Source organism: Mercurialis annua, linkage group LG2 (assembly GCF_937616625.2).
Source record: "Mercurialis annua linkage group LG2, ddMerAnnu1.2, whole genome shotgun sequence".
NCBI classification, from domain to species: Eukaryota; Viridiplantae; Streptophyta; class Magnoliopsida; order Malpighiales; family Euphorbiaceae; genus Mercurialis; species Mercurialis annua.
The window spans coordinates 9,890,513-9,998,887 of NC_065571.1; the positions used below are offsets into that span (position 1 = coordinate 9,890,513).

At 32.6% G+C, this 108,375-nt stretch overlaps 17 protein-coding genes across 17 annotated transcripts; 5 read left to right on the forward strand and 12 right to left on the reverse strand.

Moving 5' to 3' along the window:
- The first annotated feature begins 3,481 nt into the window (after positions 1-3,481).
- Positions 3,482-10,965, forward strand: LOC126669980 (protein disulfide isomerase-like 5-4). The gene is made up of 15 exons (XM_050363636.2): positions 3,482-3,703; positions 4,404-4,494; positions 4,849-4,943; positions 5,086-5,143; positions 5,635-5,819; positions 6,267-6,324; positions 7,086-7,126; positions 7,278-7,352; positions 7,676-7,732; positions 8,782-8,848; positions 8,956-9,084; positions 9,336-9,557; positions 10,364-10,525; positions 10,639-10,716; positions 10,792-10,965. Exons 1-15 carry the CDS (start codon positions 3,663-3,665, stop codon positions 10,867-10,869), a joined length of 1,437 nt encoding a protein of 478 aa, XP_050219593.1. The 5' UTR covers positions 3,482-3,662; the 3' UTR covers positions 10,870-10,965.
- Positions 10,966-11,553: 588 nt separating this feature from the next.
- Positions 11,554-12,611, reverse strand: LOC126666886 (early nodulin-like protein 18). Its single transcript, XM_050359785.2, has 2 exons — positions 12,326-12,611; positions 11,554-12,216 (listed from the first exon to the last, which is right to left on the reverse strand). Exons 1-2 carry the CDS (start codon positions 12,537-12,539, stop codon positions 11,786-11,788), a joined length of 645 nt encoding a protein of 214 aa, XP_050215742.1. The 5' UTR covers positions 12,540-12,611; the 3' UTR covers positions 11,554-11,785.
- Positions 12,612-16,744: 4,133 nt separating this feature from the next.
- Positions 16,745-24,321, forward strand: LOC126669889 (rab GTPase-activating protein 22-like). Its single transcript, XM_050363528.2, has 11 exons — positions 16,745-17,131; positions 17,782-17,877; positions 17,973-18,076; positions 18,527-18,798; positions 19,296-19,418; positions 20,549-20,637; positions 21,249-21,354; positions 22,190-22,287; positions 22,427-22,684; positions 23,231-23,314; positions 23,948-24,321. The coding sequence occupies exons 1-11, from the start codon at positions 17,045-17,047 to the stop codon at positions 23,960-23,962; spliced, it is 1,332 nt and encodes a 443-aa protein (XP_050219485.1). The 5' UTR covers positions 16,745-17,044; the 3' UTR covers positions 23,963-24,321.
- A 1,338-nt stretch (positions 24,322-25,659) lies between these two features.
- Positions 25,660-28,523, reverse strand: LOC126666693 (COBRA-like protein 10). Its single transcript, XM_050359539.2, has 2 exons — positions 27,642-28,523; positions 25,660-27,180 (listed from the first exon to the last, which is right to left on the reverse strand). Exons 1-2 carry the CDS (start codon positions 28,201-28,203, stop codon positions 25,769-25,771), a joined length of 1,974 nt encoding a protein of 657 aa, XP_050215496.1. The 5' UTR covers positions 28,204-28,523; the 3' UTR covers positions 25,660-25,768.
- Positions 28,524-31,137: 2,614 nt separating this feature from the next.
- On the reverse strand, positions 31,138-34,545 carry LOC126670753 (DDRGK domain-containing protein 1). The gene is made up of 9 exons (XM_050364574.2): positions 34,447-34,545; positions 34,208-34,353; positions 34,022-34,127; positions 33,207-33,313; positions 32,734-32,835; positions 32,493-32,654; positions 32,064-32,120; positions 31,838-31,874; positions 31,138-31,494 (listed from the first exon to the last, which is right to left on the reverse strand). Exons 2-9 carry the CDS (start codon positions 34,331-34,333, stop codon positions 31,289-31,291), a joined length of 903 nt encoding a protein of 300 aa, XP_050220531.1. The 5' UTR covers positions 34,334-34,353; positions 34,447-34,545; the 3' UTR covers positions 31,138-31,288.
- A 538-nt stretch (positions 34,546-35,083) lies between these two features.
- On the reverse strand, positions 35,084-37,763 carry LOC126670686 (pectinesterase-like). Its single transcript, XM_050364497.2, has 2 exons — positions 36,783-37,763; positions 35,084-36,022 (listed from the first exon to the last, which is right to left on the reverse strand). The coding sequence occupies exons 1-2, from the start codon at positions 37,663-37,665 to the stop codon at positions 35,331-35,333; spliced, it is 1,575 nt and encodes a 524-aa protein (XP_050220454.1). The 5' UTR covers positions 37,666-37,763; the 3' UTR covers positions 35,084-35,330.
- A 423-nt stretch (positions 37,764-38,186) lies between these two features.
- Positions 38,187-40,767, reverse strand: LOC126670687 (thiamine thiazole synthase 2, chloroplastic). The gene is made up of 3 exons (XM_050364498.2): positions 40,276-40,767; positions 38,825-39,313; positions 38,187-38,571 (listed from the first exon to the last, which is right to left on the reverse strand). The coding sequence occupies exons 1-3, from the start codon at positions 40,699-40,701 to the stop codon at positions 38,416-38,418; spliced, it is 1,071 nt and encodes a 356-aa protein (XP_050220455.1). The 5' UTR covers positions 40,702-40,767; the 3' UTR covers positions 38,187-38,415.
- A 12,778-nt stretch (positions 40,768-53,545) lies between these two features.
- Positions 53,546-55,428, reverse strand: LOC126670480 (protein translation factor SUI1 homolog 1). Its single transcript, XM_050364222.2, has 5 exons — positions 55,276-55,428; positions 54,521-54,602; positions 54,072-54,277; positions 53,937-53,990; positions 53,546-53,811 (listed from the first exon to the last, which is right to left on the reverse strand). Exons 2-5 carry the CDS (start codon positions 54,555-54,557, stop codon positions 53,767-53,769), a joined length of 342 nt encoding a protein of 113 aa, XP_050220179.1. The 5' UTR covers positions 54,558-54,602; positions 55,276-55,428; the 3' UTR covers positions 53,546-53,766.
- Positions 55,429-58,670: 3,242 nt separating this feature from the next.
- Positions 58,671-59,087, forward strand: LOC126670656 (2S seed storage albumin protein-like). The gene has a single exon (XM_050364433.1). The coding sequence runs from the start codon at positions 58,673-58,675 to the stop codon at positions 59,024-59,026; it is 354 nt and encodes a 117-aa protein (XP_050220390.1). The 5' UTR covers positions 58,671-58,672; the 3' UTR covers positions 59,027-59,087.
- A 7,617-nt stretch (positions 59,088-66,704) lies between these two features.
- Positions 66,705-67,298, forward strand: LOC126670600 (2S seed storage albumin protein-like). Its single transcript, XM_050364371.1, has one exon. The coding sequence runs from the start codon at positions 66,713-66,715 to the stop codon at positions 67,064-67,066; it is 354 nt and encodes a 117-aa protein (XP_050220328.1). The 5' UTR covers positions 66,705-66,712; the 3' UTR covers positions 67,067-67,298.
- Positions 67,299-69,136: 1,838 nt separating this feature from the next.
- LOC126668146 (2S seed storage albumin protein-like) lies at positions 69,137-69,544 on the reverse strand. The gene has a single exon (XM_050361360.1). It carries the CDS (start codon positions 69,542-69,544, stop codon positions 69,137-69,139), a length of 408 nt encoding a protein of 135 aa, XP_050217317.1.
- A 5,391-nt stretch (positions 69,545-74,935) lies between these two features.
- LOC126668147 (2S seed storage albumin protein-like) lies at positions 74,936-75,438 on the reverse strand. Its single transcript, XM_050361361.2, has one exon. The coding sequence runs from the start codon at positions 75,436-75,438 to the stop codon at positions 75,037-75,039; it is 402 nt and encodes a 133-aa protein (XP_050217318.1). The 3' UTR covers positions 74,936-75,036.
- A 6,597-nt stretch (positions 75,439-82,035) lies between these two features.
- Positions 82,036-82,470, reverse strand: LOC126668148 (2S seed storage albumin protein-like). Its single transcript, XM_050361362.1, has one exon. The coding sequence runs from the start codon at positions 82,468-82,470 to the stop codon at positions 82,036-82,038; it is 435 nt and encodes a 144-aa protein (XP_050217319.1).
- A 1,646-nt stretch (positions 82,471-84,116) lies between these two features.
- On the reverse strand, positions 84,117-84,566 carry LOC126668149 (2S seed storage albumin protein-like). The gene has a single exon (XM_050361363.1). It carries the CDS (start codon positions 84,564-84,566, stop codon positions 84,117-84,119), a length of 450 nt encoding a protein of 149 aa, XP_050217320.1.
- Positions 84,567-93,865: 9,299 nt separating this feature from the next.
- On the reverse strand, positions 93,866-94,273 carry LOC126668150 (2S seed storage albumin protein-like). Its single transcript, XM_050361364.1, has one exon. It carries the CDS (start codon positions 94,271-94,273, stop codon positions 93,866-93,868), a length of 408 nt encoding a protein of 135 aa, XP_050217321.1.
- Positions 94,274-101,862: 7,589 nt separating this feature from the next.
- On the reverse strand, positions 101,863-102,291 carry LOC126668151 (2S seed storage albumin protein-like). The gene has a single exon (XM_050361365.1). The coding sequence runs from the start codon at positions 102,289-102,291 to the stop codon at positions 101,863-101,865; it is 429 nt and encodes a 142-aa protein (XP_050217322.1).
- A 723-nt stretch (positions 102,292-103,014) lies between these two features.
- On the forward strand, positions 103,015-103,476 carry LOC126668152 (2S seed storage albumin protein-like). The gene has a single exon (XM_050361366.1). The coding sequence runs from the start codon at positions 103,015-103,017 to the stop codon at positions 103,474-103,476; it is 462 nt and encodes a 153-aa protein (XP_050217323.1).
- The last annotated feature ends 4,899 nt before the right edge of the window (positions 103,477-108,375 follow it).

The following is a 108,375-nucleotide window of genomic DNA, read 5'->3' on the forward strand; positions in this document are numbered from 1 at the left end:
ATATGTACACTAACTGTTTTAAAACCTCGCGGGCTCTAGTTACCGTACCCTGTACGAACTGGCCTCGCGGTATTATATACATCAGTTAGTGTTTCAAACATCTCACTGGCATCTGGGGCCGTGGATCATATACAACGTACGTAGCCTATCAAAAAGCATATAGACAAATACAGCAGTTGATATATACAATCAAAATAAACTGCTGACTAGGCTACTATTCTGTTGACACAGGACCACTACTGCAGCACTCACAGAAGTCAGAAACTAACATATACAGCTGACTTCTGGACTTCAAAATTGGTCTCTAGCTAAGTCCACAAGCTAAGCACCTGAAAGACATCAAAGGTGAGGGGTCAGTATTTGGGAAAATACTGAGTGAGTTGACATTTACTAACAGTATTAATATAAAAACATAGCATCGCATCTCAAGAAAATGTTAATATAAAACATATAACCATGTATTGATCCGTACGAAACTAATATCCTAGCATGCGACACATCTCTCAAATAATCATATATCATTCAACTCAATCGTAAGAATCAATTGCGAGTCCAACTCGCTGGTGGCCCAGCCACTCGATACGGGGACTTCCAGGCTACACCGTAGCCGAGTTCACTCTGCGTATCGAAATCATATACCCAATCGTAAGTTTCATATTCATCAACAGCTCCCAGCTGTGTCAAGTCATTTCTCAATGCAAACATACTAGACTGACTCGATACTGGTGATCACACAGCCTATTGACACCCAATAGGTAGCTAGTTTCTTCGGATCGCATACTAGTTCTCATATATAGAAATTAATAAAGCATATAACATTTCAATCAATTATATATAATGCGATGCGTGTAAACAGTATATATATATATGTCAAATAATTTTAATACGTGAAAGTAAAAGTACAACTCACAGTGACCGCAATCCAAGAAATGATATGATCGATCTGATAGTACGCTCTCGCTAGTCCGCCTCTACTGACTTCACTACTCGCTGACACGTCTGATAAATCGTTAACAGTTAGACGTGATTCTCATATTCTTATACGTATAATACTTTAAAGTTTTATAATTTAGTTTCGTTTTACACTTGTTTACGTATTCAATAGCTTGAGTCGTATAAACAACTTAGCGAATACAATTTCTCATAATTGAGAATCGCTTAGCGTCCTTGACGTTTTCCATTATTATTATTTATCTAAAACGTCGAGCTAATCTCGAGATTAATGATTCTCAAAGTCCGAAACCCGTCCTTTAGAGTCAAATTACTCAAAACGTCGAATGCCTAGGTCAATTTCGGTTTGCATACGTGTGGAGGCGAGTTGGGGTGCACGGGTGTGCGTTTTGGTGGGTGCACGATCGTGCAACTGAGTACACGTTCGTGCACCTCAGGGGTACACGTTCGTGTACTCATTGTACACGTTCGTGTACCATGAGAAGTACACGTTCGTGTACTTCAGTACACGATCGTGTACCTCGCTAGGTGCACGTTCGTGTACATCAGTACACGTTCGTGCACCCGTGGTACACGGTCGTGTACCACGTGCACAGCCCCGGAAAAATGCGTTTTCCGTGGTTTTTCCTCCATTTCGACATGCTTCATCCACCCGCACTCAATACCCATATCACGGTTTCTTCAAAAACGCCATAATAAACTCAAAATCATCAAATTACAACCTAAACTCAATCCTAACCCAAAACAGCCCATTATTTCGAATTTAGCACCAAATTTCAAGAACTTTACCTTGAAACGAAGTTTAATATCTGTAGAGGACAAGATTCTGAAGAGATTGCCGCTTGAATCGCTTGAATCGGACGTCGAACGGAGAAACGGCGGCGAAACGACGGAAATCGACGATAATCTCTCAATTCTCTGGATGGTTCTCTCTGCTTCCTTCATTTCATATTTCCTTTCTTATATTGTTTGGCTAAAAGCCCACTTGAATCCTTATTCTTTTTGTTTCTTATCGTTTATCTTTTAAACTTTTCCATCGTACGATTTAGTCCATAGCTAAATCGTTAAACTCTTTTATTACGACTTATAGGTATTATTTATATCCTATAAATAATACAAAGCCCGATAATAACACTTTCCCGTCAAAATCCAATATTTCTATTTTCGTCACAAAATGGCTAAATTACCCCTTTGGTCCCTGTACTTCATTTTAGACTTTTCTTGACATTTTTCCTATTAATTCCAATTCTAACTTTAGAATCGAAATATAAATCTTAATTTTCTCATAGTTAATTTCTCAAAACCGACCCACTTGAAACTTATTTATCGGAAAACTTTCCAATATCGCCACTTCCGCGACTCAAAACTGGACACGTGGTCCAATTAGCTAATTAATTATTTTGGGGTATTACACAATGTTTTAAATGATTAATGTATGTTATCCGCAAGACTTGCTACGGGTTTTGGTACAACCATACCCATACCCTAGCGCCGGTCGCGATTCATGAAATCGGGTCGTGACAGCCATAAGGCAGGGCGAGCCGCCCCCCGAACCCCCGCTCCGCTCACACCTGTGATGATGATAAAGTTGTTTGATTTGTTAACTCATCACGACTTCCAATCTATTCGGAATGGTTTGTATAAAATTTATTAGGTTGGTAAGGGAAAAGCCTCAATTCTTGAAGCATTATGTCAATGATATGGTTCCGGTGATGGCTAAAATCATTGAGGATGGAAAATCTTAGGGCTGAGATTAAAAATGGTGCAGTTGAGTTTCTGATGCTTATGTTAGAAGTAAAAAAATTATCATCAGACTTGCACATTCATTCTTTTACAAGTCTCTTTTACATTGCAATAGAAATGATACGTCACATTCGTGCAAATGTTGTATATACCGCTATGGACTTTTAAGTTTATACGGTTAGACCACAAATTTCTCCATTCACTTAAGCAACCCTGAAATTGCGGATTCTTGCATTTCTTTGAATTGAGAATGCAATCCAAGTTTTGAAATTCTTTTGTGGCCTTGCGCCTGAATTGCTCGGCCAAATTTATAAACTTGATGATAAGTGGTTAATTTTTTTTGAATTTTTAGTAGAATTCATAGCTTGAGGTTGATCTGTGTTTCTTTATTTTCTAAACTTGAATTTTTATACAAAGAGATTTTGACTTTAATTTATTCGCATTAAATTTACAAAACACACTAGAATTCGTAATTTTTAGGCTATTAAGCAAAAAATAAAAACATTTTCTTTAAGAAAAACTCTTAATAAGAAAACAAAATAAAAAATAAAACATTTAAGACATTGTAGATATAAAAAGACACAGAACTCCGTGTTAACACTAATCCACTTAATCACCGGTCCCATAATCCTCAATCACGGAAATAACAACTTTAGTCCCCTCCCACGATAACAACACGTGTCATTATTAACATTCATAACGTATTAATGGTCCATCAAGACAAACTTTCTATATTAACCTAAACCAACCCGCACACAAGCAAATCTCCGACAGTACCAAATCGAATTAGAGCAACTATGGAAACAAAAATAAAAAAATAACCAAAAAAGATTCCGAATAAAACGCAGAGTCAGTGGCGCATAAACAAAAAAAAAAAAAAACGAAACGCGGGAGACATTTCGCGAATCGTTCACCTACTCATAACTCAGTAACAGATCTGTAGAGTGTAATCTAATTCTGAATCAGCTATGGTTTCTTCTCACAAGCTCAAATCCGTCGATTTTTACAGGTCCGATTTGTATTTTACTCGTTTATATTTTTTATTATAAGTTTATTATATGCATTGTGTGATAAAATGTGGATCTGAAGTGTGAATGGTGATGGTTTTTTTTTGTCGGTCTTAGCATTTAATAGGTTATTCTAAATGTAATTGGAAATCGCATAATGTTGATTGTTTTATCTTAATTTGTGTTAGATTCTGCATTTTTTTGTTTTGTTGTTTAATATGATATAGTAATCAGAAATTTTAGAGGAAATGCTGTTAATTGGCTAAATGCAGTATTGAGCTTAAGAAATGCGGCAGCAGCACTTAATGAATTAGCTGCGTAGGGACAATCCAAATTTTGAAACCAGAGAGATTTTTGGGTTTTAGTTTAAGAAAGAACTGTATCAGTAGCTGTTAGCTTGTTGTTTTTTAGCAGTGCATGAAAAAAAGGGGACTTGACACTTCGGCACCAGTTTCTTTAAAATTAAGAGTTCAGAATTAAAAGAGAAACAAAGCTTAGTGTGCCTTTTTTCCCTGTTCGGTCTATTTTCCGTGGCTGATAAGTTGAGATCGAATGGAAGTTTCTTGTATGGTTTATTATTATTATTATGTCTTTTAATGTTTTCTATAGCTGTATGTAACATTTGCATGAGTTGCCACAAAATCATGGTTTTTAATGGAGTGTAAGAAATTGCCGGCTCATGTCCCTTTTTTTTGTGTACAGGAAAATTCCAAGAGATTTGACCGAGGCATCATTATCTGGTGCAGGATTATCAATTATAGCAGCTTTATCCATGGTTTTTTTATTTGGCATGGTAGGTAGCTTCTAACCTTTTTAATCGCTGCACGTTCATATTTGAAATAGATCTTTTCATACCAAAATGCTAATTGGGATGATTGTAGATTCATATTTGATCATTCAATGTTGATGTGTCACATTGTTGTATCTTTTATGTTCTTCTTCTATTTCGGTCTCTTTTAGTCTTTTAATGTCCTGTCTTAGAACAAATTTAAACTTATTCTTCTCCTGCATTCGTTTTTTGGGTTTGTTCTTTTCTTTGTAATTAGTTGGTAATAGTATTAATAATGTTTTAATTTTAATCACTTCATGTAATTCATGTTCATTTTCATACTTTGTGTAACTATCTACCATGATCATTATTTTTCAGGAATTGAATAATTATTTAGCAGTCAGCACTTCTACATCTGTTATTGTTGATAAGAGTTCTGATGGGGATTTTCTACGGATGGATTTTAATCTAAGGTAGTTTTATGTAAATTTCCTGCCCATCATTTTTGCTGCAGGTCCATTTGTATTTCAACTTTTATGTATGTAAATCACCTGCTCGTGATTTTTTGTTTAAAGTGATAAGAGATTAATTTTTTTGTTTTTGCTTCTCTTGAAGCTTTCCTTCTCTTTCATGCGAATTTGCATCAGTTGATGTCAGCGACGTGTTGGGAACTGTAAGTTTCTATCAATTCCTCTCTTTCATCTGCTTTATAGAACAAATCAAACATTAAACTTGGGCTCTTATGCTAGCTCTTTTAGAAGTTTGCTGTGTGCTTTCAAACATGTGAACAATTGGCTGAGGTCAAAATATTTGTCTGATGTCTTGTCTTGCAGTGTCCTTTTGCTTTTCTGTATTTCTTTTGTTTTGGGGGGAGGTGGGGGATTGTGCTCCAGGGTACTTTATCGTACTTCCTTGAGATATCGCCGGTCCTCTACATTCATGTTGTATTATACTTCGTTCTTTAATTGTTGAGCATAGCTTTATTCTCTGTCTTGATCAGAATCATATGTGTACATGACCTATTAACCCTCCAGGATCCTTGAAATTTTGTCATCCTTGTTCTCTGTCTAATTCCGTGTTGTTGACTGTACTCTTGTACTCATTCGTAAACTAAATTTGTATATATAGACCAGCCCAGCTGAATTAGTTTGCTCTTGGTTTCAGAACAGAGTGAATATAAGCAAAACAATCCGCAAATTTTCGATCGATCATCATTTAAATCCTACAGGCTCTGAGTTTCACACAGGACCAATTATGCATCACATTAAGCATGGAGATGAGTTTGAAGGAGATGTTTCTGATGGAGCTGTGTCGCTTAACTCTCGTAATTTTGATCATTATGCTCATCAGTAAGTGTCTCAAACCCAATTTTGAGTTGCAAACAGTTATGTATTTGGTTTTGAGGATTTTTGACTGTTTCTTATAATGCAGTAATGTGGCGATTTATGCATTTTATCTATGCTACTATTTTCCATATCTGTTAAATTTTTACTTAAAGATTGTTTAGTGATATGAATAAAGTTCCAATTTTAAAATATGTACCATTTTGGAAGCTTAAGATTTAGTTAAACTTAACTTTGTAGGACATTTAAGTGATTTTGACCTTATTTTGTTTCAACCTACCAAGTCCTGTTAAATTTTGTAAATATTTGTATGACTTCGACTTGTGGGCATAACTGTGTCCCGCGACCGATCACTTGACAGTAAGATGCCATAGTATTGACTCACGAGTGCTATAAATGAAGTAGAATTCTGTGCTTAAATACAGGCACAATTAAGATCATATTTCCTTTCAGGTATCCTATTTTGGTTGTCAACTTCTTTGCTCCTTGGTGCTACTGGAGTAATCGTCTGGTAAGTCTATTATGTCCATTTGTGGCTGATGTTTATTGTTTTATACCAAATCATGAATTCTGCATTATTATAGTGTTTAAATGGCTGTGCAATTAATTTTTACATTGATACATAACCATTTTTTGTCAGAACACATCTATGTGTTGCTAGAAGCCTAGAATTTATAGGCCAAAATACTAAGCCAGTAGATTTTGGTTTAAGCCAGTCTGTTGTAATTGATGACTCTCTATGCTACTCATTTTGATCACGTTTGAGATGCTATCCATTGCCTAAATTTTCTCGTTCTGAACAATTATGTTGCAATTAGTGAAGTAATCACAGATGTTGGAGAATTGCCACCTATTTCCCTTCAAAATTTTAACTAACCAAAATCTCTTGGTTATGGCGATGTTAACTTAAAAGGCCTTATGCATGACCAGTGCCATCTAATTTAGAGTAGTGGAGTGGTAGAGGTTGATTTGGATTATCTGGCCTTCCTTTTTGAAGCCAGGTTATGATGACTCCAGTTTGATTATATCCTTTTGACTAGACTCGCATGGGATTTTTCTATGACATGTCATTCATCTTCTATATGTGATGTATGCTAGAAATGAGAGCAGTCTTCAAACCTCATAAAAGGATCCATTAGTAATCATTTGTAAACTACTCTAATATTTACAGGATTATACTTAGACTCGATCATTTTGCTTATCTTGTTAGTTTAACTACGGTGAACATATTAGCTGTGTTTCACTGGCTTACTTATATATGTCTTCTTTCAGAAACCTTCATGGGAAAGTGCTGCTAAAATAATTAGAGAAAGGTACTATTTTTTTTGCAAATTTTTTGTAATTTTTTCCTTGAAAATAATTTGTAAGGTCTTTATTCTACAAATTGATTAATAGACTTATAACTTATTGCTCTCCAATGGACTCCACTGTTCTAATTCTGACATGTCCATTCATTTTTACCAGATATGATCCAGAAATGGACGGGCGTATTATTATGGCAAATGTTGACTGCACTTCTGAAGCTGACTTGTGTAAGAGGTACATGATACATTATTTCCTGGTTTTGAATTGATCTTCTGTTGGTACCACAATTTGAATTCAGGTTGCAACGTGAAATTGTGTGGATATATTAGATTGCTCCGAGTCTAATACATTCAGTGTACATTTTGCTCTATTGAGCACTTGCTGTTTGGGCATAACTCTTTAATGTTGTCTTGCTGATGTGTTCATCTAGTTTCCATGTCAGTATAGATCATTATCGTTTGTAGCTTTACTATGCCTCAGTGATCCATGATTTTAAAGTATGTTATACTTGTACTGCTGTGATTTTTATTGACAAGCATTTTATCTTAATTTTTCAGGAATCACATACAGGGATATCCCTCCATTCGCATATTCCGTAAAGGAAGTGATCTTAAGTGAGTTTCTTTTTTTCCTGTAATCTTTTTACTGATTCTCGTTTTTTGTTTTTCTTTTCTTTTTTAATTCATTTTTCTTTCTGTTTCGTTCTTTGTGGTTTATGCTAAGTTGGTTGTTTTTGTATTTGGATCATTGTTTTTTACTGTTTCTCCTAATATGTGCTTCTACTCACATTCATGTACTGTGATAATGAGTGTTCCTTCCCTCAAGCTATGGTTCTTATGTTAATTACATGTAGGCTTGTACACTAAGAGAGTGATATGATTAATGTGAAATAGCTGTGAGCTTGACTATATATAGTTATTTTCAATTTGTTGGATCTTCGTTATCTAACTAAGACGGGCCAAACACAAAAGGGAAAGAGCCATGGCAAAATATCTCTACTTCACTTAAGCACTTTTGTGGTGTTAAATTTGGTTCAAGACTTGCACACATCATTTTAGTTTCTATTATGCAAAATTCATTTGGCTATTTTGCAAAGTTTACTTGACTGATTTTGCAAGTATAGCCTGTCATGTCTTAGTAACATTCAAATACTTTAAACTCACTGTAACACCATCTCTGGAGGCTGGAGCTTGTGTTTGTATCCCTGGTTTCTTGTCAAAATTATATTCTTTTTCTAAAATTTGGAAGCTTCCAAATTGGTTTTTGTCATCAACTGCACTCCCCAACTAAAGTGTCTGTTTTTTGATGAAATTATACACAATGTTGTAAGTATATCATGAAGGCAGCCTATAGCACTGGAATAAGTAAATAGTTGTAGTAGAAAGACAAATGTAAGAGTGAGGAGGTGGAGGCCAGGAATTTGTATGTGTTTTATAATGAGTCCGAGTATATTCTCATTGTTACCATATTCTTGCAATCCAAAAAAAGGGCTCTGAGTTTGGACAGCAGTTCATCATATTTCTGTTTTGTGTATTGATTCTTGTTGACATGGTCTTTAAATTATTCTTAGCAACTTCTAGCTGTCTCCTTTCACCCTGAGTATAATCATTTATTTGGCTCTTTTTATTTGTCAACCTTATTATTGATACTTAAACTTTGATAGGGATGACCATGGACACCATGATCATGAATCTTATTATGGAGATCGCGATACAGATAGCCTGGTTAAGGTATGAATTTTTTTATAACCTGAGTTGTTTGTTGCTGCACATCATATGCTATTGTCTTATAGCTAGGAGTCATGGCTGACCTAATCTGAAGCTATTGTTTCTTGCAGACAATGGAAAGTTTGGTTGCACCTATCCAGGTGGAATCTCATAAACCTGAAAACGCGACAGAGAGTACAAAAAGACCAGCACCTTTGACAGGAGGATGCAGAATTGAAGGATATGTGCGTGTTAAGAAGGTAATGTTTAATTTCAATATTAAGTTACAGGGCTATAGACCTTGTTATTGTAGTATGTTACCACTTGCTATTAAGTTATGCTGCGTGATGTTATATGATCAATAAAAAATTATAAATCGGCAATCTATGATATCTGTAAAGCGACGTTTCCCTTCTTACAACATGCCTATTGTCATTGAACGTCTTTTAGTTTATCATGCTAGTGATGACCCTCATTGTGTATATTAGTTGCTAATTCTCTTTTTCTGCAGGTGCCAGGAAACCTCATTATTTCAGCTCGTTCAGGGGCGCATTCATTTGATCCTTCACAAATGAACCTGTCACATGTCATTTCCCATCTTTCATTTGGCATGAAGGCTTTACCCAATGTGATGATTGAGGCAAAGCGACTGATACCTTATATTGGGGGAAGTCATGACAAGTTGAACGGGCGGTCATTCATAAATCATCGCGATGTGGATGCCAATGTTACTGTAAGTGTTTTTTGTTCCATGTTACTTATCCTTCATATTCTGTGTTTCTCAATTACTTGCATGATGTTATGACAATGTTACTGTAAGTTTATTGGTTGCATGTGGATGCCAACCTTACTACTTTATGTATATAACGAGTGCATGTAGACTGAGTTTGCAGTTTAAATTCTTTTGTGGTTGCCAAACTACAGTATTTTTACATTTTGATAACCAAACTTCAATATACCAATAATTGAAGGTCACAAATTGCTTGCCGATGAAAAATTGCTTGCCGATGAAAAATTGCCTTTCTAATTTTTCCATGTCATTTAATGTCAATATTCATTTTGAAATAAAATATAGAGTTTGATAAATTTGAAGTAAATATAATATGGCGAATATTCTATCTCCTTTGTCCATGCAAGAAAAAGTTCACCTGAAATCATTTAGTGACTATGCTGTTGATAACATTTAAGTTCGGCTAGCAAAATATAAAAATTTGGAAGTTGGTAAATACTATAATTTATAACTTCGGAAAAAAAATACTCCTGAATTTGCCCAAAAAAATTACGGAAATGCTGGTGTGCATGCTTGATGGAGCCCACCCAATCTCATATTTATTTGCCATGTTAGGGTTAGTCATAATATTTTCTTCAGGATAGGGTGAAAAATAGTACATAAAAATCTTAATGATGTGAAATTTATTTTATTTGCTTTTTGTGAAATATTAATTGCCCCGTTCAGGATGATGAGTGTGACTGTAGAGAATACTATAAACTGTGCAATTTGACTGAAATCTTAATGTATTCCATGCGTAACACTCGCAGATTGAGCATTACCTTCAAGTGGTTAAAACAGAGGTGATTACAAGACGATCTTCTCGCGAAGTTAAGTTACTCGACCAGTACGAATACACAGCTCACAGTAGTTTGGTGCAGAGTGTGTACATACCTGTTGCAAAATTCCATTTTGAGCTCTCTCCAATGCAGGTTTATTCCGTAATCCAAAGTTCTTCGTGTTTAGTATCATCATTCATTCTTAAGAATTATTAACTGTTTTTGGTTATCTTTATTACACCTAACCCTACTTGAACAATCATCAGGTCCTCATTACAGAAAATCCCAAGTCCTTCTCTCATTTTATCACCAATGTATGCGCCATAATTGGAGGTGTTTTTACGGTAGGTATTCATGTTTCTGATATTTTGATTCGACTCTCCGTAAATTAATTTCTTTTATGCTTCTCGGTGTTTCAGGTTGCAGGGATATTGGATTCAATTTTTCACCAGACACTAACGATGATGAAAAAAATCGAGTTAGGGAAGAATTTTTGATAGGAAGATAAAATTTGTAGATGTATAAAAAATTTAAAATGTTTTAATACTCCATCTGTTATTGAGGATTAGTAAAAACAGTTGCAATTTTTCTTACTTCTGATTTAAATGCAAAGCAAATCATGACAAAATGATTCTAATTAGCCTCTAGCTGTTTACCGTTTCTTTGTCGCCCTCTTCTCATTCTGTAATAACGTTGGTGTTCTGAGCAGGGTTGTTGAATTGCTAGAGAAATTGAACTGAACCAAATTAAAAACAGATGATTTGATTAAATTTATTTTAATCTTTTTAAAATTTTGGTTTGGTTTCTAATTTTGAAAATTTATAAACAATCAAAAAAACCAAACAGTAATAATAATAATATTTTTAATATGCTAATACTATTAAACTATATGATATATTGTAATTTAATTTAAATTTAAATCTTTTATTTTTTCATATCCTTTTCGAAATTTTTGTAAGGTAAGGGAGGTAGTCAGCCTGACTTTACCTACACGGTATGGAGTTTTTTATTTTAGTTAAACCAAAAAATTAAATTAAACTGAATCAAATCTTTTTTTTTTCTTTAATTTGATTTGATTTTAAAACTTGATCGGTTTTAATATTTTTACTACAAAACTAAATCAACCAATGTGCACCCCTCCAAATTCCAATCATGAACTATCTAATGCTTCCAACCGCACATTGTAAAAAATTTATTTATTTCATTCTATATAAATGTACTTACAATATGTAGTAAGCAAACCCAGCTGAGTACATAAATTGCCAGCTTATTTCTCATGTGACAAACAAATTACAACAAATTAATATCAATACACCTCCGAAATACTCAGTTCAAACCGCTGAGCTCAAACTGATAAAATCATGCAGAAAAATAAAAAACAATCAATCAAAAGAATAGAGAAAATTCAAACACTCAGCATACTAAAACCACATACGAAGCAAAGAATGCTCCGACGACGGAAGCCGACAAACTCACGAACATGGAAGAGCCTGCATTTTTAGGAGTATCACTGACCGGAGATGTTGTTGGGACATTCTCAACAGTTCCAGACGGAGGAGACTCCTCGCCGGAAGGCGCTGGAGACGGGACTTTGCCCATATCGCCTGAAGGTGGAGGAGGTGAAGAACGATTGCTTCTGTCAGCCAAAACAGCTATAACCAACTTCTGGTTTTTCAGACAGTTCTCTTTGTTTCCGGTAATGAAGTAGAAATGACCGGACCGGTTAAATGTAAAGACTGTGTGACCGTCGTTGTAGGTCGCCAAAGCTCCGGTTGTGGTGCAACTATCATAGTCATATTTGTTTACTAGCAGCACTGAGTCTTGGTCCGGCTTGTAGTTAAACACTGCAGTTCATCAAATTCTAGTTACGTGCACATCAAGAAACTAGGTATTATGTGTTCTTAATTAGCAAAATTCTTAGCAACAAATGGTTGTGATAAAGCATAAACTTACATAGAGAGTCTCCAATCTGAAATCTGGTTCTTTCAGCCCAAAGATTATGCTCATTTCCTGTAGAATTGTAAGGCACACTCCAACCTTGAGCTCCTCCAACTGTAAATTGCAGAGCATCACCCTTCTGCAACAACACCATTAAACAAAACAGGCCCAACACACAATTAAAGGCCATTTGCTGGTAATTTGATCTTAAAATGGTGTTGGTAGCCATTGCAAAATATTTGAAAGTAGCTAATTCAGCTAATTGAAAATATGAAAATGAAGTTAGAATGTGAGTAGAATGGTGTGATGTTGAGGGGGATTTTGTAGGCTAAATTTAATGCATCTTTAAAAGCTGTGGTAGTGAAGCTTCTGCCACCTTTTCTTTTCGCTTTTGATTTCTTAGATGAAAGAGCAAAGCATATATGTGTAGGGTGTGTAGTATTCTGTATCACCAAATTAACCGACCGAACTAAAATGAAATTTTAATTTAGTTCGGTTTTCGGTTAATATTTTTGAAAATTTAGTTAATTCTGTCCCGTTTGGTTATCAATATGAAAATTTTGAATTAACCAAATATTATACATAATGTTATTTTGTAATTTTTTTGTATGACTTAGCAATTTTTTTCTAAATTTATATACAATTTAAAATTAACATCAACAATAACTTTTTATTTTTTAATAAATAATAGTAATAAATTTTGATTATTCGATTAAACAAACTAAATATTTATTTGAATACGGTTATACTCCGGTTATATATAGTATTTCGGTTGCTGCTATTAAAAATTTGGGTTGGTTTGGTAACCAAATCGACTAATGCATCACTTTCTTTAACAGCATAAAGATTAATTAGTGTTATTCTTTGGTTCTTTTTGTTAAGAAAGTATTAAATGGTAGCTTGTCAGATTGGCAAATACTTTATGATGATCAAGAATATTCATATCTTCTGCTCTAGGCTAAAACTACCCTAACATCTAATAATGTATCAATAATCACATAATCATGTCTGTTCATATATATTCCATTTCCGAGAATTATATTTGGGAGAGCATTAAACTATGGTGATGTTTTAAAATGTATAATAAACAATTTTTTTTTGTTACGAAATGGATAATTAAATTATCAATTTGTTTACCAGCCAGTTGTTTTTCTAACATGCATGGTCTCCTTGTTCATGCAATCAGTACCACATCACCCGTGATAATACCACACTCTAAACAAAAATTTAGTTCACTTTTTTAAAATTTGTACATAATTTTAAAACCACCACCGGCCGCCGCCATTTTTATCCCGTCACCTGATGAAGCAGCTTTGTCAAAGCTGCATGGCAGGATTACGGTGAGTAATTAGAGATGGCGGCGGCCGGAAGTTGAGGTGGGTGGTGATATGTTTTTTTTGGTGAATTGGCATTTAATAGGTGAGAAAAAAATTTGGTAGTTATATCAACAAGTTACAAGACATCATTGTTTTCTATTAGGTGACCTCCAATTGTAATTTTTTCATAATTTTAATATCCCTTCTGAAATATCTCCATAGTAAGGAAATTATGCCCTGCATGTTTGTTTTTTCTTTTTTATATATAAAAATTGTTCTGTTGTAAAAATATTTTTTTAATTTTTTTTAAAATACGCTCTTTTTTTAAACTACCAACTATATCTACTAATAATCTACCAATAACATACCGATAATTTATCAAAAAAAGCGTATTTTTACAATAGAAAAAATTAGAGCGTATTTTTAAAAATATTTAACTGAAAATAGATATTTAGAAGAAAAAAAACCCTAGTTTAATATCCTACAAAATTTAATATCCTTCTATTTCCTCTCACTAATTTTCTAATTGAGCATTCACACTTGCATCCTTTTTTATGAATTTAACTTAGGGACCTACACGGTTCGAGTAGAGATTAGTCTGAATGTATAAGGTTTAAAAGTGTCGTTTCATAATTAAAATACTTCCAGAAAACTTCATGGACCTTATATCAAGAAATTACAGAACTCCAATACTCGAAGAGCGTACACATAATTAAGATGCAATCATAATCTAAAGCAATCGAAATCCGAATAATAAAGGCTAGTTTTATAAGTTCTAAAATCAACAACACGACAAAACACATAATAACCCAACTAAAATCAAAATTCAATCTTTAAATCAAATTAATTAATTATATTATTATAATTTCATTTTTTTAAAAACTAATATTTCCTAATTAAAAATAATTAAAAATAATTTAAATAAACATAATCAACTAATTAAAGATAAATTAAAATCATAATAATTTAAATATATCTAATTAAACCTACATTTAAATCAAATAAATAAGATTTATGAATTTATTAGAATTAATTTAGAATTCTAATTAATTTTAGTCCAAATATACTAAAAATCACCAACTTTCCTGTGTTTTCATATTCAACACAAAGTTTTATTTTTGGAAAAAAAGGACAAATTTTTTTAAATTTTTGCAATTAAGACACCGACACCGTTTTGGATGTAAGCCGATAGCGTTTTTCAAAGGAAATGCAAACATGGTTTTAATTGCAATTTTTTTAAAGTTCGTCTACTTTTTTTCCAAAATAAAAAGTTTATGTTAAGAGCAAATTACTCTAAAGTACCTCATATTTATCATAATTCACAGTTTGATACCTCTTGTTTGAAAATCAAACGATTTGGTACCTCAGTTTTGATTTTGTAAACTATAAGGCCCTTCTGTTAGTTCCGTTAATAATTTGAAATTTATTTTCAAACGTTTTGGTACCTTAGTTTTAATTATATAAACGATTTAGTACCTCAATTTCAATTATGTAAACGATTAGGTACCTCATTTGTAAACTATTTGGTACCTCACATTTCATTCTATTAACTGAGTACCTATATTTAATAGAAGGACCTTGTAGTTTATAAAATCAAAACTGAGGTACCAAATCGTTTGATTTTCAAACAAGGGGTATCAAACTGTGAATTATGACAATGTGAGGTACCTTAAAGTAATTTGCTCTAATGTTAAATATGTAAAACACGTAAAAATTGGTGATTTTTGATACATTTAAACCTTAATTATATTCAATCACACTTTATCTCGAGATTTCATATTCCCCTGATATAAAATTTATCCCGAAACTTTATATTTCGCCATCCTCGACTCCCCTCACCGTCCTCTCGCACACGGACAACCACTCCGACCACCACTCCGAAACTTGGTCCGGAGAAGAAGATCTTTATTATTTATATGGTGAGGTTTGATTAATAAAATTTATTATTATATTAAATCATCCTAAAAGTTTTTTTTTTGGTATTTTTATTTTTATGTTATAAATAAAGTTATAATTATTTGAAAAATAATTAAAAATTAGTTATTATAAGACAATATTTTTAATTTAAAAATTAGTTTATGTAAAATATTTGACATTTTGTAATTAATTATAGCTACTCTTTTTTTTATATAATTTATGATTTTTTTAAAAATAATTTAAACAATTGTTTTTAAAATCATGTAATTCAATATTATGTCTAGTTTTATTTAAATAATTAATAAAATTAAAAAAACTGTAAACAGTTTGTAAAAATTTCAAATGATCGTGTCACCTCACTAATCACCTAAATAGCTACCGGAATTAAAAATATTATATGTTTGATCGTCAAACATTTGAACTAAACACCCGCTAAATAATAATTTTTTTTACATTGTACGAAATTTCATTAGATCCACTGTTTCAAAAATGTTTCAGACACTTAACGTGTCATAACACTTTAGTTTTTACATAAAATCCCTTTAAGTTACACCAATTTTCCTTTATGTGTCCGTGCCAAATAGTTACGAAGATAATATTTTTAGTTTTTTAATAAAATTTGATAAAATCATCCAAAGAAAGTCCAATGAGATAAATACAATAATGGATTTTTCATTGCGATAAAAGACTCGTAATAGATAAAAGTTAATTTTTATCAAAATTAGAATATCTTATCTAATTTTTACAATAAAAATAGCAATATCCTATAATCTTATCAAATTTTACTACTTTAAAATACTAAAGTAAGAAAAAAAAGCTTTCATTAATTTTTTTTTCTTTCAAAAGGCTAAAATATGACATTATGGTGTATGATAATATAGATACATTAAAAAAAACATTAATACTTATATTATTTTACCCTATATGGTGAGTATGAAATGAAGTTAAAAATAGAAATAGTTTTTAAATTCATTCACACTATTACAAAACAAATCATGAATAAGAAAACAAATTAGAAATTATAATTAGAATAATAAATTACTGGTTTTTGACAGAGAAGCCATAAACCATCAACAAACTGACCAACTAAAAGTACAGCCTAAATTATTACAATTATCACCAATAATTAAATTAAACAATTCAATTCTAATTTTTTCCACCTTTGATAAAAAAAAAAAAAATTCTAATTTTTTAATTAAAAAAATAGAATTTATAATTATTTTGGAAAGATTTAATTTTGTTATTACCGGTTGTCGTTGCTTTGAACCTGTCGCTGGATTTAGTGCTGCTGTTGTAATTATTGTTGACGTAGGGAGGTTTTGGTCTTCCCATTTCTTTACTTATTTCTTCTTTAATTTTTCTTGATCCTTCCAGCTCCAGAAAAGCTGCTAATTTTATGGGTCTTTTTGATTAAATTTAAAGAAGATTTCTTTTTCTTTTTCTTTTTGTTTTGTTTTGATTTTGTTGTTGAAAGTTTTGATTTTGATTACATATATTGTAAATGTGGAGCTACGCTGAGCCTGCTGATTCTTACTATGAAGTCCGCCCTGAATGCACGGATGTTCCTAAAACCCGATTCAAGATCAAGGTTTGTGTTTGGTTCTTTATTCAATCTTTTTTTATGGAATAATGTTATGAACCCATCATTATGTTGATTTAGATAAACGTTTGATCTTTTGGATTTTTATGGCTTTATTTTGATGTTTGTTGAGTACCCATTTGGTTAATTTGGATCAATGTTTGATCTTTTGGCTTTTTATGGCTTCATTTTGATGTTTATTGAGCATTTATTCCCTAATTTGGATCATTGCTTCATCATTTGTTTGCTGGCAGCTTTATGTTGACATTTCACGAGTACTTTGTTTTTCTAAGTTGGATAAGAACTTTGATTTGGTTCTTGATAAGCACTCGTATTTCTAATCTCAATCAAAACCTTTATAATTTCTCAATTTGTGGCTTATTATTAGAAAAGTACCTTTTTGTTTATAATTTGGATGAATATGTGTAGATTAAGATCAGACTCTCGTTGTACCGATGAAAAATCTGGAATTGAATGTAATGCGCACCTATAATGAATTTGTGATTTGGCCAGCAATTTTTGTAATTATGATAGTTTTCACTTTCTAATCTTTTGTTAACATAGAAGTTAGATAATGTTGAACCTCCATGGCCTCCTTAGAACTTAAGTACATTTTGCTGTTGCATTTATGAAATTTCTTGCTGGATCTACTTATGCAGGCCGGTAAAACATTAAGTGCAAGGAAATGGCAGAGTGCATTTTCTCCTGAAGGGCATCTAGATATAGGCAAAACTCTAGGTCGAATTCAGCGCGGTGTAAGTGCATCTCTGTAATTGGATCTTTTGGTCGTTCTGTGTGACTACATGTTCAAAATTTTGCATCTCTAATTCTCCTTGTCTTCTGTATTTAGGGAGTCCATCCATCTATTAGAGGGGAAGTTTGGGAATTTCTACTTGGTTGTTATGATCCTAAAAGTACATTCGATGAAAGAGAACAAATACGACAGGATAGAAGGTAGTCCTTTTTTACTGATTTATATAAGTCATCCACAGTGGAATCTTATTGGGAAAGGATGAGAGAATATTAATCTGGGATTCACTTTCAATTATTTTATTTATTACCTTTTTGTGTGATGGAATTGTGTATTATAATACTTCAACGGCAGCAAGAAAATGCCAATTGATACAAGGTTTCCATGGTTACTATTCGACACTAGGTGAACATAAATATCTAATTTTGATTTTTGTCTTTAGAGGTATCATCTCCAAGATTATGATGGTTTTTTTTCTAATATGAAAAATTTAATATGGTAGCATTTTGTAATTGTACACAGTATCCTAATTCCAAATTGAATTCTATGATCACCCTTGTTTCTTTATTCAAGACTGCAATGTTTTCCATGTCTTTGCCATCATCCGAGGAGATGTTTAAGACGTAAAAGTTAATTATATGTTACATCTTCAGGATGCAATATGCTCGCTGGAAAGAAGATTGCCGTGACATTTTTCCTGTTGTTGCAAGTGGACGGTTTATTACAGCACCTGTAATCACTGAGGACGGTCAGCCCATTCAGGATCCATTAGTAGTATGGGAGACGAGTCAAGACAAGTCCTTAAGTTCTACTTCATCAGATGTTAATGCTATTGCTTGTACTTCAGAAATGGTTAAAGAGCTTACCAGTCATGGTCCTTTAGACAAGAAAGTAATTCAGTGGTTGCTTACCTTACACCAAATAGGTTGGTGAAGCACTGCTCTTTGATTGCACATTTCCATTTTCTTTTCACATTTTTCGTTCTTATGTTTCCTTGAATGCTTTGTCACTATTGAAAATAAAATGAAAAATAGACTTGCTTTATCTTTATTTAACTATTAATGATTAAGTTACATTGATGTTTCTGCTTCATCACAAATGTGCATTCAGCTTTCCGAAAACCATTGCACTGCATCAATTATTTTTCCGTCAATTTGTCAAATTTTATACAATCTCATTCTCTCTCTTAGAGATTATGTTTCCACGCACTCTAGTTTTTCTTCATGTTGGATGCATGAAGCATTGTTCTTGTTCATGGATCATGGTTATATCATGTCATTGCACTATGTTAAACATGCATCTGCATGTTTTCTCTCCATCCGACTTTTATTTGAATTTTGTTTTACTTATATTAATTATGAACATATTATAACTTTCGTGCTATAGTTGTGACTCTTTCTGCTTGGTCACTGATTGCATTAGGTCTAGATGTGGTTCGGACGGACAGGACTTTGGTTTTCTATGAGAAGCAAGATAACTTGTCAAAACTTTGGGATATCCTTGCTATTTATTCCTGGATTGATACAGATGTTGGCTATTGTCAAGGTAAGCGATTACGTGAATTTCCTTTTCTGTTCCTTACAATGGCCCAAATGATGAGATGGATTGACATGTTAAGAGTTTGTTCGATTTAGTTAAGTCAATTTATGTAGTTTTTCTACCTCTGACTTTGCCGTTCCTCTTTCAATGTGATCGATTTGGCACTGTGACATGGAGCATGTGTTGGGTTAGCCAGATTTAAATGATAAGCTGAAAAGGAAATTTATGGCCCTGTGACATGGAGTATGTTTTGGATTGACCAGATATACATGATCAGTTGAACAAATAAAATCAGAAAATACATGGCCGTTGTAGACTATTTTTAATTCTTAATTAGGCACCTCTGAATCTTAGATTTTTCTGCTGTAGGCATTAATCTAAATTTTACCAAAACATGGTTTTTGTTTGTCATGCATTTGTGATCTATTCTTCCTTGTTCTTAACTTCTTATTATTAAAATGAAGAACTGAAAATATAGCTTAGGCTGTTACATAATATAAGGTTCACTTTTAATTTTCAAGATTAATCCGATGGTAGGAAAGAAGATTCTGGTCTTGGGTTCACTTGACTTAGTTATTCAGCAAGAAAATTTATATTGTTTCTTGAAAGTTGTTACATTTACTTCCCCTACTCTTCACCATTTAATATATTTAGTTTCCTGTGTCTTTTCCATTCCCGAATCTTCCTTTCTGTATTTTGACATCTTCTTGCCTTATTCAAAAATTAAATATCTGTTTTCATCTCATTCTATTATGGATAGTCATGATATCGTTGTTCCCCCTCTAAGTAAAGTCTGTTTAAAAGACTGGCATTTTTCACTTAAATAATCAACATGTTTAAAAACTGAAGTCTCTTGTTTCGTTTATAGATTCCAGTTCATAGACTAGTGATAATATAAAATGGCATATGCATGTGTATGTTAAAATCTCAACTTTGCAGCATGGGATTAGAAGCATCTCGAAACGTAACTGGATTCTAAGCTCAATTTGATAGGAATTATACTGTTCTATTAATTGTTGAACATCTTTATATGCTTTGCCTCTTCTTAGTTGCTAAAGATAATAATAGTTATCTAATCTGGCTTTATTAGAGTAATGGTGTTATAATTTCTGAAATGTGTACTCCATGCCATTCAGGGATGAGTGATCTTTGTTCCCCGATGATAATGCTTCTTGAAGATGAAGCTGATGCATTTTGGTGCTTTGAACGTTTGATGCGTAGATTGGTACTTCTCTGACATATTTTTACTATTTCCAATTTGTTATTTAAAGAATTATTTTTGGTGTCTCGCAGTCTTGACATGTAATATGCATGCTTTGATTCAAACTCCTACTTCAACAAAGTTAAAGATATTAAAATTCCCGTTGCCCATAAGTACCACTGTTGGAGGGATTTTGTTTTTTTGTTTTCTTGTGAGTGAAAATTTGGATAAACATTTGCTTGTACCTGGTGTGTATGCTCTTATGTGCCTCCCATAACATTCCTCACTTCTATCTCTTTTACTGGCTACGAGTAAAGCTCAACATATTTCTGCAATTTCTGATATAATCAACTTTTCACATCCTATTGAAATTCCATGAATTTATTATATTTGGCATGTCTTAATAGGTTTTAATGTCTCTCACTGTCTGTTTTTCATTTTTTAATTTCTATAGCCCATTCTTTACTTTACATATTTAGTGTTCACTAGAGATAGCTTTGCTGGTTTTTTTCTGTCATCCCGTTTCACCAATAAATAGATTGGTTCTACTGCAGCTTCCATAGCTGTAGCTCCATCAGCTTTGTTTATTGTTTTCTTTCAGTTTCTTATCATTTTTTCTTATTTAAAATTTAAAGCGAGGAAATTTCAGATGCACCGAGAGCTCAGTTGGTGTGGAGACGCAGCTAAATAATTTAGCCTCAATTACTCAAGTTATTGATCCAAAACTACATCAGCATTTAGGTATTGTTATACAACCTTTTCAATCTCTTTTACTTAGTTCATTGTATATGTAGTGTTGTTATAAATTTACTGGTTGGTTTGTAGCTGTGATATTTTTGCTTGTTATGTAAAAACGGTACAGGTTATCCAATAGAGAAAGGAAGAGAGGAGAGAAAAAAAAGATTCAACACTCACCTTAAATTTTTCATCCTGTAATCAATAAGAAAATGCGTGATTATCATGGGATGTTATGTGAAGACATAGAATTTAGAACAACAAAAAATTCTTAGTTCTTAGCAGCAGAGTGTGTCCTCTGCTCCTCTGAGGACGGGATCAAAGGTCGCTTATTGGTGTTATTAGTTTCCGCCCAAGCGTTTATTTCAAAAACAAAGTTTCCGCCCAAGCTTAAAAGTTCTATAAGTTAAAGAAAGATGGGAGAAATTATATTTTAAGGGTGCTGAAGGTCTCACAATATGGATCTCCTGAATGTGTTACCATACCCCAGTCTTGCAAATAAGAACGGATAAAAGTCGGTGCATATGCTTCCTATTTATTTTAGTTTTTTTAAGAATCGTTGGGAAAGTAGGATCAACAACTTTAGATAAAGACAGCTCATAATTAGATATTAATCCGAATATGTTATTCTTTTCTTGTTGCATTGTAGTTCCAACTATGATGTGCAATGACCAATAACTTTGTGGCTTGTCCAGTTAGACAGAAGTTTCTCAACTGCTATTTATTATCTTTGGCCATTAATTTCAGTCTCGTGTGATTTCGTTTTTGGCATTACTCGTTTTGTTTTGTTCTCAACAAAAAGAAATGACAATATAATCTATCTTCTGATCTTGGACCGCAGATGCACTTGGCGGAGGTGATTACTTGTTTGCTTTTAGGATGCTCATGGTTTTATTTCGCCGAGAATTCTCATTTTGTGATTCACTCTACCTCTGGGAGGTATTTTCAATTTTTATTAAAAACTTTATGCTGTAATTTGTGGAGTCTTCACATGTATGATAATTTAATTTTGGTTCTAACTAATATTATAGTGTGCTTCTCATGATTAATTATGATTCTGTTTCTTAACATCCAACAGATGATGTGGGCCCTCGAATATGACCCTGACATGTTCTCTATATATGAAGAGCCTGAATCTAGTGATAAAGCTGAAGGATCTAAAGGAAAAGCTAAGTCTATACGCCAATATGGGAAATTTGAAAGGGAAAATATGAAAAACGGGGCAGGGAATTCAGAAGCTCCCCTCCCCATCTCTGTTTTCCTTGTTGCCAGTGTGCTGAAAGATAAGAGCTCAAAGTTGTTGCAAGAGGCTCGGGGCCTGGATGATGTTGTTAAGGTGAACTTCTTGAGTCTATTTATTTATTTCGTTACGATATAGATGCTTTCAGATTGCAGAATGGAATTGTTTAGGATGATGACATACCATTTGCAGAGAGCAGAAATGGAAAAAGTTAAAGAAAAACTGAAATTTAGCGGGAGAATATTGCTGACACCCCTTGTTTTCGTTGGTTAGGAATTGGGGGGGTTGTCATCTAGTCGCACTATCTTGTACTTTCTCATTAATGATTGTATTTCAGTTTTCAAGTCCCTAAGCTGTTAATAAGAGTAACTAAATTCAAAAGTTCGGATCTAATATCCTGGATGTCCATGTGGGTTAGGATAATAAAACTCACACGGTCATACGCTCACACAAACATGAAGTTGCTTGTGTCGCAAGTTTCTAACAAGAGTCGGTAACAAACAACATAAAAAAATTCAAATAGTATGGCAAATTAAGTTAGTTTTGAGAAGGCAGTTCATGCATTTTCCTAGTGCTTTTCAGATTTTTCCTTGTCTAACTTTGGAATGTTCATTTATGATGTTACTTCATTATGCTTTGCAGATACTGAATGACATGACTGGAAATCTAGATGCTAAAAAAGCCTGCACTGGTGCTATGAAACTTCACAAGAAGTACTTAAAGAAGGTTATTTTCTTACCTCATAGTAGTTTACTGCAATGCTGCATTTAAGATCTGCAATGAACTTCAAGAAAGCAGAAGTTTAAAACATAATGTGATAATGCTTTGACATATCACATAATCACTAGTACCTAAACCTTTAGCATTTTTTTTCTTATTTGGAGACGCACATAAAGTTTAAGCAGCTACCAATTCATCTATCTTTGAGGGTTGACACTTGACAGTACCGATAATAGGCGTCCCCCGCCCTTGTCCTTTATATGACATAGCCGGCAGAGTTTTTGAGTTATTTAGCCCTATTATTACTATGACCATTTTGCTAGGAAACATGATTCAAGAACTGTCATATTCTTGCTTATAGTTCTGTGTGTGAATATGCTTTAATGTTCCATCAATCTTTTTTCGACTCTTTGTGAGGCTTAATGGGTATGGAGTTTGAGACTTGTAGTTCTCGAATGACTGATCATGTGAAATATATAAACATTTCCGTCTTAATGCTCCTATTTAAGAATGCTGCTACGCCAAACTAGTTGATGAAATAGTTTATCTAGATTCAGTTGGTCAATTACTGAGCTTGGAAAACAATTTTTTTTTTCCGGGCTGTTTGCGTCAATATTGATAGTCATTCTTCTTCTACAGGCCAAGAAGACGTAGCATTTGGTTTGACGACAGACCAGATATACACATTTTTTTACGCCATCAAAAAAATATCACGATGCAGCTGTGAGCTGTTGTGTGTTTTGGTGTGGCAAATGATAATAGCTGTTCTTCCACACAAATCATGGCTTGGAGATTACAGAATTGTACAATAGCTCCAACCTGGTAAATTCTCATATACAATGGAATCGTGTAGTGAAAGACTCCTTATTTTCGTCTTCCTCATCAATTGTGTATCAAAAAAATTCATTTAGATGTAAACTACACAATCCATGTTTGTAATACATATCATAATCTTTTTACACTCATTGAAATAGAAAGAACTCTAAATGAGTCTAGTACTCAATTTCTGGGCATGTAAAGAAGTATTTTACCAGTTTAATTTCATAATTACTAAGTAATATAAAATGAAAAGTGAAAACAATCATAAACTTATTATTTTGAGGTCTAATTCAAGAATTGTGCACATCATAGTGCTATCAGATTCAAGCTCTGCAAACAAAAATTGATAAAAATCTATTTAAGAACAAAATCCATAATAGTTTTGCTATGTTCTATATGGTTTACAAAATGTATGTCCGTTCAAATAGTAAAAAAAGGTTTGATTTCTCTTAATTAAGTTTCTGAGAATGAGTCTTCTGAATGAAAAAAAAAGAAAAAAAACACGCCGAAAAAATCAACATTTTTTAATTTAAAATTTTTATACTTGTTAGCGCAGCAGAAAATAAATAAGAGAAGATAAAAGAATCACACAAAATTTTTACGTGGTTCGATCTATGCGATCTACTCCACGGGCAGAGAGAATTTATTCTATATGTTTGTTGTGAGTTTACAATAGGGTCATCACCTCTATTTATAGTGAACCATTAAAACACAATTTAAGTCTTAATCCAATAAGGAACTAGACTATAAATCCTAAAAGGAAAACAATACTAAACAAAGGATTAAGTATCCTAATCTAAATAGGAACAATATATCCTAATCCAAATAGGAACAATATGAGCCATAACTCAACAATACTCAACGGATACCGTACTTTAATTAACTTTGAAACTTGCCATAGTTTATGTATGTTATATATAATAAGGGTAATTGTAAATAAATTTTAAATTTTATCATTTTTTTGTGATTTTAACATAAATTTTCAATTCCAGCAATTTAAAACATGAACTACCTATTTTTACAATTCGGAACACCAATAAGTTTTTTAATTTAAATATACATAGGTAGCACGAATACGTCACTCAATTAACAGTTCCCGTTTATAAAATGTGTCGAAAACTTGACGTTTTGGACACGAATCTTTATCTTTAAAATTGAAAATTTTAAAATGACACTGTTTCGCTGTCCGTGTCCAAATGTCACATTTCTCCGCGTCCACGCTACCTAGGAAATACTGACGTGGACATCATGGTAATATATATTTTAACGTCCACAAACGATTTTTTATAAAACGTTATTTCGTGCTCTGAATTGCAAAAAGAATATAGTCCGACTCCTTTAAATTGCCAATGAAGACAGAAAAGAATACTGGCAAAAAGTTGTATATAAGATGCATTTGATGCAAAAAGAACCAAATCAATTCTTTTATAATTTTTGAAAGTAAACTGAACCAATATCATATGAATTTAAAACATTAAATTGAAAGGTTTTTTTTTTTTTTGATTAGATATGCATACTAAAACATATACACATTACTTTCAATAATGAAATCAAGAATTTAAATATATCACCAAATAAGCTAATTCCCTAAACAACATAACCAAAGTTCACTTCTGCAGAAATATTACTCTTTACAAGAAATTAAGTCATAAGCACCGAAGATATAATTGTGAATAACAACACTATGAACAAGTTAACAGCAACAGATTTGCTTCCTCCGCTCTTGATCGGAATCCGCGTAGGCAATGCACATTCTTCTCCATTGAACAACACCCTCTTGGGGAACCCGTCTCCGCGGGGTATGTTGATCCCCGGAGTTTGCTTCTTGGTGAATGAGATCACAGATTGTTGTTTTCCAGGCACTCTCGGACTTCCTTTAGTACTTCCATTTGTTTCTCCCATCAAGAAATTCAAACCTGGTAAACCTTCAATGAAAATGGTGTTGTTCAGCTTGTCAAGCTTAGTTCCTTTGAAAGAGTAAATGTTTTCATAGCCAGCATACGCTTTGTCCATTTGGATTGCAGCGAACCAGTCTTCGAAATTCGTATTATCCCAGTTGAAAAGGGTGATCCTCGCAGTCCATCCGGTTTTGTAATCTGTGTTGACATGCCAGTTTATACTTACTGGACAATTATCAGGACAAGGCTTTGGATTTGGAACTTTAAGGTGCTTCAGTTTAGCCCATGCCACTGCCTTATTTGTCCGATTGTCGAAAGGCACAAGAAGCGCCTCTGGCGGTAGAAGCATTGCGCTTGCAGTGTCACTACATCGCGTATCGTCGCCACATCCACAAGCACAAGTATTGCAAGGAACGACGGATTCATTGTAGAAAGCAGAGAACGATACACAGCATCTCGATTGCCTTTCTTTCGGACGGGTGATATTGCATACGACTTGCCAACTAGCTACAGCAGTAGACGTAGCTGGAAGCCCGAAAGGATCAGGAAAGTCTGAAGGATCTACCCTGACAGGATTTCCACATTTGTATTGAGGATTAAGAATACCCTCAATCTTCCATTTTCGCGGCGGAACAAGAGCCGTTCTGTTCATGTTAGGAGGCATCTTATAGACTTGCATTTGGAAAATACTTCTCGCTTTGCTTTCATCCATCAAAGCAGGCAAAAGGCTACCATTTCTACAACAATAAGGCAACTTTCCGAGCTTTGTATCATTCGCCTTTTCTCGAGGAAGATCAGAGATAATCGGACTTTTGTCACACGTGACAACTTGAGAGAAGTCAAGATCTGCATAATATTTTCCGGCAGGGCCGTAAACGCATTGAGAGGAGTCTCGTAAGCGAGCATAGGCTCCTCTAATAGTGGAAATAAACTCATCATTCTGCCATTCCCAAGTTAAGTTCCAGTGATCAAGACGGCCTAACGGATGATTATTGTCAATAGTAACTTGAGCAAGATAGTTGTTTCCGTAGGCTTGGAGAACATCATATGTGAGGGAGAGATCACCATATTGAAGTGGCAAGAATTTTACTTTCTTCATTGGTTTTGCCTTCAGTTTTGGATCCCTCTTGCAACATACATACATGTTGCTTTTCCCTACACAAAAAATTGTAATATATAATAGTATACTATGTTGAAATCACACAAATTCAAATAGAAAACTACATTTTTTTAAAACAATTCCTTATAAATACAAAATTTTCGAAAACGTTTCTAGTGACGAAATGTAGAATTTAATAATTTTTCATACAACACAAAACATGATGAGATATAAAACTGCAAAACCTTTTTTATTAGATTATAAATACAGGCTATGTTTGTTCGTGAATTATGAATACGTATAAAATATTATAACTCTATGAAATTACTACTATTTATTTAAAACTTAAACCAAAGCAAGGAATAATTATTCCATGTAGAATAGCCTCTATTCCTTATCAATTCTATGAATCAAATTAATATGACTATAAAGTTCTGGAAAACATTTGACAAACTAAAACATGTCGAAATGTAACAATCCAAATTTCAAAATTGTAGCATTCATATAAATCTTTTACCTTGCTTAGAGGCTTTGGGGCATTTATAACCATCATTAACAAGCTTGATATCCTTCGGCATTGGTATACCGGGAGGTTTCACACCAAACTGAGTACCAATAATATCAATCTCCACAGCAATCTGCGTATAATCCGCCGCAGTTTCGATCGACGTTTTCAAATTCGGCTGCGAATTACCAGCAAAAGTTGTTCCATTACTAGCATCAACAGGAAAATCCGAAGCATCCACAATTTGTGCACCACTAGCCGAAACCAAAATCTCCTGATGCTGAAACCCTACGTGCATTTCCCATTTTTCTACTTCAAATTTCCCCGTGTTAACAATGGTTGCTGTGGACTTAAACGCCCATGCCTGAGCCGTTGCGTTCTTCACATGCGGATAAGCTTTTTCACGAGAAGTGAACACGTACGAAAGGAAAACCCCGTCGCACGCTTCCATAGCGGGAGGTGGTGCAGCCGGAGTTGCATTGTAGTCATCGGTTGTTTGCGCATTGGTTATGTTAAATAAGAATATTAGAGATAAAAATATATTTAGTAGCATGAAATGCTGGGAAATCTTCATTTCTAGGGGCGGCGGGGGGCGGCAGGGGGCCGCGTTCGGATAGGAACGCGGCTGGAGGTGGAGGAATGGGGAGGAGGGAAACCCATGTTAGAGTGAGATGGTGAGGTTATAAATTGAAGAGATGATAAGACTGAGTCAAGCTGAATTCTTTTCCTCTAGTTTTTGCAAGTTTTTTGGAGGGGAAAGAGAAGTGTGTTTGTTTGGTAGAGACAAAAATAGATACTTGTAACTTCTAACACATTAATATCATAGTTTGTTATTTTCATTGCATTATGTTCAGTTTGTTACATTTCTTTAAATGTAATATATTAGTGGTATTAAATTCCTTTGAATCTGTTAGTTTAGTTTGTAATTTTTTGTTTAATATTTCAATTTCTAGAAAATGTATGATATGAGCATTTTTAATAATTATTTTATCATAAAAATACTAACTAAATCAATTAGCCAATTTACGTTATATATGTATATGCATGCAACTGTTTTATTATATGCACGTGAAATTATTTTAATTTCAATTTGAAAATTTTGAATTATAATGTTACTTTAAATATGTCCTTGAATTCTATTTTTATATGATAGTTTAAAAGCAATTTAAATTATGTCGTTGATATGGTATATAATTTATGAATATAAAGTATTGTATAATGAATTTAAATTAAATGAACGCAGAAGATAATATAAATTTAGAGAGAAAAGAGATACTAAATATAGTAGAAATGTAGATGATAATGTTGATTACATTATATGAAGAAAAAGTGCAGTTATATTATTTTCATGCGGTGTAATTAAGTATTTTGATATTCCCATCCTTCAAGATTTACAATTTCATCTTTTTAGAGACTGTTAAAATAGCATAGTTAGGGTGAGAAAAATACCGACCGACTGAATTAACTGGCCGGATTGATGATTTTCGGTCGGTTTTATTCAGTTATAAGTTTGTGTTCAGTTTTTGATATTTTTTTGGTTTTCGGTTTAAGATTCAGTTTGAGATTTAAATTATCTAAGTTAACCACAAATGTAAATTTATTTATTTTTGTTTTTCCTTATATTTTTGTCGATTTTAGCGGGACCGACCAAATTACCTTTTATTCAGTTTGATTTTTATCTTTTATTTCAGTCGGTTTAGCATTCGGTCAACAATTCGGTTTGAGGGTTAAAAGCCAAACCAATCAAATACTCGCCCCTAATCATATGAACCAATAATAAACAATCAAGATTCCAGTCCAAGATTGAACAATTAGCATAAAAATTTGTCAATTACACATTTTTTTTTGGTATATTGTCAATTACACATTTTAACTTCTCAATTAAAGAAACATAGTATCGCTTGATCTTTACGACATCAATCAAAGCAACAGTTACTAAGTCTAAGTTAGTGGAAGATGAAAAAATAGAAGTGTCTGACAACGAATAGTTATGTGTATGACAATGAATAGTTATTAAGTGTATGACAATGAATAGTTATTAAGTGTATGACAATGAAAAAGTATAAATTGTAGGTTAACGGAAAGAAAAGTTAAAGAAGAGTCCACAAAGACAAGAAAGATAAAGGCCAAATATCGTAAAAAGGCCAAATTTTTTATAAAAGTTTCACAAAAGTTCTGATCTCTCAATTTTGTCGATTTTGGCCAAAAACAAATTATTTGGTATCAATTGTAGCCAACTCTCAGTTTGATTTCAATTTGCCTATGTGACACCTATGTGGCGCCTATGTGGCAATGCCAAATACTGAAAGGGCAGGACTTTTGTGAAACTAAATAATTCATTTTTGGCCAAAATCGACAAAATTGAAAGGTCAGGACTTTTGTGAAACCAAATAATCAGTTTTTGGCCAAAATCGACAAAATTAAAAAAATCAGGACTTTTATGAAACTTTTGTGAAAGGTTTGGCATTTTTACAACATTTGGCCAAAAATAAATTAAAAAAAATACACATGTCAGAGTTAAGATGTGCCACTTGTCAAAATTATATTATGAATTAATTAGAAGTTCAGAATTATAATATAGTATAGATATAGATTAATTAGAAGTTCATAATTATAATATAGTATAAATATAGATTAATTAGAAGTTCAGAATTATAATATAATATAGATTATTTTATCATAAAAATACAAACTAAATCAATTAGCCAATTTACATTATATATGTATATGCATGTAACTGTTTTATTATATAAAAAATTAAAGTCAATGGAGCCTAAGTTTTCTCTCTCTAGAAATTGTTCTCTTCCTTCTCTCTAAAAACAAGTCTTTCTTCTTCATCATCTTTTGAGGGTGAGAGAAGATAATTTTTCCGGTTAAATGGAAAATCATCTTCTCTCCGCCCATAATAATATTTATTGTAGATCTATTGTTCTTGTTTAAATAAATCTTTAAAAATGTTTATTTGGAATTTCTTTTGATCTAAATTTTATTAACTCTTGTTATAGTGTTTGTTTGTCTTTTGTTTTGAAGATCGAAGGTATGTTGAAGATGAAAATTTATTTTTCCAGAATCTCCTTAAAGATGAAGATCAGAAAATATAAAATTTCAACGGATCTAACGATCTAAAAATAACTTTTGGATCTATATTGAAGATGAAACTTGAAAAGTTTGAAACTTTAAGAGTCAAGCGGTTTTAAGATCGTAGTCTCAATATTTTGAACCATTTATGTATTTGGGTAACCTTTTGATGGTTGAAAAAACCTTATTCGATAACTTTGTTAAAACAGCTCTCATCATTATTTTAGAATAGTTTCTTTTCAAGTTGATGAAGAACTATCCATTTATGTAATTTTTATTATTATTAATGAAAATTTTAGCTTTTGACAAAAAAAAATTGATTTGAAATTACAAAAAACAAATCAATTTTCTAATTCGGATTGATTTTAAAAGTAAAAATTTCACTTCACTTTTAGGACAAACCCATTAAAAAAATTGAACTGACCAGATGTAGGCAAGAAATTTCCACTGAGCTTAATGGTCAATTTTGTTTTTCTCTCTATCTACACAAGGTATAGTCAGCATCTATCTCTAATTTCCATCCTACTCCGAGTGTAAATTTTCTATGATAATTTTCTGATGCGAAACAGAGGCATACATAATCAAGCGACTGTTATTTCTTCCGAATTGCTAATTTCCTCAATAAACTGAGCTTTAGGCTCCAAATCTATGAACTGGTTGGACTTGCTGGCAAGATGTGAGATGCTAACCCTACCTTGACGCTTGATATAGTCGGCTACAGCTTTCATTTCTTCTTGTGAGATGTATATGTATTTGCCTCTATCGTCCATGACACCAGAAAGTCGCCCTAAACATCAAGAAAATAGACCATATCTTAAATTTCTCATCGATAACAGTGACAAAATCACTATTCAGAGAGTTTATTTTACACTTATGTCAGACTTATAGCGTAATTCAAACTATGTTGGTTTGAGGCATATTTGAACTATGATAACAATGAAGGAAGTTGTTGCATATTCTTTTATTTGAACGATGAAACAGGGGTTCAAGGAGCACTGAATTAGAATGAAAGGTTCGGATGATTTTCTCTCCATCCACTGAAGTTGCATCAGAAACCGAAAGAAACTAATAAAACATAACATTTTTTCAGTGTATTTCATGTTTAACAAGAAAATGGCAATAGTTCATACCCATTGTTTCCAGAGAGGTTATTCGATTGATACATTCCTGCATTAGCCAAAAGTGCATGTAGACATTAGAGAACCAAATATTTGCATTTATCCAGCAATAACTTGAAAGAAGTGACTTCAGTTCTATGGTTATAAATCTCAACTCAATACGCATGTTTAGAGGGAGTTGATTCAACTATATTACAATCTGTTGTTGTATCCTCAAGAACTGAAATTGAGAGATTACCTGGGTCCTCATTTTAAACTCTGCAGCAAGATCTTCCAAGGGAACACATTTCTGTTTCTGCAGTTAAAAAATTTAAACATAAAGAACCCAAAAGAATCAGATGATAACAACCTGCCCAACCTTATCAGTACTTTTATATGTCTTCTGTAACAAACTTAAATTTAAATTGAGAAAACGACTTTTGTATAAAATTCCTGATATGCACAGTTAAGATATTTTGATTGATTGTTAAGTACTTGAAATTCGCAATGGAGGTATTCATTTCTAGAGTGAAATGGAAACAATTACTAAAATTAAAAAAGTAAAGCTAAAACTAAGCCCACAAAAGTTTTGACGCGATGTCAATGGGAAAGCTTATCTTTACAAATTAGTCATATAAATGATAAAACACCCGAAGTTATGAGTCTAGCAAATGCAGATTCACAATACCTTTATGTATTCCACAAACTCGGATAGCAAATCCTGTTTTCCATCTTGCACGTCATTTTCTGTTGTTCCTTCAGCATCAATTGAAAACTCCCCTTTCCACTTCTCAAATTCTAATGCAGCGGCTTCCTCCTCTTTGGCTTTTCGAGCATTGGCTTCTTCTTCCTATGTATGAGATATTTTTTTAACCGCAAACTCAAGTATAAATACTGTGATATACCAAAGGAAAGATGGGAAGCCTCACTAGCATACGCTCCTTTGCCTCATGCTCCTCATCCTTCCTTCTCCGCATTTCTGCATAACGGTCTTGTTTGGAATGCCTTGATTCACGTGCTGCTTCCTCAGCCTGTCAAACAATCATGTCCAGCTCAACAGATAAGAACTACTGGCATCCAGTAAAAAAAGGTAAAAGTGAAACACTCATTTTTACTACTTGGATTTTTCAGATGACTAATTCAATTCCAACATAAAAGATGTCCCATACATCTTCATAGAAGCTTGACATTAACAAAAAGAGAGCTTTTTTCTTCAAAAACCTCAAGGTGAAAGTTTAGAATCATTCAACTCTCAGATTTGATGAGGATTTGTAATGATATGACTAACAATAATCAATTAGCCTAAAGCAGAATGAGAAAAAAATGATGTAGAACCAAATTGGATCTGTTAATTCATTTTTAGAAAAGAAAAAAGAGAAGAGTAAGGATTAAAATCGAGCACCTGTCTTTGAGCATCCCGCTCTTGCCGCCTCTTCTCTTTCTTTGATGATCCTCTAGCCTCATAGTGTTCACCAGCAGCAACTTCATCATCGCTTTCATCACCAATATCTATGACCAAAATTCAAACTTACTAATAATAACTATGAACTGATTCAATTCCACAAAATATTCAATAAAAAAAATTGGTACTGAAGAATCTACAATAGAAATTCATCCTGTAAATTAACATATAATTAAAAGAACCATCAACATATGTAATTTAAACCTAATAATACTTGTGCACAAGAAGACGCAAAGCAAGCAATAAAAAAATCAAGGTCCACTTTGCAATGTAGATAAATAGTTCCGCATTCTTCAAACAAGTAGTACTAGAACACATACTACATGCTTTAATAACAGAGAAATCCGTAATCCCTCCATTGCCAGACAATGTTACTCAACAAACTCAAACTAGTATTTATTTTGCGCTAGCTTTTCCAGTTTTACAGTGTAGAATAACAAATGAAACTAAAAATCCAAGCAAAGCAGCAACTCCAGTATACTTAGACAAACGCATAACAAAATGAGCCGTCATTCTTCACACATTCATCAATTTATGCACGCAATAAATTTCTTAAAGCTAATCTATTCTTTTTCTAACTCCAAGGTTTCTACTTCATTTTCTTTTGTCCACCAATCCTAACATTTCTACACTAGTAACTAACAAAAATTGCACTATAAACCGAAATTTAGTATACTTATCAAAAATCATACATAGTATTCTATCATAACTTGTAGAGCGAATAATGACAAAATAGCAAACACGAGATGACAAACCTTCAACAGGTGCTTCTGCAGCTCGAGATGAGCTAGCACCAGCTGCCGGTCTTCTGCGCATTCGCCGTGCACCAGTGGCACGCACCACATTTTCTCTCTGCACAACCTGAAATTGATCGAACACCGTCAAATTCAAGAATCGATCTCTGTGTAGCACAACACTGGTGTCCAAAAAAGTGAACAAACCTGAGGGTTGTCGTGTTCTTGATGTTGATCAGGTGCTAGCGAACTTTGACGGCGTTTCCATAAATATAACGGTACTAGAGCAGCTACGAGTAGCATTGATAGGATTGCAACAAATAATTCCTCCATTTTATTATTACTCCTTCAACCTAAAGCAAAAAAAAAAGTAAAATTTGAAATTCAGATTGTAAATTTTGTAATTAGACTAAGAAATGAGATAGAACATTAAATTCAAATATTACCTCTTTTTTGTGAAATTATATTAGACAAGAAGAGCTACAGAAGAACGTTTCTTGCAGAATTTTGCAGCAAAAACGACGTCAACTAAACGACCATGCCGTCTGTCTTTACGCAGGATCTTCGGCTATTTGGGCTTTACTTAGGTTTATATCAAAAGCCCATTCATCCTACAAAGCTAGTTTAGAAAAACTTTAATAATCAATTTAATTCTAAAAATTATGTTTTTAATATTTAATTATTTTAAATTGGTTTGATATTTAAAACATATTCAACTTAAATTATCCAAAATAAAAATAAAAATTATTGAATTTTTCCGATTAATCACATTCATTTATAGAAATTTATTTTTTTCATTAAATTAATTAGATTTTTATTATTTTCGATTATTACTCATGAATATATATTAATATTTTTAAAATGTTTATAAATTACTTTCAGGGTATTATATATTTGAAATTCCTCACATATTACTATATTAGTGTATGTCTTTTTTAATGTAGATATTTTTTTCTTTATCTTTCTATTCCTCTCCCAACAACTCTATTTTTTAATCAAAAAAAAACTCTATTTAATTTTTTTATTTTAATAATTCAATCATCTTTCAACCTTCTTAGTCTTAGATCTCTAATTCAAACCATATAATAACATCAACATAAAATATAACTATTAAAATTATAAGTTGAAATTAATACATACCGAAGATTTTTTTTTTGGTACAAGGCAAAGAGACAAAACCTAAAGGAAATGAAAACTAAACATAGCGATCATCTGCCACATCATGTAAATCATGTATTAACCAATAACTTAAGCTTGCCAGAAGACTCTCATGAGAGACGAACCCTATCAAACTCTCTTCCTTCAAAGCCGCGAGGTGATCGGCCGCATATTAAAGACCTTGATTAAAAGAAACACCAGTAGAACCCAGCCATACATCACCTTGTATCAGCTCTCCCACAGTAAATTTCAAAGCCTCATTAGGAACAGTAATAACATGAAAACCCTCCCATTTCACTCTCCCGCTCGTATCCGAACCCGGCCCTCTATTCGCATACTCCCCATAATACAAACTCCTCACCGCAAAATCCCCATTCCACTTCGCCCAACCAGCCGGATCAACATGCTTATCAATGTACGACTCCATCACCACAGTCCTCGAATATTCTCGCCACGGCCGACCAAGAAACGTGGAGTACAAGTTACCTACTAGTTCTAAATCAGGGCTAGGAATTATTTTACAGTCTTGAATGGAAGTTCCCGTGTTTTGATTCGGGTCTGATCTGCCTTGTGCAGTGATCATGTTCTTTTGGTTTGGGAGCGGTTTCTTAGCGATGATTTTGCATTTTTGGAATACGACTGCTGCGTCACCGAAGATGAAATCGACTGTTCCGAGTATGGAACAGTCTCTGTAGAATTGTCTGTAGCTGTGTGTGTAGAGTGAGTCTTGGTATGCGTCGATTTGGCATCGGTTTACGACGGATCGATCTGCGCTGACTCGGAGGGCTACGGCTTGGTGCTTTTCGGGTCCTGCTGTGTTCTGGATACAAATGTCTTGTAGTATGAATCCATCTCCTGCAACAGCTGCCTTGTGGAAATACAACTTTAGGAAGAGAAGTCTCGAGAATATCAAGTTCGAGCTCAATACGACTCTAATTTGAGACTCGAAACTCATTTGAACTTGATTGAATTTTATTTTACAAGTTCAAACTCAAGTTCGATAGGATAATTGAAAATGCTTAGACTCGTAAACCTATCGAGCTGTGTATCTTGATATTTAAATTCGACTAGGAATTTGACTCGAATAATTTGAATTCAAGCTTGACTTGATCAATATTTGATCTCAATAGTTTTAAGTCAATTTTGGATAACTCTTGAGTTGTCTCAAATTGATTATACAGTGTGCAACAATTAAAACAGAGAGTTACAAACCTTATTGGTATTGAACTTCTATTATATATTTCATTTTGATACTAAAATTTTAAGTTTTATATCAAGTTAAAAAAAAATTAAAACATTTAAATAAAAATAAATTAATGTGACAATCAACATAGTATGTTTTTAAAATATACTGTTATATAATGCACCATTTCAAATAAAGACTGATATAGCGACTCATGTGACAGTATTCCGATTGTTATATTACATGGAAAAGTCCAACCAATTGAAATGAAGACATTCAATCAAATTTGAGAAATGGCTATAATTAAAAATTCAAAAATGTAAAATTAACTAAAATTGATGTTTTTAAAAGGTTTGTTAGAATTGATCCCCCGCGCGCCCGTAATGTTCGATTTTTTTTAATCATTTGGCCAACTAAAATACAGAGTAGGATTTTGATTACCAAGTGCGGCAGATTTGAAGGTTGTTGATCCATCAGCAGCATTACGGCTACCAGTAATGATAGTCTTATTCATACCATCACCAACAATCATCAAATTTTTCTTCTTCTTTCCAACTTCCACATTCTCCTTATAAATCCCCTTTTTAACATGTATCACATACCTACTTTTACTCCTGTCCGGAGCTGAACCAACGGCTTCTCGAACTGTTCTATAGTCTCCACTCCCATCCTGTGCCACTACAACATCAGCCTTAACCTTATGCCCCGCCCAGCTTTCCAAAATTTTCCGATCCTTAATATTCGCCAACGCCCACTGCGGAAATCTCCCGTTAAGCGGCTGCAGAAAACGCTTATCGGAATTCGCAAGACAAGCAAGTACTGCTAGAGATTTTCTTGTTTTAGATATCAAGTCTTGGATTAAGTTCTTGATGGAGTCCTGGCTTGTATGTTCAATCCCTTCAAAGCATGTTATGTGGTTAGTTAGTATACCACTAAGCCAAGTATGCACATTGTTAGCAGAATCAGAAACTGAGCTCCAGTTGGCTAAATCCATTAGTGTATCTTTCACTTTGTCGATCGATAAGTCCATAAGCTCCAGACAATCATCTAGGGCGGCTTTCTCCTTGTAATCATATGTCCGGCGGATCATATAACCGGCAGATTCGACTGCCATTTTCATTTGCGGGAGAGATTTTACCAAGAAAGTTTTTACTAGGCTGATACTATTTGATTCATCTGCTCTATCACATACATGCTCATGATTACTTGTGTAAGTTACGGAATGGGGAGCGAGAAATAGAGTTAAGAATATAATTGTTGCTAGAGAGATGACAAAGATAAAGATTTTGGAGATGAAATTGGTATGTAAGTTGCAGGAAGGCATGATCAAGTATGTAATTTGCTGCAACTTCTCTGCAACTATGGTTATGTTATGTGCATAGTAATGTGCCTGATTAATAAATTAGGAGCACTTGAAGCATGACCAAAAAATTTGTCTTAATTTACTGCTAAATTCACTATTTATGGTTAGATTATATTATAGGAAAAATAGGTGATGTTATATTTAATACTTACTAATAAAAGTTGCATTTCGCCCCTTTAATTTGAAAAAAAAAAGTTTAATTTTGTAATTTTTGACAAAAACACCATAAGAAATTCAATATGAACAAACTATAAACTTTCTTTTTTCCATAACCACAAACCTTTTATTTTTCTAAACCACAGAACTTGAATTTTTTTTAATTCAGAAATTTGAACTCTTTTTATCTTTTTATCACCATTTTGGCCAATGATTTCGACAAATTGCCAATATATCATTTGGCCTACCGGAGAAGGGCATGGCACATAAATACAAGACAACAGATAATGAGGTAAAGAGTCCAAAAGAGCAACTAGCCATGGAAGTAGAAAGATGAACACTGATGTTTTTTTGTGTCTCTTACTAGCAAAGGTTCAAACCAAACTTGAGATACCAAACACTATGAACCAACAAAACTTAAACATTGCTCAAATCCAACCATCCAAACACATTTCTACAGCCAAACTCATCCCTACGTTCTATTATTATCTGTCTGATATCTCTTCATTTTTATGTATTTGGTCCTCCTCCTCCTGCCGCTGCTATTGCTACCGCTCAAGCTTCAGCAATCTCGCCGGATTCGGCTGCGGCTAGCATCAACTCTGGGTGAAGGGTGAAGTTTGCCTCAAGAGCATTGGGCAGCCCCAGTGCCTTCAAGGCAAGGTGAGCTGCCTTCTGCCCTGATATCATCATGGCTCCGAATGTTGGTCCCTGCATCACCATACAATCATTCAAATCCACATACCAAACATTATAATCTATCATCACATAAACAACTTAAAAAGTAGGGAAGCACGGCCATTGAAATAACAGCGGCCAGATGTTCATGATTCAGGCATTGAACTAGTAGCTCAATGATCACGACCTTTGAAATATTTATTAAATTCTGCTAGTCCTATGTAAATTCAACAGCTAACAGAGAAATGGGAATTCTCAACAAAGAGGGAACTGAACGGAAACTTACCATTCTTGGGGCACCATCAATCTCAGCAACTTCCATGCCGGTAACAATCATTCCAGGGACAACCTCTCTAGTAAGCCTAACAATGGCGTCTTCAGCAGTGTTCATGTCCAAGGCTTTCATTCCAGGAACAGTGTCAATCATGCCGATGCTCTTAAGCCTCTTGACACCGGTAGCACCAAAAGGTCCATCATGTCCACAAGAGCTAACAACTACCTTAGCTTCCATCACATTAGGGTCCATGCAAGATTGTGTGTCATGGTTCATTGAGACTAGAGCCCAGTTGGTAACAACACCACCAACTCTTCCTTCCTTCACTATCAAATCCTCAGCAGCTACAGCGTTAAATAGCTTAACGTTAGGTCGAGCCAGGAGTTTGCTCATGATTGTTGAGGTGAACAAGGCAGCGTGCTTGATAACAACATAGTTATCGGCTTCATCATACTCGATTTCGAGCTCATCAAGGAAGTGATGTGCTGGTTTCCTCACAATCTGAGGCAAACAAACAAGTAAATTTTCAGTTAAATGTACATTATATATTGCACGGAAATGAAAATGTTAACGGGAAACACTGAAACAAAAAACAACATTGAGCTATTTTTTAAAATATAAAGTTTTGGAGTTTCATAAGCTAAGTGTTTCAAAAGCGGAAATGACACTGAAATGCAGGATCAACGAGTTTTCAAAAAACGAAAAACAGAACATGGGACTCGCACAAATATTCGTGGAATAGACTTAAAATCCTCAAATTATAACCATTAACAATTAGCTCAGTAATACAGGACTGTGCTTGTTCATATACACATGATATTTTTAGTGTCATCTAGCTACAAAATGGTTTTGCTAATGAAAACAACTTTTAACTGCATATATAGACCCACTGTTTGAACCTATGTTTACCAAAACTAGGGTCGTTTACTGGGCTACCAGGTGTCTGAATTATAACCTAACCAGATCCAAACAAACAAATTGGAAGAGAAAAATTAAAATTCACATTCTTTAAACAGTCTATCAGAAAAAATTGCATAAAACAATTACAACAAAGGCTTAAACATAAGCTAGGTAACACACACACTGACAAGGACAGTGCAAAACGGTGTTATTATAAGGTTTTTAATAGAAAAAATGAAATTTCATGTCTGAAATGTCAAACAAGACACATCTGTAAAATGAATGTCTGTGCTACCAAGAACATAACACATATTGTTCAAACTGGAATAAAAAATAAATAAAATACGTTTAAAAATGTCTTAAAACGTCCAACACTGAGTTAAAATTCTAAAAACAATTAACAAACAAATATAAGTAAGTTAATCTCTAACAAACAATTATGGCAGATAAAATTCCAAAAACAGGCAACATAACTTGCAGAAAGGAAAAAAAATGGGCATAAATTCGTTTCCTTTTAAAAATTAAAGAACAAAAATTAAAGAACAGACTAGAATATTAATTACCATAGCAGAGAAAAGCTGACCACCGAGCCAAGCACCGCCACCAGGGCTAACAGACTGCTCAATAATAGCCACTTTAACATTAGGGTTCTTACTAAGCTCATAAGCACAGGTCAACCCAGCAGAGCCAGCCCCCACAACCACCACATCAGTATCCGCATAAGTAATCATATCAGTCATATACCTCCGAGTCATCTCCCTTGAAACAATCGATTCCTTGATCGGATCAAACTTGAAAGAATTCAAATTGTACGACGACGTAGAAGACGATCCCGACATGGAAACCGATAGCGAGCTGGATTTAGCGGGTTGCATGCGGATTGACGGTGTGGCGACTGGGGTGCCATAGAAGGCGGCGGTTGATTCGAATAGGGCGGCTTTTTGGGGTTTGGCTGAGAGAGATGAGAGGGTTGTTGCCATTGTTGCCATTTTTTGAGGTTTTTTTGGGTTTGAATTGCAGAGATTTGTTGAGGGGGAAGTGATGAGTGATGAGGATGAAGTGAGGAGTGGAGTGAAGTATTTATGGAGATAAGATAGTGGAGAGTTTGATTTTAAATCAATGCAGCTTCTCCACCGTTGGATTAGCATGGTTTTTGGAGTTATCTTACGGTATAACGCCGTTAGACGCAGGAGAAAAGATTAGTATGATATTTTTTGAGAAAATCATAAAAATAACCGAAACATTATAGATTAATTTTTTTAAATAATTTGAAATTTAAAAAAATTATCTTTATTTAAAAATTTAATATATATTGCAGTTACTTTAAAAATACATCGTGATTTATATATATATATATATATATTAGATGAAACTTTAGATAAAATAATAAATTTAATTAAAATATATTTTTAAAAATTTAAGTCCTAATTTTTAAAATAATATTATAAAAATTTATAAAATATATCTAATAATATATTATCATATATAGAAACAACTGATAATGATTGTTGAAGTTGCATTACCATAATTGGGTAGATGCTTATTATGTAAGGGTGCGCACTATGTTATTGAACCCGAAATAAATGACCGAACTAAATTGATTTTAATTTAGTTTGGCTTTTGATTAATATAGTTTGATTTTTTCAAAAAAAAAGTTGGTTGATTCGGTTCGATTTGATTTTTTAACATGAAATTTTCGAATTAATCGGAGCGACCGAATTGTATATTTATATAGATATACTGTTATTTTTGTAATTGTTTGAAACAAATAAAATATTTATTTATTTTTTATAAGATTTAAATACTAATTTCCCCTGAAATTATACATTAATTATTAATTATTACTAAAATTATAGTTTTTTTATTCTTTTTTAATAATTAATTTTAATAAAATTTAATTATTTCGGTTAACCGACTACATACGCCCTCAATATTGGTAATTAGAAAATCTGTCATTGACAGTAGAGTAACAGTTAGATTTAGTAAATCCACCCGTAAAATAGTGCTGTTCTTTCTCATTTAATAACTACCGGGCACAGACGGACGTTAGTGAGAAGAGTCAGATGGAAAGAAAAGTAATGAAATCCAAGGGCTGAAAAGAAGAGAGCAGATAAGCTAAGTAAGTTGTGGGAGCAGAGTAACAAAACTGCAGGGAGAAAATATCAAGCAGAACAGGTGGTAAAGAGATAGGATTCCAAGGGTGTGGAATTAATGCAGCCATGCAACTGCAAGTGGCTTCCATGCTCGTACTCTCTCTCTATTCTTTCAGTTTTTTTAATTTTTCAATCATTTTTTATTTTGCATAAAAAATCATTTTTTTTATTTTATTTTGTTTGCTATTGTATTGATTTGTATTGTGGGGCATAATCCCTTCTTTTTAAAATTTTAATCATTTTATTTTATTTGCAATTGTAATGTGGACCCAATCCCTTCGTTTCAAATTACATCATAATTTCCATTTTCAGCCACCACACTCAAATTTCAGCTTTAATTAATGAAAAAATAGTAATTAAAAATTAAAAATACTATTTTCTTTTTGAAACTAAATAAAAAATACTTAATTAAAGTTCAATCCTCAAATCTAAGATTAAATGCAATTTTCCACGTCAACTTGTAAGTAATAGACAATTATCGTAAAAATTAATTTTATGGATAAATTAGTCATGAATTTGCATATTATGAGAAATTAGCCCCATTTGACACTTTGCCTCTAAATTTGTCAATTATTTGTCCCTCAATTGAAAATTTGCCTCATCAAATTTTAAGCTAATTTGTCAAAATGGGGTTAATTACTCATAATCAGCAAGTTTATGGAAAAAAATTATCCACAAAATTAATTTATATGTTAATTGTTCATTGCTTACAAATTGAGAGGGCAAATTATTATTTAAGTCTCAAATCTAATACAAGAGTATATTTTAGACAAGTGAATCTGCCGCGGATTAAATTACAAAATGAGTCAAATTTTTCAAAGCATAGAATGAGGAACCTATCCTATTATATATTTTATAAATTTATTTATTCATGTTTTTTCATTTCCTTCAATTATATTGAAATTGCGCCTCCAAACATTAGGGTTTCCCGTGCTTCGCTACTTTCGAAATGGCGAGAAAACGAGCTGTGAAACTAACCGCTATTCCGATGATTGAGAAGAAAGATGATGTTAATTCTCTAATGATATCAAAGAAGGTTGATGTGGATTCTCTAGCTCTTACTGGTCCTAAAATGCTCTGATTCATGAAGAAGAAGGAAATGTGTTGCACTATTAGAAAACAACCTTTTGGTGACAAAAAAAGGCTGAAATCCATAAATCAGTTTAGCGACGAAGTCCGTCAGTATATCTCTCGTCGTTAAATGGTTAGTGATAACGTAGCACATCTAATAGGGGCGAAGCAACCTCGCCAAGAACGAACATCACCAAGTCAAGCATTTCACCGACCTAATGACAACATCCGACCTTCTCCTAAATCACAGATCACACGACTTGGGGGGGTCCCCGAATCGATGGGCATTCGAACATCATCCGAGGCATTTTGTTCTCGATAAGGTCGGATCAGAGATCCTGTCCGAGCTCCGAGATATACCCAACTCAGAAGCTAGAAACAGGCGAGTGGGATCCGAACATTCCGAGTTTCAGACTCTGGCCGAGCTTCGGGACGATAGACCCAAAAGCTCGGATCATACGACCCGAGCTTCGAGATATTCTCAAGTACAAGAACTAAAACTATGATAACTTGGTCCCCAAATTATCCGGGCTTCGGGCTCAGACCGAGCTCCGAGGTCCAGCTTGGGAGTACACGCACATGTACCGGATCCTGGGACCATAGAAGATCTTCTGACAGGTACGTGAGGAATGTTCCCTCTGACGCATCTAACAACATGCGCCTCACGCAGGGATATTCCTCCATGTAGGCATAACTGAAATCTGGGACCACGCGACTCACAGCTTGCCAACGAGGCAGGTTTGTCCTTAAACCCTAACTATAAATATAGGGTTTAAGGGCAAACCCTAGGTAACTTCTTTTTTCCTTCAACTCAGACTACTCTTTTTCTCTTCTTCTTCTTTCTCTACCTCAAAACCTTACTTGAGCGTCGGAGTGAACGTCCGGTGACCCCCACCGGAGTTCCTTCTGACCTCTATCTACTTGTGGTGTGCAGGTTGATAAAGCTCGGATCCCAGTTGGTGATTTATCAGTTAGCGACATTGAAAAAATTTGTCGCTAATTTACCGATCGATTTGTAATCCATCGCTAATTAACGATGGCGATGTATTGATTATCGACTGAAGAGATGCTGATTTAAAAAAAATCGATTATTAGTGACAGAAATTAGTGATGGATTATTGATGACATTTTTTATTCTTTTAAATTTGAAGAATATATTTTTAATTTAATCGTAAAGCTATTCATTTTAATTATTATTTAATATCATTTTCAATATATCCGTATATTATTTTTGAGATTTTTCTGTAGGTCACCTATTCTATTATTTCTCCTACCTAAACTCTTTAACTGCAAAATTCTCGCACACTTAACTACATCTTAACCAACTTAAATTATTGTTATATTTATGTATATTATATTAATTTATAACTAAAAAAACAAGTAATTACTCCCGCACTTTACTCCCGCACTTTAAAAAATTTTAAAAAAATATTTTTTAATAATTTGTTTTTAAATAAATAATTTTTTAAATTTATAATTTTTAGTGACAAATTTCAAGATCAGTCGCTATAATTTGTCAGTAATTTTTCAAGGGAAGTGTCCTACTGTTTAGCGACGGATCCATGGTTAAAATTCGTTGATAATTTTTGGCAGGAAGTTTCCCGCCAAATTAACGACGATATCTGTCGAAAATTAGCGACAGATCCGTTGGAAAATGACAAATTTAGCGATGAATTTTCAGCCTGTCGCTAAAATCCGTCTGTATACGCTGTTTTCTGGTGGCATCTATTATGAAGGAGAAAGAGATGATTGTGGAAGTAGTTGATGACTTGCTCTTAATTTTTAGTGATGGAAATTCTTGTGAAGAGGTTGTGAGTGTAGAGAGGAACAGATTGGTCAAATCCCACAAACGAGTGAAGTTTGTTCCTCATGCGGTTAAAAATGGGCATTGTTTTATGAGTTTTAATTCAAAGATACGAAAAAAAAAAATGGCCTAATCATTTAAAAGCCTTCCACCTTTAAACTTTTTTCAATTGCACTCTGACGTTGAAAACTCTCTCAAAACCCTCCCACCTTTAAATTCTATTCCAAGAAAAATAATCTCGAAATCCTCACACCTTAAGATTTTTTTTCAATTGTACCCTAAATTGAAAAAATTTATAGTTTTGATTTTAAAAAGTTATTGGATATAATTTTAGGAAGAATGATTTATTACATTATTAATAATATTAGTGTTTAATTAGAATATAAATTAAAAATAAAAAATTATTTTAAAATTTTTTTCATGTGAAAAAAGGTCAATTTAATATTTTGAGATACAATTGAAAAAGAATCTAAATGGAGGAGTTCTGAGAGAATTTTTCGTATCAGCGTACAATTGAAAAAAAAATTAAATGTGGAGAGATTTTTAGTGATTAAGCAAAAAAAAAGATGGAAAAATGCCATTATGGGCTGTGTGTATGGGATAGAATTAATTAAAATAAATGGGCAAAATATGGGTTATTAAATGTGATTAGGATAAATGATTCGATATTTCTATTTGAATTCAACTCGGATGTAACATTTCATAAATTAAAGGGATTATATAATGCTACGTGTATAATATTTTATTAGACGAAGTGTGCAAATTAAATTTAAATGTAAATTTAGTTTACAAGTGTCCCTAAAAATATATTGTAATTATAAAATTTTAGGAATTTAAATTTGAATATTTATTAATTAGCGGATTAAAAAACTTATAACTTGAAAATAAAATAGTTTATAAGTTCTGAGCGAATATTTTTAGTTTTAATATTCGCAATATAATTCAAAAAGGTTATCGTTAAAATTTGATAAAGTTTGCTTGTAGAAATTTTATCAAGTGAGGTTGATTTAAATCTTTTAAATTTTAATATTTATTAAAAATAAAATATAAATCCGATGCGAATAAAAAATTAAATTTTTATTCGTTTTATATTGTATTGGCTTTTTAGGTAAAGTTTTATAAAATTTTGAAGTCGTTTCCGTTTGAGTTACGGACGACTAATTAAGAAATTGTGAGTTTATGTGTTTACTTTTGAATATCAGAATTCAACTATTTTAAACCAGAAATTGCACTAAGTAAAAAACTTAGCCAAAAAAGATCCATTGGAATGAGTTACCTATTGGGCAACAATAGAGCTGCATGATCACCGACGCGAGTTCTAGAGTTACTTCTCGTTGGTATAGAGGTAAGTTTGTTTGTGTTAATGTCATTGGGCGTTGGAAGTGTTGATGACCTTGACTTAACGAGTAACCTTGGGACGGCAGTAACATGGTTACGGTCCAGATACCCAGGTTGGATAACCCTAAGACGACAATAACACAGTTACGGTCCAGATACCCCAATACAGAATTGGATGGCAGTGATTCAGTTCACGGTCTATTATTTTGTACTAACTAAGATTTGTGAGTTAAGTGTGTCAGTTAGAAAATTTGTGGATAAGGTTTCATCCGAATCGACAAATTGGTAATATTATATTATACAAATGTTTTATGTATATAATATGTTGGTATTTAATTGTAAACTTGTTTACTCACTCATAAATATACCAATCCCCAATCATCTATCTATGACCATCAGAGAACGACGAATCAGCTGTAATTGAAGTAATGATTCCTGGTTTAATAGTTCCGTCATTTGAAAGCTTTTTAAATTTGCGTCGCAAAGTAATATTATTCAGATTTGGAGTAACATCAACAACTTCATCAATGGGAGAAAGAGGAAGGTGATCTAACTTTGTATTCTGCCGATGCCTAATCCAAAGGGTGATTATCTGATATAAAACTCATAAACACTGCTCTACCATAATAAGATTCAGTCCTTCTCTATCTAACAGAAAATTCACAATTTTTTTTATAAAAAACAAACAAAGTGATCTGGTTCGTCTTTCTCTATGGAAGACGAATTGAGTTCATCTTCCATGGAGGATGACGAACTCGTCTTCAATGGTGGAAGAGAGGTCTGGTTCATCTCCCATGGTGAAAGACAGGTCTGGTTCGTCTCCCATGGTGAAAGACAGGTCTGGTTCGTCTCCCATGGTGGAAGACGAACCAGTCTTACACCATAGAAGACGAACATCTGTTCGTCTTTGTTGGATTCGTTCTTAATTAAAGGATCCAACGTTGGATCTGTTCTTAATATATCCAACGTTGGATCTGTTAAAGAACAAATCCAACGAAGGTCATGGTGGAAGACAGGTTATCCAACGTTGGATATATTAAAGAACAAATCCAACGAAGGTCATGGTGGAAGACGAGTTCGTCTTCCTCCATGGGAGGAAGAGGAACTGAACTCAGTTCGTCTTCCTCTCGTCACGAGGAAGACGAACGAGTTTTCGAAAAGTTGATTAAAAAAAATTAATTATATATTTAATAAAAATATTAAATTAATTATAGATTTGAATATATTAATTTATCAATTAAAAAATATTATTAATAATTATATAATTTTGTTATTAATTTTTGAATTTATGAAGAAGAGTGTTTTTTTATAATAATAAATATTTTTTAGAAAATATTTTAAAAATAAAGGATTAAATAAGCATCTTTTCTAGTGAAAAAGAGTCTATTTAATTTTTTAGGGTGCAATTTGAAATGAAAGGTGCAGATTTGAGTGTTATAGATAAAATTGCAACGTCAGAGTGCAAGTGAAAAGGGGCTAAAAGGTCGGAGGTTTTTGGTAATTAAGCTTTAAATATAACTATTCTAATTCTGGAGTTTTTTTTGTGTTGTTAGTGTAGTTTACTTTTATTTTTTTATAAACTCTTAAATTGTTGTAAATCATTTAACATTTGTTTGAGTTTAAAATTTGATTTTTTTTTTTAAGTTAGTTATACTGTATTTATATTTTTCTACAGATATAAATGGTGCGCGAGATTTTTTTAAATTTAGTTTACACCCATCTGGGTTTGTCTTCTCAGACGAACCCTTAATGAAGAACGCGGGTTCAACTTCTCAAACGAACATGCGTTCGTCTGAGGATGAACGCAATTCAAATGAACCTTGGTTTGTTTGAGAAGACAAATCCAGATGGGTTTATCTTCTCAGAGGAATTCTGACATTCTGGCAGTTGCCAGAGTCATGGGAGAGCAAGGCTGCCGGAGTGGAGGTGTTGGATTCTGGAGTTTTAAATTATTTATTTTAATTTTTTTTAATAAAATTTAAAATTAATTTAAAATTATAACTAATTAGAAAATGTTAATTATATATCCAAAATTTTGGAACTAATCTTGCACAGTTAAGGTGGCGAGATCGATTGAAGGCGGATTTAAAAGATAATAGTATTTATTTATATTAAATGAAAAATTATATTAAATTTAAAGTTTTTTGAAAAGAAAAATAATTTATTTTAAATATAACATTAAGCGCTATTTAGAATATATGTTTAGATATAAAATATTGCTTTAAACCTTTTTAAATGAAAAGAGTTCAATTTGATATTTAAAGATAGAATTGAAAACAAAAGATGAGGATTTGGAGAAATCGGTAATTTTATAACGTGAGGTACAAACGAACAAAAATTAAAATGTGGAGTTTTTTCAAGACATTAGCCATTAATTTACTCCACATCTGATTTTATTTTAATATAATTTATTTTTGATAAAAAAGTAATTAAAATATCTGCAAATAAAAAAGACATGTCATCTTTTACTTTTTATTTCGGGACCAATAAATTAGAAGCAGAGGTCCCCATGATACGACCGCTGCTAAAAGCATGAAAAGTACAGAAAGTTAATGGAATTTTGGACCAGCATATGCCTCTCTTTGTTTATTTTAGGGAAAAGGGTCATTTATGCCCTTAACGTTTGACTCGAAGATCAAGTAAGCCCTCAACGTTCGAATATGCCCCTAACGTCTTAAAAATTGAACAACCAGCCCCTCCGATTTCGACAACCATGCCCCCAACGTCTCACTTATAAATCAAAATCAGGGCCTGCTTGTTCACTTTTTAAGACGTTAGGGGCATATTTGAACCTTTTCGAACGTTAGGGGCTCACTTGATTCTGTAGACAAACCTTAAGGGCATAAATGACCCTTTTCCCTTTATTTTATGACCTCCATATGTCCGTCCCATTAAAATTTTAGAGTTATATTTAAATAAAGTTTTATAAAATAAATAATATTTTATTTGTTTAACAATTTAATTAAAATTAAACTTAAAATTTCTTTAGTTAATTATACTTTCAAATAAAATTATAAAAAAAGTCATTTACAAATACAATAAACCTTAATAAATGAATTTAGAGGACATCATACTGTCAAAAACAATTTAACTGTAGTGAAAACTAGAAAAAGAAATAGAAAAACATTAAATACCAATTACCAAATAATAGCATGATTCAAACGGCAACCTTGATGAACTAGTTTCGTGAAAATATCATTAGAATTTAGGATAAACTGATTATTGTATATTTTAATTATATGTGTTTTGATTAATTGGTCTTTACATTTTATTTTTACTTTTTATAGTCCTCAAATAAAGAAAAATATAACTTTAAATCTTTCATTTTGTGTCTGATAAGAGCATGCTCTCAAACTTCGTTAACTAATAAAAAATTATAAAATAAAATTTAACATAGAAAACACTATTGAAGTTAAACCTATTTTAAAGTCCGTAAACTAGACAAGTCTTATTAACTAGCCTCTAATCTTCAATTTCATTTTTTTTAATTCCTAAACTATTATTATTTATCGTTAAATTAGGTAATTTTTTGTATATCTGTCCATCATATTAACTAATTGAAAACCACATAATTAAATTTCATGTATGAAAAAAAAATATTATTTTTGTTAACTATCTCTGCTTCTCTCTTTTTATCCTTTTTACATAGTAAATGACAACACAAAATAAATAAATAAATAAATAATATTTTCACAAATTAATAAACATAAACAAATTTGAAATTAAACTCAAAACAGATTCAAACTATTAAATTTGACTCGAATAAATTTGAATTCAATTGATAATAAATAATAATTGATGGAGTCTGTCTTTTTAATGGGGGCAGGCCTGTAAAATTTAATTAGACTGCTGATAGGACAGTGGTTGTCTAATGAGCACTCTGATGTTTAAGTCAGTATTGAGTTGAAGAGAGTATTAATTTCGTGTGTGCATTTATTTCATCTTCTTCCTTTTCTTCTTCTTCATTATCTATTTAGAGAATGTTTCTCGAGCTTCTCTCTCTAATTCTAGATATTGCTTTTCATCTTTGAATTTTTTAAGATTTCTTATTTTTGCATTGCCCCTTATCTTTCGTTTGATCCGCTAACTTTGTCTCCAAGTATTCAGTTGTTTTGCTTGCTGTTTTTTCTTTGGGTTTGTGTATCATTTTTTTTATGTTCTTGATGTTCTTCATTTTCCTTTTTGTATTCTTTGGTTTTGATTTGTCATTTTTTTGAATCGAAGATTTTGTTGTTTATTCCTCCTCCCTGCCCCCCCAAACTTCTAAAAATGGATAATAAGAAAGAAAAACGCGATATCGCCATGGACTTATTTTAAATCCGTCACTAAAATCCGTCGGTAAAACACAGTTTTTTAGTAGTGCCGTCAATAAATATTGAAACATTTATGATATTAAATGTATTTAATTTTTTTAGATATAAAATTCAACCAATATATATATATATATATATATATATATATATATATTTAAAAACGTAAAAATATTAATATCTTATGAAAATAAATTATTGTACATATAAGAGACTCACTTAGACTTATTTTTGAAAATTTTTAAATTATTTTTGAATAATTTGCGAATATTCCAAATTCATGTACATTACTCCGAAATATAAATGAATTTATCTATAAGTTTAAAACTAGAAATTAAAAGGCATACATTTATATAGAAATATAATTTTATAATCTTTTGCTCCATATATGAAATTAATATAATTTATATACCCAATCAGGATATGACTTCATGTATGACGGCCATGAAGTCGGCCTCAAGTCCAGTCCGAACTTTCCAATTCGTCCAGTAATTACCCTCAATTATATGCTCCACTTCTTCCATTTATATAGGGGTGAATTATTCATACCCGTCATTGTCTCAAATATGGGGCTTTATAGATTGATAATTCGGTTGCATGCGCCTTCCCAATTTTTTGGAAAAATGCTCCATTCTTGCTCGAGGTCTCTCCTTTGGGACGCGTGAATAACTTAACATTCTCATAGTGCATACCGTGTTTGCTCGCCTGTTGGCTTTTATCGGCCGAATATCCTTTGTACCCTAGCTTATTCGCTTGAGGAAATTCAGACCTCCGGTAACTCTATTCAGCCACGTCTTGTCCAAACATAATCTTTAGTGAATCAGCCCCTATGTTCGCCAAACTACCGAGGTCCGATTTAATCTCCCTTTAAATAACTGTATGGTCATTCATCATTATTCTCAATATATATGACATTTTTTGTATCAGATTTGCCAATTTTCCAATGCGATCTCATTCCTCATGGATTAAAAATCGGCATAGGAAAGTGGTGGCCGAACGGGAGGTAGATCACGTACATACGAATCATCCTCAAGTCCAAGGGTCATGCCTCTGATTGGAGGGTCAACGTTATCTATACGGAGGGCGCAATAGGTCCTTTAGATAGTTGCAGCGCCGTCTTATACCTTTGGCCATGATATCTTCTATGTATGAGTCGGAACCTTCTAACACTGCGTTAACTGCTCTTTGCACTGCTCGGTTAGTAGACCAAGTATACCTATAGCTCTTCTTCGTAACATCAGTGTTTGTGCCTACTGTAACATGTGTCCCTAGTGGAGTCGTCAAAAAATGTTCGAAAGAAAATGTTTTCCAGTTTGAATTTTTGAATTTACGTCTGAGTCTTCATGATTGGATGCTTTAATCGGATCGTATATAAAGAACAGCCACAAGGTGGGATTAATGTAACCTCTAACTAAAATTATGTAAATCGACATAAGAATCTTGAAATTCAAGCGAAAAAGATATCAAAAGTACACATAAATTAGGTTGTTAATTCAAAGATTGGGATAAAAAGTCCAAACTACTGTTTTGTTTGATTAAAATTGTGTCTTGTCATACAATAATACTTCAACTATCTATAATCCTGTTTAAATTCCTAATTGCACTAAGAAATCCGGCCTGAACTGGTTAAGTAAAACTATATATAAAAAAATTCAGTTTATATTTATTAAAAGACAGACTAAACTAGATTAAAAAGGTTCAACGGTCTTAAAATTTTATTTAGACATAATATTTAATTTTTTAACTTACTATTTCAGACTCCTAATATACAGTCATTCCTTAAATGAAATTTTATTTATTATTTCAAAAATCTAAATCTCATATACTAATTAATCAATATAACCTATTTGATTTAAATATTGAAAATTTACCACTTGAAACACAATTAGTAATTAAAATAATTTATTATGATTTATTAATAAATATTAAATAAAATTCAATATATATATTTCTTTTTAAAATTTTAATTATTAATCCATGTTTTCATAACCTAATGGCTTAATCTCAAATATAAATTAAATACGACTCTAATCAATTTGAAAAAAAACGATCTGATTTAAATATTGAAAAATTAGGCACTTTTAATTCAGTTAGTCATTAAAATTATATATTACTACTTTTGTTTTTTTACTTGTCTGTTCATTTAAAGTTGCACATATTAAAAAAAAAACTGGACTTTTTATCTTAAAATATAAAAATAAATACTAATATAATTCTAATAGTTAATACAGGAGATCTCTGGTTCGAAAAACTTAAAAACCAAAGTGCTAGCCGATTTCCAGTTGAACCGATCGGTCCAGTCCGATTTTAAAAAAAATGATTACAACAATTCTCATCAAGGTGGCAATTTTGAGATGATATTCTATAAACGGAAAAACAAAGACGTCAAAATTTGTATACGGAAGTGGGCAACATAACGGTTCCTGAAAAATTAAATTTAAAAGCAGAAGAAAGGCTGGAGATAGGAGCAGTGAACAAATCCACCACAACGACTCCCAGAAATAAAAATAGACATTATTTTAACACTCGCAAACACTTGTTTTTATACAATTTAATAGAATGTTTAAGAACCCAAATTATATCAACACAATCACTTGATTAGAATCCAAGTGTAACCTCTAACATGCTCAATTTCAGAAACCACAACACGATTTCTGAAATTCAACAGAGACGCATTCTCTTAACATTCTGAGAACTACAAATTTCCCAAATTTCAGCAAATCTTCCAAGAATTCTACTGGCAACTAAAGACCATTGGAGAATCGCTAAAATGAACAGCCGAGGAAGAACATGCTCAAATAAAAAACAGTATTACGTACGTTCATGAAAAAGAAAATATTTCTTAGAACAAAAATAAATTACGAAAAATTAACTCAACAAGTTTTCGTTCAACATAAGTGACAACTGACAATGAATCTCTGTAGTTACCATGCAACAGGTCAAAACCAAAACACCACAGTAAATTTAAGTGCAAGCTTTAGAGCAGTTTAGCGGTAGAAGATCAGGAAGTACCAGTAGAAATGGTAAAGGAAGAAAGAAGACGCATCTTTAACAATTCAGAACAGAAGTTGGACAGACGACATTCACAATTCCAAAAATCAAGAACTAGGTGATCGATGACGTATTCGGACAGTTTAATTTCCGATAATAGCATCCATTAAAGATATAAAGACTTACAGTCACATATTCCATTATCATCACAAACACAATCCACATAGCTTACAAGAAAAACAACAGAAGCAAAGTTACTTTTTTTCTTATCAAACCAACATCATAAAAAACATAACAGCTTAAATATATTCTAAATTTCAAACAGTTTCTGCGCCAACATAAGAGGGGAATTTCACCAGGCAGAGATTTTGTTGTAGCTGGTGCAGCTTAAAAACCATGGATTTTGATGTTATCCTTTTTCACAATTCCTGCCTGCCAAATAAAGTAATATATTCAGAATTAGAGATATCCGAAAAATCAACATGAGTGCACAACAGAAAATATTACAAAACGTTATGCTTAAATCAAATTCATCATCATCGGTATAGAAATTTTACCCCAGTAAGGAAACTAGACACGTTCTTTCTTTGATCCCCTTGAAGTTGTATAACCTATACATAGACATACACACATGAGAAAGAGAAGAATAAATACAGATCATTTAAACAGTTATATGGAGATCATATACACACCTGCCCTAATTCCGGGTCCTGCACGACTGTACCATTGCAGCAGAATTCCTTCTTTAGATCTTTGAGTATCTTGTTGTAACTGAATTCCTTCTTCAACCCCTGCACAGTTGTCAAGCTTTTCCTACCATTTCTTTGCTGTATACGAATATGCACGTACTCTTTTGCACCAGCGCCAGAGTCTTCAGCATTTGCATCAGCAAAAGGATCTGCAGCCCAGCATGTTAGTTAGATTTCTCATGTAATTCAGCAATAGGCGCATGGAAAAAAAAACAAATAAACAAGTGATATCTTTCTCGACTTAGCAAACGAAAAATTAGCTTCTACATATGATCCATAATCTTAAACTACAGTTCGATCAGCTAATAGTCCTCGTGTTCAATTAAGCTATTTCCAGCACAAAGAAATATCAAATTACAAAAATTTAGCACAAAAAAGCTAAGCTTACTTACCGAAGGCAGTAGGAATCTGGGATTCGAGCTCAGACATGAACCTTGGCTGATCGATGAAGCCTAACAACCAGAATGCTCAGATCTGATTTACAATTTGCACTAAACTATTAGCAACTCAAACAGCAAATTTGAAAAGAAAAGTAAAGTATGTAGGTGAACAGCAGAAATTTCACACTGGCTAGTTTAAGATTTCTAGTCACATATTCAAACTAAAAAAGCACTATGCTATCCTTAAATGCAACTGAGAAAGCTTCAATCTAAACAAGAATCACGAAAAAATGCACTTCTATTTTCTATTATGACAGATTTCTATACACAAATTGTCGATAACCGCTCCTTTGTTTATCTTATTCCCTTAAGAATAAGATGCAGATTATTAAGATGTAGGTAAAAGACCAGCATCATCAGTTTAGGATAAATCACAATTCACAACTTATGAAACTAGAGGAACATACACCAAAACCAAATCATAATTCCTTATCAAAACAAAAGGGTCTTAGAAATTAGAAATGATTAACCCTAATTAATAATTACACCCACAAACAACAAAATTCATAATTTATTCTAACAGTTACTAATTCCTAATTCAATAAAAATCATACAATCCACTCTAATAGTAACTTCCCAAACAAGCAATAAAAAAAACAATTAATTAAAAAAATTCAAAATTTATCATACACCTGATCCAATTCAAAGAAAAAAAAAATAAACATCCGATAATTCACAGATCAAAGATCACCGAATCAAACACATACCTGATCGAAGATTTAGGGTTTCAAGATGAAAATTCTCCGGAAAAAAACAGAAACCCTAAGAAAAAATCAGATGCTAAGCTCTGTTCGTTAAGGTTGTTCGGTCTCTGAATTGTATCCACCAAAACAAAATACGAAAAAGAAGACTTATGATTATATTAATATATTTATATTTAAAAAGGGTGGGACTCTATTATTTTTATTTTTTTCCTTTTTAGTTAAATTTTTAAAGTAATACTAGGTCGGTTTTTAATTTTTTAATTGCATACAGTTTAATGTGCATGTATAAAGGGTATTTGGGGATGTTTGGTATTATACTACAAGTAGAAAATATTGTCTTGCACGCGCTGTGGTGGTTGGTTGTGATTGGTCAATGTTGTACGTGGCGTACTGTGCTAGCGAGTAGTGTACTTGTTTGTTGTTGGTAATAAGGGATTATAGTGAAACTAAGGGTAATTTTGTCATTTGTTAGAAATCGAAGGTCGAGGAAAAAGAGAATTTTCCTTTTTTGTTGTGGATAGACATGAACAAGGAAAAAGTTTAAGACATGGCGTAGTACCAAAGCAATTCAGTGAAACGTCGTCGTTGTCTTATCCCTTTCATGACATGTCTTTTTCGATCTTCACGGAGGACTAGGTCGAAACGCTGCCGTTCTTATTTGTACTTCTTCCTAAACTTTACATGGATGAGTAATGAATAAAGGATCAATTTACCTCTTTCAACTTGGCACAAATACTTTGGCAAAAAAAAAAATTTGGCACAAGTAATTAAATGAGTCATTTTTGCAATTTTTAGATAAACAGACTCAAAACTTACGTTTTTGTATTAAAAAGTTTGGAGAGTGAGATTTTATTTTTTTAATTAACTTAATTAATTTTAATTTAATTTAATTTAAATTAATTATAACCTAATTAAAATCCTAATTAATTTAAATTTTCAATTTTAGCTCCACCATTACCGACCTCTCATACTCCAGCCACGACCGCTTTTTCCTCTCATTCCGACCAATTACCACCTACTCCGCTAAGCACTCCGGCCGCCATCAACAACAATGTTCATCACAAAGAGGAAGGACCGAAATGGCTCATCCTCATATGAACTCGATTTGGCAAATTAAATCACGAATTTTAGCGTGATTTGCAATTACAATACAAACTTTAAAATTTGGCAATGTCAATAACCAATTTTTATTTTTTGATATACCGAACAATCATGCAACAATACATGCCTGCATATTACAATATCCACGTTAGTGTTTTATTTATCTCGGTGTACCAATTTGACAAAAAATGAAAGTTAGTTACTGACATTGCCAATTTTCAGAGTTCGTGTTATAATTGCAAATCAGGGTGAAGTTCGTGAGATAATTTGCAATTAACCCTTTAAAAATTTAATGAAATAATTGTTAAAATAAATAAAATTTGACATTATTAGGCTTAATAGCGTAAAAAATCACGAACATTAGCGTGTTTTGTAAATTTAACACGAACTTTTTATTTTGGCAAATTAAACATGAACTATTATTTTTTTGTAAATTTAAACACCAAATAATTTTCCGTCAGAAAAATGTTGAGGTGCACACCAGAATAACCACTGTTTCAGTGTCCACATTAGCATTTTTCTGACAGAATCAATACTAAAATTGCAAAAATTCAAAAGTTGGTATATTAATTTGTCAAAATTAATTTCGTGTTAAATTTGTAAAACACGCTAAATTTTATAATTTTTTATGCTGTTAAGTCTTATTTAAATATGTTATATTCATAATCATTAAAATATAATATATAATATTTTTAATACTACATGTTTAATTAATTTTAATTGGATTAAATCAGAAATACATATTTTTTATTTTGTATATGCATAAAAATAACTTATAGTTTAAAATTTAATTATAGCATATTTATATATTTTATTTATTAAATAATATACTATATTTTAGTATTTACTAAAGATAAATAATAAGAAATTATTAAAATAAATGAGACATTTAATTTTTTATTTAATAAAACAAAATAAAAGGAAACAAATATAAAAAATTGCTCAACCAAAAAAAAGGAAAGATTCATGAAAGCATAATCACATAATGATTACGTGCTGGTATACAATATTACGTTAACCTCATCACCTCCAAAAATTAATCACCATCACCCTCAGCAGAATACGTATAGGTATTGAATTTTCTGGAGTCGTTTGTATTATTTCATTTTGCTCCTTAAATTCTGAATTATTTCATTTAAACTCTAAATATTAAAATTACAAACAGCAAAATGTTTTTAGTGATTATGTCAAATAACTCAAATATTTGCATGTCATGAAGTAATAAAATGAAATAAATAAAAATATAGCAACCGTTAAAAATTTAATATCCATTTTATTGATTTAAAAAGTTATGAAGTGGAAAAATCGGATTGCCACGTATTCTTGGTGAAATTAGCACTAAGAAACTTCCTCTTATAATTTCAAATTTTAGTGTCTAAATGAAAATAATATGAAATTTCAATATCAAAATGAAATAACATAACATTTAATGACTCCAAAAATATACTAATTGATAAATCACCCAACAGAATCCGAGCTTTAACGAACTGCACACCACAAGCAAACAGAGGTCAGAAGAAACTCCGGTGGGGGTCACCGGACGTTCACTCCGACGCTCAAGTAAGGTTTTGAGGTAGAGAAAGAAGAAGAAGAGAAAAAGAGTATTCTTAGAGTGGAAAAGAGAAATTACCTAGGGTTTGTCCTTAAACCCTCTATTTATAGTTAAGGTTTAAGGACAAACCTGCCTCGCTGGCAGGCTGTGAGACCAGTGGTCCCAGAATTCGGTTATGCTCACGTGGAAGAATATGTGTGTCAGAGGGAACATTCCTCACGTACCTGTCAGAAGATATTCTGTGGTCCCAGGATCTGGTACACGAGCGTGTGCTTCTGGGCAAGACCTCGGAACCCGGTCAGACGCTGAAGCTCGGGTAACTTGGGAACCAAGTTATCATGGTTCTGGTATTTGAGGATGTCTCGAAGCTCGGGTCTTATGGTCCGGTCTTTCGGTTTTATGAACCCGGAGCTCGGATCGGGTTTGAGGCGAATGTAACCCGGAGCTCGGATAGAATCGTGGGTCCAACCTTATCAACCCTGAGTATCTCGGATTATGTTCGAATACCCGTCGATTCGGTGACCCCCCAAGTCGCATGATCTATGATTCTGAGAAGGTCAGACGTAGCTATCAGGTCGGCGAAATGCTTGACTTAGCGATGTTCGTTTCTGGCGAGGTTGCTTCGCCCCTATTAGATGTGCTACGTTATCACTAATTAATAGCAAAACGTGGAAGCAAAACTCTTCAGAATCCTATAAATAGCCTTAATTACCACCACAATCAAACTCACCCATAAAAACATTAACAATGGCTCCAAAGCTTACAATCCTTCTCCTTGTGGCATTTTTCTTCCTGGTGGATGCATCCAATACTGAAAATCCAGTTGATCAGGAAACCTGTCGTCAACAGATTCAAAAGCAGGGGATTCTCAGGCAATGCCAGTCATATCTCACAGAGCAGCGGGATCTTCGCAAGTGCTGCAACCAACTCAGTTCGATTGACTCAAACTGCATATGCTTAGGTTTGAGTCAGCTTATTAGGCTGATAATGCAACAAGGTCTGGTGCGGGGTGAGGGCATTGCCGAGGCTATCGGAGTTGCTCGGAATTTGCCAACGGAATGCAATTTGTTATCAACCCGATGCGAAATTAGGGGAATTTGAAATGGACGATATATATGAATATATAAATGTAACATTTTAAATAAAGATCATCATTTTTCCATGGTTTTGTAGCTCGAGAAATTTTAGGGGTCATTACTCATAATTAGTCATGTAATTATGTGTATGTGCTATACCGTCGCAGAGGCAGATGAGCAAATAATTATTACGCAAATAATTATCAGAATAAGGTGGACAATACATTAATAAAAAAGAATTTAGTATATATAATTTTATCTAGTTTATAGTTAATTAAGGGGAAAAAAGGGGCGCAATTGAGAGTAGCTTCGCCCATGAGTCAGGTACAACATGTATAAGAATCGTGCCAAATATATTAACTTGTCAGTTAGAAGGTGTAATTGGTAAAATTAAAAATATAATTAAATTATTTAATTTATTTTAAAGGTAGTGTCATAAAAATTCACTAACTTCTCACGTTTTCTCATTTTTAATCACACCATTTAAAAATCGTCATTTTCATATACCAACTATCAATTTTTTCCAAATTCATACACCGTTCAAAATAAAAATTGCTGACGTGTCACAATCTGCCTGCCAACTCAGCAATATTCATCAGATTTTGAAATGTATATGAATTTGAGAAAAATTGATATTTCGTATATGAAAATGACGATTTTTAAACCGCGTGATTAAAATGGAAAAACGTACAAAATTGTGAATTTTTATGACATTAACTCCTTATTTTATAACATTATACAACATTTGAAATTTAACAATTTTAATGAACGTTCAAAATAGTGTCAATCAATAATTAATATATTATAAATAGATAGAGATTTTTTTGAGATTCTTTTAGTGGTAGGTTAATTTATTGTAAAATAATGGATTAATTATATATAAAATCACCACCTTTACACGAATTTTCAAAAATAACACGACCTTTAAAACATGTCAATTCAAGGCATCACCTTTCATTTCTTTTCAAAAACAACATGTACACGTTTTTTGATAAAATTTTGCTGACTTGGACACCCGATGAGAGTGCCATGTGTCACGCCACGTCAGCAAAAATGCCACTAAAAATGTGCCCGTGTTATTTTTGAAAAGAAATGAAAGGTGGTGCCCTGAATTGCCACGTTTTAAAGGTCGTGTTATTTTTGCAATTTCGTGTAAAGGTGGTGATTTTATATGTAATTAACCCTAAAATAATAGTAATTCAAGGTCTAGTCCGCATAGAAGTTCTTTCGCTTCTTAACATCTCTTGTTTGCTTTGTTAGGAGGAGAAGTCGAATATTCATATTATTTTTCATTGCCACTTTGCTCGGTTTAAAATTTGATTTTGGATTCTCGCAATCCGTTGGGTGGCTCCCTCGTCTCTTTATCAGTTTTTTTGATTATTGGAGTTACTTCGCTATCGTTCTCTTCGGCAATTGATATAGTTTTTTGGTATGGAAATTATGGAAAGTTAGAAATAATAGGTTTTTAAGCATGAAGAAGTGGACATTGATTCTTTGGTTTATTTCTTTATTTACGAAGCGATGACCTATTATAAGAACAACAACTCGGGTTTTAATAATTCGGTTGATGTTTATAAGAATTTGGTATTTATTTGTAAATGCCTAATAATTTAAAAAACTCCGACCTTATATTTCTTTTTTTATCCTATCCTGACGTTAAAAACTTGTCAATTTTATCCAATTTTGGATTTTATCGTTTCAATCGTATCCCAATTTTTTAATTTTTGTTAATATTTTTACTTAAATGATGAAACATTCAATTAACCATATTTAAAGATGAAATTAAATTTATTTCCATTCAAAAAAGTACAAATAAGTCTTTTATTTTTTTAAAACTAACTAAAAACCATAATCGAATTAAAACTAATTTAATTTTTTAATTAATTTAACTAAATGTAAATAAAATTTAAACATGTTGTTTACGTCGAAATTAAAAATATGACCCAAAGGCTCATAACGCACATTTTTCTTCTCAAGAGTTAGAAAAAGCTATAGTGATTAATTAGCCAGAGGTTGACTCCAAAGGATTGGCCAGAGGTTACTTTATAGGTTTGGTCAGAGGTTAATGTTAGAGGTTGACTCCAGAGGTTTTAATAGAGGTTGACTCAAGGTTGGCCAAGAAGTCAAGAAAACAAAAATATTTCTTCAGAAGGTCCATAAAGCTCAAGTCCATCTTCAAAAGAATAAACCCATGATTAGATTTGTCCAGTTAAATTATGTTTAATTGGCCAGAAGTCTAAAAACATTTTGTCAGAAAACTAAAGCGCATGTGCTTTTGTAAAGCGATAGTTCAGATGACCTATGCAGTTTCTTAGAAGTGGGGAAGGATGTGAGAACGTGTGCAGTTGAAGATGAGCGACAGTTTCCAGAAGTGCTAAAGGCTGTATATAAGAAAGGAGCATGAAATTTTGAAGCCCCCGATCAATCATCCAAAAAAACACGCCAAATGCTAAAACACTCAAACACTTGTAATCTCATTTTCTTCAATCAGTAAACACATTTACGGTTGAATTTCTGTATTTTCTATTCATGTTCTCTTGGCATTAATTTTTGGAGTACTTGTAATAAGGTTAACCAAGCCCCAATTGTTTGTTTTAAAAAGTCAAGTTACAAATGGGAATTAGTTCCTGGCACGCCCACAAATTCACACACTTGTACGGTTATTCATTACAATCGCAAAACACCAATAATACATGTATAATTAATATATGTTATACATGGAGAAGGTTTTTGAATATTTTTCAAATAAAAAAGACGTCAATTTAATATTTTAAGATACAATTGAAACGATAAAATGCGAAATAGAGTAAATTAACAAGTTTTCAACGTCAGGATAGGATCGAAAAGGGTTATAAGATCAATGTTTTTTAGAGATTTTTACAAAAATATCAGAAAAAATGAAAGACTTACTTTTTTAACATGTAAAACAAAGTTTTTTCAAATATACCATATTTGTTAAAAATAATTACAAAAGTACCATAATAGTCTTAAAATATGTACAAAACTATAAAGAACCACATGTGTCTTTTAGCCACTGAAAAGTGGGATATTGTTTTACATTTTTCACTTTAAACCGATGGCTAAATTAGAGATTTAACCTTATTTTTTTATAAATAAACTGTTGATTGATTCGTCATAATTATTTTAGTTTATCTTTGGTTTATTTTTTGTTTATTTTTTTATATTATAAATATAAACTTAAAAAATATTTTATGCATCGTTATTTATATTTTGTTAATTTTTTTTAAAATAAAAAATCTGGTATAAAAGTAAATAAAACTAAAAAATCATGTATAAAAGTAAATAAAAATAAAAAATCTGGTATAAAAGATAGTCTTTAGAAAAACATAGTAAAAAAGAATTTTTTTTCAAAAGAAATGGTATTTTTAGTAAAATTCTCTTTTTGTTTTAGAAAATATTAAGCCTTTTGTAAATGCTTATAGTCGGTTGTTTTTTTTTTTCGAAAAGGCTTTTTGCCGTCCATTCATTTACACTTCAACTAATTCAATAATTATTTATTCAAAAAGTATTTATTCAAATTCATCAAAAAAAAAAGTATTTATTCAATATGACAAACGAATAGTTCTTGGTAGAAGAATATATATTTGCCTAATTTATATTCTCCCCATCGTATTGATTTAAGTGTTTATGGTCATGAGCAGACTTATATAGAGTGTGTATGGCAAGAAATGTCTACCAAATAAATTTAAATTTTTAAATAATTCATCAAGATGATTTAGTAGTATAGTTGTGTGTGTGTGTGGGGGTTGGGGGGTGGTGGTGGGGGTGGTGTAATAATCGATCAAAAATCAAAAATATTTGATATGGCAATCTAAGAGTTTTCCACTAGGGCTGTATATAAATCGAGTCAAACAAGGCTTTGAGATTTCAATGAATAGATTGTTACATATTTGCTTTGTGTCTGTTGATCTTTGAAAGACGTGATGAATGATTTTGTATATACTTTACATGAATTAAATGTGATTAAATTTCAATATTCTTGAGATGCTATGCTTGTAAAGATGTTAATTTTATAGGTAAATTGCGTATTAGTATACCAGATCAAAGATCGAGCATCTGGTTGAAAGAACAATGTAAATCAGGCATAAAGGCAACAAAAAGACCATCAAGGTCAACTCAAACGAATCAAGAAGCAACCGGTAAAAACCGGTCAAAGAACATAAAGCAGTCGCTACACCGGTTCTGTACCTGCCGGTGTGAAGCCGATGTAGGTTAAAATTTTATTCAAAAATATTCTATTTTTTTGAACTTTTTTTATTTATGGTTTTAATTTTTAAAATCATCAATTTCAGTTTATTTTTCAATTTTCAGTTTCAATTGTATCCATTTTTGTTCGGAAAAAGTTCAAATATGCTCTTCATGTGGCTTCATATTGTTCTAATATACCTTTTTACCATAAAAATTTCAAATTTGAAGGGCATATATTTGAACTTTTTTTCACTGCATGCAATTTAAATAAATGGCTATAATTAAAACTGATGATTGGAAAATGGGCTAAAATGGATGATTTTGAAAGTTTGGCTATAAATAAAAAAATTCAAAAATTTGACGTATTTTTCAAAGGTTAATTTTTTTATTATTTTATTCATGCCCACTCTTATTTTATTTTCATCAAAGTAAATTCGCTGCACCGCCTAACATTTACGAATGGGTTATTGCCAAAATTTATTAAGAACAGTAAATTTTATGGTCAAAATTTTGGAAGTCACCAACCATAATTTTTTAACAAAATAGTTATTGAATTATAAAAAATTACAAAATAGTTATCAAATAATAACATGTTTTATAAAACGGTTACCGAATTATAAAAAGTTACAAAATGATTACTGAACTCTCAATTTTTACAAAAGGATTATCATTTTGATGATGTGGATAAGAAAAATATATATAAGACACTAAGCTGGTAATATTTTTGTGAAAAAAATCATAATTCGGTAGCCAGTTTATAGCTTTTTATAATCCGGTAACTGTTTTGATCGGTAACTATTTTGTAATATTTTATAATCTGATAACCGTCCGTTTTGTAAAAAAAAGTTATAGTTCGGTGATCTCAAAAATAGTTAACCTGTAAATTTTAATAAGACTCCTAAAAATTTAACTAATTTTTATTATTTTGCTTAGGCCTCACTTGGCTGGAGGTAAGTTTACTAAAGAAGTTTATCTTTCCGAAAAATAGTTTTTTTTTTCTTACTTGGTTCACTTTTGCCGATCTACTTCCCGAGAAGTTAAAGGGTTGACTTCCCTTTGATTAAGCAAATGACTTCCCTAACAAAACTTAGGTAATTAAGTTCATCTTTTCTAATTAAATAAATTAAAATACTATTATATTCCTACATTTAATTAGCCAATTTAGTTATTGAGGATAATATTGTCTTTAAATTTTAATTGATTAAAAATAAAATATAACTTTCCGGAAAGTTATTAAGTGAACCAAGTAATGCAAATATTAACTTCCTCCACATTAATTTTTTTAATAATTAATTTTTCAAAAAATATAATTCCTGAAAATTGTTTGTTTTTGAACCAAGTGAAGCCTAAGTGTATTTGAGGTGATTCACTACAAGGCATTTTCAATTTAAGAATACTAACGTAATAAAAGGAAACAAATATAAAGGATATTAAACTGCCTATATCACTGAGTTATTCCAATATTATTAAAAGGGTACTAACTTTTAAATCGTTAAAAAATGGTCACTAAGTTATCAAATTATTTCACGTGATGTCACTCGAGGCAAAATGTACGGATAATAAACTCTCTGGGTCACTAAGATTACCTTGAATTACAAAATAATCACTAAACTTCATTTTGTTACAAAACAGTCATTGAACTATACCTTTTGTTACAAAGGGGTGTCACTCATATAAAACGCAATATTTTTGCTTACGTGGCAAGCTAAAATTACAAAAAGGGACATAGTTCAGTGACCTTTTTGTAATAAAAAGTATAATTCAATGACTTTTTTGTAATTCATGAAAAGTTTAGTGTTCTTTTTGTAACAATATTAGCTTGAAAACGGTGCGTTTTATATGAGTGACACCCCTTTGTAACAAAAGGTATAGTTTAGTGACCATTTTGTAACAAAATGAACTTTAGTGGTCATTTTGTAATTTGAGGTAACCCTAGTAACCTAGGGAGTTTAATATCCCAAAATGTACCAAACTTTTTTACGTTTTATCCTACGTGGCATGTCATAATTATAAAAAGGTGTATAATTCAGTATCACTTTTTAATAAAATGATATAACTCAGTATCCATTTTGTAATTTGCGATAAATTTAGTGACCTTCTTTTAAGACAATGACTTTTCTGAGAAATAATTTGATAACTTAATAACTATTTTTTAACAATTTAAAATTTAATATCTTTTTTATAATAATAGAATAATTAAGTGATTCAGAGAGTTTAACATCCCAAATATAAAAAATTGCTCAATCCAAGGAGATATTTATGAAAGCTTAATCACATAATGATTACGTGCTGGTATACCATAATACATTAACCTCATCATCTCCAAAATTTATCACCGTCACCATCAGCACAATACGTATAGGTATTAAATTTGTTGGAGTCGTTTATTTTATTTCATTTTGATCCTTAAACTTTCATTATTTTAATTTAAACTCTAAATTTTAAAATTATAAACAAAAGAATTTACTTTTAGTGATTTTATGTCAACTTAAATCTATGGGACAATCAAATATTTCTCTGTCATGAAGCAATAAAACAAAATAAAATAAAAATTTAATGACCGCTAAAAATTTAATATTTTAATAAAAAAATCTTACATGAACCTAGTTCGCCACATATAATTATATATCATTCACTTATCGTGTGACACATGCCATTAATAAATATGATAACCAATCAATGAATATCACATTAATCGTAGTTTTTTTAATTATAAATTAATGTGATATATTGATTTGTTGCCATATTTATTTGTGATAGGTCTCACATGATAAGTGTATGGTTTACAATCTTATGAATCGAAGTAGATTCATATAAGTATTAATTAAAATAAGTTAAAATTTTCATAATCAAAATGAAAGAACGCAAAATTTAGTGACTCCCAAAATTTAATAGAAGCGCAATGCCTTGAAAAATTCGATCTTTCAGCCCATTTTCAATCCTACCTGATGTTGAAAATTGGTCAATTTTACCTTATTTCGCATTTTATCATTTCATTTTAACCCCAATTTTTCATTTTTTTTTGTCAATTGTTTTACTTAAATGATGAAATCATTCGATTAACTAAGTTTAAAGATAAAACTTAATTCATTTCCATTCAAAAAAGAACAAATAACTTCTTTATTTTTAAAAACTAATTAAAAAACAATAATCAAATTAAAACTAATTTAAATTCTTAATTAATTTAACTAAATTTAAATAAATTTTGAAGATATACAATTAATATATGCTAGACTTAAAGAACATTTTGTAATTTTTTTAAATATAAAAGATGTCAATTTAATATTTCAGGATACAATTGAAACATAAAAATGTGAAATAGTATAAAATTGGTAATTTTTCAACGTCAGGTTAGGATCGGAAAGGGGTTAAAAGGTCGGGTTTTTTTAAGGCATTAGGCCAATTTAATACCAAAACGTACTATCAGAGAAGAACTCTTAAAAATCCTATAAATAACCCTAATTATCATCACAATCAAACTCACCCATAAAAAACATCAACAATGGCTCCTAAGCTTACCATCCTTCTCCTTCTAGCATTTTTCTTCCTGGTGGATGCATCCAATGCTGAAAATCCAATTGATCAGAAAACCTGTAGTCAACAGATTGAAAGGCAGCATAATCTCAACCATTGCGAGCGATATATCATGAAACAACAACAACAGCATGTTCGTCTGTGCTGCCAACAACTCAGGCAGATGGACTCAAACTGCATATGCTTAGGTTTGAGTCAGGTTATTCAGCAGCTAATGCAAGGAGGTCAGATTGGGGGTGAGGGTGCTGCCGAGGCTATCAGAGTAGCACAGAATTTGCCGGCGTTATGCCAATTGTCACCAAGCCGATGCGAAATTCAGTGAATTTGAAATGGATGATATATATGAATAAATGTTACATTTTAAATAAAGATTATCATGTAATAGATGTGTATGTGCTCTACTGTCTCAGAGGCAGCTGAGCATGCAAATAATTGTCGAGAGCCTTTCAGGATAGACCATAAATTAGTACTTATGTATCAGTCTGCTACTGTGCTGCCATGAATCGTTTTGTTGCAGCCTAGTATAATATATATAATATTTGAGCATTAATTTATGCTGTTTTTCAATCATTTTTACCATATCTTTTAGAAAAAAATTAGTTCTCTAGAAATAATTATTTGCAGTTTATTATATATATATACTAGTTTTCTTCGATACGTGTGTTGCACGTGATTTTTTAGTTTTATATTAAATATAATTTTTATTTGAGATTTTTCACATAATTATATGATTTTATATTATATTTATATTCAATATATTAGTAAGTTAACATATAGAAAGACCCTATTATTTTCCAATAAACTATCATGCTATTTTTTATGATTTTGATGTTATTAAATCTCTCATATATTAACATAAATTTATAATTAAACTGAAAAGTAAATTTTTGGTGATTTGAATATTTTTATTTATATTAGGAAAATGTGAGTTAATTACTTTAACCACTCCATTAGTAATTATATAAGTTTTGTCTCTTCCAAACCATATTTACTTTTTTACTGCTTTATTAAATAGAATAGCTTGTATTTTGGATTTTTAATATCAACTAATATGATCTTTTTTTATTAAAATTATTATTATATAATTCTATTGACCAGCTTCGAACTATCATAATGTTAGTAAACCACTTTTTTTAATATGGTCGAAGCAAATCTGTTTAATTAACAAATATATAGAAATTTATAGGTTTTTTGATTTTTAGTTTAAAAGACAAGAAAGGATATCGAATTAAAATAAGGCACATAAGATAAGAAAATATCAAAATTTTGGCATGAATATTATGAAATGATAACTTAATGTCAAATAAAGGTCATAACATTCGTATATGCACTGGCGGAGCTTGACTATAATTTTTAAGGGGGACAAATTAAATGTTCAAGAATATAATTTAAACACAAACAAATAAAATTATAAATATAAAAATTAAATAAATTTAGACATAAATTCTAATTTTTTAAAAAAAAAAGACAAATAAAAATACAAACTTGCTCGTTGGTATTGGTTCTGAATATTAATTAAATTCAGTCTCAATGAAAGGTTTTGGATGAATTAGTCTTAGTGAAAATGGAAAGTTTAGATTACTTAGGTGTTTTATTAAGGATTAAAGAGATAAATCAATACTGAATTAATTTTAAAAATTAAAAAAATAAAGATAGTATTTAGTTATTTTTTAAAAATTTTGTGTGTTGGGGGGGGGGGGGGGGGGGGGGGGGGGGGCATTATCCCTCCATGCCTTCAAAAAGATATGCCACTGCGTATATGTAATTTCTGTCAGAATTAGAAAATACCAATATTTATTGGATTTTTTTTAACATGTTGTGCGATTCTTTTTAAATAACCATTTATTTTCAATTTTTAATTCAAGTAGTCATTATTAAAATTTTGGTGTTTAATAGATATTTGGACTATTTATTTGCTTCTTAATAATATTCTTTTGTCAATGAAAGTTGCGAATATGTGGCTGAATTACTATCAAACGATTAATTTGCACATTAAAAATGACAAATAGTCCCTATATATAATTTTAAATTTATGTTTACCTAGTCACTTTTTTAATTTTTTTCTATTCAATAGACTCCCTTAATAAATTTTTGTTTATTTGATCCTTTATAAAATTTGATGACATGGCATATTTTACTGTTCGGTCTCACGCGTGTTCCACGCAAGTGCTATGCACTTTTGTTCCGTCTAAAAAGGACCTAAAAGTCCAAATAATTTAAATATAGGGACAAATTAAACACAAAAGTTTAAAAAAGACAGGATAAACAAAATTTTAAAAATACAGAAGCTTAAAGATGGATTTTACTATAGTAGAATATTAAAACGTAATTGATTAGAAGCATGCATGAAAGACCATGATCAACATTATTTTTAGGAGAAACCATTTCTAAGCTAGATTAGTTTGACATTGCAGCTCTGTGGTAGTCCACAAAAAGAAGAAATTTCATTTCCCCTCTGCATTACCCCCTCGTAATCTTCCTTTTGTATTATCCCTCGCTGACGTAGTCCCCCGGCCATACCTTCGAGTGCCTCGCATTGGCATTCTTCAGGTACTTGCCTTATAAGACTGCAGCACTGCAGCTGAAGATTTATGGCAAATAGTTTCATTTTTATTTCGCTCATCGGCTGTCTCTCGCACGGGCAACCATTTCCTATCATGTACATCATACAGTCTCTCAAGTTGTACTCGCTTTGTTCTATCCCACGGCATTGCTCGCTCATGTTCGCAGAAGAAGATGCGTAAGCGGTGATGATCAAGAAAACAGAGATGATTGCTACGGTAGGAATAAAAGTTGCCATTGTTATGAGGTAGTGTGCAGTGATGAAGAAGATGAGATTTGTATTTATAGGATAATTTGGAGATTGCATGTAAAGTACGTGGAATTGTGTAAAATGGTGACTCATTTTGTGCTTACAGTACTACTCCTACAGTATCAACAAGCAATTTCTCGTCATTGAATTTAGGGTCCGCTATACACCTTTTTACAAAACAGATTTGCAGAGACGGTTATTTGTTTGGTTTGGGATTCACGTGAGCGTGAGAGAGACAACCAAACCTTAAACTTTAAAATGTTTGGTTTTATAAAGAATTTTGAAGAAATAATAAAGGCAAATGGGCTGAAAAGCTACCCACTTTTTACTTTTTTACGTTTCAATAGCACCTTAAAATATTAGATTGAACTCTTTTCATTTGGATAAAATTCAAAACAGATCCTTCAATTTTTTTTCAAAAATTCTAAATGTCATATGATGTTTTAAATTATACATACAAACCCTCTTCTCCATAACAAATAAATATATAAATAAATAAATTAAATAAAACGTCATCGCCTCCCTTCAGATCCGCCGCTCTCCGTCGCCACCTCCGTTCAAACGCCATTTCCGCTCTCCGTCGCCAGTCTTCCATTGAAGACGAGCAGATCTTGTCTTCCATGGGAAAGACCAAATCGTCTTCCTCAAGGAAGACTAGCGAATTTGCTGGTCTTCCTTGGGAAATTAGACGAGAGGAAGACCAGATCTGCTGGTCTTCTATTGAAGACCAGCAGATCTGGACTCTATGGAAGACCAGCCGCTCGTCTTCCATGGAAGACGAGCAGCTCGTCGTCGGTGGAGATCGGAGATGGAGAGCGGCGGGTGGTGGCGGATAGTGGATTCCGTTTTAAATATTTTGTGAATTTTGAATTAAATAATTAATTATATATATATTTAATTAATTTTTTATTTAGGATTTGTTTGAAAGTTTTATGAGTTAAGGAATTTATCTGAATTTGTCCAAGTAGAAAAAGGTATAAAATAACCCTTAAATTTGATTGTTTTATAAAATTTAATCCTTATAATGATAAAATCATCTATATTTTAATTTAGGATGCTATTGAAACGTAAAAATACGAAATAGGATGTAATTGATCAAATTATAAGGTCGGAGTGTTATTGAAAAAATAAATAAAAAGTGGGTAGTTTTTCAACGCATTTGCCAATATTAAACTGCCTTGTGTTACTATCTCACATTGCTTGAGAAAGTTCATAATTGTGATTTTAAATTGTTGAATGGCTTTAAAAAATTTGAGGACACTCTTTTAGAACACCACCGAACACTCTTATTGAAACAGCTTTAATTTTTTGAGGATTGATTATTTTTGCAGATATGCAATGATAATATTTATTTAATATTTTTTTGATAATTAAAATGATGGCTGTTTATAAAAAGTAATAAAATGGTTATCAAACTTGTATTTTTTTCTAAAATAGTTATCAAACTATAATTTTTTTATAAATAATGATTACCGACTTGATGTCTGATTATACATCTTTACCTCGCCCACATCAGCAAGCCAGTAACCTTTAAAAAAAAATTATAGTTCGGTAACTACTTTTCAATTTTTTATAATTTGGTAACCGTTTTGTAAAACTTATATTATTGGTAACTATTTTGTAATTTTTTACAATTCGGTAACCATTATGTAAAAAGGTTATAGTTCCGTTGATGGGAGTAGAAATACTCCCATTTATAGGGTGTTTTCGGAGTCATTATTTGCATTTTATTTGTCGTTTTTGAGTTTATTAGTGCCTTATTATCATTTTGAGTGTTTCAGGAGAAAAATGCATATAAGGCGACTTTTGGAGCGTTTTTGGTGTTTTCTAGAAGTCCCGGGGTCAAAGAGTGCGAACAAGCGATATTTGGAATTAAAGGATGTCATTTTGGGGCCAAGTTAGAAGCAACCCGCTCGCACACACCATGACAGACCAGTGTGCGAGTAAAAAGGACCAACTCAGGAGCTTTTGAAGAAAATCAAGTTTTGGCCAAGTCAGGAGGTGTGCGTTCGCACACTTCCCAACCCGAACGCACACCAACCCGCTCGCACACTCCATGACAGATCAGTGTGCGAGCAAATCCAAGGAGTTACAGGAGAAATCAAGAGAAAATGGAATTTTGGCCATCTCAGGGAGTGTGCGATCGCACACTCCAATACCCGTTCGCACACCTTGTGCAGAAGTTCGCCAAACGGACAAAAATGCCCCTGAATCAATTCCGAAAACTGCACAAACACGAGGGCAATTGTGGGTATTCACCAATTTCGACCTAATATCAGATTTTAGCTTCGGGAGCCGTATAAATACTAATTTGTAACATTGCACGAGGGTTCGCTTAATTTTTCATTAGACATAAACCCTATATTAGAGTTTTCTTATCAGTCGATTATCGAATTCATCGTTTCTTCATTATTTTGTTATCGATTATCATTAGTTTATTGTCGAACAAGGTACGATTATTATCAATTTCATATTCAGTATTTTATTCAATTTTAACATGAATTCTTTAATGATTATTTTTAGTATTTTCATTATTATGTGTAGCTAAACCCTTCGTTGGGGATTATAACCCAAATTAAATAAACACCATAACAAAGATTAATAATCCCTGCTTTTCTCATTATTGTTAAACACCAATTTAATTACAGTTTTTGCTTACTTCAAATTATAATTGATAAGTTCTGTCTTTTAATTTTTCATTCAAACAATATTTGTCTTTTCGGCTATTCAAATTGAGTCTTTCAACTGGTTGTCTTTAGAGCTTTCCTTGTGGGTACGATATCCGGACTTCACAGTCTGTATTACAAGTTGGCATACGTACGCTTGCGTATTTTTACCAACATCCGTAACCAGAAAAATGTTTAACCCATTTTTCGGACGTCTAGTTATCTCTAACGTCTTAGTAAAAATGATTGTCCTAATAATTTTAAAGTTAGTATTACGGTTTCTAATCATTACCATTTTTATTTATTTTCTAATATATACACTATTTCTTTTTTTTTTATAACAATATACACTATCTCTTCTAATCAAAAGAGATACCATAACAAAAACAAAAAGGCTAATAGTCTTAAGAACTATCGACTTTTATTGTGTTTTTAAGTACACCCTGATTGATGAGTCAATTTGATCCTATTTCATATTTTTAACTTTCAATAGCACCCTAAAACATCAAATCGAACTATATTCATTTTGATAACATTCAAATTAAAAATTTCACATTTATCAAATATACGAAATATTCTTTGATGTTATAAATTATACAAAAAACTTTCTCCACAAAATAAAATAACAATATTAAAACTAAGAATTTAAATAATTTTATTTAACTTAGTGAAAAATGTAACTCCGTCACAACCTTCCTTGGACCTTTGCCGCCTCCCTCGAACCCTTTACCGCCCGTCCACCCTCTGACCCGCCGCCATTCTCCACGGGAGAATGGCAAGAAGTTCGGCTTGTCCTCCTAGCAAATATTCTCAGAGAATGTCTGCTCGTCCTCCCATAGAGGAGAAGCAGATCTGAAAGACGAGCGGCGGCGGATGTGGCGGGTAAGACTAAGGCGGTGTGGATTCGGAGTTGGAGGCGTCGAAATATCAATTTTTTTATTTTATTTTATTTTTAATTATATATTTTTCTCATTAAGTTCTTATTTAGGACTTATTTGATTTATTAAGTTAAATGACTTGTTTGAATTTGTCCAAATAGGAAAAAGTATGATATGATGCTTTGAATATTTTCATCCTTATAATAATAAAATCGTCTCATTTTTTCAATTTAGGATGCTATTAAAAGTTAAAAATAGAAAAAGGGGTAAATTTGCCGGTTTCACATCGTGAGGATATTATTGAAAAAAAGTTGGTAGTTTTAAAGACTATTAGCCAAACAAAACCCGCAATATTACATCTTCTTTTGCTCTCTCTGAGCAATGTTCTTTTCGGTATTATTAAAACGATATTGTCCTTATGCCAAAAAAAAGAATGATATTGTCCGGTAAAGGTGTATTATGGGGGATATTAACTCCTTGGGTCACTCAAATCTCAAGAAATTTCAAAAAGGTCACTAAAGTCAATTTTTTTACAAAATGGTCACTGAACTATGCCTTTTATTACAAAAGGGTTCACCCATATAAAACGTACTGTTTTCATGTAAAAACGTAACATTTTTGCTTACGTGGCAAGCCAAAATTACAAAAAGGAATATAGTTCAGTGACCTTTTTGTAATAAAAGGTATAACCCAGTGACTTTTTTGTAATTCACGAAAAGTTTAATGTTAACAACAGAAACATTTCTGTAATAAAAGGTATAGTTCAATGACCATTTTGTAAGAAAATTGACTTTGGTGACCTTTTTGAAATTTCATGAGACTTGAATGACCCAGAGAGTTTAATATCCGTATTATGGGCTATCTTACTTTAGGGACTACGAGATCTATAAAGTGTCTTGCCGCCAGAATGTTTTGCGGCTTCCGCTCTTCTATGGAAGAACAGAGGTAAAAAAAAAGGTGAAGGCGGCGGCGGTGGGACGCCCGAAAAACCGTGAGATTGCCGGAAAATGGTGAAAGCGGCTAAAAACCAGTGTCGATGGTGGGAGTCGGATGACTAAGATAAAAAATTAAGAACATACCGGGTTATTTTCAATAAATTTATTTAGGTTTGATTGACTTATTTTTTTTATTAAATTTAAAAATTAAGTTGAAATGATTTAAAATTTGAGAGTGTAAATATTACTTCAAAAAAAATCTAAAAACTTATTTGCAATTTTCATCTAGTATTTGCCATGATGGCATGTGTGGCATGTTATGTAGGCGCCACATAAGTAAAAGCGAGTGCCTTTTGAAGGTTGGACGACATTATTGAAATAAAAATCCGTATTTTAAGACGATACAGATAAAATTGAAAGATTTAAACTTTTGTGTAATTTTCTTCAAATATTTGGCCTATCTATTTTGATACAGTTTTTATCTTAGAGAATACATAATAATTAAAACACAATAGTTTCAGAGAGAAATTTTTAGATAGACTCAGTCCACCACGTTATCCGTAAACTAAACCTATTATATAATGACACGTCACTAAAATAATGACAATTTTTTAAATTCGTTTATTATTTATTTACACATTTGAATAACGATATTACAAGATTACTATCATTTTAATAATGTGTCATTATGTGATAGGTTAGTTTACGGGTGACGTGGTGGACTAAGTCTACCTAAAAATTTCTCTACTTTCAGATTGCGGTCCTACTCAGAATTAAACTTCGAAATTACATATAATTATGTTATTTTTATAAATTCTTGGACATTTTATTCATAAGCTGAATGATGTACGTCCTTGTTTTTGATAGTTTTCAGATAAAAGTTGTTAGAATAGTAAAATTTTAAAATACGACTGATTGTCATACACAACCATGCATGAACGGACGGCCATGCTCACTCAGGCTACTGATACAACTTTATTTTTACCAGAACCATAAATAAGCTAGATTGTTTGGATATCGCAGCGGCGTTGTCCACAAGAAGAACCAATGTTACTTGCCCTCTGCATTGCACCCTCGTACTCTTCGTTTGCTATCACCCCTTGTTCACGTAGATCCGCAGCAATAGCTTGGAGTTTTTCGCATCGGCTTTCTTCACGTACTTGCTTTAATTGATCGCAGCACTGCAACCCAAGAAGTAAGGTAAATAACCTCATTTTGAATGGCTTCATCCGCTCTGTCTCGCATGGGCAACCATCTCCCATAATGTACATCTCACAGTCTCTCATGTTGTACCGTTCCTCGTGGCATGGCTCGCTTACGTTTGCGAAAAAAGACGCATTGGTCGCGGCTGTGATGATCAAGAGAACAGCGACGGTGGCTACCGTAGGAATGAGGTTCGCCATGGTTAGTGTGGATTGATGAACAAGGTGAGAATGATATTTATAGGATAATTTTGAGATTGCATGTAATATGTGCATAAAATGGTGACTCACTTTGTGCTTACACTACACGAACAGCATCAACATGAAAATTTTTGTCGTTAAATTTAGGGTCCGCTATACACCATTTTTACAAAACTGATTTGCAGAGACGGTTATTATTTAGTGAGAGAGTGATTGGATTCACGTGAGCATAGAAGAGGGAAATTGCATCTCAATTGCTTAAGTTATCTTAAAATCTTGGCCAAACCCATGTTGAGGCCCTATACTTTTACCATTTTATTTATTGGATCAATTTTTAAATTTTTGTATTAATTAGGTTCCTGTATTTACAGATTTAATTCAACAGGTTTTTTTGGACAAATTTTGCACGCACATGTTCAATTGTCATTACCATTATCATGCGAAAAATGGTAAGGTGGGTTTGGGTTAATGTGTTAAATTCTTTTATCCGATAGATTTCTATACTTCTAAATTTTTGTATATCTGAACTCTTTTTAAATTTGGTCTTTATGCGTTTCACGGCGAGTGCAGTGCACGTTTTTTTCCATCCGAAGAGGCTTAGAAATGCAAAATATATTAAGTGTTAGGATTATTCATAAAATTCTAATTAGTTTAGGACTTTAATTTATCCTAATATGTGTTGAATATTTATTAGTATTGGTCTGTGTAGGAAAAGGAAGTTTAAATCCTTTTTGAATTTGAACTTTTTTTTTTTTTGATAATTTGGATGATCAGGGGAGCGCTTGTAGGAGTAATCGATCCCACGACCTAGCAGATTGCTGCCTAGCACTTATACCGTTTGAGCTATAACTCATTGGTTGAACTTCTTATTTATTTATCTATTTAAAACACTATAGATAGACAAACGCATGGCTTGTAGAATTTAAGAGTGTGAGACAGATTAGTACGACCAAAATATTATTTGGGTTTATCTCTACCGTTTTTTTTATTTTTCATCTATTAGTGAATAAAATTCATTACTTCGCCCGTGGAGCTGTCATTGACGAACCACGTAAATCTTGTGTTTGTTTTTTTTATTTCGATTCTTTATTTTGCCACAAGCTTGATTTCCTAATTAATTTTCTGCTATTCCGCTGCGACTAATCTCATAACATTATTTAAAGATAAAATTTTAAAGGCTTATCCCCTTAAAAAACCCCCACCTTTTACCCCCAATTCGTTTGCACCCTCACGTTGTAAAACCACCAAATATACCCAAATTACGACCTTTCACTTTCAATTGTACCCTCAAGCATCAAATTGACCTCTTTTCACTTGAAAAATGTTCAAATCAATACTTTAAATTTTAGTATATATTTTAAAATAGGACTTAATATTTTATTTAAAACAAAAATAAACCTATTTTTTCAAGTGAAAAGAGATCAATTTAATGCTTGAGGGTGCAATTGAAAGTGAAAGGTCGTAATTTGGGTATATTTGGTGGTTTTGCAACGTGAGGGTGCAAATGAATTGGGGGTAAAAGGTGAGGGGTTTTTAAGGGGATAAGCCAATTTTAAATAATAGGAACAGATAAATAAAATAGTAAAAGTATAGGGAACTCAAATTAAATTTACCCTCAATCTAACATTAATGACAATGATCAAATCCAAACTGTAAACTTGAAAATCATGGCACTCTTTTTCTCGAATTGCAGGTACCACAATTAGTTTGTTGAAAGCTGCTAGGCTCTCAAATAAAACACTCACAAAACAGTACTCACGCAAAGAAACAAAGAAATTTCTTTAAAGAAGCAATTGAGTATATAATATTATATATATATATATATATATATTAATTTAACCTTACTTGATTTGATATAAATCATTATATGGGTATTATGTACACTACAACAAAAACGGTCTGTTATGACATTGTTTTAGTGACATTTTTCGGAAACGTTACTTAATATGGTAAAAATATCTTTAAATGACATTTGTATAAATGACACTAAAAATAATTATCTATTATAACAATTTTAATATTTTCTGTAACATATTTTATAAATGTTACTTTTTAAAAAGTAACATTTACTACAAATGTTATTAAAAGTTAAACAATTCAATAGATACGTTCTATATGTTCCTTTCTTATTTCATCTTTCTCACGTATATCATCTTTTCCGACTAAATTTATCTTTTTCTTATGTGAAATTCGTTCGTCTCTTTTTACAATTCAGAGTTCCTTCATCTCTTTTTACAGTCCATGTGAATTTATTCATCATTGGCTATCTCCGTAATTCAAGTCTCTATAATATAAACTTTTTGGGTTAGCAATTCCATTGAAGGCATTCCACTTAAGGTATGTGAAATTGATGAACTTGGATCAATTTAATATATATATATTTATTTGGCTGAATTTGAATTGGTTGTGATTTATTTTAGTTAGTTATTTTTAATTTTATTGAAGAATAAGGTATGTTCCAGGTTCGAATGGAACAGATATCCGGCTCCACGGCCGGTTCACACATTATGAACCGGATAACGAACCGGCCTTAGGCAGTATATTATTTTTTAAATCCGGTTCTAAAGTTTGTTCAAGCAAATGAACCGGTTTACGAACCGGATTAAAATACCAACAACTTCTATGAACTTTCCAATAATAAATTTGGTTCAAGCAAATAATAAGTTTAATTTTTTCATGTTATGCACGTTCCTTCTTCATACCCATTATGTTTTTTTTTTCATTTATATATATATGTGTACATTATCTTTTGTTTAATCGAATTAACTTATTGTAATGTCATCTTTTAGAAATTTTATAATGGATACGACTTGGATATTCAAAAGTGATAGATTAAGCACAAAATACTTATAAGAAATTGATTATTTTTTTGAGTTTGCCCTAAAGTCTTCAAAGGATGGGCTACTTGCATGTCCATGTAATGGAGGATATTAAACTCCGTAGATCATTAGACTTTACTCAAATTACAGAAAGATCACTAAAAAAACTTTTGTTACAAAATGGTCATTGAATTATAGCTTTTATTACAAAAATGTTTATGTTGTTACAAAAACAACACTAAACTTTTCGTGAATTACAAAAATATCACTAGATAATACCTCTTATTACAAAAAGGTCACTCAAATATGTTCTTTTTTGTAATTTTGGCATGTCACGTCAGCAAAAATGTTGCGTTTTTGCTTAAAACGCAACGTTTTAGATGGCTGAACCCCTTTGTAATAAAAGGTATAGTTTAATGACCTTTTTGTAACAAAAGTTTTTTTAGTGACCTTTCTGTAATTTGAGGAAAGCTTAGTGATCTACAGAGTTTAACATCCATGTAATGGATGTGTTAATGTATTCCGATTTGATCGAACTATTGTCACGGATCATCTTCTTAGTAAAGGATCTTCTCGAGGTTATACTCATTGGTATTTTCATGGGGAACTGTTTCCACCAACAACAAGTATTGAGTCACATTCTAAGGAATTAAACTTAAATGCAAAAGGAAATGTAGACCAATACATTGAAGATATGGTATTAGGGTATGGAAACATCGGAGAAACTACTTGCAATAGAGAATTTGAAGCAAATTTTAATTTTGGCGCACACCAAAATAATTAGCCTCAATGTGATGTATTGAGTGAAGAAGCTAAATTTTTTTATAGATTTTTGCAGAAAAATGATGCAAAACTTTTTGAAGGATGTCGAAAACATAGCAAATTATCATTTATTTTAGATCTTTACTACTGAAGATTCAGTATACTTTTCGGCATAGGTCAGATTTTCAAGAGTATAACTGATTAGATTCAATATCTGTTAGAGGTCTAATTCCCTCCTATAGCTTCCTGAGAGAGGAACTAGAAATTTTAAAATAGGGTGGCGGGTTAGTAAAAAAAATTATAGGAGCTAATTGTACAAAAATTAATAACTATATTTTTTAAAAATATTTAAAAAAATTGCCGTAACAAAGATGCCAAGATTTCAGCAGTTATCAACTCTGATTTACAACAGTTCAGCGAATTTTCTTGGGCACGTCGACTTCGTATTGGCGAGCAGCAGCGTCTCAGCTCTCTTGTACAGCAGCTCCCTCAGATCGTTGCCCTCCAGCCTTCGCATGACAGACCGGTGTGGAGAGGTAACAAGCTGTTCACGTCGGCTTCAATAGCAGAAATTCTAAATTTTAATTTCAACAGACATCAACCTTCTAATCTTCTGAAACGTATTTGGAAAGAGAACTTACCTCCAAGGATTCAATTCTATGTAATATTGGATTTTGAGCATGTTTCTTGTTCCGTTTGCTCGGAGGATGAGTCGGGTATTCATATCGTTCTTCATTGTCACTTTGCTTGGAGATTTTGGTCTTCTTTTTTACTGAAATTAATGTAACTTCAGCTGGATTGCTCCGTTTTCGCTAGATGAGTTTTACATTCAGTGGAACTCCTTCTCGGATAGCAGGCATCGAAAGCTTTGGAAATTTATTTGGTTTTATGGAGTTTGGCACCTTTGGAAAGTAAGAAATAGACAGGTCTTTAAAGATGAGTCAACGGATATTTCATCTCTGATTTTCTTAACTGTTTGTCAAACAGTGGAGTTCTACAGGACTAGCAATCAGGGATTCTCTTATTCGGGCAATGACGTTTTTCGTTGTGTAGATTTTTTCTATAAAAATGCTTAGCTAATTGCTGTGTTTTGACTCTTTTGCCATCCATTCTTTGTGGATGAGCTAATATATCTATCATTTACCAAAAAAAATATTTAAAATTTGAAGAACAAATTTTTTTTTTAAGAAAATTTGAAAGGGCGGGCGACACCTCAACCTATAAGGCTAGTGAAAAGTTTATATCGATTGTTTTGATATCGAAAAACGTTAATGATCCAAGTGCGTATCAGCTGCAACATGTCACTAAGTTTCTGCACTATAGAAGAAATAAATGAGTTGAATTTTAAATTTTTAGAGTAACTAAATTTCAAATTATTCAATTATAAGATTTCAGTTGATTTTATTTTAAACATTAATATACAAATTTACAAGTAAAAAAGTTATTTAGTGATTCCTTAAATCTATATAGAAAATTTAATTTTTTCTTATATCATTATAATTTTCTCCTATAACAATAATGATACTAATTTTTATTTTTATGTAGTCACTATTTTTTTAATTTTCAGGTCTACAATATGGTAAGATCTAGTCGTTCATTTTATTTTATTTTACATATAATTTGACTTAATTGCACCAAAAACCACCAAATTTTGATTGTCTTTAGTATTTAATATAATTTTTTTTCTTGACATATTTAATATCAACTTTTAATTTTTTACATATTTGTCCACAAGACCGTTTTAGATGAAAAACGGTGCTGTTTTGGATATAAAACGGCGCCGTTTTGCATCCAAACCGGTCTAATTTTTCAAAGAAAATGAAATTATGGATGAATATATCAAAAAAATGAAAGATAATGTTAAGTATGTCAAGAAAAAAAATTATATTAAATACCAAACACCGAAAGTTTGTAATTTTTTGTGTAATTAAGCCCGTATAATTTAAAAGTCTCAAAATAACTAATATAAAAATTTAGGTATCTCAAAAAATTTAATATTAAAAACAAATGAAGCCATGGAAACACTCTTGGTCAATCCTATAAATAATATTTATAAGCCTTTTCTCATTAGCTTTTGCTTTTTGCATAGGCTTTCATTGTTTTGAATTTTTAACTCACTTTTTATAGATTTTTTTAAATTTCTCATTAAAAGAAAAAAACAATAGAACTAAAGCTCAATATTTTTTTAAGATTTAATATTTTTTTGGTCTAATATTAAAAACTACACTGACGCTGATTGATATTTTTTTAATTGAATTGCTTTTGAAAAATTCTTCAAAAGAATCAATTTAATACAAAAAGATCCATTTGAAGATTTTTTTTAATTTTTTTTAAATAAAAAAATATCAATTTATTGTTTAAAAATACAATTAAAACAAAAAATATAAAATAAAATATAATTGACCGGTAGGATAAAAAATGTGCTAAAAAAATCGGTTGTTTTTATGACATTATGCCTTTTTTAATGGTGATGGTGAATATGTTTATCTATTTATTATTATACTTTATTTGTAAATATAAATTAATTTAAAAATATTATTACCAGTTTAATTTATCATTTTTTCAGTTTTTATTAAATCTACTTGTTCATATGCCACATCAATTAAGAACCTTATACAGAAATATAGATGACAATAATAAAAGGGTGAACCTAATTTGATAAAATTTTAAAATGACGAAATGAGGTATAATTATAGATATATATTATTACTATTCTTTACGTTTAATTTGCACATTTCGAGTAGACCAAAAGACAATTTGACTTATTTTCAAAAAATAAAGAAAAAAGACAATTTGACTTGGGGTCAGTGTTTTGACTCCCGCAAAGAATCTATCCGGTTCGAATAAGGATTAAATGTGTAAGGTTTAAAGGTGCCGTTTCATAGTTGGAATCCGTTCAGTCATTGATCGGATAAAAAAAAAGACAATTTAGCACACATCGTGTTTATTGAACCATTACAAAACCATGAGTTTGGCAAACGATACAACTTTATTTTAACCAGCATGAACCATACATTTAGAACAACATTGACCGGATATCACAGCGCTCTCTCAGCCCACAAGAGGAAGAAATGGCACCTGCCCTCTGCATCGCCCTCTCATATTGTTCCTTCTCTAGCAATCCTCGCTCCTGTAGTTCCTCACCCATAGCTTTGATCGCGTCGCATTGGCATTCTTGGCGTACTCGCTTTATTTCGTCACAGCACTGCTCGATCATCTTCTTCCCCTGCGGATTCTCTTCTGATCCCTCTAAAGTCTGTCCTACCATGTACAGCGCGCAGTCGGTCATGTCCTTCTCATCGAGTTCTTCACGGCATTGCTCTTTTACGCCTCTCGGGTTGGTGTCGTCGACCGTGGTGGTGATGGTGGTTCTGTATGCAGAGGATGCAGTGGCGGTGATGACCAAGAGAACAGCGATGAGAGATACTGTAGAATTAATAAGGTTTGCCATTGTTAGTGAGTATTGTGTATTGAGTGAATGGTATTTATAGAGGAATTCGGAGAGTGCATGTAGAGAACGTGGAACATATATGAAAGACGAGTCACTAGTGGGCGTGGCTACTTCTGGATTTGTAGTGTGGTTTGTGCTTACACATACACCACCAATTTGCAGTTTCTTGTCATTTAGTTTGTGAGTATTCCACTAATATAAGAAGAGAACTCGAAAAAATAACAGAGTTTTGTCGGGTCACAATATTTTGCGGATTTTTGCGGCTTTATTTATTATGTAATAATAATTTAATTTTTATTTTTATTATAATAAAATATTATTTATTTATTTCAGATAATTAAAATTCATTTTCTATGGCAATATAAATTTATTTGCTAATCCAATTTTACCTCGCAAACTATAATGAAAAATAATGAGAAATAATTGAAAAAAGATCAAATTTTTTTAATTTTTTTTAACAAAAGTACAAATCTTTCAATTTTATCTAATTTATCCTGAAATGCATAATTTTGTCCAACCCTCAATTGGCATTACTGATGTGGCGTGCAACACAATATGCCACCATGGCAATTAATAGGTTAAAGTATAAATAAATTTTTAATATTTAAAAAATATTGCTAATTTTATACTTATAAATTGTATTAGCACATTTCACCATCTTCTTAATTTAAATATCAATAATTAAATAATATTTTAAATAAACTAAAATTCAACTAAATCAAATCACGATTAATTCAACCGAACTAATTAATTTTATTAAAAAATTTAAATTATTAATTTAATTTTCTCAATTAATAAAATCCAACTAAACATAACGAAAACTCAAAATAAAATAAATCAAACCGATTAAAATTTAATATAATTTAAAAAAAATAAAAAAAATAAACATAGTTGAAATGGGTTCATCTTTTCCGATTCATCCCTGTTTATCCTATTTGGGAAGAACCGGATCTGGATCTTTTCATTAGATCTGTCCTTCCCATGCGAAGAACTGTATGCGGAGCGGCAGTGTTGGTAAGGGTGGCCGGAAAAATTAAGGCGACGGTGTCGATAGTGGATTACGATAAAAATATTAAAAATAATTAAATCATTTTTAATAAATTTATTTAGATTTAGTTGGGTTATTTTTTAATTGAATTTAAAAGTTAAGTTGATTTAAAATTTGAAGGTGTAAATGTTTTTTTTTAAGTAAGAATTTATTTTGACTTCTTATTTTGTATTCGCCAAGGTGGAAGACATATGGCATGCCTCATCACCGCCACATATGCAAAATCAATTGAAAATTGAGGGTTGGATAAAATTGAAATGAAATTATATATTTTAGGATAAATTGGATGAAATTGAAAATTTTAAATTTTTGTGGAACTTTCTTCAAAAATTTGGTCTTTTTAGTTATTTGGCCAAATATAATAAATAAAATGTTGGTACATTAATAAGGAAGGTATGTTTCCGCGTTTCGATAATATTTCCGTTTTCGAAATTCTCATAAACTCCTTGAAAACATTCTGGGACCATTCTTTTGATCATATAATTTTCCATTTTGATTAGATCAAAAGAAAATTAGGCACATCATTTTTATTGAATCATTTACAAAACCATGAATCATGACCACGACTTTGGTAAATGATACAATTTTATTTTTACATTTAGAACAACATCGATCGGATGTCGCAATGCTCTCGCAGCCCACAAGAAGAAGAAATGGAACCTGCCCTCTGCCTGACCCCCTCATACTCTTCCTTCTCAACTATTCCTCGCATCAGTAGTTCCTGACTAACAGCTTCGATTGCGTCACATTGGCATTTTTTGTCTACTCGCTTTATTTCACTGCAGCACTGCTCGAGAATCTGCTGTTCCTGCTGGTTTTTTTCCGAGACATCTTGTTTTGATCCTCTTGCACTCCATCCCATCATGTACAGAGCACAGTCGGTGTAGTCCTGCTTCTCGACTTCCTCACGGCATTGCTCTTTTGTTCCTCTCGGGTCGGTTTCGTCGACCGTGGCGGTTATGGTGGTGGTTCTGTATGCAGAAGATGTATTGGAGGTGATGATTAAGAGAACAGCGATGAGAGATACTGTAGAAATGAGGTTGGCCATTGTTAGTGGGTAGTGTGGATGGATGAAGGAGGTGAGAATGGTATTAATATTAGAATTTGGAGAGTGCATGTAAGGAACGTGGAGCGTGGTATGAAAGATGAGTCACTTGTGAGTGTGGCTTTTTATGATGGTTTTAGCATGGTTTGTGTTTACGCGTATACCAGCAAATTGTCATTTACTCCCTCCGTCCCAATAGAGTTGTTCACTTTGAAAAAAAATTTTGTCCCAAAATACTTGTCCACTTTCAAAAAGTAACTAACTTTTACACTTAGTTTTTTTATATTGCCCCTATTTAAAATCCACTAATGAGTAAATTGAAAGTAAATTGCAAGTGAGCTCTATATTAAATAGGGGTATGACAAGAAAAGTAAGTAAAATTTTATAAAACCCACAAACAATAATTACTTTTCTTAAACTGTGTGATAAAGGCAAAGTGGACAACTCTATTGGGACGGAGGGAGTATTATTTTTTTTATATAAGATTTTTTTATTGGACGGAAAATTGAGGAGGCTCATATAAAATACATGAGATGTTGATTTCAAATGTAGAACAACTTTTTAAAACTTTCCATGTATAACTTAATTTCAACTCGAGGTAGATGTTTGTTTTTTAGGAAATAAAGACTTAGGTGGCGTTTAAAACTGAAAATTAAGTGTGAAAAATTAAATATTGAATTATAAATGTTAAAAATAATAATTAGAGATTTTTTTAAATACTGAATGAAATAAATTTATTTGATAATTATAGATACTCGAAATTATTATATTTACATATTAAACTTCTGAATATTGATTATTTTAAATATAAATTATATCTTATTTAAATCTTTAAAAGTAAATAATATTTAAAAAATATTATGAATATTACATACATCATAAATAAATATCATGAACTTTATTTTCATATTTTGATAATTAGTTTTTAAAAATTATAATAATGTCCCCCTTTATTTTGAAAATAAATTTTTAAAATAAAATATTAATGTTTAAAACTTTTAAAAGCCGTTTAAATTTTATAATAAATATTTTGTGTTAAAACGGAAGTCCAACTAATATTTAAGAGCAAAAATATTAAATAAATGTCATATAGAATTTAAAAAGAAAAATAACGATAGAGAATAAAATAATTATAATAATAAAATATAATTTTATAATGTTAAGTGTTGATCTAAGTATATACACTCATTATAATATTTATGAAAATAAAAGAGTTAATATATGAGAGATAAATATTTTTATTGGCGGATAATAATCGAAAATAATTAAAACATAAAGTTTAGTCAATAATAAAATTGATACTTTATAATTTAATGTGTTCAGTAAAAAAAAGTCAGATTTTTTGACTTATTATTTTAAGTGGTTTTTGATTTAACTGAATAAGTTAAGTCGAACATTTTTAAATTATCAAACAAACTTAAAACAATTAGATGCTTAATACATTAATTTAAGCAATAAGTTGGGTTATCAAACAGCCTTTAGTTTAATCGGATATATATATATATATATATATATATATATATATATATATATATATATATATATATATATATATGAGTATGATTTAAATACACGACTAATTTCAATTATAAAAATATCTTAACAACTCACATACACCTTAAAAATTTAAATTTTACTGTTAATTCTTCTTTTATTCATTAAAAATAAAAGATGTTGGTAGCTATAATTAAAGATAAAATTAATTCATTTATCCATAATTTTGACGTTTTTCCAAACACAACAAATTTTTTAAATATTGCCAGTTTAATTCATCATTTATTAATTTTTTTGCTAAATACGCACACGACTCATTTGGAGTTAACTTGGCGCGAGGTTGTATTGCCACGTAAGATTAATTTTATACATATAGACGAATAATATTTCGCCACATCAGTTCAAAGCGAGTAATGAGTAAATTTGACAAAAATTGAAACAATGATGGACCAAATTGGTAAAATTTAAAAATCATGGTATTTGATAAAAGAAAAAAGGTACTAATTGACCACTGTGGTCGGAGCTCGGAAATATTTAGGCCTGTATAGCGGACGCCGGCTCATTTAGATGGTTATCAAAAATGGGGCAACTAACGCCTGCCCTGTTAGATGATCCGTTATCAAATCTGATATGGTGTTTTTTTTTTCATAAATAAAGGTATATATATGTGGCATTAAATGAAGGACTTATATGATATATTATACAAATTAATAAAAAAAATATAAAACAATTTTGATAACATAGTTGTTATTTTTCCATCATCTCTCTTAACCCAAAGCCCTAACATCTGCGATCATAGAACAGTCTGATATGCATATTTTGTATAGTGTTTCTAAATTATGAATATTAATAGTACTTTCTATTTTTGAAGAAATTATGCTTGAAAATGTATTTCATATGATGAACCCTTTTGTAGTAAAAGATATTCAGTGATCATTTTATAAAAAAAAATTATTTAATGATTTTTTTGTAATTTGAGAAAAGTTTGATGAAATACAGAGTTTAATATTTCACCTTCGGCTTTGAAAGTGAAGATAAACAAAATTACAGATACAAAATACTATATAGATTTATACATTATGATATCGTTCTTGCACTTCCAAATATCCTAAACTTATTAAATCCAGAGAGTAGTCCATAAATTTCTATAGGCATAATTCAATAAAGTTCAGTTCGGCTGGGAAATTTTGCCAGGTGATTGGTTTGGACAATTCTAAACCGAACTAAGCCGATTGATGCTCCCGCACTGAAGACTGCGGCTCTGAAAAATATATAATTTAAAAAGGTTAATTAATTTAAAAAGGTTTTTTCTGTAAATATACAATAATTTTATTTTAAATATATTTATCAATTTGTTTTTTTTTTTTATGAATAAAAATATATTAAAGCCACAAGAAGTGGCAAAACCACTACTTTAAGCTTTCGCACAAGAAGCGACACACACAAGGCGGCACGCTAAAGGCTTAGGCAAAAAGAAGTGGGCGAGAATCAAAGATTCGAATACAAAACACTGGAAGGATTCAAAAAGAAATCCCAACTCGAATAGCTAAAGCTCCTATTATAACTCTTAAAAACAAAAACAGCTTTAGAAAAGCAACTAAAGATCACCGCATCCTTGTTTGAAACTTCGTTCCTAAAAACTCTACCATTCCTGCATTTCCAAATTTCCCACACAATCAAATACCAAAGCATCTCCCACAGCTTCCAATAAGGACCCCTAGGAATCATACTCTGCCATTGAACCATAAAATCATCAAAAGAATACGGAATAACCCAAACTAAATACAATCTCTGAATAACACCACACCAAATACTCCTCGCAAAGGCACAATGGATAAATAAGTGATCCCGCGTTTCCACAACATCACAGAGAGAACACATACTGTTATCCGGAGAGACTATCAATCGTTTAGCCAAAAAATCCAAAGTAGGAACTCGATTGTGGAGAGCTACCCAAATGAAAAATTTAACACGTGGTGGAGCCTGCGATTTCCAAAGACGAGTAAATAAAGAAGTCTTAGAAATACCTGTATAATCTCTCGCAATTACATCCTCAAAGTCATTCCTCAAAACCCCATCTCCTGTATCCCTAACATCCTCAAAACCGAGCTGCTGATGATTTACAGCAGCAGGCCGACGTAACTGCAGCTCTTCCACAAAGACACGAGCTCGATTGGAGAGGCCAGTTTGCTGCTGAACATCTTGAAGACATGCTGCTGAACTAGACCGATTTGCTGCTGAAGATTGAACAGCTGCACGACGATCACCGACCTGGACTGTTTCATCTCGCAAATCTGCTGCAGAATTAACAGTAGAAGACCGAGCAGCAGCTATAGAAGACCGAGCAGCAGCTGTAGAAGACCGAGCAGCAGCAGTAGAAGACCGAGCAGCAGCAGTAGAAGACCGAGCAGCAGCTGTAGAAGCCACCAATTTGCAAAAAGAAGCTGCAGAAAAAATCAACGAGGGGGAGTTCCATGAAATTACATCATACCTACCATCCATAAACTGAAGAACCTCAAACAGATTCTGTAAATCTCGAAATAAAATCTGCTCCGATCCTCTTAATCTCCGGCGCCACTTCCATCCTTCATATCTGATATCTAAAATAAAAGCATGTTTATGGTTTGAAAGGTTATAAAGCCTCGGAAATAAATCCTTTGCTAAACCATGCCCAAGCCAATTATCATCCCAAACAGAAATCAAAGCTCCATCGCCCACCTTAAATCGAACATTATCCGCAAACACACCCCACATAAAAACATCATTGCAGCATCTCTTTTTGATCCCCCTCCAAACAGTAGATAAAATCTTAGAATCAGCATAAAGCAAAGAATTCCAATCTGAAATTAATGAACAATTAGAGATAACGGCAAACCATAACGAGTTCCTGTCCATAAAGCGTAATTTCCAAACCCATTTAAAAAGCAGACTTTGATTCCTGATTTTAAGATTAGTAATACCCAAACCACCCATATCATAATCTTGACAAATAACCTTCCAAGAAACTTTACAAAGCGTTCTAGATGAAGCATCGTCCGTCCACAAAAAACGCTTCATATAAGAATCCAGTCTTCTCTGAACAGCACACGGCATACTAAAAACAGACATGAAATAAACTGGCACACTAAACAGGACAGATTTAATAAGCACTAACCTTCCTGCAGGAGATAACAAAGACCCTTTCCATAAAGCAAGCTTTGATTTAAACCTTTCCACAACATGATCCCAAAAACCAGAGGCCAATTGACGCTTAACCAAAGGTAAACCCAGATATTTGATAGGAAGAGATTCAGTCTTACATCCTACAACCATTGCAGCTGAAGATAAATCTGATTCACTAACATTAACTCCCATAATAGAGCTTTTATGAAAGTTAATTTTCAATCCAGAAATAACTTCAAAGCAACGTAAAATCCGAGTCAAATATCGAAGCTGCACTAAATCGAAAGGAAGAAAAATAAGAGTATCGTCAGCAAACTGTAATAAGGAGATAGACTCACGCTCAGCACAAAAATCGAAACCCATAGTGCATCCCATACGATTGGATTTATCCAGAATACATTTCAGACCTTCTACCGCCAAAACAAACAAATAAGGAGAGATAGGATCTCCTTGACGAACACCACGGCGCAGCTTAATTGGATTAACTGGACTACCATTCACCAAGATAGACGTAGTTGCTGTAGATAAGCAAGAAGACATCCATTGAATCCATTTCCGGGGAAATCCCATACAACGCATAACTGAAAACAAGTATTCCCAATCGATACTATCAAACGCTTTCTGGAAATCAAGTTTTAAAACAAGAAGCCGATCCTTACGCCTATGTGCCAAGTGAATTAATTCATTGGCTATCATGGAACAATCCATAATACTTCTGCCTTTCAGAAAAGCATGTTGATTTTCTGAAACAACAAAAGAAATCATGGGAGCCAAGCGTCTCGACAGAGCTTTAGATAGAAGCTTGTACAACCCATTCACCAAGCTAATAGGACGAAAGTCTCTAATATTGGATGAGCCAATCACCTTAGGTATTAAAACCATAAAAGAGGTGTTAATACCACGAGGAATAAAACCCGACCTATGAAAATCAACAAACATCTCCAAAATGGCCACTTTCATAGTTATCCAAGCTCTGCGATAGAAAAAGAAGTTAAAGCCATCCGGACCTGGCGCTTTCTTTTCATGGCAAGAAGAAATAGCCGAGAACACTTCATCTTCATCAAATTGCTGTATTAGAGCGTCCGCTTGGTCTGCATTAAGCTTCGAAAACATCAACCCAGATAAGTCAAATCGGACTCTCTCTTTCTGCGAGTAAAGAGAATTAAAAAATTCTCGAATGTGAAATCTAATGTCAGCTGGCTCTGCAAATAAACTATCTTCCACTTGTATCGAAGAGATATGGTTATTCCTGTGATGCTGAGAGGCAATACTGTGGAAGAATTTAGTATTCCTATCACCCGTCAAGCTCCAATTCAAGCGAGATTTTTGAATCCATAATGATTCAATTCTCTTTTCCGACACCCACAGCTCATTCTTGAGAATTGCTAAATCACTTTCCTCCTCTACAGAAAGTTGCCTATAATCAGCAGCCACCTCTTTAGCAAGAATAGCACAATTAAGGTCCTTAATCTTCTTATTCTGATCACCGAAGATATTAGCATTCCAATTCTTAATTCGCGTTCTAAGCTCCCTTAATCTTTGAGTAAGATTATTGGACGAAGAACAGACTGAATTCCAAGACTCTTTAACAAAATTATCAAAGTCATCATGCTCCCACCATGCATCCACAGACCGAAAAGGCTTTGGTCCCCAATCAAATTTGTTAGCCGAGCGGAAACAAATTGGAACATGATCAGATTTTCCTCTAGGCAAAGCAGTAAGAGAGAGATTCGGCCAATATAAGCCCACTGCCGCAGAAACCAAACATCTATCTATCCTGGATCTCGAATAAGAGTTATGCCAAGTGAAGCGCCTACCCTGCAGCGGAACATCAACTAATTCAGCTGAATTGATAAATTCATTGAAAGCAATCATCGAAGGGGAGAAGCCAGTGCAGTTCAGCCGCTCATCTGGATGCCGAACTTCATTAAAATCCCCACTTATCAAAACAATTCCAGGAAACTCCAACATCGACTGAATTTCCTGCCAAAAAAGAACTCTCTCTGAAGCAACATTGCTAGCATATAAAAGAACATGACGATATGAATTATTCCCATAAACAAAATCCATCGAAATCCATCTAGCACCTTTAGTAATTGAAACAGAACTTAATAAATTCGAATTCCAAATTAAAAGAAGACCCCCTGAAGCACCATTAGAAGCAACCCAGTCATAGCTAAAATCAAGATTTGGCCAAAGTTTTCTAACTAGAAAATCATCCACATTTTCCCTTTTTGATTCAACTAAACCAATAAAAAGTAAGTTATTAACAGAAACCATAGAACGAATAAATTTCTGTTTACCACAACTCAACAAACCTCCTCTACAATTCCAAGAAATAAAAATTATAGGATCAGACATAAAAATAGAGAAACCCAGACGAAAGAAAAAACTTATCTCTGATGAACATCCACTCCCGCAGCTAAGTTCAATGCAAGCTGTTTCACCGTATCTGCTTCATTATCCTTGTCAAAAAGACCAAGCTCTAACCCCACCTTCCATGATTCAACTGCCTCATTAAGTGGTTCTTGGTTTACATTAATCAAATTTTCTATCACAATTCTGTTCATGTTCATAATGCCCGTGTCAGATAATTCTCTTTCAGTTTCCATAAGACTCGACGAGCAAGATTGCATCGAACCTGTAATTCCCAGTTTTTTCTGCGGCCTTAAAGATGACGTCTCCCTTAAAGTGACAGATGCAGGTGCCAACGCAGTACTAGCAACCTCATTGCTAACAAATATCTCCTCTCCTGCAAATCGTAGTTTATCAAAATCCAATACTGAAGGCGGTGACTCCTCATTATGAATTAAGATACGCTCCTGCTCATGCATTGACTCGTTGATCATTTGAACAAAACCACTGTTGCTGCAAACAGGCACTGCTTCCACGGTACTTGGGAGTCCAGAATTTTTGCTCGTAACTTCTTTGCTTGCACTATTATCTGTTTCAGGAACAAAATCTGAGAACAACCCAATTGAAGTTGAAGGACGCCTACTTCTTTCCTCTTTACTGACACTGTTGTTTGTTTCACATTCTGAAGAATAATCATCACTCGCAGCCCTTTCATCAAAGACAACAGGCCTGTCTGTCTCAACTACAAAAACTGAATGTTTCTCGCCTCTGAACTGAACTTCCAAGGAATGATTAATAAATCGACACGTACTCGATATAAGAATCATACCCGAATCAAAACGATCCTTAAGATGCACAAGAGGATGCACTTTAATCGTTTCTCCAATCTCGTTTCCTATCATCATAAAAATCTCAGGGGACCATAATGTCAATGGCAAACCAGAAATAGATACCCAAACTAAACGACAGAAAGACTGTTTAAATTCCCTCGCCCGTGTAAAGGTTTGAAAAAACTCAAGCAAAATAGGTGATTGAACTGACATGAAATAATCTGCTTCCTCAATAGAGTAGAAGGTGAGCAAAATACGATTTCCTCCCATAAGTGAAATTTTGCTGAATTCAATATTCTTTTCTGCTAAAAATAATCTCGTTTTCAGGATCGATTGAATATCGTTAACTCGAACAACAACGGAACGTTCAATCCAATCCTCATTACTTTTCAAAGCAATAGAATCCTCTATAGACAATCTAATAGCAGAATTCTGAATTGGGGTATCCAGACCTGCTGCTGCATCCATCATTAAATTCGTTCTCAAAGAACCCTCCGCTGTCATTACACCATCTGCAACTACCTGAACATATGATCTATTATCCCTAATGGACGGGATCATGGCCGTCTTCAATGACTGCTGCACAGCCTTTACAGGTTGTTGAACCATATTGGTCTTCCTTATAGGTTGAGAATTAACCTTAGAGGGAAACCTAGAGATATACGCCCTCAGCTTAAACTTTCCAATAGCAATCATGTTCAATTGAGACAAAATCCAAGTGGAATCCTTATTCATTCTAGGTCGAAGAAAGCCAAAACAGCAGTTCCTCTTCGTTAGCTTTGTTGCCAAAGAAACGTTACCCATGACACCATAACGGGCAAAAACCTTCTCCAAATCATGATATCGCCATGTTCTTGGGTAGTTCTCAAAATAGATTACCAGCTGCTGATTACTCAGCGGTAGTCCTTGGTTGTTTGCGGATTCCTGATTAGTTGCAAGGGGAAGGCCAGGGAATTCTTGGGTGTGAAAGCTAGGGTTAGGGCTTACCTGAGGTTTAGGGAGAGGAAGGCGAAGAGCCATCGCGTAGCTTATAAATTTTTTTTTTTTTTTTTTTTTTTTTTTTTTTATCAATTTGTTTTTGATCAATTAAATTGTATAGATCTCGTATCTTAAAAATAATTCCAAACAAATAACTACTTTTTTTATAAATATATTATAATTTATCTTAAATACATCTATCAAATTATTTTCTAGTCAATTAAATTGTATAGATATTTTGTTTTAGCATAATTTTCATTGACCTTATTCCATTTATGCAGATATTATTTGAACATTCTTTGTTCATTACGATATTATTCTTTTTTTTTTCTTTGCACATGTCGAGTAAACCAAAAGAAAATTTGGTACATATTATTTTTATTGAGTCAGTTACAGAACAGTGAGTCATGACCACCATGACTTTGGTAAATACATGAAACAGCTTTATTTCTACCAGCACCGCCATTTATAGGCTAACAAGATTTAGAAGAAGATTGATCGGCCACGGCAACGCTGTCGAAGCCCACAAGAAGAAGAAATGAAACTTGCTCTCTCTATCACCCCGTCAAACTCGTCCAGCTCTACCATACCCTTCTCCAGCAGTTTCAGAGAAACAATTTTGGGTGCGTCACATTGGCAATCTTCACCTACTCGCTTTATTTCATTGCAGCACCGCTGGACATAGTCTTGTTTTGATCCCAGCATGTACAGCGCACAGTCGTTCAACTTTGCCTTGTCCACATCGCTGCGGCATTCCATTATCTTTCCTGTCGGGTTGGTTTCGTCCACCGTGGTGGTGGTGATGGTGGCGGTTCTGTAGGCAGATGATGCATTGGCTGTGATGATCAGAAGAACAGCGATGGTTGCTACAGTAGGAATGAGATATGCCATTGTTAGTGTGTAGAGTGGAGTGATGAAGGAGGTGAGAATGGTATTTATAGGACCATTTGGAGATTGCATGTAAAGTACGTGGAAGTGTAAAATATAGTGAGTCACTAAATTTGTACAGTATCAACAAGCAATTTCTCGTCATTGAATTTAGGGTCCGCTATACACCTTTTTACAAAACTGATTTGCAGAGACGGTTATTTGTTTGGTGAGGAGAGAGCTGGGATTCACGTGAGCATGAAAGAGAGGGAAATTGCATCTCAATTGCTCAAATTATCGTAAGATCTTACATCAATATTATTTAAATGTCATCCACAAGGGCTTATTTAACCATCAATGGGTCACTCAATTATAATAACAATGCATTAAAAAAAATATCACCTAAATAAATTTATCATCATTTAAAGAAGAACTTCTGATGTCATGAAATGATAATAGTCTGTGAATGACAGCTTCCCTATCAACGTTTGAAATCTAAATTTTTCGGCCATAATGGATATAATTATAATATAATTTTTTTTGATAAAGATCATATATATATATATATATATATATATATATATATATATATATATATATATAGGATCAGGATTCTCTCAAATTCAAATGAATTTGAGGAGTCAAATTCACGATATACACCGTTCATTATAAAATGAATAGTGTAAATCAATTTAATTAAAATTGTATTTTTTTCAACATCATCCATATAATAATAAACGGTGCAGATTTAATAAATATGACCCCTTAATGAATTTGAGGGAACCCCAATCCATGTATATACAGTGGAAACTTCAAAAATTCTAGAGGGTTGATTTGTAATGTATTTTTTTTAATAAATGATAGATGAATAAGTACAACCACAAGAAGTGATAAAAAAAAAAGAGTTATAAAAACTTCGAAAAGCCAATTCAATCATCTAATTAAATTTTCTTCTTCTTGAATTATTAATTAAAAAAAAAGCCTCCTAATATGTCGGAGCTAAAACCTACCAGAAATCCTTCCCACCCAGCCGCCACAATCCACCTTCCATGACCAGCCGCCTGTCTTCAGCCACCACGACCATCAGGATCCCTTACCCATCAACAGTTAGCCCACACTCCTTTACTGTTGGGTCCAGCAGTAACTCAAGAGGAGGAGGAGGAGGGGGGGGGGGGGGGGGGTTGAATTGAGTCTTAAAATTTTTTGCGAAATATGTTAAGCTAATGGGATAGCTTCGGGCTGATAAATATAAAGTCTTCACAAGCTAATCAGTTTGAGAGTAATGTGATATAGACTTATAAAAACCTTTTTAACAGAGTATAAAAACAAAATAATTGAAAGTTAAGTTTAGTTTTAAGGAAAAGCTTTCTTTCAAAAACAGTTTTAAGTAAATCTAATAAAGCAGAAACTAAAGCATAAAACTGAACACCATATTTTTATAGTGGTTCGGCGACCCTGCCTACATCCACTCTTTAAGGATCCCCATCCTTAAATATTCCACTCTTAGATCTCTATTACGGGTTGGAGATAAAGCCAATAAGAATACAACTCTAGATCTACCCAGAAAGTAGTCTGTAACTTACAAGCTGATTTGATAGCTTCAACAAACTAATACCTTTGAAAGAATAAAACAGAATCTACCCAGAACCTAATATATTTCTCACAAGCTGATTACAGAAAGATGATATGAACTCTCACTCAAACTATCCTAGTTATTTTGAGATGAATCACCGAGAATTGAAAGCGCTTGAAATTGTGGAAACTTGATCTTTTTCACTTGATTTTCCATACCTTTGCTAATGGAGAAGATTGCCTTTTATAGACTCCAAGAATCTTCTAGAGAGTAGGGATGAGTCGCATCTGAATATTACTTCAATTCTTATCCTCTATGCAAGGTGTACAAGGAGACAAGAGGAGGCTAATATGGCCAATCAGGTTGAACTCAGGTTTGTTTGATAGTGTTGGCAAGCTGATTGTAGTACAAGGTACACTGCCATCCTGATGGAGCTGAGCTGGCACTGATCAAGAAAATCCTGAAACTGCCCTCCATCTTTGTTGCTAGAAGAAAGATCAAGATACTTCTAAAAATTGGTCCTTGCAATAATTGAATTAGCATATTAGTGGGTTTTAGTTATAATCGAAATAAGGGATAAAAAACAAGGGCCTATAGCCAACATCTACTTCGAAAAATTTCTGTCTCATTGGTTTTATACGAATTTGCAACGTGCGTTTGCTAAATACCTAATTCGAGGTCGAGTTACAATTGCCCGTAAACTGAATTGTTATGAACGTAGATTTGGTTTTCTCCACATGAATCATGATAAGAATTTGGAGGATACACTCTATAGAATTAATAGGGTTTGCATTGGTTCAAAGTTCATCAGAGTTTTCATCTCCAAATACCAGTTCCAAAACCCTAACCCCATGCAGAAGAAACCTATAGCCACTGCTCAGATTAAAACTCAGCCACGTGAGTTTATTCCATCGATTAGAGATTCTCGATCCTATGTCTAGGTGGTTGACAGTTAGGTTTTTTTGTAAATCTACAATAATTTTATTTTAAATATATTTATCAGTTTGTTTCCGATCAATTAAATTTTATAAAACTCTTATTTTAGAAATAATACAAAACAAAATAATTACTTTTTGTAAATATATTATAATTTATCATAAATACATCTATCAAATTACTTTCCAGTCAATTAAATTGTATAAATATTTTATTTTAGCATAATTTCATTGACCTTATTTATTTATGTAGATATTATTTTAACATTCTTTGTTCATTTCGGTTTATATTATTGCTGATGTTTCCTTTTGCACATGTTGAGTAAGTGAACCAAAAGATAAGTTGGTACATATTATTTTTATTGAGTCAGTTACAAAACAGTGAGTCATGATCGAGCACCATAACATTGGTGAATGCATGATATAACTTTATTTTTACCAGCACCGCCATTTATAGGCTAACAAGATTTAGAAGAAGATGTTGAAAGTTGATTCAAATTAGACATGTGTTGGACCTAGTCTATGAAGTATCAGTTAGTTGCAATATTTTCTGCTTAAGTATTTGTGTTTTGTTAGTTAACGTGTTAGCAATAAAATAGGAGATCAGTTGTTATTTAGATATTTTTGTTAGCCTATAAAATGGCAGTTCAGTATTCAATAATATCATTAAAACAAATTTCAGTCTTTGCTTTCTTATCTCTTTTCTTTATTGCTCTAACTATTTCCTGCATTTTAGTTACTGCAATTTATTGTTTTCTGCTGCAAATAACGTTCTTTGATCAAAAGTTCCAACATTTTTGGTATCAGAGCTTAGTTCGTTTGTAACTGGGCGTACAACTCATGGCAACCAATGGCAATATTGTGAGTGTTTCTCAACCAGCTATGCCAATATTCAATGGTGATAGTTTTGAATTTTGGAGTATCAAAATGAAGACCTTATTTAGGTCTCAGGAGTTATGGGATTTGGTTGAGAATGGTTATGCTGATCCAGATGAGGAAGCTAGGCTGAAAGAGAATAAGAAAAAAGACAACAAAGCATTGTTCTTCATTCAACAAGCAGTTCATGAATCAATCTTCACCAAAATTGCAGGAGCAACTACTGCTAGAGAAGCATGGATGACTTTGAAAACTGCATTTCAAGGGTCCTCGAAGGTGGTTACGGTTAAGCTTCAATCTCTTCGTCGTGATTTCGAAACCTTACAAATGAAAGGTGGAGAGTCAGTACAAGATTATTTGACGCGAGTAGCTGCAATTGTGAATCAAATGAGGGCATATGGAGAAGAAGTAGCTGATCAAAAGGTAGTCGAAAAGGTGTTGCGGAGTTTAACTACAAAGTTTGATCATGTGGTGGCAGCTATTGAAGAGTCTAAGGACTTGGATACTTACTCATTTGATGAGCTTATGGGATCGCTACAATCCCATGAGTCGAGATTGAACAGGTCACATGAAAAGAATGAAGAAAAGGCATTTCAAGTGATGGGGGAGTCCTCAGCAGGGGCAACCACGAGAGGTCGAGGCAGAGGTGGATATCGAGGCAGAGGTGGATATCGAGGCAGAGGTAGAGGTGCTGTACATAATGATTATGGACAGCAAAAAGACTACAGGAGCAATGTTCAATGTTATCACTGCAAGCAATATGGGCATGTCAAGGCGAATTGCTGGAACAGGCAAAAGCAATCAAATTATGTTAGAGAAGATGAACAAAAAGAGGAAGTCAAGTTGTTTATGGCTTACGAAGAAGGTGCATGCGGTCACAGCAATATTTGGTACCTGGACAGCGGATGCTCCAACCACATGACAGGTGCGAAGCTCTTGTTCAAGGAGCTTGATGAAACTTTCAAAGCGAAAGTGACGCTTGGAGATGATAAGCAGATGCAAGTAGAGGGAAAGGGCACGGTGGCCCTAGAAAACGATGATGGTAATGTAAAACTCATCTATAATGTTTACTATATTCCTAACCTGTCACAAAACTTGTTAAGTATTGGGCAACTCATGGGGGGTGGATACTCAATTTTGTTTGATGATGTTTCATGTGTGATAAAAGATAAGAAAACAAATAAAATTATTGCTGATGTGCAAATGGCAATGAATAAGTTGTTTCCCTTTGAAGTATCTAGTGTAAAAAATCATGCACTAGCTGTCAAAGAAGTTAGTGAGTCTAAACTTTGGCATTTACGTTATGGGCATTTACATGTTAAGGGTATGCAGTTGTTGAGTCAAAAAGAAATGGTTTTTGGGTTGCCTAAAATTGATTCGTTAGAGTTTTGTGAAGGTTGTGTATATGGTAAACAGTGTAAGAAGTCATTTCCTGTTGGGAAGTCTAGGAGAGCATCAGAATGTCTTGCACTTGTTCATGCTGATTTATGTGGGCCTATGAAAACAGAATCTTTTGGGGGCAGTCGTTTTTTCTTATTGTTCACAGATGATTACAGCCGGATGAGTTGGGTTTACTTCTTGCAACATAAATCAGAAGCATTTGAGCTGTTCAAGAAGTATAAAGCGCTTACTGAAAAACAAAGTGGAAAAAGTATGAAAGTTCTTCGCACGGACAGAGGCGGTGAGTTTACTTCTCGTGCGTTTAATCAATTTTGTGATGAACATGGCTTACGCAGGGAGTTAACGGCACCTTATACTCCGGAGCAAAACGGAGTGGCTGAGCGCAAAAATCGAACGGTTGTTGAGATGGCTAGAAGTTTGTTGAAAGCAAAGGGACTTGCAGATCAATTTTGGGCAGAAGCTGTTTCAGCGGCGGTGTACTTGCTCAATCTATCACCAACCAAGGCCGTCTTGAACCGAACTCCATATGAAGCTTGGTATGGTACTAAGCCTTGGGTGAGTCATTTGAAAATATTTGGTTGTATTGCCTATGCTTTAATAGATTCCCACAATCGTAGTAAACTTGATGAAAAGTCCGTTAAATGTATTTTTGTGGGTTATTGTAATGAATCTAAAGCATATAGGTTGTATAATCCTGTTACTTGCAAGATAGTTATAAGCAGGAATGTTGTATTTGACGAAGAAGCCAGCTGGAATTGGAATGAAGATCGAGATGTCAACAATATTCAGATTGAAGTGCCCATAAGTGACGCTACACCAGTAACTCAAACGCTTCCAACTCCTCCAACTACTCCTGCTCCTTCTAGTTCAGCTGCATCAAGCCCCTCAAGCAGCCACAGCTCAACTTCATCAGGAGAAACTCCTCCTGTGAGAGGATATCGTTCTTTAACGGAGATTTATGAAAGAACTCGTGCTCTTTTTGTTTCAGATCCTACGAGTTTTCAAGAAGCAACGGAGATGGTAGAATGGCGCAATGCAATGAAAGAAGAACTTGACGCGATTCGGAGAAACGAAACTTGGGATCTCATAGAACTTCCTGAAGATAAAAATGCCATTGGAGTCAAATGGATTTTTAGAACAAAGTTTCATGCCGATGGAACAATTCAGAAGCACAAAGCACGGCTTGTTGTGAAAGGGTACTCTCAGCAGCAAGGTATTGACTACGATGATACATTTTCACCTGTTGCTCGTTTTGAAACGGTGAGAACAATATTGGCGTTAGCTGCACAACTGAGCTGGCCAATATTTCAGTTTGATGTCAAGTCTGCGTTTCTGAACGGAGAGTTAGAAGAAGAAGTTTATGTTGCTCAGCCAGAAGGTTTTGTGGTCCAAGGCATGGAGGATAAAGTATACAGGCTAAAGAAGGCGTTGTATGGGTTAAAGCAGGCTCCGCGCGCGTGGTATAGCAAAATTGATGCTTATTTTCTGCAAAATGGTTTTAAAAGAAGTGACAGTGAGCCTACTCTCTATACGAAGACACAAGGTAATAATGACATTCTTATTGTCTTGCTGTATGTTGATGATATAATTTACGTGGGCTCAAATCACTCTCTTGTAGCTGATTTCAAATCTAGTATGATGAATAGATTTGAGATGTCAGACTTGGGTTTGTTGCATTTTTTCCTTGGACTTGAAGTGAAACAGGGAGAAGATGGAGTATTTATTTCGCAAAGAAAATATGCAGCAGACCTGCTTGAAAAGTTTAACTTGACTGGTTGCAAAGTAGCAGCTACACCCATGAATATGAATGAAAAATTGCAGCTCGAGGATGGTACCGAGAAAGCTGATGCAAGAAAGTTCAGAAGTTTAGTAGGAGGTCTGATCTACTTAACTCATACTCGACCAGATATTTCATTTTCGGTTAGCATTGTTTCAAGATTTATGAGTGATCCTTCGAAGCATCATTTTGGAGCAGCAAAGAGGATATTGCGTTATGTTGCAGGAACATTGGATTATGGTATTTGGTACACTCATGTTTCAGATTTTAAATTATCTGGATATACTGACAGTGATTGGGCAGGCTCGTTAGATGACAGGAAGAGTACTTCAGGCAATACGTTCAATCTTGGTTCGGGTGCAATTACATGGTGTTCAAAGAAACAAGCTACAACAGCATTGTCGTCATCAGAAGCTGAGTACGTCGCAGCAACTGCAGCAGCTTGTCAATGTATATGGCTAAGAAGACTTCTTGCGGATGTTCGTCAAAATCAAGTGAATGCTACTGAAATTTTCTGTGACAACAAAGCGACCATGGCTATGACGAAAAATCCTGCATTTCATGGAAGAACGAAGCACATCGACATCCGTTTCCATTTTATTCGTGAGCTGGTTGCAAAGGATGAAATTATTTTGAAGTTTTGCGGTACGGACGAACAGGTTGCGGATATATTTACAAAAGCTCTTTCATATCAGAAGCATGTCTACTTTAGATCATTGCTTGGTGTGTGCAATTTTGAATCAAGGGGGAGTGTTGAAAGTTGATTCAAATTAGACATGTGTTGGACCTAGTCTATGAAGTATCAGTTAGTTGCAATATTTTCTGCTTAAGTATTTGTGTTTTGTTAGTTAACGTGTTAGCAATAAAATAGGAGATCAGTTGTTATTTAGATATTTTTGTTAGCCTATAAAATGGCAGTTCAGTATTCAATAATATCATTAAAACAAATTTCAGTCTTTGCTTTCTTATCTCTTTTCTTTATTGCTCTAACTATTTCCTGCATTTTAGTTACTGCAATTTATTGTTTTCTGCTGCAAATAACGTTCTTTGATCAAAAGTTCCAACAGAAGATTGATCGGCCACGGCAACGCTGTCGAAGACCACAAGAAGAAGAAGCGAAACTTGTTCTCTCTATCACCCCGTCAAACTCATCCAGCTCTACCATACCTTTCTCCAGCAGCTTCAGAGAAACAACTTTGAGTGCGTCACATTGGCAATCTTCACCTACTCGCTTTATTTCATTGCAGCACCGCTGCACATAGTCCGAAGAAGAGCCTTGTTTTGATCCCATCAAGTACAGCGCGCAGTCGTTCAACTTTGCCTTGTCGACATCGCTGCGGCATTCCATTAGTTTTCCTGTCGGGTTGGTTTCGTCCACCGTGGTGGTGGTGATGGTGGCGGTTCTGTAAGCAGAAGATGCATTGGCTGTGATGATCAGAAGAACAGCGATGGCTGCTACTGTAGGAATGAGGTTTGCCATTGTTAGTGGGTAGTGTGGAGTGATGAAGGAGGTGAGAATGGTATTTATAGGATAATTTGGAAATTGCATGTAAAGTACGTGGAGGTGTAAAAAATAGTGAGTCACTAAATTTGTGCTTAGACTGCACCTACAGTATCAACAAGCAATTTTTCGTCATTGAATTTAGGGTCCGCTATACACCATTTTACAAAACTGATTGAAGGTTGGGAGAGCTGGGATTCACGTGAGCTTGAAAGAGAGGGAAATTGCATGTCAATTGCTCAAATAATCTTAAGATTTTTTTTATGAATAAAATTTTTATTAAAAATTTATATAAAAAAAAATATATGAATACCCACCAGTTTAATTATCCAATTAATGTGACTAATTTTATTGAATAAAAGATATTCCAATTTGTAGATTCAGCATATTTTATATAAAATTTAAGATTAACTTAAATATATAAATTTACGTACTATAAAAATCATATAAGAAACAAACCTTTACAAACTTCCAAGCCAAACACAAAATTCACAAGTATTTGCATGTTGGTGCAGTACGTGTAAGCACAAACCAGACCCTAAGTAGCCACACTTAAACTTGCCAAAAGTGAGTCACCATTTTTACATCTTCCACGTTCTGTACATGCACTCCCTAAATTCTCCTATAAATACAGTTCTCCCCGTCCTTTATCAACTCACACAACTACTTAATTCTCTCATCATCATCATCAGCACAGCAACAATGGCAAAGCTTACATTCGCTCTCATCGCCGCTCTCTTGGTGATCACCGCCACTGTATCGTCTGCATACAGGACCACCATCACCACCGTCGAGGTCGACGAAACCAACCCGAGAGGCCAGGAACAGCAATGCCGCGAGCAAATTCAGAGGCAGGACTTGGGCGTTTGCGGACAGTACATGATGCAATCAAGAGGAGGATCAAGGGGATCCCGGGAAATTATTGTGGAACTTCCCGAGCAGGAACAGCAGCAAGGAAGACGGATGCTCGAGCAGTGCTGCGATAAGATTAAACAGATGAGCGACGAATGCCAATGCGAGGGAATTCAAGCCGTCACTCGATCACTGCTCGAGCGTGGTGAAATCCGAAAGGAACAGTACGAGGGTGTGATGCAGAAGGCGAGGGATATTCCTTCTTCGTGCGGGGTACGAGGACGATGCGATATCCGAACAATGATGTTCTAAATGTATGCGAATTAAGCTTTATTAGGTAGCGGCTGAAGCATAAATGGCCCGTAAGAATAAAATATCATCAGACATGGTCATTCATGGTTGTGTGACTGATTTATGTTTGTTGGTGTAGATGTAAGCACATATTAGTATGGGCTTGCATTTTAGTATGTTGTGTAATGTATTGTAATGTTGTTTTGCTTTTCTGGTTCTTTTCTGTTTTTAAATAAACTGATGTCTTTCTTGTGTAAGATTTTCAATTGCCATTAATCAACTTCATGTCGCACAAATAATAGATAAATTAAAGAGAAAATTATAAAAATAGCTTAAAATTGATTAAAGTTTTTAGATATACAATATAATGTTTATTTAAAAAATTCAAATTACAAAAACACCCTGAAATGCTCAATTAATAATAAATTTAATATGAAATGCTCAATTAATAATAAATTTAACGGTTTTGTAAATAAAATATAGTTTGGTAACCGAAAAAGAATTTAACACTTTATGTTCATGTTAAATTTAGTATTGATGCAAAAGAAATTAAGAAAGTCAGCAAAAATGAAGTTAATATATACGTATATGTTAATTACATAAACCACTGCATATCGATATAAAAAGCTGAATTTTTTGACCGCCCAAAATCGTCAAAAATTAATATTCGTGACGGATTTCTGTGATAATTTTTGGCCCTTACAAGTTACAAGATAAGGGCTCACAATTTTTTGTGATGTATCCGTGAAGGAAATATTTTTCACAAATATTTTACTACCGATTAATTTGTGATGGATTTTTTCTTTCGTTCTGCAAATTTGGGACAAATATTTTTGACAAAATATCTCAAAGTATATATACTGATTTTTTAAAATATATCTATTAGTAGTCTGTAAAATATCTTCATAGATGTATTTTAAAAAAGACTTAATGGTAAAAAAAACCAAACCTTTACGATTTGTTACAATTATATCCAAACCTTTTAATTTTTGCAATAATATCCAAATTGCACTATTTTGTTGCAATAATATCCAAATTGCATTTTTTATGTGATTTTTTTTTAGTTTTTTGCCATTTTTTTGGAGTTTTATTATTTTATCATACATCAAAATATAATAATAGCCTAATATTTTAATTGAAAACAACAATTTTAGCGATCAATTTGACTATTATTGCTACAAAAAATACAATTTGGATATTATTGCAACAAAAGAATGCAATTTGGATATTATTACAAAAATTAAAAGGTTTGGATATAATTGCAACAAGTCGTAAAGGTTTGGGTTTTTTTTACCATTAGACCTTTAAAAAATTAGCATACTTTGAGATTAATAATAATTCAATTTTCTAAAAACAATTTTTCAAAAGTATTTTCTGAACAAGTATCTTAAATATATTCAAATAATTATCAAATTTAATTTTTTTATAAATAGTAGTATATTTTAATTTTGTGAGAGATTTGGACATCAAAAAGTTTATGACATATATTTTCCGTTATCTTCGCACGAGATAAATTATTTTGCAATGCCAACAAAAATTCACAAGTATTTGCATATTGTTTTTTGATAGAAAGTATTTGCATGTTGGTGCAGTACGTGTAAGCACAAAAAAAAAAACTAAAATAGTCACACTTAAATTAACTTGTCAAAAGTGAGTCACCATTACATTACATTGCACTCCCTAGCTATATTCTTCTATAAATGCCATACTCACCCTCTTCTTCACCAACCACCAATTCACACTACAAATTGAATACTCTCATAACCAGCAACAAGCAACAATGGCAAAGCACATTCCCACATTCCCACGTTTCCTCCGCCACAGTTTCTGATGCCGTTCAACGCTGCTGCTGTCGTTAACCGCTACTCCTCGTTCACCACACTGCTGCTGTATATTTTATCTTTTGCTCGTTCATTTTGCAGCAAAGAAGACAAGCGGCAGCGACAATGTGAGGATAGGCGGTGGACGGTGTGAGTTTAGGCGGCGATGGCAGTTTGTTGTGTAGATTAGGGTTACATGTAATTAAATTTGAATATGGTTAATTTTATTTTAATTAGAGTTAAAATAATTTAATTAGGGTAGTTGTGTTTAATTAGGATATAATTAGAAAATAAATTATGACTAAAAAAATAGGGAGTAAGGGATGATGTGGACGCCTAGGAATATTGTTGGATGACATGGCGAAGGAGGCGAGCATATATGACTCACCATCCAAAAGTCACGTTGGACAAATATCACTGGAAATCATTTAAGAATCACTGGAAATTCACTAATAGTGAGTACAGTAACTATTTTATAACATTTTGATATTCAATAATCATTTTGTAAAAATTTGGCGAAAGTTGAGTTATCGCAGAATTTTCAACCCACAAATCTGAATAAACCTTAGTGAGTTCATAATGTGACTAATAAATATTAAGTTAAATAAACCTAAAATACTCAAATCATACACATCTCATATAATTCACTGCGAGAAAAATGTTTATTACCGACAGAAAAATTGAAAAAGTCCATATTTGGTCGCTAATTGGAATATTCCAGTCTCCAGTAGTCGCAAAAAGCCTAGATCCTGAAGGTTTTAGGGACTGGGATTGATATTCGGTCGCAAGGAAAATTTAGAAAAAGGGACTATTCCGGTCGCTAATAATTTATATTGCGACCAAAGTTATTCATATATGTGATCAGTTTCTCTTCGCAAATTGCTATTGCACAATATTAATTTATTCTTAAAGCAAGCATATTATTTTAATATTAGTGATCCAAATTCGGTCAGCATATAATTAATATCGAAAATTATATTACATTATTGGCTTAATCACCAAAAAATGTCAAATCTATACGTTTTGTGTCAATTATAGCCAAATATTTAAAAATCACCAGATTTAGCCAAATCTTATATGTTCTGTTTTTTTTAGCCATATTTGAATCGAACCGGTTTTTTTGGCACCGTGTCGTCCACATCACCGCCAACTAAGCAATTGGCTGGTATGGAAGTTGAAATATTTAAATAAGGTTTGACCATAACTGACACAAAATGCATAGTTTTGGTATTTTTTGGTGAATAAAACTAATTTTAAAATTAAATAATTAAATGATTAATTATATTATAATAAAATTCATATATATTTAAAAAATAATATTTTTATTTAACGCTAATTTAAATTAATTTATTTTTTTACTAAATTTAAATAATTCTAATAAATATTTTTTACATATTTGATGGATATATAATTAATTTAAATTCTATTAAAAATAAAAATATCATATTCATCTTAATTTTTTTTTAAATTCCAGTCGTCGGTTATTTGACACTGCCGCCGTTTGAGACCCAATTGTTCGTCTTCCGATGAACAATCTGAGAGTAATATACACAACAAACATACGACAGTGTTCATGATTCAACTATACACGTATAAACATAAAAATAATCACTGAATAGACTGCTTATTTAAAGGACGAGTGTAATTATTTTCTCATTTTTTTTCTTTAAAAAGTGAAACTCATTGTGTTGTAATCAATATATATCATGATGTTTATAAGTATAAACGCATATGTCATTTTACTCGGTATAACCAAAAACTTACCTTAATTTACACATAACTATTTTATTTATTACCTAAATTCAGTCATAATAAGATCTCAACAACATCAAAAATAATAAATCAAGTTTAAAATCATCATGAACATTAAACCCTTTCACCAAATTTAATTCAACATTAATAATTAATTCATTTTTTTAATTACATATTCATTAAAATATATTATAATATAAATTTATTAGATTTAATTAGATTTATCAAAAATTAAAATTAATTTTAATTAGTATTAAATAGGAAATAATAATTATTTTTAAATATATATAAATTTCATAAATGATATAATTAATTTACTATTTATTAAATTTAAAAATTGGCTTGAATTTAAAATTAGGTTTATTCACCCAAAAAATACCAAACCTATTTTTTTGTGTCAGTTATAGTCAAATCTTATTTATATATTTCAGCTTCCATACCAGCCAATTGCTTAGTTGGCGGTGACGTGGATGACACGGTGTCAGAAAACCGGTTTGATTCAAAAATGGCTAAAAAAAAAACAGAACATATAAGGTTTGGCTAAATCTGGTAATTTTTAAAGGTTTGACTATAATTAACACATAATGTGTAGTTTTGGTATTTTTTGGTGATTAAGCCTACACTATTTGTGACCGAATACGGTCGCAAAACTATTTTTTATTTTTTATTATTGCGGCTCCAAATTTGCTCACAGTAAGCATGAGAATATTTATACAATATTATAAATGCCTATCAAACTTAACATAAACTATAAAATTGTAACCAAATACTCTGCAAAATAATTGTAATAAGAGTTACAACTAACCACAAAATAGATTTAATTACCTCCAACCTATAATTCAAAAAAAAAAAACAATTCATAGCCTTGATTATTTTGTAAAATTTTGATGATCCTTTGTAATTCTTTTTTTGGATTTGTCTACCATTCCTTGTGGTAGAGATTTTATATCAATCATTTATCTAAAAATTTATATAGTAATAATAATCGAACAAAATCTGTTAGTTCAACCAATACAATTTAAAAATTAAAATCAGACTGGTTTCATACATCTTTAAAAATAAATATACTGTTCAACTATTTAAATTTAAAAAATATTATAAAAACTGTAAATTATTAAACCATTAGACCATAAAATAGTCTAGTGTTTTTTATGTTTTAAGTAGAACCGTATTCATTTATTAATTTTTATCTATCTATTAAAATGTCAACCGGTAATCACACTTTACCATTTGATTTGATTTTTTTTATAACAGTGGTAAAATATAAGAGAAACTAAAAACAAAATCATAGAAACTATCAAAAGAATTTTTTTCGGTTTGGATTTTTTTTATGAATCCATTCAATATT

What these genes read in the sequence shown, in the direction of transcription:
- LOC126669980 (XM_050363636.2), top strand. Translation starts at nt 3,663, where the DNA reads ATGGTTTCTTCTCACAAGCTCAAATCCGTCGATTTTTACAG. An exon ending in TTTGATCATTATGCTCATCA is followed by an intron (nt 5,820 to 6,266) that starts GTAAGTGTCTCA and finishes ATTTCCTTTCAG; the next exon opens with GTATCCTATTTTGGTTGTCA. An exon ending in ATACAGATAGCCTGGTTAAG is followed by an intron (nt 8,849 to 8,955) that starts GTATGAATTTTT and finishes TGTTTCTTGCAG; the next exon opens with ACAATGGAAAGTTTGGTTGC.
- LOC126666886 (XM_050359785.2), bottom strand. Translation starts at nt 12,539, where the DNA reads ATGGCTACCAACACCATTTTAAGATCAAATTACCAGCAAATGGCCTTT. An exon ending in TCAGATTGGAGACTCTCTAT is followed by an intron (nt 12,217 to 12,325) that starts GTAAGTTTATGC and finishes GATGAACTGCAG; the next exon opens with TGTTTAACTACAAGCCGGAC.
- LOC126669889 (XM_050363528.2), top strand. Translation starts at nt 17,045, where the DNA reads ATGTGGAGCTACGCTGAGCCTGCTGATTCTTACTATGAAGTCCGCCCT. An exon ending in AACGTTTGATGCGTAGATTG is followed by an intron (nt 20,638 to 21,248) that starts GTACTTCTCTGA and finishes TAAAATTTAAAG; the next exon opens with CGAGGAAATTTCAGATGCAC. An exon ending in AAAACTACATCAGCATTTAG is followed by an intron (nt 21,355 to 22,189) that starts GTATTGTTATAC and finishes CTTGGACCGCAG; the next exon opens with ATGCACTTGGCGGAGGTGAT.
- LOC126666693 (XM_050359539.2), bottom strand. Translation starts at nt 28,203, where the DNA reads ATGAAGATTTCCCAGCATTTCATGCTACTAAATATATTTTTATCTCTA. An exon ending in CCCCAAAGCCTCTAAGCAAG is followed by an intron (nt 27,181 to 27,641) that starts GTAAAAGATTTA and finishes TTTTTTGTGTAG; the next exon opens with GGAAAAGCAACATGTATGTA.
- LOC126670753 (XM_050364574.2), bottom strand. Translation starts at nt 34,333, where the DNA reads ATGGAGGAATTATTTGTTGCAATCCTATCAATGCTACTCGTAGCTGCT. An exon ending in TGCAGAAGCACCTGTTGAAG is followed by an intron (nt 33,314 to 34,021) that starts GTTTGTCATCTC and finishes TTTTGGTCATAG; the next exon opens with ATATTGGTGATGAAAGCGAT. An exon ending in AACCTCTCTGGAAACAATGG is followed by an intron (nt 31,495 to 31,837) that starts GTATGAACTATT and finishes CTTGATGTTTAG; the next exon opens with GGCGACTTTCTGGTGTCATG.
- LOC126670686 (XM_050364497.2), bottom strand. Translation starts at nt 37,665, where the DNA reads ATGCCTTCCTGCAACTTACATACCAATTTCATCTCCAAAATCTTTATC. An exon ending in CTTCAAATCTGCCGCACTTG is followed by an intron (nt 36,023 to 36,782) that starts GTAATCAAAATC and finishes TCCACAAGGCAG; the next exon opens with CTGTTGCAGGAGATGGATTC.
- LOC126670687 (XM_050364498.2), bottom strand. Translation starts at nt 40,701, where the DNA reads ATGGCAACAATGGCAACAACCCTCTCATCTCTCTCAGCCAAACCCCAA. An exon ending in GTCAGCTTTTCTCTGCTATG is followed by an intron (nt 39,314 to 40,275) that starts GTAATTAATATT and finishes TGTTTGCCTCAG; the next exon opens with ATTGTGAGGAAACCAGCACA. An exon ending in TTGATGGTGCCCCAAGAATG is followed by an intron (nt 38,572 to 38,824) that starts GTAAGTTTCCGT and finishes ATGGTGATGCAG; the next exon opens with GGACCAACATTCGGAGCCAT.
- LOC126670480 (XM_050364222.2), bottom strand. Translation starts at nt 54,557, where the DNA reads ATGTCTGAGCTCGAATCCCAGATTCCTACTGCCTTCG. An exon ending in CCAGATTCCTACTGCCTTCG is followed by an intron (nt 54,278 to 54,520) that starts GTAAGTAAGCTT and finishes GCTGGGCTGCAG; the next exon opens with ATCCTTTTGCTGATGCAAAT. An exon ending in AGGACCCGGAATTAGGGCAG is followed by an intron (nt 53,991 to 54,071) that starts GTGTGTATATGA and finishes GTCTATGTATAG; the next exon opens with GTTATACAACTTCAAGGGGA.
- LOC126670656 (XM_050364433.1), top strand. Translation starts at nt 58,673, where the DNA reads ATGGCTCCAAAGCTTACAATCCTTCTCCTTGTGGCATTTTTCTTCCTG.
- LOC126670600 (XM_050364371.1), top strand. Translation starts at nt 66,713, where the DNA reads ATGGCTCCTAAGCTTACCATCCTTCTCCTTCTAGCATTTTTCTTCCTG.
- LOC126668146 (XM_050361360.1), bottom strand. Translation starts at nt 69,544, where the DNA reads ATGGCAACTTTTATTCCTACCGTAGCAATCATCTCTGTTTTCTTGATC.
- LOC126668147 (XM_050361361.2), bottom strand. Translation starts at nt 75,438, where the DNA reads ATGGCGAACCTCATTCCTACGGTAGCCACCGTCGCTGTTCTCTTGATC.
- LOC126668148 (XM_050361362.1), bottom strand. Translation starts at nt 82,470, where the DNA reads ATGGCAAACCTTATTAATTCTACAGTATCTCTCATCGCTGTTCTCTTG.
- LOC126668149 (XM_050361363.1), bottom strand. Translation starts at nt 84,566, where the DNA reads ATGGCCAACCTCATTTCTACAGTATCTCTCATCGCTGTTCTCTTAATC.
- LOC126668150 (XM_050361364.1), bottom strand. Translation starts at nt 94,273, where the DNA reads ATGGCATATCTCATTCCTACTGTAGCAACCATCGCTGTTCTTCTGATC.
- LOC126668151 (XM_050361365.1), bottom strand. Translation starts at nt 102,291, where the DNA reads ATGGCAAACCTCATTCCTACAGTAGCAGCCATCGCTGTTCTTCTGATC.
- LOC126668152 (XM_050361366.1), top strand. Translation starts at nt 103,015, where the DNA reads ATGGCAAAGCTTACATTCGCTCTCATCGCCGCTCTCTTGGTGATCACC.